Source organism: Somniosus microcephalus, chromosome 6, assembly GCF_052327205.1.
Source record: "Somniosus microcephalus isolate GS21.2 chromosome 6, FLI_Smic_1.0, whole genome shotgun sequence".
NCBI lineage: Eukaryota > Metazoa > Chordata > Chondrichthyes > Squaliformes > Somniosidae > Somniosus > Somniosus microcephalus.
Genome location: NC_140992.1, coordinates 258,545,130 through 258,673,488, shown reverse-complemented (window position 1 = coordinate 258,673,488; position 128,359 = coordinate 258,545,130). Strand labels below are relative to the sequence as shown.

Below are 128,359 nucleotides of genomic sequence, written 5' to 3'. Positions count from 1 at the left end.
ATCCAGAACAAACTCTGCTGCTCGTGTCCTATCCTGCATAATGTCCTGGACTTCCATAACACCTGACCCTTACTGCTTTCATTTTAAAATCCTTGTCTTCAAATGTCTCTACCCTACCTCTGGAATTTTGTCCAGCCTTCCCAGGTCTTCTGGTCTTCCAACTCCAACCTATTGCACATCTTTCCATTCTCTGCTCCACCACTGGTGGCAAAGCTTTCAGTTATTGAGCACGTCCATTTTAGAATTTCTTTTCCCAAAATTCCCTTTGCTTTGTTACCTCTCCCCATCTTCAAAAGCCTCCTTAAAACGTATCTCTTTGTGTGTTCAATCAACTCATAGTGCTTATTGCTTCCCACTATAATGCACTTTAGAACATTTTGTTACATGAAACGTGCGCTATAAATGTAAGTTATCATGAATTTGTAGTTCCTTCACAGGTGAAAATAGATATGGATACTACATTAATATTTCTGTATCATAGCAATACATCTGTGTCGATCTTCCGCCTAGTTACAATGACATTTGGTAGAGAATTACAACTCTCGTCACATGGCACACACATACCACAGTGTGGTTGCACCATCCCCACATTCTAGCGGTGTCAGGACCCAAGCGTTTCACCAGGCGTTACTCCTTCCAGGGTCCCTAACCAGTGATAACGCTCAATCTGGTGCTCAATGCCAATTTGGCTTAAAGCAAGAAAAATATTCAAGTTTCCGAAATGGCGCTGGTCAAGGCAGGCACACAATTACAGTAATCATATGTATGCATGCGAGTCTCTCTTCGGTCCTTCAGCCAGCTTTACTTTAAATACTGGTGGATTTCCTTTGGCATTGCTGACAGTAAGTCGGATGATGCGCTGTTATAATAAGCCAAAAATGTTATACCAGGAGATAAATTATTGTCTTCAGCCCATGGCGGGGTGGACTGACCGTCTGTTATAGGGACTGCGCAATTGTCATCCCATTTGGTGAAAATGAAACTGTATCCCCATGTAATTCAATATTTTGACGCTCAAGTCCCAAGCCAATCAGTTCAATTGTTGTTTAGTAAAGGAATTACGCAGACTGGAAATTTCAGACTCCAGCTCAGAATAAAATCTTGCACTTTGAAGTGGAACAAGCAGAACTATTCATTCAGCCCTATGGATACCAAGAGCCTCTGTGAAAGAGCAAATGACAATATACTACTCCCCGCTTATTGACTGCATTTCCAATCCGAGAAAGTGATTGTCTCCATCAGACAATTGGTCCTTTTCTTTATGCAATGCATTTCAATTCAGAAGATACCATTTTTCTCTAAGTCAGTGTCTGCACATTTTCATTCATTCCATCTGTCGCATTATATTTGGTCCATGCCATTCTAACAGCGCTTTTACATAATAAACAACTTGACCTGTGGCCTTACTTTGGCCATTTACCTATTGTATAACCTATTGGCTCACTTTACACTTTTTTCCAGTTGTTAAACTATTCCTGACCTCTGGCATGGACACAATGTGGACCCTCATCGTGGTTTCTTGCCCGACACATTGGCATGAGACCTAGCTGGCTGTGACCCTGAGTGAGCTAGAAGGGCCCTTTTCCTTTCCAGGATTACATCAGCGAGCACTACCATGGCCTTTCCCATGAAACAGGCTTCACTTCGTCTCTCCTGAGATCCATTTCCTTGGAAAACATGTTGCCTGAATGGCCAGTGTCCACTACTTTAATTAGTAACAAGCCCGTTGACCACTTAAAATGTGTGAAACAAGCATTATTACAATTACGTTCTGATGGCCCAGATTTCTCCTGTTAACATTAATTTCCATGGCAGAAAACATGGGTACGTGGTAATATGGAAATTAATAGTCTGAAAAAGAGAACTTAACACAACCATGATCAAAAGCAAAAAATAAATTGATTGCTTATGTTCACTTGCGTGTCAATCAACCTTGTGAGCACAGTACCATTAATATTTACACAATGCCTTTTATAAAGCTGTAGGCAGAAAGAGGGATGAGGTCCTGCAGGCAGACTACAGGCAGCTAGGAAAGAAATTAAAAAGCAGGACCTCAAAGGTAGCAATCTCCAGATTATTCCTGGTGCCACGTGCTAATGAGTACAGGAATAGGAGGATAGAACAGATGAATGCGTGGCTGGAGAGATGGTGCAGGAGGGAGGGCTTTAGATTCCTGAAGCATTGGGACCATTTCTGGGGAAGATGAGAGCTGTACAAGCCGGACGGGTTACACCTCAACAGAGCCGGGACCAATATTCTCACGGGGAGGTTTGCTAGTGCTGTTGGGGAGGGTTTAAACTAGCTTGGCAGCGGGGTGGGCACCAGCATATAGGAGTAGAAAAGAGGAATAAGGTGCATAAAAGAGTGTGTTGGATAGCACTAGAGAAGATAGTACTAGAGGTGGTAGTAGTACCATATTAGATAGGAGCAGACTAAGAAAGACTACGAAAAATTCAAAAATTGGTTTAGAATGCATGTACATAAACGCACAAAGTTTGGTGAATAAGGTTGGTGAGCTACAAGCACAATTAGCCGTGTGGCAATATGATGTTGTGGCAATAACGGAAACGTGGCTTAAAAACAGTGAGGACTGGGCACTTAATATTCAAGGGTACAAGGTGTTCAGGAAAGATAGGGAAGGAAAAAAAGGTGGGGTGGCAGTGCTGATTAAGGAAGACATTGTAGTGATGGAAAGGGAGGATGTTCTTGAGGGGACAAGGACAGAATCCATATGGTTAGAGTTGAGGAGCAAAAAGGGTATGATCACACTATTGGGGGTATTCTACAGGTCACCAAATAGTGAGAGGGAGGTAGAGGAGCAAATCTGCAGGGAAATCGCAGAGATATACAAGAGCTATAGAGTGGTAATATTGGGGGACTTTAATTACCCAAATATCGATTTGGATAATGCTAGGGTAAAGGGAAAGGAGGGAGGAATTTCTGAAATGTGTTCAGGAGAATTTCCTTGACCAGTATGTTCTTGGCCCAACTAGGAAGGAGGCATTGCTGGATCTGGTGCTGGGGAATGAGGTGGGCCAGGTCGACCAAGTGTCTGTGGGAGAACACTTGGGTACAAGTGATCATCGTATCATAAGATTTAGATTAGCAATGGAAAGGAGCAAGGAACAATCTAGAGTGGAACTTCTAAACTGGAATAGGGCTAACTTCAATGGGATGCGAAAGGATCTAGCCAGGGTAAAATGGAACCAAAGACTGACAGGAAAAACTGTAACGGAACAATGAGTAATCTTTAAGGAGGAGATGTTCCAAGTACAGGCCAGGTACATTACAACAAGAGGGAAGGGTAAGGGAACCAAAGCAAGGGCTCCTTGGATGACGAGGGAGATAGAGAAGATGATGAAACAAAAAAAAAGAGGGTGTATGATGAATGTCAGGTGAATTCTTCAAGGGAGAACCAGACCAAATATAAGTTGAGAGGAGATGTGAAGATGAAAATAAGATTGGCAGAGAGAGAAATTAGAGTAGAATGGTGGTTAACATAAAAGGGAACCCAAAAATCTTCTACCGGCATGTAAACAGTAAGCGGGCAGTAAGAGGCGGGATGGGGCTTATTAGGGACAAAGGAGGTGATGTATGCTTAGAGGTGCAGGGCAAGGCTAGAATACTCAATGAGTACTTTGTATCGGTGTTCACTAAGGAGATGGATGCTGACAAAATATCGGTAGAAGTGGAAAGTGGAAATGGAAGGGGTGAAAATTGATAGACAGGATATACTAGAAAGGCTGGGTATGCTTAGAGTGGACAAGTCACCTGGTCCAGATGGCTTGCGTCCCAGGTTGCTAAGGGAATTGGGGGAGGAGATAGCGGAAGGGCTTGCCATAATTTTCCAATCTTCCCTAGATGCGGGGAAGGTGCCTGAGGATTGGAAAGTGGCAAATGTGACATCATTGTTCAAGAAAGGGTGTAAGGACAATCCTAGTAACTACAGGCCGGTCAGTTAACATCAGTGGTGGGTAAAGTTTTAGAAACAATAATCAAGGAAAAAAATTAATGGGCACTTGGAGAATTCTACACTAATTAAGGAGAGCCACACAGATTTGTAAAAGGCAGATCGTGTTTGACTAATCTAATTGAATTTTTTGATGAAGTAACAGGGAGGATTGATGAAGGGAATGCAATGGATGTTGTCTACATGGATTTTCGGAAGGCGTTTGACAAAGTATCACACAGAAGGCTGGTTAACGCAATTGAGGCTCATGCAATAGGTTGGTCAGTGGCAGCTTGGATAAGGAATTGACTTAAGGACAGAAAACAACGAGTTGTGGTAAATGGCTGTTTTTCAGACTGGAGGATGGTAGAAAGTGGTGTTCCCCAAGGGTCAGTGCTGGGGCACTGCTTTTTATATATATAAATGACCTGGATATTGGAATACAGAGTAGAATTTCTAAATTTGCCGAGGACACCAAACTTGGGGGTGTAGCAAACAGTGAGGATGATACCAATCGACTGCAACAGGACATAGAAAGGCTAGCAGAATGGGCAGACACGTGGCAGATGGAATTTAATACAGAGAAGTGTGAGGTGATGCATTTTGGCAGAAGGAACAGGGAGAGGCAATATACACTTAATGGCACAGTTTTAAAGAGTGTGCAGGGACAGAGGGACCTGGGAGTTAATGTGCATAGGTCCCTGAAGGTGGCGGGACATATTGAGAGAGAGGTTAGCAAAGCATATGGGATCTTGGGCTTCATAAATAGAGGTGTTGGGTACAAAAGTAGAGAAGTTATGCTGAACCTTTATAAAGCGCTGGTTAGGCCACAACTGGAGTATTGCGTCCAGTTCTGGTCACCACACTTTAGGAAGGATGTGAAGGCACTTGAGAGGGTGCAGAGGAGATTTACCAGAATGGTTCCGGGGATGGGGGAATCTTAGCTACAAGGACAGGTTGGAGAAGCTGGATTTGTTTTCATTAGAGCAAAGGAGGTTGAGGAGTGATTTGATAGAGGTGTACAAGATTATGACGGGTTTGGATGTGCTAGACGGGGAAAGGCTGTTCCCACTAGTTGATGGTACAAGGACCAGGGGACACAGATTTAAGGTTTTGGGCAAGAAATACAGGGGGGACGTGAGGGAAAATATTTTTACGCTGTGAGTGGTGAGGACCTGGAACACGCTGCCGACGGAAGTGGTGGAAGCGGAGACACTCACTCAATGTTTTCAAAGGGAGACTGGATAGGCACTTGAGGGAAATAAACTTGCAGGGCTACGGGGATAGAGCGGGGCAATGGGACTGACTGGATTGCTCTACAGAGAGCTGGCATGGACTCGATGGGCCGAATGGCCTCCTTCTGTGCTGTTATGACTTTATGGGCTGGATTTTCTCAGCCCCGAGGAGACAGGACTGCCGGGAAAATGGCCGTGTCATCTTCCCAGAAGGCGGTAGTTAACAGGCAGAAAATAGGATCATCACCATTTTTCGTTTTGAAGTGTGGGTTTCCTGACCTCGGGGAACCAGCCAGGGTGTAGGAGCTGAGTAGGAGGTCTGCAGGGGTTGGAGGGGTCTGAAAGTGTCATGTAGAGGTGAGTAATGGGTGCAAGTGTGGAGTGGTAAGTATGTGAGGTGAGTGTAAAGTGTTAGAAAATGTTCACTTACCTTTGTTTCTGCCTACAGCCTTCAGCCGCTGTGGAGCCGGAGTCCCGACATCTCCATTGTAGAGATGGCAGACTGGCTGTTGGATCCTCCAATCCAACAGTCATCTGATTTCTACAAAGTAGAAAGGTTTGATGAGTCCTGAACACAAGGCTTCATCAAACTACACAGAATGTCAGTGTTTGACAGCTTCACAGAGCTGCCAAACAATGACATTTCTTCTTTCAAAAATTCTTGACAGATGACACGTCATACGTTGACGTGCTCTGTCACTGACTTCCACCTAATTGGCCTGCTGAGCCCGCTGGGCGGGCTTAACAAGGTCAATCAGGGGAAGATCCTGCTGGTTGGCCAGAAGCTGACGGAGACAGGACTGAAACCAGGCAAGCAAATATTGCTGTTAAATTCCCCATTAAATGTTAGGCCTTGTTGGATTAGGTGTAACTGGGGTTTTAACAGCGTATTGATTGCTAAACAAATGTTCTGGCCCTGAAAAACTAATTTAAATTTTGTGGAGTGTCAAAATTCTCCATTATGATAAAAATTACAATTTTTAAGAAACTTAAAAAAAATCTATTTTTTAAGTTTGTTCATACTTACTTCAGGTTCTATCTTTCCGCACGCGAGAGCCCCAATCTTTGCTTTTAAAAAGTCCGGATAAAAGCAGGTTCTCATTTCCTGCTTCCCTGTCTCTGAGAATTCTGCAATGTGATTGGCTGCTTAGACAGTTTGTTGACGTCACAGCAGATCGCGTTTGGGATTCTCCATTATATTGCACTGTCAAAAAAGGCAAACCTCTTGCCTCAGCGATCGCAAGATCTCTGTGGGGAGCTTTCTTCGGGGCCAGCGGCAAACACCTTTGCTTCGCCGCTGACCGCAAATTCTGGGTCACTGTCTGTACCACATGTCAGAATAGCTCTTTTGAATGCTCATGTAGCACAAAGTTTCTAATTCCATTGACTATTCATCAAGTGCATATGTGTTATTTGATGTGATTCAACAGCAGTATGTTTGAATTCTACCTTTTTCAACTGTTCTTCTAAGCCCACTTAAGGCAATAAATGCAATGCCACATTGTAAATAAGCTGACTCCATTGTATTTCATACATCTAGATATCACCAATACTTTTAGATACATGGAGTTCAATGATGACAATTTTGGTGTGTGATCAGGCTAACGGTTGTTTGCTTGTTTTTTCAGTGGTTTGACTTCTAGATCTGTTGCCTCTCTGGCTCTTGGCAAGTTCAACTCTAATCATAGTCCCACTTATGCTTAGCCCAGCTAGGGAAGTTACAGCTTCTTCTGCAGTTACTTCATCCTTATAGTCAAGAAAGGCCCTGTGCTGGGCGCCCTGCCAGTTCAGACGCACCGGAACTGCATTGTGATCTCTCAAGACGTTCTTCAATTCACTGACTCTCAGGTTATGAGGTATGTTACCCATATAAACCGCAGTGACTCTGCTTGGAGCATTTAGCTGCGATTTACAGTCAGATTCTATTTGTTCTTCGCTATTTCTAGTCATTTCAATTGGAGTACTTTTAATCTTGGTTGCGTTTCCACCTTTTCCTGACGACATCCTCTTGTCCGAGAACCTCTGAAGTTCTTTTTTCTCAGTGAACCTTTCGTCCTTCAGCGTGACATCCTTGCCCGCTTTCTTTTCCCTGAATTGAAGGCTTTTAAGGATCGGCATTTTTTCCATCATCTCTGAATCCACCTGTCCAACAGAAAAGGGAAAACGCAGAGCTGAAGGGGTAGCTACAGGATGCTTAATGTGAGCAAGGTATGCTTTTGTTTGAGACATGATGGGAATGATGTGCTCGCTGACCTACATTGGCTCCCGGTTAAGCAACGCAGCGATTTCAAAATTCTCATCCTTGTTTTCAAATCCCTCCATGGCCTCACCCCTCCCTATCTCTGTAATCTCCTTCAGCCCCACAACCACCACACCGCCCCCAGCCCCCGGAGATATCTGCGCTCCTCTAATTCTGCCCTCTTGAGCATCCCTGATTATAATCGCTCCACCATTGGCGGCCGTGCCTTCAGCTGCCTAGGCCTTAAGCTATGGAATTTTATGCCTAAACCTCGCCACCTCTCTTTCCTTCTTTAAGACACTCCTTAAAACCTATCTCTTTGACCAAGCTTTTGGTCACCTGCCCTAAATACCTCATGTGGCTCGGAGTCACATTTTTTGTTTTATAATACTCCTGTGCAGCGCCTTGGGACGTTCTACTATGTTAAAGTTGCTATATAAATACAAGTTGTTGCTGTTGTTGATTTTTAATTTATGCCCAAAACAGGCAAGGGGCTAAAAAAAACATTTTCAGGTTCAGGCCTCATCAGTATAACTTGGGCGGGCTGCCAATCGAGCTCAAGAAACATAGAAGATAGGAGCAGGAGTAGGCCATTCGGCCCCTCGAGCCCGCTCCGCCATTTAATGAGATCATGGCTGATCATCCAAATTCAGTACCCTGTCCCTGCTTTCTCCCCATATCCCTTTAGCCTCAAGAAATATATCCAACTCCTTCTTGAATATATTTAATGAATTGGCCTCAACTGCCCTGTGTGGTAGAGAATTCCACAGGTTCACCACTCTCTGGGTGAAGAAATTCCTCCTCATCTCAGTCCTAAATGGCTTACTCCTTATCCTTAGACTGTGACCCCTGGTTCTGGACTCCCCCGCCATCGGGAACATCCTTCCTGCATCTAGTCTGTCTAGTCCTGTTAGAATTTTATAAGTTTCAATGAGATCCCCTCTCATTCTTCTAAACTCTGGCGAATATAAGCCCAATCGACCCAATCACTCCTCATACGTCATTCCTGCCATCCCAATGTATGCTAGCCAGCAGTTCACCACACCGGAGGGTGGGGGGCGGGGGGGAGAGAAATCCAGCAGCTTCATGGGTGAGCCGAGCTGGAAGTCAGCAATAAAAAAAAAAGGGGAGGCAGTCGGCAGCAACCTACAGTACTTTGGAGGGGCTACGAAAAAAAGAATTCCTGCTCCTCCTGGCCCTACAAAATCCCGCCCCTCACCAACAAAAAAATAGTTGCAGACTGCGTCTGGAACAGCCTCCAGCAGACTGTTTAAGGGCCGCTGGTTAGGCCACTCGCTGCCTGGTAGAAATGGGCGAAGTGTACATGGCACCGCCCATTTGTACCTGAAAATTGCCAACCGAGTTCCACAATTGTAACCTTTCACCTGTTTCTATTGGGCGTGCAGTGCTCCCATTTACAGGCCCACCTGAAAATTGCATCAGATGGGCCTTGGGAGTCCATGGCGCAGCCCCTTAAGACTCTACGTACTTTTTAAAGTTTCACAAGAGAAACTGTCGATGCAATTGATTGAAACTACTTGCTCAGAGGGGGCAAGTCAATTGTTCGGTACTTTTCATCGCATGATTGTTAACCTGCTGAGCCTGCAGAGAAATTCTCATAAACTAACAACAGAAAGTGCTGGAACCACTCAGCAGGTCAGGCAGCATCGAGGAGAGGAGAAACGGAGTCAACGTTTGAAGGGTTCGACCCGAAATGTTAACTCTCTCTCTCTCTCCTCGATGCTGCCTGACCTGCTGAGTGTTTCCAGCACTTTCTGTTGTTATTTCAGATTTCCAGCATCCACAGTATTTTGCTGGAGAAATTCTTATGCTTGTTCACTGAAATAACGCACAGGATGCTTTTCTCACACTCAGGGCCAGCATCAGACACTCCCAGTTACTGCGATATGTGCTAATTCCAACCTCAGAAAAAGCACCAGTAAGACTCTTCCATTTCTGACACCAGCCATCCTTGTACTCAACTTATGGGCAGTTTTATGCCATGGGCCCACATCCACTAGGAAGTCGTGTGCGATTGTCCGAAATGATTTACTTTAGATCACTTACTGACATCCAATTTAGATTGCTTACAGACATCATAAGGAGACTTTCATTCCACAATATAGAGTTAATAAATAAATGCATAACGCGGATTGCAATGGTGCAGTTCACGGATTCATACGCAATGCCCATCAGCCGTGCATTAGTTTTCCCCTTTGATTTCCCAATCTCAGCCATGTTTTCATGGGGTGGAGAGCGGGGGCCTCTCTCCCACTGGACAGGGACAGAGAAATGTGTATTGGCGGAGGGGAATGAAAGTGAGACTCTCTATCCTCTTGCACCTCTTAGTGGCTGATTACAAAGTGGCTAGCTTGGATCGGAGTCATCTGTGTGGAGAATGGTATGTGGTCCAGGGAGATGTAAAAGAAAGACTTTCACCACCTCAGGACATCCCAAAGTGCCTTACAGCCAATTAAGTACTTTTTTGGCATGTAGTCACTGTTGTAATGTAGGAAACACGGCAGCCAATTTGTGCACAGCAAGTTCCCACAAACAGCAATGTGATAATGACCAGGTAATCTGTTTTTAGTGATGTTGATTGAGGGATAAATATTGGACAGGACACTGGGGATAACTCCCTGCTCTTCTTCAAAATAGCGCAGTGGGATCTTTTACATCCACCTGAGAGAGCAGATCGGGCCTTGGTTTAATGTTTCATCCAAAAAACGGCACCTCCGACAGTGCAGCACTCCCTCAGTACTGCACAGGAATATCAGCCTAGATTTTTGTGCGCAGGTCTCTGGAGTGGGACTTGAACCCACAGCCTTCTGCCTGAAGCAGGAGGTCCAAGATGAAAGAGTATGAGAAAGTAGGAGAAAAAATATTTTGACAAAAACAAAGAACCTTCCCTTCCAGCAAAAGAAAAAAAAATATAGCACAGAAAAAAAAAGGATTGTAAACCTTTGACCATATAATTCCTTGAGGTTTGGAGCGTTTGCAGTCTGTTCTGATCACTTGCGTAGGTGTAAGGATGTAATCAACGGTTAGATCGTGGTTGTCCATTAGCTCTTCTGGGATGTCAAGCAACTAGAAAAAAAAACAAAAATATGGAAATTGGTTAAAACTCTTGAAACTTTCTTCACAATCTTTGTCCCAAGAATGTTCAATAGTCAGTAGGTGCTCCTAAATACTAAACGCATTCTCTCACTTATTACACCCTGCCAATCACTTACTACTGCTGGCATTCGCTCGGTAGAGCTGCAAAGACGGCACCCTCTGGCATCTTCTCTGAGTCTGTGAACTGTAGTGAGAGTGATGCCAAATGGCACCTTTGGCAGTGAATGAATTAAAGGAAAAATTCAAGGATTGGGCTGCAAAGCAGCCTTATCCTCGAGTAAATATACATCCAGGTATTTATTTTTTTTAAACTTATTTAGAACTTAAGACCATGTTTAAATGTTTACCTAGTCATGGTTGGCTTCCTGATTGGAGCCAGAGTTTTTGCACCATCTTCCGATGTTGGGCAGTGAGGCATGACACTTAAGCCTTCAGCCTTCACCTCCCACCGGGTTTTCTCCTCCACTAACAGATATCTCCCCAAGCCACTGAGCTGCTCACGGATGCACGCTTTTCACAGCTACTTTTATATACTTACAAACACTTAAGCACCTAGAGGAAATAAACAAGATGGTCCGTCCAACTACAACTTTTAAAGTCTTTTTCCGTCTGAACTGCAGCAGTTCAAAAATGATTATTTTGAGCACCACCAAATTGTACCGCGCAGTGTACTTCTACCTCCTGGTTCGGTCACCTCCTTGTAGTCTGTCCAGGGCCATAGGAACCACTTGGGCTATGGCCATACTTTTATTTTCCTTGCCTGAAGCTAGCCTGATTTCTCCTGAATGGGCCAACGTGCACTATAGGAAGGTGCAGTCTGTGTTCAACCTCGTGCGTCCTGCCAAGTGTGAACAGCTGTTCAAAATTCCTATTTCTTTTTGAGCAAGAAGAGCTTGGCTCTCTGCCCGGCTAAGAAACAAGCAAACAGTCCTAACTGTTCTTGTTTAGTAATGTAAGCACAATATTTTGGGAGAGTAGAAAGGTGTATTGTATCGTACTGGTTTTGTGAGGCTGCTCCATGTCCTGTAAACTCTGTTTGTTGTTCAGTAAAGTTCCACCTGTCTTAGAACCACTATACTCTGCTGGTAACTAAGCAGCCAAAAAAAAAATAATTACAAAAGGTAAAATTTTAGGAAATAGAGGAGCAGATTTTTCCGTTCCTGCACTTGGGAATATTCAATGGACACAATAAATACAGATCAGGCGAGAGGAATCCATACTTCTAAGAGCGCCCGTCCAATTTTCAATCTATTTACATTAATGGAGTTAGCGATTGGATATTGCACTTGTGTTATTAAATTTGTGGATGGAGGAATGTGGGCAGATATAACGCCCACCGATAATCTTGAATAGAGATGAAATGCATTCAGTGCTGGAGGAAATCCTGGTAAATAATTGTAAACTAAGGCAAGGACATTCATGATTTTTAAAAATTCATTCATAGGATGTGGGCGTCGCTGGGCAAGGCCAGCCTTTATTGCCTGTCCCTAATTGCCCTCGAGAAGGTGGTGATGAGCCGCCTTCTTGAACCGCTGCTGTCCGTGCGGTGAAGGTGCTCCCACAGTGCTGTTGTAAGAAGTCACACAACAACAGGTTATAGTCCAACAGCTTTATTTGAAATCACAAGCTTTCGGAGCGCTGCTCCTTCGTCAGCAGCGCTTCGAAAGCTTGTGATTTCAAATAAAGCTGTCGGACTATAACCTGGTGTTGTGTGACTTCTTACATTTGTCCACCCCAGTCCAACTCCAGCATCTCCACACCACAGTGCTGTTAGGCAGGGAGTTCCAGGATTTTGACCCAGCGACGATGAAGGAACCGCGACATATTTCCAAGTCAGGATGGTGTGTGACTTGGAGGAGAACATGGAGGTGGTGGTGTTCCCATGTGCCTGCTGCCCTTGTTCTAGGTGGAAGAGGTCGCGGGTTTGGGAGGTGCTGCCGAAGAAGCCTTGGCGAGTTGCTGCAGTGCATCTTGTAGATGGTACACACTGCATTGGTGTAACTATGTTTCTTTGCTCAGTCCAAGAACCACTGCTGTCAGCAAAGGCCTTATACTTCCTCAGTGGGTAGGAAACTTCAAATGCAAAACTTTCAATGGCTGGTTGGATATTTTTTTGAATTGCCATAACTGCGAGTGGTGAAAATGCTGGAACAGTAATGATCATGGGCAAACAGAAAGATAAATTGCTACAGATAGTCAGTGATTCAGATCCTTGTGATTGCTTCAATAACAGTGAAACTGGTGTGTTCTACTGAGCACTCAAGATTCCTAGCTGTCAAACACATTGCAAATGGATGGGAGAAAAGAAAGCAAAACAGTAGGAAAAGACCTGCTGTTATTGGAATATTGATAAATTCCACTTCAGAAACAGTTCCAAAAGAAGCTTCCATGACCTACTTTGCAAATAGAAAAAGCATGGGTGAGTGGAGACATTTATATTATTGTTGCAAGGTGTTTGATTGAGGCAGAAACATTAAGCTCTCTTCTTTGTGCTTGTTGTAATTCTTTCCAGGGAACAATATTTCAAAATTCCAGCCATCGGATCAAATTGTGCGAAGATTTGTTTGTGGAACATTTCTGTCGCGGTCACTTCATTCTAGGAATGACACAAGTGGTAATACTTTGGATATCCTGAAGTACATTACAGACCTTGATGTCATTTATTGGACTAAGAAAGCATGGGATCAGATCAAATCAGAGATGATCATCATCAAATGCTTCAGTAATTCAGGGTTTTAATTGACGTCAAGTGATGATAGTGTCGGGACACTAGCACGAGTTCTCGTAAGTGATGAACGGAGCTGCCAGCGCACCATTAGTGAGCCCTTGACTGCAGGTTGGTAGGGCAGATCTGGGCTAAGAGATGTCGACTACAGACTTTTATTGGATGTTTACACTGAGTAAGCAATCAATGTCAGATCATGATGATAGTGAAGATGATAGGAAATATGTAAAAGTGCCATGAATGAACCCACATTCCTTTGCCGTAGAGACTGCGACCATATAATTGAATCTATAAAAGGGTTTTAACCGTTATGAAGACTTTCGGCACAGCACATAAATGGATCTACGTTGACTTTCAGTCAAGAACAAGCAAGTCAGCAGAAGGGGCAATATCCTCTCAAAAATACTCAATGATGTCCTGTCAATATTCTTGTTAAATAGTGTTATTGTTATATAATGTTTATTAAATATACTGTAGTGCAGGCACTTCAAACAGGACAAAGCACTGAATGAGAAATAGAAGCACCAATAGTACTTAAGCTGTGTGGGTTTTGAGGACCAGATTGACAGGGCTCAAAATGGGGACTTGCACGTGATCCAGGGGCTGGATATTGGAACCCCCGGCAGGGGGGGGGTGCAGATTGTACATGGCTTGCAGAAGGAACAGGCATGATGGCCTTCTCTTGTTTGGAGGTTGTAAAAGCAAAATACTGCTTAACCACTGCTCCCATTTATTTGGACAGCAGCTGTTGGTAATGATTCTGTTGTGGTCATTTACAGCTCCTCTAAACCCATCTTTTGTTTATTTCCTTGTCCCATTACCACTCCTTTTGCCTTGCACCATGCACCAATTGTAAGGAAGGATATTACCTCTGATGATGTGGAATCTGTATGGGTAGAACTGAGAAATACCAAGGGGCAGAAAACATTAGTGGGAGTGGTATACAGACCTCCAAACAGTAATGCGGAGGTTGGGGATGGCATTAAAAGGGAAATTAGAGAAGCGTGCAAAAAGGGCACAGCAGTCATCATGGGTGACTTCAATCTACAACATATAGATTGGGCTAACCAAATTAGTAACAATACTGTGGAGGAGGAATTCCTGGAGTGTTTACGGGATGGTTTTCTGGACCAATATGTCGAGGAACCAACCAGAGATCAGGCCATCTTAGACTGGGTATTATGTAACGAGAAAGGATTAATTAGCAATCTTGTTGTACGAAACCCCTTGGGTTGCAGCGATCATAATGGCCCAGAAATTCGGGTCGGGGGCTTCCCGCGGGCGTGAGCCCCCGATCTGCACTTGTCTTGCACGCCGGCCGTTGAGCTGTAGGGCCCCGGGGAATTCCGATCCGGGGCCTGGTCCAACTGCCGGCGCGCAGTGCTTGCGTATCCCAGAGGCGCAGTTAGTTCGATGCGTCCCCTGGGATCACGTGGGCCATGGGCAGCCAATCGGAGCAGGGAATGCTCTATTCATAAGATTGACAGGAAGAGCTGTCAAGACTTATAAATACTACGGCCCCAAAATAGCACTAAACATTCAAATAAATTTAAAAAAAACATCACATTTTTTAAATAAACTATAAATTACATGAAATAACTATTTTAAACAATAATTTAAATTTGAGAAAAATAATTTTATATTCTTACGGGGCTAAAAATAAACTTACCTTGCTTTAAAGTATTAAAAAATAATAAACCTGTGGAAAAAATGTTTTAATTTTAATTAATTCACCACTTACCTTGTAAAAAGCAGGCCTTATGCCTGCTTTTTACATTTCTAAATCCTGCAGGCTTACGATCCCGGGAAAACCTGTAAAAAAAATGTAAGTTTGATGCGCACGCGCAGCCTTTCCCGCGCACGCGTTTGACCTCTGAACCTCTTCGTTCAGAGGAACGGAACTGCCGGGTTCCCGCACATGCGCAGTGCATGCAGGAAACCGGCACTTCCATCGGGCCTACGGGTGAGTACCCAGCGCGTACTCACCCGTGGAGACCCGAATTTCTGGGCCAATATGATCGAATTCTTCATTAAGGTGGAGAATGAAGTAGTTGACTCAGAGACTAGGGTCCTGAATTTAAATAAAGGAAACTACGATGGTCTGAGGCAGCACGGTGGCATAGTGGTTAGCACTGTTGCCTCACAGCGCCAGGGACCCGGGTTCAAATCCGGCCTCGGGTGACTGTGTGGAGTTTGCACATTCTCCCCGTGTTTGCGTGGGTTTCCTCTGGGTGCTCCGGTTTCCTCCGGGTGCTCCGGTTTCCTCCCACAGTCCAAAGATGTGTGGGTTAGGTTGATTGGCCATGATAAAAATTGGCCCTTAGTGTTAGGGGGGGTTAAATACGTGGGGTTACGGGGATAGGGCTTGGGTGGGATGGCTGTCGGTGTAGGGACCGGGTGCTAGGGTTTGGATGATCAGCCATGATCTCGTTGAATGGCGGAGCAGGCTCGAAGGGCCGAATGGCCTACTCCTGCTCCTATCTTCTATGTTTCTATGAATTAGGTCGGATTGATTGGGGAATGTCACTCAAAGGGTTAACGGTGGATAGGCAATGGCAAACATTCAAAGACCGCATGGATGAACTACAGAATTTGTTCATCCCAGTTTGGCATAAAAATAAAACAAAAAAAGGTGACTCAACTGTGGCTAACGAGGGAAATTAGGGATAGCATAAGATCCAAGGAGAGGACATATAAATTGGCCAGAAAAAGCAGTAATCCAGAAGATTGGGAGCAGTTTAGGATTCAACAAAGGAGGACAAAGGGATTAATTAAGAAAGGGAAAATAGAATGAGAGTAAGCTTGCAGGGAACATAAAAACTGACTGTAAAAGCTTTTATAGATATGTGAAGAGAACAAGATTGGTGAAGTCAAGCATAGGTCCCTTGCAGTCAAAATCAGGGGAATTTATAATGGGGAACAAAGAAATGGTAGACCAATTAAATACATATTATGGTTCTGTCTTCACAAAGGAGGACACAAATAACCTCCCAGAAATGTCGGGGAACATAGGGTCTGATGAAAGGGTGGAACTGAAAGAAATCAGTATTTGTAGGGAAATGGTGTTAGGGAAATTGATGGGATTGAAGGCTGATAAATCCCCAGGGCCTGATAATCTACATCCTAGGGTACTTAAGGAAGTGGCCCTAGAAATAGTAGATGCATTGCTGATCATCTTCCAACATTCGATGGAATCTGGAACAGTACCCATGGATTGGAGGGTAGCTAATGTTACCCCACTATTCAAAAAAGGTGGTAGAGAGAAAACGGGGAATTACAGACCGGTAAGCCTGACATCGGTCGTGGGGAAAATGCTAGAGTCCATTATAAAAGATGTAATAGCAGATCACTTGGAAAACAGTGACAGGATTGGACAAAGTCAACATGGATTTACAAAAGGTAAATCGTGCTTGACTAATTTACTGGAATTTTTTTTGAGGATGTAACTAGTAAAATAGATAAGGGAGAACCAGTGGATGTGGTGTATTTGGACTTTCAGAAGGCTTTCGATAAGGTCCCGCATAAGAGATTAGTGTGTAAAGTTAAGGTACATGGGATTGGGGGCAAGGTATTGACTTGGATAGAGAACTGGTTGGCAGATAGAAAGCAAAGAGTTGGAATAAACGGGTCTTTTTCCGAGTGGCAGGCAGTGACTAGTGGGGTACCGCAGGGATCGGTTCTTGGACCCCAGCTATTCACAATATATATTAATGATCTAGACAAGGGAACTAGATGTAATATCTCCAAATTTGCAGATAACACAAAGCTGGGTGGGCGTGTGTGCTGTGAGGAGGATGCCGAGAAACTACAGGATGATTTGGACAGGTTGGGTGATTGGGCAGAAGCATGGCAGATGCAATATAACGTGGATAAATGTGAGGTTATCCACTTTGGTGTCAAAAACAGGAAGGCAGATTATTATCTGAATGGCAATAGATTGGGAGAAGGGGGAAGTGCAACGAGACCTGGGTGTCCTTGTGCACCAGTCGCTGAAGGTAAGCATGCAGGTGCAGTAGGTGGTTAAGAAGGCAAATGGTATGTTGGCCTTCATAACGAGAGGGTTTGAGTACAGGAACAAGGATGTCTTGCTGCAGTTGTACAGGGCCTTGGTGAGACCACATCTTGAGTATTGTGTGCAGTTTTGGTCGCCTTATCTGAGGAAGGATATTCTTGCCATGGAAGGAGTTCAGCGAAGATTCACCAGGCTGATACCTGGGATGGCAGGAATGACGTATGAGGAGAGATTGGGTCGATTGGGCTTGTACTTACTGGAGTTTAGAAGAATGAGAGGGGATCTCATTGAAACTTATAAAATTCTGGCAGGACTGGACAGACTAGATGCAGGGAGGATGTTTCCGATGGCCGGGGAATCCAGAACCAGGGGTCACAGTCTAAGGATAAGGGGTAGGCCTTTTAGGACAGAAATGAGGAGGAATTTCTTCACCCAGAGAGTGGTGAACCTGTGGCATTCTCTACCACAGAAGGCAGTAGAGGCCAATTCATTAAATATATTCAAGAAGGAGCTGGATATATTTCTTAAGGCTAAAGGGATCAAGGGGTATGGGGAGAAAGCAGGGACCGGGTACTGAACTTAGATGATCAGCCATGATCGCTTTGAATGGCGGAGCAGGCTCGAGGGTCTGAATGGCCTACTCCTGCTCCTATCTTCTATGTTTCTATCCATTTTGTAATTTATTCACTCCTGCCTTCTACCCTATCACAGACCTACACCCTTTTGTTCTTTCCTTGCCCACTTTTCCCTGCCTCTGTACTTGTTTCAAACCTTTGACCTTTTCCGGTTCTGATGAAAGGTCATCAACCTGAAACGTTGGGCTGGATTTTGTCAATGGGGAGCTTTTGGAGGCAGGACTCCCACTTGTCAGGTTTTAGTCCCGCCTCCATCGACTTGTGGCCAACCCACACTATTTTCCCTTGATTGACCTTGTTAAGGCCGCCCAGCGGGCTCAGCAGGCCAATTAAGGGAAGGCCGGTTACAGGTGACGTCAGCGAGTGCCGTTTCATCTGTCAAGAGCTTTTGACAGATGAAATGTCATCGTTTGATGGCTCTGTGAAGCTATCAAACACTGACAATCTGTCTTCTAAGTTGTGTCTTTACTCAAGACTCAATTAGAAAACCTTCCTGACCAGAAAGCAGAAGGCTGCAGCTTTTGACAGTTCAGCGGCCATTCACTTAGCTCTGCACACATGCACCCATTACTCATCTGCATGTCGGACATCTCGGCCCCTCCGACCCCCGCAGACCGACGGCCCGCCTCGCTGACCCTGGCGAGGTTTGGAGCTGTCGGGAAGCCCACACTTCAGGGCCAAAATAGGGATTAGCCAAAAAACTGCCTGTTAACTACCTGTTAACAGGCAGTTAATTGGTATTAATCCCTGTCCCGCCTCGGGACCCGGCGCGGGTCGGCTATCCGCCTCCTGGCAAGATGGCATGGAGGCGGGTTGGGCACCCTCCCCCAAATTGTGCCATTTTCCTGGCAGTCCCGCCTCCCCAGGGCTGGCAAAATCCAGCCCATTAACTCTGCTTCTCTCTCTCCACCGATGCTGCCTGACCTGCTGAATATTTCCAGCATTTCCTGCTTTTAATTAAATTAATTTGGTGGTGCTAGTTGAGGGAGCAATGTTGGCCAGGACACTTGGGAGAACTCCCTATGGTTTTCAGAAAGTGCCCTGGGACTGTTAACATTTTCCTGAACCGACGGGGCTTTAGTTTAACATCTCATTCAAAGAGCGACACTTCTAATTATGTAGCATCCCCTCAGTCGTGCACTGAAGTGTCGGTCCAGATTATGTGCTCCAGCCCTGGAGTGGGATTTTAACCCTAAAACAAAATAAAGCTACTATTAACATGATTGAAAAGTCAATCAGCAGTAAGGCAATGAGGCCAAGTAAATTTAACACAATTGTTATTTGAATAAAATGTGATTTCTTTTTCAGGTACTACATAAGAATATAAGAAATAGGAGCAGGATTGGGCCATTTGGCCCTTCGAGCCTGCTCCGCCATTCAATAAGATCATGGCTGATCTTCTACCTCATCTCCACTTGCCGGCACTATCCCCATATCCCTTGATTCCCTTAATATTCAAAAATCGATCTCTGTTTTGACTATACACAGCCCTCTGGGGTAGAGAATTCCAAAGATTTACCACCCTCTGCTATATATCACATCCATCTGTGTATTATGACAACTCTGCCCAGTCCCTTGGGGTCCTGTAATAGACAGGAATCAGTTGGAAGAAAGGGACAGCGGACTACCAAACTAGCAGGTACATTTTCTTAAAAGTCTCGTGGTTGAAACCACTGTGGATAGAATCACAGAATCATACAGCACAGAAAGAGGCCATTCAGACCATCGTTCCTGTGCTGGCTCTTTGAAATAACTTTTAAATTAATCCCTCTCCCCTGCAAATATGTTTCCTTTTCAAGTATATTTCCAATTTCCTTTTGAAAGTTACTATTGAATCTGCTTCCATCACCCGTTCAGGCAGCGCATTCCAGATCCTAGCTCGCTGGGCATAAAAATGTCTTTTCATCTCCCCTCTGGTTCTTTTACCAATGAATCCAGGACTTGAGCACAATAATCCGGACTGACACTCCAGTGCACAACTGAGGGGCTGCTACGTAATTAGACGTGTTGTTCTTTGAATGAGATGTTAAACTAAGGTCCTGTCGGCTCAGGTAAATGTTAAAGATCCCAGGGCACTTTCTGAAAATAATAGGGAGTTCACCCAGTGTCAAGATGGTTAAATCGGTGTCCTCTGGTTACTGACCCTCCTGCCACTGGAAACAGTTTCTCCTTATTTACTCAATCAAAACCCTTCATGATTTTGAACGCCTCCATCAAATCACCCCTTAACCTTCTCTGCTCTAAAGAAGAATAAACCCAGCATCCATAATCTCTCCACATAACTGAAGTCCCCCATCCGATCTAATCAGTTATACAATAAAATCACTCTGCCCTTGCAATGTAGACTTGTTTTTTCTCCCCTTTCTGAACCACATGAATAGAACCTGTGACATTTTGTACAAAATTTCAGAATGAGAGACATTGCTCCCAGAAATCTGTGAGCGCCGACATTACCAGGACTGCAACAAGAAACACCATCCTCAGTGCTACTCAGTTACAGGTTGGCTCCGGCCAAATACTTTCATTCTTTAATATAAAAACTCAAAATGCTAGAAATGCACAGCGGGTTGATCAACATCTGAAACAGACAGGTTAATGTTCCGGGAGTAACTTTTCATTAGAACAGAATGTCCTGCTGTCCACTTGCAGGATTTTCAGTTTTTATTTCAGATTCCACCATTTGCAGTTTTCTTTTTCCTCTACTTATTTATTTTTTCTAGTTGAAAGGAAAATATTCTATTGATGGCCTCAGTCACGGCACGGTTTTCAGCATTACCCAAAGTGCAAAGGTTGATTCATGCTGTAGTCTAAACTGGATTGCGTGCCCATCGATGGGTTATTTCGGTTTGGCAGATTGGGGAGGACCAGGGTACACGCGTTTAAACTATGCAGAAGTAGGAATAGGCTGGATGTTAGCCGGTTCTGCTTTTCCCAGAGAATTGAGGCGCTCTGGAAAGCGACGCCGGCTGGTGTGGTGGGTGCTGACTCGCTGCACGCCTTCAAGAGGGAGCTGAACCAGTTCTTGGCTGGGGCAGAGACCGATGGGCCGAATGGCCTCCTTCTGTGCCGTTATGACTCTAAGTGGATTAACGCAGTTAACACACGCTTGGGCAATGTGATCTCCTGAGTGGTTTTGATCACCTGAGGGGGTCGGACAGGAATTCCCCCCCCCTCCCCCCCACCTTATTAGCCCTGCTTTTATTTTCTTCTTCTGGTTTCTTCCCTCTCCCAGGAGATTGCACAGCTGCGGGGCGGGATAGGAAGAGTCTGGTCACGATGCTCCAGGCATCATAGGTGTGGGGCAGGCTTGATGGACCAGCTGGTCTTTTCCTGTCATTTTCATATGTTCGTATATCCGAGAACCCCCTGCTTCGGTTGCAGGACCGCTCATTACATAATGTCAAGGCTCACTTTTATAAGATATCTGTTATGAACTACTGCTGAAGCAAAAAAAAGTGAATGTTTCACTTCGCATTTCCTTGTACTTTTGTTTAACGAACCTGACAGTCGTGCACTGAGGTGACAACAACTGTGTTCTCATCAACGGCTCCCATCAATACCATCATCGAGTATTCCAAATCAGCGAAGCCTTCTCCTTTTCCAATTCTCCAGCCTTGACGTTAAACACAAATTATATTTTAAGAACAGTATTACAGACAAAAGAAAATAAATGGACAATTGTGAAGTGAACATTTGCACTGTTTTTTTTTTTTTTAAATAGGTCTAAAAGCTCAAGAAGTAAAATTCATGATGTGAGCCCCTCCCTTACAGTATCATTTTCACAGAAAAATCTACACACTTAGTTTTACATGACAAAATATGGGGGCTATTTCTAACATTTTGTTCATTGCCTACTTCACAATGTTACTAACAAATTTCCTCTGATGTTGCTGCACACAGGGAGAGGTTGCACTGTTTTAGAAGGGGAAGAAAACGGTGTAAAATAGAATGCAAGTGTGTGTGTCCCTTTAAGGCTAAAAAGGTATAATTGGCAGGCATTCTTGAAATACTGTAAATGGTGGGTTCACTTAAAGGTCAGGCTGCAGCTGAAAACCCACTGTTTTAACATCTATTTGAGACGCAGCTCGGCATTCTAAATCTTGATTCCTGCACCAGATAGTTGAGTTTAAATAGAAATGTAGTCACCAGGTGTGTGTATAAAGTCACACTCCAGTTAGTAGGGAGCGAAGGTAACACTTATGGGAGTGGCCTCTGGCATTAAACACAAGTACCCGGTGAAGTCCTAACATCATACCAGGGAATACAAGCACAGCAAGACACTCCCAATTCCAAGTGGACCTTCAGGTGTGATTAGACACTCACAGTAATGATACTTGACTTTCAAAATAACAACATGCTATCTAAAATCAGTCATTTATAACATATTGCTTTCTGCTATTGTGAATATTGCAGAGTTGTTGGATGTAGTTAAAATTATAGGCCGCATGTTTAGTTTATTTAAAAGATATTTTGTACCTCTCATTATGTTCTGTGTAGATTTCAGTTTGGCTTTGGTCACGTGAAATATTCTTGTGTTCTTATTTTGAACGTAAGAGGAGCAGGAGTAGGCCATTTGGCCCCTCGAGCCTGCTCCGCCATTCAATAAGATCATGGCTGATCTTTGACCTCAACTCCACCTTCCTGCCCTATCCCCATATCCCTTGATTCCCTTAATATCCAAATAACATTAGCCGTTATTCCCCATTACTGAGTACTTGAGTAATTCAAGTTCATAACGGTGTTGCATTTCTTCTTGCCAATCTGTGGAAGACCAACGCTATTTCATTAATACTCAAACAAAAAGTGTTAGCACGGCTCTTGGTGGCTGAGTGAAGGAACGAGCAGGTAGCTGTCTGAACACTGAGATCATGGACCGGTGTCTTAGATCTCAACCAGTCTTCCAAAAGATTTGCGTGACAAGGAGGGCTCCTCAGAAAAACAAGGAGGAAAGTGTATATCAGGAAACAGAAAAGTTAAAAACCTGGCACCATGTGAACAATGTTCCTGCTAAGGTGCACGCACGGCCGCGCAATAATCCGAAAGGTTCCATGCAGGCCGCTCACTGGCTTTTACATTGTAGCCACAAGCCTGGACTAATGATCCAGAGACGAGAGTTCAAATCCTACCACGGCAGCTGGGGAATTTAAATTCAGTTAATTAAATAAATCGGGAATAAAAAGCTAGTATCAGTAATGGTGACCCTGAAACTATCGGATTGTCGTAAAAACCCATCTGGTTCACTAATGTCCTTTAGGGAAGGAAATCTGCTGTCCTTACCCGGTCTGGCCTATATGTGACTCTAGTCTCACAGCAATGTGGTTGATTCTTAACTGTCCTCTGAAGTGACTAGCAAGCCACTCAGTTGTAACTAACTGCTACAGAAAACAACAAGAAGAATAAAACTGGACATATCACCCGGCATCGACCTCGGCACCGACTTCAGACAGGACAACGGCACACCCAGCCCAGTCGACCCTGCAAAGTCCTCCTCACTAACATCTGGGGACTTGTGCCAAAATAGACTAGTCAAGCAACAGCCTGACAAGAGTCATACTCACAGAATCATACCTTTCAGCCAATGTCCCAGACTCCTCCATCACCATCCCTGGGTATGTCCTGTCCCACCGGCAGGAAAGACCCACCAGAGGTGGCGGTACAGTGGTATACAGGTGGGAGGGAGTGGCCCTGGGAGTCCTCAACATTGACTCTGGACCCCATGAAGTCTCATGGCTTCAGGTCAAGCATGGGCAAGGAAACCTCCTGCTGATTACCACCTACTGCCCTCCCTCAGCTGATGAATCAGTACTCCTCCATGTTGAACACCACTTGGAAGAAGCACTGAGAGTAGCAAGGGCACAGAATGTACTCTGGGTGGGGGACTTCAATGTCCATCACCAAAAAGGCTTGGTAGCATGACTACTGACCGAGCTGGCAGAGTCCTGAAGGTCATAACTGCCAGTCTGGGCCTGCGACAGGTGGTGAGAGAACCAACACGGGGGAAATACCTACTTGACCTCTTCCTCATCAATCTACCTGTCGCAGATGCATCTGTCCATGACAGCGTTGGTAGCAGTGACCACTGCATAGTCCTTGTGGAGACAAAGACCTGTCTTCACACTGAGGACACCCTCCATCGTGATGTGTTGCATTACCGCTGTGCTAAATGGGATAGATTCAGAACAGATCTAGCAGCTCAAAACTGGGCATCCAAGAGGCTCTGTGGGTCATCAGCAGCAGCAGAATTGTATTCCACCACAATCTGTAACCTCATGGCCCAGCATATCCCCATCTCTACCATTACCATCAAGCCAGAAGACCAACCCTGGTTCAATGACGAGTGCAGAAGAGCATGCCAGGAGCAGCAGACGTACCTAACAATGAGGTGCCAACCTAGACAAGCTGCAACACAGGACTACATGCATGCTAAACAGCAAAAGCAGCAGCATACTATAGACAGAGCTAAGCGATCCCACACTCAACGGATCAGATCAAAGCTCTGCAGTCCTGCTACATCCAGTCGTGAATGGTGGTGGACCATTAAACAACTAACGGGAGGAGGCGGCTCCATGAATATTCCCATCCTCAATGATGGTGGAGCCCAGCACGTGAGCGCAAAAGTCAAGGCTGAAGCGTTCGCAACCATCTTCAGCCAGAAGTGCGAAGTGGATGATCCATATCGGCCTACTCCTGACATCTCCACCATCACAGAAGCCAGTCTTCAGCCAATTCGATTTACTCCACTTGATATCAAGAAACAGCTGAGCGCACTGGATACAGCAAAGGCTATGGGCCCCGACAACATCCCGGCTATCGTGCTGAAGACTTGTGCTCCAGAACTAGCCGTGCCTCCAGCCAAGCTGTTCCAGTACAGCTACAACACTGGCATCTACCCGACAATGTGGAAAACTGCCCAGGTATGTCCTGTCCACAAAAAGCAGGACAAATCCAAGCCGGCCAATTACTGCCCCATCAGTCTTCTCTCAATCATCAGCAAAGTAATACAAGGTGTTGTCGACAGTGCTATCAAGCGGCACTTACTCACCAATAACCTGCTCACCGATGCTCAGTTTGGGTTCTGCCAGGACCACTTGGCTCCAGACCTCATTACAGCCTTGGTCCAAACATGGACAAAAGAGCTGAATTCCAGAGGTGAGAGTGACTGCCCTTCACATCAAGGCAGCATTTGACTGAGTGTTGCATCAAGGAGCCCTAGTAAAATTGAAGTCAATGGGAATCAGGGGGAAAACTCTCCACTGGGTGGAGTCATACCTAACACAAAGCAAGATGGTCGTGGTTGTTGAGGTCAATCATCACAGCCCCAGGACATTGATGCAGGAGTTCCTCAGGGCAGGGTCCTAGGCCCAACCATTTTCAGCTGCTTCATCAATGACCTTCCCTCCATCAGGTGGTCAGAAGTGGGGATGTTTGCTGATGACTGTAGTGTTCAGTTCCATTCGCAACTCCCCAGATAATGAAGCAATCTGTGCCCACGTGCAGCCAGACCTGGACAACATTCAGGCTTGGGCTGCTAAGTGGCAAGTAACATTCGCGCCACACAAGTGCCAGGCAATGACTATCTCCAACAAGCGAGAATCTAACCACCACCCCATGACATTCAATGGCATTACCATCGCCGAATCCCCCACCATCAACATCCTGGGGGGGGCGTCACCATTAACCAGAAACTTAACTGGACCAGCCACATAAATACTGTGGCCCCAAGAGCAGGTCAGAGGCTGGGTATTCTGCGGCGAGTGTCTCACCTCCTGATTCCCCAAAGCCTTTCCACTATCTACAAGGCACAAGTCAGGAGTGTGATGGAATACTCTCCACTTGCCTGGATGAGTGCAGCTCCAACACTCAAGAAGCTCGACACCATCCAGAACAAAGCAGCCCGCTTGATCAGCACCCCATCCACCACCTTAAACATTCACTCCCTCCACCACCAGCACACCGTAGCTGCAGTGTGTACATTCTATAAGATGCACTGCAGCAACTCACCAAGGCTTCTTTGACAGCACCTCTACCACCTAGAAGGACAAGGGCAGCAGGCGCATGGGAACACCACCACCTCCAAGTTACAAACCATTCTGACTTGGAAATATGTCGCCGTTCCTTCATCGTCGCTGGGTCAAAATCCTGGAACTCCCTAACAGCACTGTGGGAGTACCTTCACCACACGGACTGCAGCGGCTCACCACCACCTTCTCAAGGGCAATTAGGGATGCGCAATCAATGCTGGCCTTGCCAGCGACACCCACATCCAAGAAACAAATATAAAAAACCGTGCATACGCAGAAATTTAAAGGGACCGCACATTAAAAGAAACAGGCCACGCAGAACAGAGTGCAGCTTACAGGGAACATTGTATGTGAAGCCATCAGGCTTTGACTATCTGCTCCGTAAACTTGAGCTCAATCAAAACTCTGCTGCCTGTATCCTAACGTGCACCAAGTTCCGTTCACCCATCACCCCTGTAATCGCTGACTTACATTGGCTCCCGGTTTGACAACGCCTCAATTTTAAAATTCTCATCCTTGTTTTCAAATCCCTCTATGGTCCTTCCCTATCTCTGTAACCTCCTCCAGCCCTACAATCCTCCAAGATCTCTGCGCCCCTTCAATTCTGGTCTCTTGCGCATCCCTGATTTTCATCGCTCCACCATTGGTGGCCGTGCCTTCAACTGCCTGGGCCCTAAGCTCTGGAATTCCCTCCCTAAACCTCTCCGCCTCTCTACCTCTCTTTCCTCCTTCTAGACACTCCTTAAAACCTACCTCTTTGACCAAGCTTTTGGTCACCTGTCCTAATATCTCCTTATATGGTTCAGTGTTAAATTTTGTCCAATAACGCTCGTGAAACGTCTTGGGACGTTTTACTATGTTAAGGGCGCTATATAAATGCAAGTTGCTGCTGTTGATGGTGCTAAAAATCTTTAGCAGTGGCAGATTGGCACTTATTTTTAATATTACAATAGTAAGTACTTAATTTTTGGAGTTTACGCTTTAAACGTTACCTTTCTCTGATACAGCCACAGAACCCACCACAACCAGATCCACACGAACTTTTGCATCAAGTCCCACAGGTACACTGAAATCCTTCACTCCCTGGGGTGGAAAAAGAAAGTTTTACATCACACCGTAGAATAGAGGTGTGCTTGCTTGCCAAGCGTCCTAATTTGAATGGGAAAAGAAGTTTTAGGTGAAATATCCTGGTACGTCACAAATGTTATATAAATCAACATTGACTTCAAAAGTACTTAATTGGCAGTAAAGCACTTTGGAATGTCCTGAGGCCGTGAAAGGCGCTATATAAATGCAAGTCATTTTTTTTCCCCCCATTTAAAATTGAAAAAAATTATTTTACCATCTTACCTCAAGGATTTTGCTCCACAAAATTATTTTTCTTTTCATATCTATTTTCAAATGCTTAGGGAAATAAACTCTCAACCGAGCCCGTCCTACCTCTGTATAGGTGACAGAAACTATGGTGAGCACGTGCCACCTGGTAAATGGGGTCAGACGGCAGGTGGGCAAGAACCACTAGTCACAGGGGGTCAAATTCAACCTCTGCGTGGGCGTGAAACGGGTGGTAACAGATTGGCTGCCTGTCATACGTCCCGCTCGATTTTCTGTTCCTTTGATTTCAATAGAAAGGAAAATAAGGCAGGTTGTAATACGGTCACCGCCACCCCCTCTCCCCCCACCCCCACCCCGGCCGAGGTTGACTTGCACCTATATAAATACAAGTTGTTGTTGTTGGTCACCGCCTCCAAAAACTTTAGATTTCAAAATTTTTTAACTGTGCTGAGAATTGCCAAAGTCACCTCTTTTCATTTGTATTACCTGTACTGAGGTACATTTTCAAGCCAATTCTTTATTTAATAAGAAAAAGATCTGATGCTGTTATACACAAAGTCATACACGGAAAAGGCCAGCACATTCAAGTTCCACAAAATAGTTAGAGGACTAATCCGATACATCATTAGATTGGAGCGTGTACAGGGAGCTACTTAACACTTTCAATATGAGCAACAAATATATTTACTCACTTTTAATAAAATTAAATTACAGTGTTAATAATACACTTTATTATAGATCAAAATTAGCAGGCCAGTTAAAATTAATCAAATAAAATTTCCCAAAAATACACTATATATTACAATATATTTGATTAAACTCTTTGGCCTAGAAATTCAGTGGGCTTTGCGCCCAGTTACCGCCCAAAGAGGGCTTCTGCGCCAGTCTGGAAACTTCGGGCTAAATTCAGTGACGCGCTAATTGCGGCGGTAGCCGGTAGCGCTGCGCCGCCACCGATGACGTCATCGGTGTGCGCAGTGCCCCGGTTCCGCCCCGACCCCCATCTTCAGTGGCGGCCGCTAATAAAATTCAGAGACCGGGACCGTACTGCAGCCTTAGTGGGGCGCTTTAAGGTGGAGGTGCGGCCGGCCGCTTTTTCGGCGGCCGTCTGCCCGCACCTCCTCCCCCCCCCCCGTGGCATTGCCGGCTGGTTTCCGTTCTCCGTTGTGCCGGGCTCTTTTGCCGGCACTCGCGGTCGGGGCTCCGGCTGTTGCAGGCACCTCCCCCTTAAGAGAGGGAGGAAGGCCTGCAGTACCGCAGCCTGCCGCTCCGCTGCGGGTGGCGCTGCGGCAACTAGCGCGCCGATATTCAGTTTCAGCGCCCCAAGCGGGGGCGGCCACACCCTTGAACAGCGGCCGTCCTCGACTTGGGGCGCTGAAACTGAATATCCGATGGGCGCGAGTGGCTCCGCGCCCAGCGGTAAATTCTGGGCGCAAGCGAGCTGGCGGGGCTATACCTAATTTCTAGCCCTTTTTTAAAAAAAATTCTCAATGCATCTCAATCTCGCTCCTTTTTAAAATTGTCAATTAATCCCAAATTAACCAGCTTCTCTGGAAATCAGTTTTTCTAATTTCCTGATTAAAGCTTGCGTATTTTATACTTAGATTTTGCACTGTCCAAATTAAATAACCAACTTCCTGCAACCTTATCTACATCTTTTCACATTCTACCGAGCTACATCGTCAGCTATAATAAAAGTGTTTATATTAGTACGCAGAACTTCATCCAGTTTCTGAGGAACAACATCTGTTCACGGCTCTCCTGGTTTTACATTTGGACTGGGAATCTGGTCGCATCAGGCATGCTGGGCTCTGCATCACTGAAACCCTCTCTCTATCCAAGGAGCAGAATCGTTGACCCATATTTTTGGCTTCTTTACCTTATGGAATGAAGTCCATGAACATCTCCTTTGGTCAGCTACACTTGTGCTTGGGGTACCAGAACAGGTGTGCTTAAGGGAATACCTGTGGCTCCAAGCCTTGTTCTCCTCTTTCATAGAAACATAGAAAAATAGGAGCAGGAGTAGGCCATTTGGCCCTTCGAGCCTGCTCCGCCATTCTATATGGTCATGGCTGATCCTCTATCTCAATACCTGAGGCGCTATCAATTCTAATAAAAGGCTAGGCAGAGTTCAGAACAACAGGCTTTTATTAACTACTGAATTGCACTTCAGACAGATCAGGACTATGCCTCTAGTGGACGACCGAATGCCAGGAGCTGCCATGCGGCCGCTCTTATACTCGGTAGCCCAGGGGCGGAGTCAGCTGAGGCATAGTCAGGCACAACAGTGAAACAAGAGTGAACGACAACAACAACAACAGTGAACACAGTGAACTACAGTGGTTTACCACATTCACCCCTCGTTTAAAATTAAGTCCGGCGGGGTGAAGTGCATCAAAAGTTCGAGTAGGCGAGTCTGTCGGGCGGCCTCGTTTGCCGTCGAGATCTTCGTGGCGATGGTTGCGATGGTACAGCTTCCCACGACGCGTCTTGAGCGGGGTCCAGCACCGGCGTATCGTCCCCTTTGGTGTTGGGTGGGCGAGTGGGCTCCGGCTGGTCCTGGGGGCGCGGCATGCCGTCTACTGGGGTGGAATGGACAGGGGTGAGAATTGGGTCTACTGAATTTTGGGCCGTGTCGGAGGGGGTCGTGGTGGGGGGCAATGGTGGCGGGTCAGTGGACCCCGAGGGTGCCAGATCTCTAATGGAGACTGTGTCCTCCCGCCCGTCCGGGTATGCCACGTAGGCGTACTGGGGGTTGGCATGGAGGAGGTGAACCTTCTCTACCAGGGGAGCCGTTTTGTGGGACCTTACATGCTTCCTCAGCAGGACGGGCCCTGGGGACGTCAGCCAGTGTGGTAGTGAGTTACCGGATGTGGACCTCCGGGGAAAAACAAACATTCGCTCATGGGGGGTTGCATTGGTGGCTGTACACAGCAGTGACCGGATGGAGTGGAGCGCATCGGGTAGGACATCCTGCCAACGGGAGGTCGGAAGGCCCCTAGATTTTAAGGCTAGGAGGGCCGCCTTCCAGACCGTCGCGTTCTCTCTTTCAACCTGTCCGTTCCCCCGGGGGTTGTAGCTGGTGGTCCGGCTTGAGGCAATACCTCTCATGAGCAGGTACTGACGGAGTTCATCGCTCATGAAGGACGAGCCCCGGTCGCTATGAATATAGCTGGGAAAACCGAACAGAGCAAAGAGGTTGTGCAGGCATTTAATGACCGTAGCAGTGGTCGTGTCCGGGCAGGGGATGGCAAAAGGGAAACGGGAGTACTCATCAACTATGTTGAGGAAGTACACATTGCGGTCAGAGGAGGGGTGGGGCCCTTTAAAGTCGATACTCAGGCGCTCAAAAGGGCGGGTGGCCTTGATCAGGTTTGCTCTGTCAGGCCTATAGAAGCGCGGCTTGCACTCTGCACAGACTGGGCAGCTCCTGGTCATGGTCCTGACCTCCTCGATGGAGTAAGGCAGGTTGCGGCCCTTAATGAAATGGAAGAACCTGGTGACCCCCGGGTGGCAGAGGTCGTTGTGGAGGCCCCGTAGTCTATCGATCTGCGCGGTGGCGCATGTGCCTCGCGATAGAGCGTCTGAGGGTTCGTTGAGTTTCCCTGGCCGGTACAAGATGTCGTAATTGTAGGTGGAAAGTTCGATTCTCCACCTCAAAATCTTATCATTTTTGATTTTACCCCTCTGCTTGTTGTTGAACATGAAAGCAACTGAACGCTGGTCAGTAAGCAGGGTAAATCGTTTTCCAGCCAGGTAGTGCCGCCAGTGGCGCACCGCCTCCACAATGGCCTGGGCCTCTTTTTCCACAGAGGAGTGTCTGAGTTCGGAGCCCTGGAGGGTTCGTGAAAAGAAGGCCACGGGTCTTCCCGCCTGGTTAAGGGTAGCGGCCAGGGCGAAGTCGGATGCATCGCTCTCCACCTGGAAGGGGATGGACTCGTCTACCGAGTGCATGGTGGCCTTGGCAATGTCATCTTTTATACGGTGAAAGGCTAAGTGGGCCTCCGCCGTCAGGGGGAAGGAAGTGGACTTGATAAGTGGACGGGCTTTGTCCGCATAATGAGGGACCCACTGGGCGTAATAGGAAAAGAAGCCCAGGCACCTTTTGAGGGCCTTGAGACAGTGGGGCAGGGGAAGTTCCATCAACGGGCGCATCCGGTCAGGGTCAGGACTGATGACTCCGTGTTTCACCACGCAACCAAGGATAGCGAGGCGGGCTGTGCGGAATATGCACTTTTCCTTGTTGTACGTGAGGTTTAGGAGTTGGGCCGTGCGGAGGAACTTATCAAGATTGGCGTCATGGTCCTGCAGGTCATGGCCGCAGATGGTCACGTTGTCTAGGTAGGGAAACGTGGCCTGTAACGCATTCTCGTCGACCATCCGGTCCATCTCCCTCTGGAAGACGGAGACACCGTTGGTGACGCCAAAAGGAACCCTGAGGAAGTGAAAAAGGCGGCCGTTTGCCTCGAAAGCTGTGTACTGGCGGTCCTCAGGGCGGATAGGGATTTGGTGGTATGCTGCCTTGAGGTCAATGGTCGAGAAAACGCGGTATTGCGCTATCTTATTAACCATGTCGGCTATGCGGGGGAGGGGGTATGCGTCCAACTGGGTGTACTTGTTGATAGTCTGGCTGTAGTCGATGAATAGGCGCTGCTTGTTGCCAGTCTTAACGACTACCACCTGGGCTCGCCAGGGGCTGGTACTATCCTCAATAATCCCCTCTTTCAGGAGCCGCGTCACCTCAGATCTTATGAAGGATCTGTCCCCGGTGCTGTATCGCCTGCTCTTTGTGGCGATAGGCTTGCAGTCGCGGGTGAGGTTGGCGAACGGGGGGGGGGGGGGTGTGATTTTGAGGGTGGAGAGACTACAGGTGGGGCGTGGCGGGCAATTTAAAAACTGCTGGTTGCAGACAGTGAGTGGGGGAAAAGGTCCACCGTATGTCAAGGTGACACTCTTAAAGTGACAATGAAAGTCCAACCCCAGTAGAACGGCAGCGCAGAGATGTGGCAGGACGAAGAGCTTTACATTTTTATATACGGAGCCCTTCACCGAGAGGGTCACTACGCAGTAGCCGCCGACGTCTGCTGAGTGGGATTTCGAGGCCATGGAGATCCGATGGCGCGTTGGCCGGACCGAGAGAGAATAGCGCCGTACTGTATCAGGGTGTATGAAGCTCTCCGTGCTCCCGGAATCAAAAAGGCAAGTTGTGGCGCGGCCATTTACCTGGATGTCCATCGTGGACCTGGCTAGCTGATGGGGTCTGGATTGATCCAGCGTGATGGAGGCCGCTGTGGAGTCGGTAGCGTCGCTGTAGAACCCCGGTGAGGCGGCGGTGGGTGAGTCGGGGGCCCGTTGGCAGAATGGCAGACAAGATGGCGGCGTCGGAGAGGAAGGACAAAATGGCGGCGCCCATGACGATCCCGATCCCCACGAGGCTGGAGGGAGGCAAGATGGCCGCTCCCACGAATCGCACGCGGCGCTGCTGGAGGTAGGGGTCTTCTGGCTTCTGCAGACGCCAGCGTAGTGTCCCTTCTCACCGCAGGCAGAGCAGACCGCGTTTTTCGCCGGGCAGCGCGCCCTGGGGTGTTTGGTTTGGCCACAGAAATAACATTTCTGGCTCGGGCGGGACATCGCTGCAGCAGTTGGGGCCAGGGCCCGTGGCGGCGCCGCGTCCCAAGGTGGCGGCGGCTGCGGCATCCATGAGGCGGCCGCGCGGTCCGGGGAGTAGGCCTCCATGTTCCGGTGGGCTACGTCCAATGAGAGGGTGAGTGAAATCGCCTTCTTCAGGTCGAGCTCGCTACTTTCCAGCAGTCGCTGCCGTGTGTGAGTGGACCTGAGGCCCGCCACGAGGGCGTCCCGGATGAGCTCCTCCGTATGTTCCGTGGCTGTTACTTGCTTGCATTTGCAGGCTCGGCTGAGTTCCTTCAGCGCCCGTATGTATGCTTCTGTGGGTTCCCCGGGCTGTTGTTTGCGAGACCCCAGGAGATGTCTTGCGTAAACATAGTTGACCGGGCGTGCGTATTGCTCCTTCAAGATGTCGATAGCCCCCTGGTAGCTCGTAGCGTCCCGGATAAGGGCAAAAGCTCGGCGGTTTACTTTAGAGTTCAGCACCCTGAGCTTGTCGGCATCGGCGGCAACGGTCTCACCGGATGCAGTCAGAAAGGACTCAAAACAGTGCAGCCAGTGCGAGAACTTAGCAGTCGAGTCCGGTTCTTGCGGGTCGAGTTCCAGGCACTTGATCTTAAGAATCTGCAGCATCGTTTTTTTTTTTTTTTTCAGTAGTTAATAAAATTGATGCGCTATCAATTCTAATAAAAGGCTAGGCAGAGTTCAGAACAACAGGCTTTTATTAACTACTGAATTGCACTTCAGACAGATCAGGACTATGCCTCTAGTGGACGACCGAATGCCAGGAGCTGCCATGCGGCCGCTCTTATACTCGGTAGCCCAGGGGCGGAGTCAGCTGAGGCATAGTCAGGCACAACAGTGAAACAAGAGTGAACGACAACAACAACAACAACAGTGAACACAGTGAACTACAGTGGTTTACCACAATACCATCTTCCAGCTCTCTCGCCATACCCCTTGATGCCTTTTGTATCTTGAAATCTATCTCCTTCTTAAATATATTCAGTGACTTGGCCTTCACAGCCTTCTGTGGTAGAGAATTCCACAGGTTCACCACCCACTGAGTGAAGACATTTCTCCTTATCTCAGTCCTAAATGTCTTACCCCGTATCCTGAGACTGTGACCCCTCGTTCTAAACACCCCAGCCAGGGGAAACCTCGTTCTGTATTAACCAGCTGTCATCAGTCTATATTGTCTCTCCAATGGACCTGACAGGGTAGCTTTCTTGAGACAGGAAAAATAATATCCTGGACACTGATGGCGGCACAGAGTTCAGTTCCTTAGCTGATGGAGTAGAGTGCACTTGCTGCCAACTTACACGGTCAACTTAAAATTACCCTTGGAAGAAAAGCCAGTAGCTAATCAGAGAAAATCATTCATGAATACTGGTTCAAACTTGCTGAAGGTTTTTTACGTTATTATAAGATAAGGCAGTGCATGCAGTCACCACAGGGTGGATGTAAAAATAAATACTGAAACAGAGTCTGATTAAATATTGATACTGAAACTTATGTTAGTTATATAAAGCGCTTGTTCGACCGTATTTAGAGCACTGCGTTCAGTTCTGGGCATCACACCTCAGGCAGGATATACAAGGAACTCTCTTTTTACTGGCACCTAAATAACCGGAAATCTCTCAACCAGCAAAATTCAGGAGTAGGTTCAGGTAAGTTTTACTTCATATTAGTGGCCATGTAACCGGGGTTCCTGGATCTGTGGCCGTGTAACCGGGGTTCTTGCACCTGTTGTCATGCAACAGGGACGCCTGGATCTGTGGCCGTGTAACCGGGGTTCCTGCACCTGTTGCCATGCAACAGGGACGCCTGGATCTGTGCCCGTGTATGGAGCTCTCGTACCTTAGTACGTATACCTTTCTGTAATCCGGACTTTTTGATCAACCGGCACCACGCCGGTCCCGTATAAGAAAGAGTTTCCTGTACTGGCCTTGGAGGGGGTGCAGCACAGATTTACCAAAATGATACCAGGGCTAAAAGGGTTAAATTATGAGGACAGGTTGCATGGGCTTCTATTCCTTTGAGTATAGAAGGTTAAGGGGCGATCTAACTGAGGTGTTTAAGATGATTAAAGGAGTTGATAGGGTAGATGGAGAGAAACTAGTTCCTCGGGTGGGGGAGTCCAGAACAAGGGGGCATAACTTTAAAATTAGAGCTAGGCCGTTCAGGGGTGTTGTCAGGAAGCACTTCTTCACACAAAGGGTACTGGAAATCTGAAACTCTCTCTCCCAAGAAGCTGTTGAGGCTGGGAGTCAATTGAAAATTTCAAAACTGAGGTGGATAGTTTTTATTCGGCAAGGGTATTAAGGGTTACGGAACCAAGGCGGGTAGATGGAGTTAATATACAGATCAGCCATGATCTAATTGAATGGCGGAACAGGCTCGAGGGGCTGAATGGCCTACTCCTGTTCCTAGGTTCTCATGAGTCCTATTGGAGTGAACAAGGGTTCCGTTACACGCCTGGCTGTAATATTGGAAAGCAACTTGCTGTAATAATGGATCACTTACCAAGACTTAGTTGTCAGAGTGACAGTAACCACAAACAAAAGAAATTTTTGTGATTCACCCATGGCCCGTTTTCCCCCCAGAAACTCCTCTGTTGATAAAAGTTTTACAACGTGTTCTGTTCCATTTACAGTGAATTGAATTTTGTTGACTTCTTGCAGTGTTTCGAAGGAGGAATATTTCATTGATTTGGTGCAACAGGGACAGAGCAATGTTCCTGTTAAGCTGCACGGCCGGGCGGCAATCTGATTGTATGATTTGGACAAGTTGGGTGATTATACTGCATTTGCCATGCATCTGCCCAATGTGGATAAATGCAAGGTTATCCACTTCGGTGGCAAAAACAGGAAGACAGATTATTATCTGAACGGCAACAGATTGGGAAAAGGGGAAGTGCAACGAGACCTGGGTGTCCTTGTGCACCAGTCGCTGAAGGTAAGCATACAGACGCAGCAGGCAGTTAAGAAGGCAAATGGTATGTTGGCATTCATAGCGAGAGGGTTCAAGTACAGGAGCAAGGATGTCTTGCTGCAGTTGTACAGGGCCTTGGTGAGACCACACCTTGAGTATTGTGTGCAGTTTTGGTTGCCTTATCTGAGGAAGGATGTTCTTGCCATGGAGGGAGTGCAGCAAAGATTCACCAGGCTGATACCTGGGATGGCAGGAATGACGTATGAAGAGAGGTTGAGTCGATTAGGCTTATATTCGCTGGAGTTTAGAAGAATGAGAGGGGATCTCATTGAAACTTATAAAATTCTAGCAGGACTAGACAGACTAGATGCAGGAAGGGTGTTCCCGATGGCAGGGAAGTCCAGAACCAGGGGTCACAGTCTAAGGATAAGGGGTAAGCCATTTAGGACAGAGATGAGGAGGAATTTCTTCACCCAGAGAGTGGTGAACCTGTGGAATTTTCTACCACAGAAGGTAGTTGAGGCCAATTCATTAAATATATTCAAGAAGAAGTTAGATATATTTCTCAAGGCTAAAGGGATCAAGGGATATGGGGAGAAAGCAGGGACAGGGTACTGAATTTGGATGATCAGCCATGATCTCATTAAATGGCAGAGCGGGCTTGAGGGGCCGAATGGCCTACTCCTGCTCCTATCTTCTATGTTTCTAGGTCCCCCCGCGCAGGCCACTTGCCGGCTTCAATGGGGAAAAACGCGCGTGCACGGGAATTTAAAGGGGCCGCGCAGCCCCAAAAAAAATTAAAGGGAACATTGGTACAGAGCGGGGGCATTTTCTCAGAACTTTCATATCTCTTTGAAAACAACTACTGCGGAGTTATTCATACACACAATATCAGAGCCAAAGCGGGAACTTTTTCTGCCTTCCTTTCCTTCTGCTGAAAGTTAATGGAGGTATGATTAGGAATGTCTATAAAACATTTTCAACCTCTGAAAAGCCCCTAAGGTGGGATGAATCTATCGCTTTTTTTTAGGCCATACAGGACAGGAAGCTCCTGGGTTCGAATCCTGGTCTGGGTTTACCTCAACTGGAGTCAGAGTAGAGTTACGACAATTGGCCTCAGCAGTCTTGGGCTGGCATGGGGAAATCAGCCAGGATTATGACTCCCGACGGCTATTCATCAACTGCTCCTGGGAGAGCGCATGCGTGTGTTTGCACATGTGTATGTGGGGACAGCGGGTCAGGACATAGGATTACATAGGGCTAAAAATTAATTATATCTCAGGAGCTTGACAATTAACGCCAGGCGCTAATGCTTTAGACTGCACGCAAAATTCATTCTCACTGCTCAAAGAAATGATTGGAGCGCTAAATCAAGTCTTAAAGGCCGAACTCAGTGGTGTTACACTCAAAGGGTGGACCAATATCGGGTGCAGTCTAATCGCAACTCATCATTGCCACAGGCTTTTCCCAGTACTTAAAGGGGAGGTTCATTGATACTGCAGCACCTCATTCTCAGCATTGCTGGCTGTGCAGCTGCCTCAGCAAGGAGAAGCACAACAAGGAGAAGCTGCCGGAGGACTGAAGCAGGTGTGCTGATGTCAGATCCACCTCACTCGGGTGGTCAGGGTGAGTGAATGCTTCAAAAAATGCTACATACCACCATCTGTACCACAAGCTGCACACACTGCCCAAAGCACTGCACCCCCAGCACTCACCCACCAACAATCGCTACCTACCAATACTCACACCCACATCTCTCGCCTTGCACACAATGACAGCTATTCAACTATGACAGGCACAAGGGTCATTAGTTCTTAGAATGAATGCGATTTGTGTGATATGTTTATGCATAAATTTATTAATGGAGTTTGCAATATTTTGTGGTCTCTCTCATTTCAGGAGGACGCTGTGATATGGCATGACACAGGGATGATGGGCATGTAGTGAGCAAAAGGGATCTGAGGTTTAAGTCAACCTGGTGTGAGGCTGGAGGTCTGTTTGGAGGAGGTGGCAGAGTTCTGTGAGCACCACCTTGGTGATGCGGAGTCATCCAATACAATGCTCCTCAGTTAATTGAAGGTAGGAGAAGTGCTGTCGGAAAACCCTCAGAGGGTAAGGCCTCCTGGTGAGAGCCGAGATGTCCCTCCTCATCCCTCTGTGCACATGTTCTCATATTTCTCGCTGCCTATGCTCCCTCCACCGTAGGTCCTGGAGGGCGAGGTGGCGCCAGTACAACCCCCATTAATGTTGCCAAGTGTAGCAGTTTGAATCTTTGAACAATAAATGTAGCTACTTTGCACTTGCCAGAAGACTGCCGATACAAAAGAAGCTTGAAATTACTCATACAAACTGCTCCACTAGGTGAAAGTGACAAGAAACCACTGAAACTAACCTGCCCTGACAGCTGCGAGTGATTAATGCTGATGCCTTTAAATAATGTCGCTGGAGCCAGCTTCCTGCAGCTGCACGCCAGCTCTCCCTGTCTGGTCGAGGCGCTAAGGTAAGTAGCGCCAATGAAGTTTCCAGATCGGGCGCCCAGTGAGCGTTGTACGCTCACTATGTTGCTAACTGCCTGCCATTGAAGTCTCCGGCAGTACCTCGTACCGGCGGCGCAACAGGGAGGCCAGGTTTGCTGTACGGTGCTAGATTCACCTTGCTCCGGCACTACTGTATCTGCAGGCACTAACAAGAGGCACTAAGCTACCGAATTTTTCCCCCATAGAATTTACAGCATAGAAACAGGCCATCGCTGGTGTTTATGCTGCACACAAGCCTCCTCCCACCCTACTTCATTTAACCCCATCAACATATCCTTCTATTCCTTTCTTCTTCATGTACGTATCTAGCTTCCCCTTAAATGTATCTAAGCTATTCGCCTGGACTACTCCATGTGGTAGCGAGTTCCATATTCTAACCACTCTCTGGGTAAGGAAGTTTCTCTTGAATCCTCTACTGGATTTATTAGTGACTATCTTATATTTATGGCCATTAGTTTTGGACTCCCCCACATCTTCCCTATGTATACCCGAACAAACCTCTTCATAATTTTAAAGACCTACATAGAATATATAGCACAGAAACAGGCCATTCGGCCCAACCAGTCCATGCCGGTATTTATGTTCCACTCGACCCTCCTCCCACCTTTCCTCATCTAACTATCAGCATAACCCTCTATTCCCTTCTCCCTCATATGCTTTTATAGCCTTCCCTTAAATGCATCTATACTATTCGCTTCAACCACTCCCTGTGGTAGCGAGTTCCACATTCTCACCACTCTCTGGGTAAAGAAGTTTCTTCTGAATTCCCTATTGGATTTCTTGGTGACTATCTTATATTGATGGCCTCTAGTTTTGCTCTTCCCCACAAGTGGAAACATTCTCTCTGTATCTACTCTGTCAAAATCTTTCATGAGTTTAAAGACCTCTATCAGGTCACCCGTCAGACTTCTCTTTTCTAGAGAAAAGAACCCCAGCCTGTTCAGTCTTTCCTGATATGAATACCCTCTCCGTTCTGGTATCATCCTTGTAAATCTTTTTTTTTCCACCTTCTCCAGTGCCACCATATGCTTTTTGTAATATGGAGACCAGAACTGTGTACAGTACTCTAAGTGTGGTCTAACCAAGGTTCTATACAAGTTTAACAACAGGCAGAATCAGGCTTGGTGTAGTTGCTGACATTTACTGTCGAGACTCAATTGTGAATTGTGGCTAAGGAGGGAGAGGAATTGAAGAGCACCTAGTGCCCGTGCAACTGTACCCTAGTGAAGAGAAGAATGCAGCAAAGTGTGGAGCAAAAGAGGGGGGGGGGGGGGGGGGTGGGGAGAGAAGCTGAGTGCAGGTGCTCATACATCAATTATCCTATCCAGGGAAAGATGCTTTTCTACTGCCTCCCATGTTTGTCAGAGGTGCCGGCACTGGGATGAGAGATTATACCGAGGCCCCGTCTGCCCTCTCTGGTGGATGTAACTATTCCATGGCACTATTTGAAAACGAGCAGAGGAGTTGTCCCCAGTGTCCTGGCCGACTTTTATTCCTCAACGAACATCGCTAAAACAAACAGATCATCTGGTCATTATCACATTGCTGTTTGTGGGAGCTTGCTGTGCGCAAATTGGCTGCCGCGTTTCCTATATTACAACAGTGACTACACTTCAAAAATGTAAAGCGCTTTGGGATGTCCTGAGGTCGTGAAAGGTGATATATAAATGCAAGTCTTTCTTTCCTGCTGTAAGTCAATGGGAGCTTGTACGGGAACATCCATAACAACGGCTCCAAGATAACCCAAACTGAGCTTTCCATTGTTAATTTTCTTCCTTTGTGGTGATGGGGGGGATGGAGAATAGAAAGGGCAGTGAGCAATATTCTAGTATATATAGAAATTCACAGCAGAATGTATGGAACAGCTCTGATTCAACAGCTGCCTGAGAGCCATTCTAAATACTCGGTGCACTTGTTACCATGTAAATGTGTAACCAAGTAAAAATGCATTGAAGGTTGAACGACTGAAGCTTAAACAAGTGAAGACTATTTCAGTAACCCTCCCGATATTTGCAAATGCTTTGTGTAAACTTGTAAACAGCCAGAGTTAACCCTGTTTCCAAATTTCTCAAATTAACGGCCCTATCAATCAGAGAAACAAAAGAGAACTTAAATATTAACTTCATGTCAGCCAGCTTTGAACAAAAAGATCAGTTTCTGTTAGCACACGGTGCCAGCACAAGGAGTTAACCTTTCATAATGGCACCCTTGTGATACAGGCACTGGTATCATTATACCAAGACGTGTGACCACGTTACTGAATCTAATCGTTTGCTGCGGATTCTCCGCACGTTTTTTCCATGTCTACTTCTCGGTTAATTCATCAACAGTTCACATCCTGTCACAGTGGCAATTTTAAGTGGCTGGTGACCCTGTTAATGGAAGCCCTATCATTACCCCTTAACTTCTTCCTTTGTTAAAGACAATCGCGTTTGTGTCCTCTCATTTATTCTCCACCAGATCTTGAATCAACATAACCACTGCTCCAGTTTTGTGCCCTGTTCCAGATCACTTGAGCTGCCAATCTTTAACTAGCTGTTAATATTTGCAGGTCCGAATTGATTGCCCATTTCCAAGTAGTAGCAATCGGCGTACCAGAAAACAACACCAGGTGGTGCTCTACTACCAGCAGAAGCCCTCGGCTGTTGACAACAAGCAAAAAAATATTCCCCCCTAGTCAAAAGGCAACTACTGCACGGTTTACTGACCATGAAAAGTTTTTTTGCATTGGGTCATCATAACAAAGCAAATAGTTATCGAACGAAGACATCTAACAAAAATAAAAAAGTTTGAAAACTGAAAGGACCGCCCAGAGTTTTCAGGAAGGCTACGCTTTTAAACAGTCTGGCTGTGTTTACCCAAAGTTCACGACGTTGATTTCATCGTTAGGTATTTTGAAAAAAAAATGGATAAAGCTGTGACTTTAGTCAGGTTAGAATCCTGTGGACGTGCTCTAGGTATAGTGTGTTTTCTTGGCAAAGGAAACATGTCAGTTTTGGAATTTTCCAACATGTACGTTCGTTCGTATGACGGTTAAACTATGGACTAAACTGAGTAACTAGTGTGGACTTCAAACAGCATCGGAGCAACTAGTTTTCAGAGCCTGTCAACAGATTCCTCGATCTTGAAACTAAATAGGCCACTTTCTGCCATCACGTCTCATAATTAGGGAAAATGAGTTGTTGGTCAAAAACTGGCTTTTCATTGTCCCCGAAACCTTTTCTGCCAAATGACAACGCTCAAGCAGCGAGACACGCCCGCATGCCAGCCCCACCAACCTGCCCACACAGATGTGTGTAGGGGTGGTTGGTGGTAAATGTAGAAATTTGTGGGATTTGCCTTGAAACACTGTGGCACACCAAGTCACTTGCCCTGTTCATAGCCCAGCAAAGAGGTGCTTAAAACGCGAGAAGGAGTTTGATGGTTACCGATGTACCCACCTGAGCGGTAGAACACACTCGCAGTATTTCCCTTGAGGCTCCGGGAGGTGGGACAATTTTGTTGAACAGTCCTGTTCTTAGCCGAGGAGTTGGAACCAACAATGTTTTTCTGACCTGAAGTATAAAGAGTGCACCAGTTATATCTTGACACGTGCATCTTGTTACACTGCTGTATCTTACCACACTGCCCGCAGAGATTACAGTGCCTCATCACACTTCTCCCACTTTAATGCTGTAAAGTTGAAAAGTGGCAATGGCAGCGTCTGTGGGATGTTCAACCGTTCTGCTAACTCCATTTTGCAAAGGATCTTTCTTTGCAACTTTGAAGGCTCCTCTCTACACAGATACACCTAGAACACTTCCACACATCATTATAATGGCCCGTATTTTCCGATCGCAGGCCTGCCATGGGCGGAGGCCTGTGATCTGGAAAAATCTACGCCCTTACCTGAGGGCTCCCAGGACGCACACGCTTCCGATCCTGGGCCTCTCCAAACTCCAAGTGTGCAGGGCCCATGTATCCCAGGGGCGCAGGTAGTTCGCAGCATCCCTGGGATCACGTGGGCCATGGGGAGCCAATCAAAGAAGGGAATCTCCCTTCATACACTTGACAGGAAGACCTGCCAAATATATGAATGGAGATCACCCCGAAAACATAGTCAAACTTTAAATACATTTTTTTTTTAAATCACATTTTTAAAATGACTTGAAAGTACAATAAATTAAGTACGTTAAACAAAAATTTAATTTTTTGAAAAAAATAATTCAAGTTTTTTACAGGGCTAAAAATAAACTTACCTTTTTTTAAAGTATTATTTTTAAATGATAAATCAGTGAAAAAAAAATTTCTTATTTACTTTTTTCAACTCTTATCCTGGTAAAAGCAGGCCTTACGTCTGCTTTTACCAGGCACAAGAATTGTCAGGGTTTTCTGCGGGCGGAGGGTCTTCAAAAAGCAGAACTATCCGCCCGCAGAGGCCCTGTTCCAGGGCAGTCGGAGGATCTGTCAAGACCATTCTTGACAGATCAGAAATGCTGGTTTTCAGTGCATGCCTGAAACCAGCATTGCCGATGTCCCTAAGGGTGGGTACACAGCGCGTACTCACCCATAGGGACATTGGAATATCTGGGCCAATAGCTCTTTTTATTGATTGCGAGCACTCCTTATATTTTTTTATGCGTTTTCCATTCTCTATCCTCCTGAAGGCACGCACTTGCGCTGGTTTATAATTCCGAGGCCCCCAGCAAACTTCTTGTATCTCACCAAAAATGGCAATTTTTCATGTGCAGAGCCATGCCTGCCCTTGTCCTCACCCAAGATCCAGGGATTTACTTGCCAGCATGGGCCACTGGACAGTGACAAGAGGGAATAGCAGCATCCTCACCTGCGGCTGCCTTCCTTGTCTTTGTGATGTGACTTCAGGTAAAGTTACCTACCATTGTATTAAAAAGGAAGATGGCTACCGATCAGTTTAAGAAACAAAGGCAGCAACGAGACATAATCAAGCAGCGTAGAAACATGAATGCAGATTAAACTCACAGAATAATGTGAGCCCCCCCACCCCCCCAAAGAGAGAGAAAACAAGATAAACTGGGCAGCTGGATTGGGAGAGGACTTTGAGCAGCTTCTCAGTCCACTATCTCATCTCGGGTGAGGGAAACATAAGAAATAGGAGCAGGAGTAGGTCATTCGGCCCCTCGAGCCTGCTCCGCCATTCAATAAGATCACAGCTGATCTTCTACCTCTTCTCCACTTTCCTGCACTCTCCCCATATCCCTTGATTCCCTTAATATCCAAAAATCTATCGATCTCTGTCTTGAATATACTCAACGACTGAGCCTCCACAGCCCTCTGGGGTAGAGAATTCCAAAGATTCACCACCCTCTGAGTGAAGAAATTCCTCCTCATCTCGAACTTAAATGGCCGACCCCTTATCCTGAGATTATGCCCCCTAGTTCTAGACACTCCAGCCAGGGAAAACAACCTCTCAGCATCTACCCTGTCAATTCCCTTCAGATCTTGTATGTCTCAATGAAATCACCTCTAAACTCCAGACAGTATAGGCCCATTCTACACAATCTCTCATCATAGGACAGCCCTCTCATCCCAGGAATCAATCTAGTGAACCTTTGTTGCACCGCCTCCAAGGCAAGTATATCCTTCCTTAGATAAGGAGACCAAAACTGTGCAGTGCTCCAGGTGTGGTCTCACCAAGGCCCTGTACAATTGTAGCAAGACTTCCTTACTCTTATACTCCAACCCCCTTGCAATAAATGCCAACATGCCATTTGCCTTCCTTATTGCTTGCTGTACCTGCATGCTAGCTTTCTGTTTCTTGCACGAGGACACCCAAATCTCTCTGAACACCAACATTTGAAAGTTTCTCACCATTTAAAAAATGTTGTTTTTCTATTCTTCCTACCAAAGTGAATAACCTCACATTTCCCTACATTATACTCCATCTGCCACCTTACTGCCCACTCACTTAGTCTGTCTATATCCCTTTGCATATCTTTGTGTTCTCCTCACAGCTTACTGTCCCACCTAGCTTTGTATCGTCAGCAAACTTGGATACATTACTCTCGGTCCCTTCAGCTAGGTCATTAATATAGCTTTGTAAATGGCTGAGATCACAACACTGATCCTTGCAGCACCCCACTCGTTACAGCCTGCCAACCTGAAAAAGATCCGTTTATCCCTACTCTCTGTTTTCTGTCCGTTAACCAATCCTCTATCCATGCTACTATATTAACCCCAACCTCATGAGCCCTAATCTTGTGTAATAACCTTTTATGTGGCACCTTATCAAATGCCTTCTGGAACTCCAAATATATTACATCCACTGGTTCCCCTTTATCTGCCCTGCTAGTTACATCCTCAAAAAACTCCAATAAATTTGTCAAACACGATTTCCCATTCATAAAACCTGCCTAATCATGCTATGATTTTCTAAGTGCCCTGATACCACTTCCTTAACGATGGATTCCAGCATTTTCCCGATGACTGATGTCAGGCTAACTGGCCTGTAGTTCTCGGTTTTCGCTCTCCCTCCTTTCTTGAATAGTGGTGTTATATTTGTGACCTTCCAATCCACTGGGACCGTTCTAGAATCTAGAGAATTTTAGAAGATCAAAATCAATGCCTCCACTATCTCTTCAGCCACCTCTTTTAGAACCCTAGGATGTAGGCCGTCAGGTCCAGGAGATTTGTCAGCTTTTAGTCCCATTAGTTTCTCTAGTACTTTTTCTCTACTTATATTAATTACGTTAAGTTCCTCACCCTCATTCGACCCTTGGTTCCCCACCATTTTTGGTATGCTTTTTGTGTCTTCTACTGTGAAGACAGATACAAAATATTTGTTTAACGTTTCTGCCATTTCCTTATTCCCATAATAATTTCTCCTGTCTCAGCCTCTAAGGGACCAATGTTTACTTTTGCTACTCTCTTCCTTTTTACTTACTTGTAGAAGCTCTTACAATCTGCTTTTATATAGTTTTCTCTCATTCTATTTTTTCCGTTATCATCAATTTTTTGGTCATCCTTTGCTGGTTTCTGAAAATATCTCAATCCTCAGGCTTACTACTATTCTTCGCAAAATTATAAGTTTCTTCTTTCAATCTAATGCTATCCTTAACTTCTTTAGTTAGCCACGGTTGGATCACCTTTCCCGTGGAGTTTTTGTTTCTCAATGGAATGTATTTTTGTTGAGAATTATGAAATATTTCTTTAAATGCTAGTCACTGCTTATCTACCGCCATACCTTTTAATCTATTTTTCCAATCTACCTTAGCCAACTCGCCCCTCATACCTATGTAATTGGCTTTGTTTAAGTTTAAGACTCTAGTTTCGGACTTAGGCAAGTCACTCTCCAACTTAATGTGAAATTCTATCATATTATGATCACTCTGCCCCAGAGGTTCTTTTACTATGAGATTACTAATTAACCCTGTCTCATTACACAATACAAGATTTAAAATAGCCTGTTCCCTGGTTGGTTCCATGACATATTGTTCTAGGAAACTGTCCCAAATGCATTCCATGAACTCGTCCTCCAGACTACCTTTGCCAATTTGATTTGTTTAGGCTATATGAAGATTAAAGTCCCCCATGATTATCACATTATCTTTGTTACAAGCTCCTACTATTTCTTGATTAATATTCTGTCCAACGGTATAGCTATTGTTAGGGGGCCTATATACTACTCCCACCAGTGTTTTCTGCCACTTGTTATTCCTTATCTCCACCCATACTGATTCTACTTCCTGATCTTCCGAGCCGAGATCCTTTCTCTCTACTGTCCTTATGTCATCCTTTATTATCAGGGCTACTCCCCCTCCTTTTCTATTCTGCCTGTCTTTTCGAAGTACCCTGGAACATTTAATTCCCAACCCAGGTAACCTTGCAACCACATCTCTGTAATGGCTATTAGATCAAACCCATTTATCTCTATTTGTGCCACTAGTTCATCTATCTTGTTACAAATGCTTCGTGCATTCAGGTAAAGAGCCTTTAATTTAAGTATTTTACCATTATTCCCTGCTTTGACTTTATTCTCTGCTGCACTGCTACCATTAAACTCTCTGTCCCTTCCCATCACACTCTGCTTATTTTTACCCAAATTGCTACACTGCTCTATTGTCTTGTCCTTTCTCTTCAGATTTCTAAATTTCCCCTCACCTGACCCCTCCCCCCCCTTTTTTAGTTTAAAGCCCTATCTACAGCCCTAGTTATTCGATTCGCCAGGATGCTGGTCCCAGCCCGGTTTAAGTGACGCCTGTCCCAACAGAACAGCTCCCTCTTTCCCCGGTACTGTTGCCAGTGCCCCATGAATTGAAACCCCTTCCTCCCACACCACTCTTTGAGCCACGCATTTAACTCATTGATCTACTTGACCCTATGCCAATTTGCACGTGGCTCAGGTAGTAATCCAGAGATTATTACCCTTGAGGTTCTGCTTAATAATTTAGACCCTAGCTCCTCAAACTCCCTCAGCAGAACCTCATTCTTAGTTCTACCTATGTCGTTGATTCCTATATGGACAACTGGATCCTCCTCCTCCCACTCCAAGTTCTTCTCCAGCCGCGAGAAGTTATCCTTAACCCTGGCACCGGGCAGGCAACACAGCCTTCGGGACTTTCTTTCGCAGCTGCAGGGAACAGAATCTATCCCCCTGACTATACTGTCCCCTACTATACCACATTCCTTCCTTCTCCCCCTACTTGGATGCTGTGGTCAGTTTGCCCATCCTCCCTGCAGTCCTTTTCCTCATCCATACAGGTAGCAAGTACTTCATACCTGTTGGACAAGGTCAAGAGCTGAGGCTCCTCCATCACTACACACTGGGTCCCTATACCTTCCTGACTCACAGTCACACCCTCCTGTCCCTGACCACTGATGAACTCTGAAGTACTATTTAACCGAAAGGGTGTGACTGCCTCCTGGACCAAAGTGTCCAGGTAACTCTCCTCATCCCTGATGCATCACAATGTCTGCAGCTCGTACTCCAGCTCAACAATTCTGAGCTGAAGTTTCTCGAGTTGCAGACACTTACTGCAGATGTGGTTGCTCAGGATCGCGATGCTCTCCACAGACTCCCACATGCTGCAGTTACCACACACCACCTGCCCTGCCATCTCTAATCTTGTTTTATTAATTAATTAGTTAAAGCTTTTATTCAATCGATATTTTAGTTATATTGTTTGATTATTTTATCTAGTTTAAGTTATTAATTTAATAAGTACTAGCAAGTTACAGTTTCTCAGCTCTTAATTTAACCCCCTTCCCTAACTTAGAGAGCAAAAAAAAGCTGCAATACTCACCAACTTCCTACCTGTTCTCCTGTGATGTCACTCTTTGATTTTTTTTTGTGTTGTTTTTGAATTGGAGTCTCGCCGCTGCTTTAATTCAGGTCCGCTCTCGGGTCGCTCTTTATCCTCTCGCTGCTGCCGCTGCTTTAATTCAGGTCCGCTCTCGGGCCGCTCTTTATCCTCTCGCCGCTGCCACTGCTTTAATTCAGGTCCGCTCTCGGGCCGCTCTTTATCCTCTCGCCGCTGCCGCTGCTTTAATTCAGGTCCGCTCTCGGGCCGCTCTTTATCCTCTCGTCACTGCCGCTGCTTTAATTCAGGTCCGCTCTCAGGCCGCTCTTTATCCTCTCGTCACTGCCGCTGCTTTAATTCAGGTCCATTCTCGGGCCGCTCTTTATCCTCTCGTCACTGCCGCTGCTTTAATTCAGGTCCGCTCTCGGGCCGCTCTTTATCCTCTCGCCGCTGCCACTGCTTTAATTCAGCTCCGCTCTCGGGCCTCTCTTTATCCTCTCGCCGCTGCTTTAATTCAGGTCCGCTCTCAGGCCGCTCTTTATCCTCTCGTCACTGCCACTGCTTTAATTCAGGTCCGCTCTCGGGCCGCTCTTTATCCTCTCGTCACTGCCGCTGCTTTAATTCAGGTCCGCTCGCGGGCCGCTCTTTATCCTCTCGCCGCTGCCGCTGCTTTAATTCAGGTCCGCTCTCGGGCCGCTCTTTATCCTCTCGCCGCTGCCACTGCTTTAATTCAGGTCCGCTCTCGGGCCGCTCTATCCTCTCGCCGCTGCTTTAATTCAGGTCCGCTCTCGGGCCGCTCTTTATCCTCTCACCACTGCCGTGCTCATCTCAGTCCTAAATGGCTGACCCCTTATTCTGAGACTGTGACCCCTGGTTCTAGACTCCCCAGCCAGGGGAAACATCCTCCCTGCATCTACCCTGTCAAGCCCTGTAAGAATTTTGTATGTTTCAATGCGATCACCACTCATTCTTCTAAACTCGAGAGAAAATAGGCCTAGTCTACTCAATCTCGCCTCATTAGGACAATTCCCCCTCATCCCAGGAATCAGTCTGGTGAACCTTCGTTGCACTTCCTCTATGGCAAGTATATCCTTCCTTAGGTAAGGAGACCAAAGCTGTACACAATACTCCAGGTGTGGTCTCACCAGGGCCCTATATAATTGCAGTAAGACATCTTTACTCCTATACTCAATTCCTCTTGTAATAAAGGCCAACATACCATTTTCTTTCCTAATTGCTTGCTGTACCTGCATGTTAACTTTCAGTGATTCGTGTACAAGGACACCCAGGTCCCTCTGAACACCAACATTTTCCAATCTCTCACCATTTAAAAAATACTCTGCTTTTCTATTTTTCCTACCAAAGTGGATAACTTCGCATTTCTCCACATTATACAGTATTCCATTTGCCATGTTCTTGCCCACTCACTTGCCCGTTAACCAATCCTCAATCCATGCTAATATTAATTAATTATCAATCCCACAAGCCCTAATCTTGTGTAATGGCCTCTTGTGTCGCATCTTATCAAATGTCTTTTGAAAATCCAAATATACTACATCCACTGGTTCCCCCTTATGTACCCTGCTAGTTACACCCTCAAAAATCTCTAATAGATTTCCTGTGGAGTTTTTGTGCCTTAAAGGGATGTATATTTATTTAGTAAATTATGTATTAATTCTTTAAACGCAAGCCTGTCTATATCCCCTTGAAGCCTCCTTGCATCCTCCTCACTCCCACTCAGCTTTGCATCATCAGCAAACTTGGATATATTACATTTAGTCCCCTCATCCAAATCATTGATATAGATTGTGAATAGCTGAGGCCCAAGCACTGATCCTTACGGTACCCCACTAGTAACAGCCTGCCAACCTGGAAATGACCCGTTTATTCCTACTCTCTGTTTTCTGTCCGTTAACCAATCCTCAGTCCATGCTAGTATATTACCCCCAATGCCATGAGCCCTAATTTTGTTTAATAACCTCTTGTGTGGCACCTTATCAAAAGTAAGGCTCCCGTGTCTACCACCTTATCCGGCAGGAAACTGGGCTGCTGCACGTGAGGCTCTGCATTGGAGCATACCAATGGCAAAGGTACCCTTCGAGTGTGTGCGCTTGTGTGTATGTGCAGGGCATATTGATGCGTAAGCGAGAGTGTGTGCACACACATGTGTGCAGGAGGATGGGTGTAGGGATGTGCAGGTGAGTGCTAGTGTGTGCAGGGGAGTATGTTGGCGTGCAGGGGAGTGCGTGCGGGGGAGCGTGCTGGGGCGCGTGCTGGGGCGTGCGCCGGGGGAGCGTGTTGGCGTGTGCGGGGGAGCGTGTTGGTGTGTGCAGGGAGAAGGGAAAGGCTCAAAAGTAGTACAAATCTAAATAAGGCAAGAATATATATACATAATATTTTTAAAAAGGGATTTAAAAAGATTGAAAAGGTTAAGATAGTATGACCCTTCCTGCAACTTGTGCTTCGAGAAGCAATGGGAAAGCTCACTGGCAAACCATTAACACAATCCACTGACATTTTACAAGTCAATGAGCATTCAGTTCAAATCATGCATGCGATTACTTTAGAGGCAGGGAAGCTTCAGGAAGGTTCCAACAGCAGAGTTCAAAGTCTGGTGATGACTGGTGACGTCACAATATGATTGTTTAGAATAATCCTTTAATGCCCTCAAAAGCTGCAGGTAAAGTTAAACCAACAACACTGTGTTAACATGAGGCATGAACATTGTTTTCCATCACACTTCCCAACTGAAATAAATGTTTGTAACTACTTTTATGCCTCATTGATGGAATCTTGCGTATACTTTAAAATACATTTTACACAGATTTTAGATGTTTAATTTTACCAGAGGAATTCAGATTACTGTACTTCTAACAAATGCTCTATGGTATTTGGGATTTAATCAATCAGCCACTTTAACTTTGGGGTTGTGGTGCAGGGAAGTTACAGGAAAAAGGGAGGCAAGAAATAAAATAAAGATTGGGATTCAGAATATGTTGCAGTACAATTCTTTAAAACTAAGTGAAACAAGGAGCGGAGAAGGCTGAGGAGATTTGATAGAGGTGTTTAAAATCATGAAGGGTTTAGATAGAGTAAATAAAGAGAAACTGTTTCCAATGGCTGAAGGGTCGATAACCAGAGGGCACAGATTTAAGGTGATTGGCAAAAGAACCAGAAGCGACATGAGGAAAAACTTTTTTATGCAACGAGTGGTTAGGATTGGGAATGCACTGCCTGATAGGGTGGTGGATACAGATTCAACAGTGGCCTTCAAAAGAGAATTGGGTAAATACTTGAAGGAGAAAAAATTGCAGGGATATGGGAAAGAGCGGGGGAGTGGGACTAACTGGATTGCTCTTCGAAAGAGCCGCGCAGAATTGATGGGCCGAATGGCCTCCTTCTGTGCTATGCTATGATTCTATGGGCTGAATTTTGCCAGCGCTCAGAGTGCGTGTTGAGGCGGGTTCGCTGTCAAAATCTAAATGATTGACAGCGGGTTAGGACCCTGCTGCAAACCCGCCTCCGTGTAAGTTTCCAAAGTGTCGGGTCTGCGATTTCAGAACAGACCCGACAGCAAGCGGTAGGGGAGGCATTTAAGATACTTAACTGCTTGTTAAGTGCTTGTTAACTACTATTTTGCCAGCCTATTTCTATGTTCCCACTTTTTTAACGGGGTTCACGCCGTTCGGAGATCACGTCGGGTAAGTAGGTCGGGTTCGCTGTCTCCCCATTACTGTGAATTAGTGACAGCTGCAAAAGTGGTATGAAAGCTACCATTTCACAGCTGGTCACTTTCCAATGTCAGAAGCTTGAGCCTTCATGACTTGGAAGACACTTTTTAGCTGTTTGCAGTTTGGAAGTGTTTGGAATAAACTCTCTATCCACTGTCACCTCCTTGGAGCAAGCTCTCTCACCATTAACAGATCGCTTCTGTCATCTCAACTTCAGCTGCCATCTATTCCAGCAACATCGGTGCCCTTGAAAAAAATCTCACCCTGGTCCTCTGAATCCCTCCACGATCAGCCTCAACACCAACATCACCAGGCACACCAACATCACCAATACCAACCTTCTCCGCAATCACCCGATGCTGCACAGGACACAGGGCATCAGCACCCGACCACATTGCTGCCCGGAAGGCCAGCGATGGCATCACCATGGCCAGATTGACTTCACTTGATGCTGTACACCCTGGCGCCACATGATGCGCCAGGTTAACACCACCCCACACCAACACCATAAAGCATCCCTACAATGACTAAGCCATTCCTTTCACACTCATCACCATTGCGGGGGGGTACCGTTATGTCTCACCATTCACTGCAACTGACTAAGACACTTCCAAAGGTGAGCACAGATATGTACAATAACGCAAAGTATTGAAAATAAAGATTTCAAATGTTTGACAACACATTAATAGAAACTTCACATGAACATTGCATAAAACACTCTAGTGCCTACCCTTGTGTGTTGTTAGTCGTTATGATTGCACTAGGATGAGGGTGAGTGTGAGGGGTGGCTAGTGAGATGGGGAAGTGATAATGTAGATAATGTGGAGGTGCAAGGTAAGTTGGTGTGAGTAAGGATGTGCAGGAGTAGGGTAGGGAAGGCAGAGTGATGGGGATGTGATGAGTGGCACAGCAGGATGCTGTTGAGTGTGGCTTGGCAGTAACATTTCGTGATCTACTGAGGTCATTGAAAGACTTGCGCCACTGCAGCCTGGTCCTCCTGACGACATCCCTGCTTTTGCCCTCCTGTGCAATGTGCAACCAGGCTACGTTGGTGTCATGGGAAGGTCTCTTCGGACCCATGGGAAGGGAAAAGAACCTCCCTGCGTGCTGTGACTTCCTCCATAAGCATATGGAGTGAGTCATGGGAGAGCCTGGGTGCAGCCGTGCACCTTTGTGCAGTGCTTGTCAGTATTTGCAGCACCTCAATGCTGCAGAACACTGACAGCAGAACTGTCAAAATGAATGTGGCCGTGGTCCCTTTAAGGAAACCGGCTGATGAAGCGTCATCAAATGGCGTCATTAGACCCGCTTCCTTTTAATTGGCCGGGAACCCTGCAGGGCGGGCTTAACAAGTTTTATTAACGGACATTCCTTTTCGCAGAGCGGCTGCAGCGGGTCCGGAACCGGAACCCGCCAACCACCTCTCCCGCCACGATCCCGCCTCCGCTGGGAAAATCGCGGCCTATGATTCTATGAAGAGTGGCAACATTTTTGAGGATATATACGGAAAACAATCAAATGGCCTGGTAATTGACAACAAGCACAGATACTAGTGCCATGCCCTGCCATGCCATAAGCAGCTTATTTTACATTACAACAGTGATTACACTTCAAATGTACTTCATTGGCTGTAAAGCGCTTTGGGACGTCCTGGGGTCGTGAAAGGTGCTATAGAAATGCAAGTATTTCTTTATTATACAAAATCCATTACTAGATTGACAAGCATTTAACATGCCACTTGTCCTCTGGTGCTATTTTGGAAGGGGGGGGGGGGGGGGAAAAAAAGAGCAAGTATAAAATTCCTCTATTATTTTATCCTTTCCTGTCCACATTCCATTGGACGGGCCACCTACCTCTTGCGACTGACTAACTCCCAAGTCTAATGCTGCTCCTCAGTTGGACGACCAGTCCATGACACAGTCCAGTACACAGAGGCTCTCCCTCTAATTTTATTTTCCTCCACTTGCATAACCATGGAACGAAGTGGAAGCCAAGCACCTCCCATATATCACGGAGATCTGGAACTTAGACGAACTGGGAGTGAGGTTATATCAAGCCTACGTTTGCTATTTAAATGGTGCTCCAATGTGCTTTGCCATCCTGGAATCTCTGTTTTTGATTTTACATGATCTTATTGAATGGCGGAGCAGGCTCGAGGGGCCGAGTGGCCTACTTCTGCTCCCAATTCGTATGTTCGCATGATTTCAGTTGGCATTTTTTTAAAAATTGTAGTCTCGTGTGCAGCAGAGAGGTGAGGCAATTACCACTGTTACCTCATTCCACAGGCAGTGTCACTGAAAGTCAAGCCTGTGGCCTCGGGTTTCGGAATTCACCCTTAACCAGCTCTGAAAATGGAACCAAAATAGTGAGCAATAGGAGGAAGGAACAACTGGGAACAATCAAACAACTGAATGGAAAATAATAGAGCAGGAGTGCACTTAAGAAAGGACAATGGAGGGGAGGAGCAATTCTTCAGTGTAGAGTGTCAGCCATGACCCAGTGGGTAGCACTCGCGCCTCGGAGTCAGAAGGTTGTGGGTTCAAGTCCCACTCCAGAGACTTGAGCACAAAAATCTAGGCTGACACTCCAGTACAGAGCTGACTGAGTGCTGCACTGTCAGAGGTGCCGTCTTTCAGATGAAACATTAAACCAAGGCCCCGTCTGCTTTCTCAGGTGGACGTAAAAGATCCCATGACACTATTTTGAAGAAGAGCAGGGGAGGTCCCCACAGTGTCCTGGCCAATATTTATCCCTCAATCAACATCACTAAAACAGATTATTTGGACATTATCACATTGCTGTTTGTGGGAGCTTGCTGTGTGTAAATTGGCTGCCGCGTTTCCCACATTACAACAGTGACTGCGCTTTGGGACGTCCCGAGGTCGTGAAAGGGGCTACATAAATGCAATTCTTTCTTTTATCAACATAGTTAGGCCATGAGGAAAGTCAGTGGCTGCCAATCGGTGACTGACACCACAGCACTGCAGAGTAGATGATGGATAGAAAGTGGAACACCTAGGGACAGCTACAAATCGCCACGAGCCTCTCCGTTTGCATCCAAGCACTCCCTTCTGCTTTGGAGAAAAATATTTCTTCTGTTCTTTTTGTCCATTACTCTTTACGACGCAATATATCTTGGTTAATAAAACGGGGAATATCAAAAGCGATGTATTTTTGGCTCACCTGTGTAATCTTTTCCTTCCAACATGCACGCACGAGTATCAACAAGGTCAAAGTGACCCACACTAAACTGGCAATAAACACCAGAGTTGTATTGATTTGTGACAACAAATCGATAAGACTGTAATACATCTGGTGGAGATATCACAACATTGCTAGTGATAACTCGTTAATGTTTTCAATACAGACTTATACTTTCTAGAACTTAAACATTCTGTACACTTCACTATATGCAATACCCCAAAAGAAATGGGTGAACATTCTTGCATTCGGGGTGTGCCCTGTTCTCCAGAGTAATTTTCAACATCTTGTGGATAATGCAGATATCTGGACAACTATCTACTACTTAACATCGTAATTCACCAGAACAGTAACATCACGGCTTTAAAATCTAAAAATGTGTTCAATTACTTTCTGAAATATCAGCATTTTATTTATCTAAGTGACCAAGACATTGATTGCATATTATTAACCTTCTCATTACACTTGGGCACAATAAATTGCAAATCTGAACTGCTCACACTTTGTTTTTTCGGTTCTCGAGGGTTACTCCCATCAGATTTAATAACTGAACTTATTCTACATCCCATTTGTATAAACATCTTAGGTATGAAGTTTTGACATTAAAAGCACATTGCAGCATTCCTTGGAACCTGACTAACCAAGCGCTAGCGGTTTAGTACCAATGGGACTCCTCCCCCAAACAATTGTCCAAGTCTGCTAATTGATAGCATGTACAATAAGGGTGACCGGTCCCCAGACAACTAACGCTCGGCCATTCCATAACTGGTGGACTGAGAGGTGATTCTCTGCACAATCCCTATATGTGCACACGAGTGATATCTTGGCATTAGGACGGCCTGGATGTATGCCCAAGGACAAAGTAAAAATACTCTGCAAGCAATGTGGAGGAGTGAGTCAAGGCTGCAAGCAGCTAGCATGGGTTCTCCATAAGTTCATGTTGAAATAGTTCCTTGCCTGAAACCATTTTTATTATGGGGTCAAATCATCAAGTATCCAGTCTGGCAGCAGTCAAACTGTTGATTGCAGTAACTTACTGGCTATGACCTCCCAAGTTGCAAGATGGCTGTGCTTTAATGTGTCCTTCGGTGCCTGTGGTTCTGTAAGTAAACACAGCAGCCATTCTAACTATCAATGTCCCATGCACAGCTTTGCGATGAATGACCAGTCAATTTGGTAGCTGGCCAGGACGCCGGGAGAACTCCTGCTCTTTTGCCAGTAGTGCCACAGAATTTTCAATGCCCATTTTATCAAGCCAGTGGGAAGTCTCAAGCAATGGAGAGGTCCTTCGACGAGACAGCATGGTCTCAAGACTGCACTGGAGTGTCAGCAACGTTTATGTGCTCAAGTCCTGGCGTGGGACTTGAACCCACAACCTTCAGATTCAAGTGTGCCATCAACTGAGCCAAATGCAAATCATTATACTTTTAGATCAGCTATGTTTATAATTTTTTTCAAAATAATGGTAGGCCATCTCCCCTTTGCTAAATGCATAGCATTGCATTAGGTGTTAAAGAAAAAATCTGAAATTTGCAAACTGACTATCAACAATAAAAATATCACTGACTTGCAATGGGATTTTATCATAAAATCATTTTTTTCTAGCCATAATACTATTATTAGGTTAACAAGAGAATAACTTCCAGTGCCATATAACTTCCAACAAAAAGGTATTTCTAAACCCCCTCAATCTTTTCCCCCTCTTCTCTCCTGAACTTGCTGACTTTAGTTCCACTTGCCAGTATCTCACCCAGGAGATTATTCTTCACGAGTACGGTAGCATAGTGGTTATGTTACTGAACTAGCAATCCAGAGGCCTGGACTAATGATCCAGTGACACGAGTTCAAATCCCACCACAGCAGCTGGGGAATTTAAAATCAGCTAATTAAATAAATCTGGAATAAAGCGCTAGTATCAGTAATGGTGACCACGAAACTACCAGATTGTTGTAAAAACCCATCTGGTTCACTAATGTCATTTAGGGAAGGAAATCTGCCGTCCTTACCTGGTCTGGCCTATATGTGCCTCCAGACCCACAGCAATGTGATTGACTCTTAACTGCCCTCTGTGGTTCAAGGCGGCGGCTCACCACTATCTTCTCAAGGGTAATAAATGCTGGCCTTGCCAGTGATGCCCATATCTCATGAACGAATAAAAAAGTGAGTCTTCTAACCAACTGTTGGATCATGGGGGAAATCCCATCTCATGAGACATTTGTACATGCACATTTCCAGGAAGGGTCACTGGACAGTGATCAGGAATGGAAACGTTGGCTGATTTTCCCCAGAGGAATTAGCTTAGAGGAATCCCCCGCTTACTGATAACTGAACTAAAACAGCATAGGCTGGGGACAAAGCCCAAATCTTGGTCTGTATGGCGCAGTGTTTTATTTTTTACAAACGGAGACATTACAGTACCACAAAGAGCTATTTTATGCATTCCTACAGATATAGCACAGGATTGATTAAAATCCCAGTTACTAGGATATCTGAAGAGGTCACAGGGTTATTTTTGAAAGATATAGTTAAAATCATCAAGACCAGCACTTAATCCAGTGTCTGTTGAACAATCATCATGACTGTTCCAATGACCGTCAGTTTGTGCCCATGATATCCCACATCATGAATTTCCTATTTGAACCTAGACTGCTTTCATGCACATCCTGGTCTGTTGAAGGAATAGCAAAAGTCTGCGAATTTGCCTCATTTCAGAAATGGTACAAGGAATAGAGGGCAATAATGAAGAGTTATAACAGCTACTGCTATCATCAGTACATTGAAGCAGGTTGGCATCAATGGATATTCATATCGGAAGTATACATGTGGTAGCAATTGTACAATAAAACTTTTCTAAATGATCACCTGGCTCCCCTAAACCAAAAGAGCTTTTCAATTCAGGAGGTTTAATTTAAAACCGCTGTGTTTTAAGTGCTTGGCTCTAAATGACTTATTACCTGGAGGGTGGCTAAACGGATTCCTTCTAGTGGTTTGTCGGGATCCACCTTCACCTCTCTTGTCTCGATGAAACAATCCAGGTCCTTGATTTTATTGCAGGCATCATATGCGCCCTGCAGTGACCAGAAGAAACAAAGACTTACTTCTAGCGTCAGCAAGCGGACATTTTCCTGTGGCTTGTCGGGATTTACTTTGATGATCCTTGCGTTTTTGAACTCTTGCAGATTTGGCAAAGTTTCGGCAGCCTGAGCAGCCCCCTGTTTCCAGAAGATGTGACGAATTACAATTCAAAACAACCACCGGAAACATGCATGCTTTATTATATCTTTATTTCCCCCACATTTTAAACTCTTCGCCCTCCCTTACAGTGCATTAACCTTTTTACCCACATAAATCTCCTTTCCCAGCACATCCTAAAAAAAAAAAAAATCTAGATTACACAAGGGGTTATGTTTCACTGCGGTATTTTGAACACGGAGAACGAAGTAATAAAACTGGAGTGCCCACACACTTCATTTTTCCATTGGGAGTGAACAATACTTTCAGAATATTAGCTGAAAAGGCATTGCTTGCACACTTGAAAAGTGCATAGAGGGATACGCTAGAAAACAGAAAAAGGGACATTGCTAAAATGCAATCCTTTGTATAAGATAAATGCAAAGGGGGGTTGGGTGGTAGAGTGGATTGGACACTAGCCCTTCAAGGCTAGGATGTCTTCATATCCAGCCCACATGGACGGGCTGAAAGTCTCCTCTATTTGTTGGCTGGAAAGATCCCACCTGGAACTTACTGACACAGTCTCAGTGGGTTCACGACACAGGAAAAGTGCTCTTAATTCAGCAGTAATAGGTCATTCTGCTCAAAAAACACCACTGCATAGCTGGTCTGGGAAATGGCTAAATATCACACTGATGCAGTAGGAATGCTAGTCTTGAGGCACGCTGTTCGGGCAAAGTAGAAGCACACTGCTGGACCCAGCTGTGCCATACCCGAGATCTGTCAGTCGTTAATGCCAACACTGACACTCGGCCACTGAGGTGCAAAGGGTTTCATTCTCCAACACTAACATCACCAGGACAAGCACGAAATTCACGACAAATCTTAATCTTCTCACAAACGATCCTCCGCTACGTGCTGGAACGCAGAATGCTACTATGTAAGACTGTAAACAGTCGGTGGAGTTACTTAGTGATGACATTGTTCAGTTAGTTCACGCAAGAGCCTCTCTCTTTTTCTCCTCCCCTTGCTCTTTTGTCCAACACAAATGACCCAGTGCTAAATGATCAAATTGGGAGCAAAAAATGCTCTAGTCGTAAGCACTGACATCCCCCGACAAGTGCAAAATTCACCAAATGAAAACAAAGATAACAGCAGGGCTAGAATATGAGGCTTCCTCCGTGTGTGGAACCTGACTCTGTATGGGCATAACACAGACTGTAAAGGCTGAAGGGATCAGCAGACCTTTCAGCACCCACTCAGATTCTATAAGCAGCTGCATGGGATATACTTAAATTTTTACTCAAAGATTTGATTGTGGTTGGTTACATTGCGGTAGCTCAACTTTTCCTTTTGTTTCCACCCACAGAATGGTGCAAAAAAGTTTGTTTAAAAAACAACAACCGTTAATGATAACCTATATCCTTGTTATGAACACAGTGATGCAAGCACACAGTCTCCAGTTATGTTTTTGTTGGACACTTATGGCGTAATGTTAAGAATATATATATTTTTTAAACTGCCGATCTGAATATGTCACAGTCTAACAGAAATTCTGTTCAACTCTTGCAAATTATTGTAATCACTCAATATTAATTCTGTAAATGCATCCAGACTCTATGTAACGGAACAGAATATGTGTTTATTGTGATTACCTACATCTTGATAATCAATTATATTATCAAGTATTTATTTTCTACTAATCTTAATTATTTCTAAATTCCCTAAAATATGCTCCTAACATGGATTAAAAGGAGGGGGAAAAAACCATCAGTTCAACCAACTAAGATTTTCCCACACCTACAACTCTTAAGAGCTTGTTACTGTCAATTGAGGTGCAGTTCAAATTCATACATGTAAACTGTCTTGGCCCACTTTGGGGAAATAATGTAAAGCAAACATCGCGCTGGATTTGACACAACGACTTTGTCTGAGTAGATTCACAATCACGCTTCCTTGTCTGCGCATCACTGAGTCTGCAATAGCGCTGCACATGTCATAACGTCTCACCTACATTAATGAAATCCAGTGTAGGAGGAGACTGAGGAAACAGAAGTCAAGTTTGGCGTTTCGATCATTTAAATTTCAGGAACAGGTGAAATAAAGCTTAATTTCTTTACCATTCTGGGCGTCAGTGGGACAATTCAAATTCCCAGGCTGAGCTACTACGATATCAATTTGTTTAGCAACATGAAAGAACCACCAATCTCCTTTCAAACATTTCCTTAGCAAGACAGAATGCTACACAAAGACAACGCTGGCTTTAAACTACTGGTAAGGCAAGAGAAAGTATCAGCATTTTCTTTGTCTCTTGCTCCTTTTCTTGAAGTGTCTTTTTTGTCCCGCTCTGACAGCTACAGCACAGAGGAATTCCTTTAAAAATTAATTCTCAGTATGTGGGCCTTGCTGGCAAGGCTGGCATTTATCGCCCATCCCTAGTTGCTGAGAAAGATGGGGCGCCTTCTTGAACGGCTGAAGTCTTGTTATTCTTTGTAGCAGTTTGATACAACTGAGTTACTTGCTAGGCCACTTCAGAGAGCAGTTAAGAGTCAAGCACATTGGTGTGGGACTGGAGTCACATATAGGCCAGACTGGGTAAGGACGGCAGGTTTCCTTCCCTAAAAAGGACATTAGTGAACCAGTTGGGCTTTTACGACAATCCGACAGCTTCATGGTCACTTTTTTTTCCCGATACCAGCTTTTTATTTCCAGATTTTTACTTAGGACCCACTCATTCTTATAAATTATTTTGTTACCACATCTTGAAAACAAATGCATCAAAAGTAATGATGGCCTAAATACTGCACGCTTTGTATCCTGTACATTAAGAAAGTCTGATACTAAAATTCAATCAAAAAGCACTGGGATGCTTTTGGCAGTGATTATTTTAGAGAACAGTAGAATGGGGAGAATAGTGTGAAAAAGAAAATCACTGTAGGGAAAGATAGCTTTGAGTACAACTTAAAACTGGCTATTTGCGCATGGAATAGTGAACCAAGGCACAAATTGTCTCAATAGTAAATATGGAGTCCTCACTTAATATTTAAAAGTAAAGATTGTTAATTGAAAACTTTTTTTTAGTGCTATGTGAACAGTTTATTTATGTGCAATAGGTTGGGCTAACATAAGAAATAGGAGCAGGAGTAGGCCATTCGGCCCTTCAAGCCTGCTCCGCCATTCAATGAGATCATGGCTGATCTTCTGCCTCAACTCCATTCACCGGCCCTATCGCCATATCCCTTGATGCCCTTACTAGTCAGAAATCTATCGACTTCTGTTTTGAATATACCCAATGACTGAGCCTCCACAGCCCTCTGGGGTAGAGAATTCCAAAGATTCACCACCATCTGAAGAAATTTCTTCTCATCTCAGCCCTGAATGGCCGACCCTTTATCCCGAGGCTGTGGTTAACAACATATATCACTGTACCAATCCAAGAACTCTACTGAATGGGCCAAGTGGCAATATAGATTTTGACCACTTGTCAAAATCTTATGATCAGTTGCACATTGCCACAGGAAACAAACAATAATTAGCAGGTACAGGTTCAGTCTGCTAAAAGTAGTGAATCAGATGAGGTTTGCTAATGATTTGCCTCCATCAGGTTTGCCTATAATGAGTTTGACATGAGAACACAGACGGGGCGAGACAGACGATTATTAAATATAAAGCTGGAGAGGCTTCAACCAGTGGTTTTACCTTGAAATTAGGAATTCTGTGATGAACTGGTCTTGGGAAGTTTGCCAAATTTTTTTCTTCCATATAATCCCAAACCTTCTGGCGAATGTCCCACTTAGTGACACCTAGGAAGAATTTTTTAAAAAAGAATCTCAGGTCCGAAATATCATTCCAGACTTACAGCAGGCTTATCTTTATCACTGAGAGGAACAAAAGTTCAACAATCGCTACATGAAGAATTTGTGTACTCTCACCCAGAGAGGAGGCAGAATGTAAATAAGGGCAGCAGGTAAATTACATTTATGACCTACATAATTACTTCATAATCTGCTCTACACTTGAAGACTGCATTTTGATTGTTTATTTCTGCATTTTTCATTTGACTACGAAAACCAGTTAGGCCCCGATTAGGGCGGCTTTTTAAACATTTTCTGCCTGTCACAATATTTCAACCTATATAATTACTTGACTGTTAGAATTAAAATCCTAAATGTAACACCATTCTTACACCCTCTGATTACATTATTTTGCTACTCTGTAGATGTGACAATTGGTTATTTATACACTCTTGTGACCATTGCACTCCCTCCCTCCACCATGGCATTTCTGAGTTCGATTCTTTTTTCGCTTTCATCACACATTTTATATAAAACCACAGCCCAGTGAAGGGAATTAAAGGCTGCAAATCGATTCCAGAATTTTTCAGATGCTCACATACCACTACAATTTACATTTCTAAGAGCTTCATTCTCACAACACACCATCTAAACCCCTCGACTGAACGAAAGTCTTGTAACGCACTCCACAGTGTTCTTTATGAATACGCAATGCTGAGATATCAGAAGCACAAAGCTTGACATCTCATCATTATTTGCATTGGTAAACATAAGGAACATTACAGGCAATGTCAGATCAACCAACTGGTATCATCAGTCAACACGTTTACCTCACAGTTTTCATATTTATACGCATGCAAGAAATTCACATTTGAAAGCAGAATATTTTGTTCTTGTCCATCAGTCATTAACTTGATTAAATCAGGAATAAAATAACTATATATTATCTGGTCCCATAATTATGGTGTGTCTTTCAAATACTGTATTTTAGTGTTCATTTGGCTTCATTTGAAAGTCTGAGAGTAATAATTTTATGTTGCAGGAATTGATGTATTCCTAACTAATAACCGGAGGTCGACTCAGGAGAACAATCAAACAGATCTTTAATGTTGGATTTGACGAATTCCAGAAAACAACAAAGATCGATGCAGGAGAGCCATGGAGCAGGTCTTTCCCGAACAGGGATGCCACGAGGACTGACTCAGCAGCCCCGTGGATTGCGTCGTGACGTCATCGCGTTTGCCCGCGTTTGGGTGGTCACGTGATGTGTGACGTGACGTCATCGCGTTTGCCCGCGCTCTTAAAAGGGGCCACGCCCCGTACATGCAAAACCCTATATACAAAACCCAGTAATGCCCAACACAATAGTACAGGTTTAGGCTGGTGTTAGAACATCGTTAAAGGGAATTATATACAATTAGCTAGATGAACTCAGGTGGTACCGCCACATGCGCCCCCCCCAGAATTCGCTATAAACGGACAAAGTCAAACGGTGAGGTGGTCTGACGAGCCTGTCCGAACGACTCCTGTAGTCTCGAGGCGGAGGCTGCTGGCGGACGGTCGCAGTTGGTCTGCTGTAACGACGATGGGTGTCCGACCTCATCTCGGCGGTTGTGCTGTCTCGACGTGGCGGGCGAAGTCCGAAGGTGCTGGCCCCAAGCGGTCGACCGAAATGTGGGTCTGGAGCAGATCCCTGTATGAGTCAAGGCGAATAAAACGTATTCAGCCTTGTGAAGGACCGTGGAAACGTGTGACCTCTGCAGCCCGTGGTTCGAAGCGGGCACCGGTGCGAAACATCTGGCCGCCGCTTAGTGACTGGCAGGTTGGGCAGACGCAGACGATGGCTCTGGCGATGATGGTAAGAAGTCCCCAGTCTGACGAAATCTGCGGGAACGCCGAAACGGGCGACCCAGGAGGAAATGAACGTGGGTCTTGTTGGTCGGGGAACTCGCCGAGCTGGCGAGCGGACTCTTCAGAAGTCAGGAACGCACTGGAGACGGTGCGCGACGTAGTGCTACTACGGTAACACAGAAGAGAGCCAACAGTTGCTGCGTTGATCAATGATCAGGGATGGTCAGCAATAGTCCCGCGTGGCCGATCGCAGCCGTGGGATGCCCGTTAGACCCGTACCTTGTTGGTCGCAGTGTCAGTGGTTGTATTGGGGAAAAACTGTAGGGAGGGCGGCAACGCTTCGCCTCCGCGCCGAACTGCGCGCGGTAGATTACCCAACCCAGCAGGCTGACGAGCTGGGGCGGCGTCTGTGGGGGATGAGTCCCCGTGGTTTGCGAGGGGTGAGTCCTCGTGGATTGCGAGGGGTGAATCCTCGTGGTAGGCGAGGGGTGAGTCCTCGTGGTTTGCGAGGGTTGAATCCTCGTGGTTTGCGAGGGGTGAATCCTCGTGGTTTGCGGGGAGTGGGTCCTCGTGGCATCTCCGCCGGGGCGCGCTCCGATCTTGTGGGCCCGAAAACCTGCAGTACCCGCGCTTTGAGGGTTTCATACTTGCGATTCCGTTGGGGGTTGTCGAGGAGGCGGACGATCCAAGAGGCGGTAGAGCTGTCGCGTACGGAGACCGTATACAGGTACGTGGTCTGCGCCGCATCGATGTTGCACAGGGCGAACGGGGCTTCTACCAGAATAAAACACGAGGGCGCTAGCTGCTCCCTGAATTGCGGTAGCTTTCGCGAAATGGCGTTTGCTTCCATGGCGTGCTTCTTTTGTGAAAAACGTTCACAAAAATCGGGGTCCGGCTGCGCTTCTTTCATGAAAAACGTTCACGAAAAACGGGGTCACCAATGTAGGAATTGATGTATTCCTAACTAATAACTGAGGTCGACTCAGGAGAACAATCAAACAGGTCTTTAATGTTGGATTTGACGAATTCCAGAAAACAACAAAGATCGATGCAGGAGAGCCATGGAGCAGGTCTTTCCCCGAACGGGGACGCCACGAGGACTGACTTGGCAGCCCCGTGGATTGCGTCGTGACGTCATCGCGTTTTCCCGCGCTTGGGGCGGTCATGTCAGTCATACAGCATGGATAGAGGCCCTTCGGCCCATCGTGTCCGCGCCGGCCATCAAGCCCTGTCTAATCTAATCCCATATTCCAGCATTTGGTCCGTAGCCTTGTATGCTATGGCATTTCAAGTGCTCATCCAAATGCTTCTTAAATGTTGTGAGTGTTTCTGCCTCCACAACCCTTTCAGGCAGTGAGTTCCAGACTCCAACCACCCTCTGGGTGAAAAAGTTCTTTCTCAAATCCCCTCTAAACCTCCCGCCCTTTACCTTGAATCTATGCCCCCTAGTTATTGACCCTTCTACTAAGGGAAAAAGCTCCTCAGTATCCATCCTATCTATGCCCCTCATAATTTTGTACACCTCAATCATGTCCCCCCTCAGCCTCCTCTGCTCCAAGGAAAACAAACCCAATCTGCCCAGTCTCTCTTCATAGCTGAAGCGCTCCAGCCCTGGTAACATCCTGGTGAATCTCCTCTGCACCCTCTCCAAAGCATTCACATCCTTCCTGTAGTGTGGCAACCAGAACTGCACACAGTATTCCAGCTGTGGCCTAACCAGTGTTTTATACAGCTCCATCATAACCTCCTTGCTCTTATATTCTATGCCTCGGCTAATGAAGGCACGTATCCCATATGCCTTTTTTACCACCTTATCCACCTGTTCCGCCGCCTTCAGGGATCTGTGTACTTGCACACCCAGATCCCTCTGACCCTCCGTCTTGCCTAGGGTCTTTCCATTCATTGTGTATTCCCTTGCCTTGTTAGTCCCCCCAAAGTGCATCACCTCGCACTTTTCCGGGTTAAATTCCATTTGCCACTGTTCCGCCCATCTGACCAACCCATCTATATCGTCCTGCAGACTGAGACTACCCTCCTCGCTATTTACCACCCTACCAATTTTTGTATCATCCGCGAACTTACTGATCATACCTTTTACATTCATATCCAAGTCATTAATGTAGACCACAAACAGCAAGGGACCCAGCACCGATCCCTGTGGTACCCCACTGGCCACAGGCTTCCAGTCACAAAAACAACCTTCGACCATCACCCTCTGCCTTCTGCCACTAAGCCAGTTTTGTATCCAATGTGCCAAGGCACCCTGGATTCCATGGGCTCTTACCTCCTTGACCAGTCTCCTGTGCGGGACTTTATCGAAGGCCTTACTGAAATCCATGTATACCACATCCACTGCGTTACCCTCATCCACACACCTAGTCACCCCCTCAAAAAATTCAATCAAATTAGTCAGACATGATCTTCCCTTGACAAAGCCATGTTGACTATCCCTGATTAATCCTTGCCTCTCCAAGTGGAGACAAATTTTGTTCCTCAGAATTTTTTCCAATAATTTTCCTACCACTGATGTTAGGCTCACTGGCCTGTAGTTCCCCGGTTTTTCCCTACTTCCCTTCTTGAATAATGGTACTACATTAGCGGTTCTCCAGTCCTCTGGCACATCCCCTGTGGCCAGAGAGGTCCCGAATATATGTGTTGGAGCCCCCGCAATCTCTTCTTTTGCCTCACACAGCAGCCTGGGATACATTTCGTCCGGGCCTGGGGATTTATCCATTTTTAGGCCTGCTAAAACCGCCAATACCTCCTCCCTCTTGATGTTAATATGTTTGAGCATATCACAGTCCCCCCGCCCTATTTCTATGTCTACATCGTCCTTCTCCATAGTGAAAACAGATGCAAAAAATTCATTTAGAACCCTTCCTACATCTTCCGGCTCCACACACAGATTGCCACTTTTGTCCCTAATGGGCCCTATTTTTTCCCTAGTTATCCTCTTACCCTTAATATACTTATAAAACATCTTAGGATTTTCCTTTATTTTGCTCGCCAGTGTTATTTCATGGCCCCTCCTTGATCTCTTAATTTCTTTTTTAAGTATCCCCCTGCACTTTTTGTACTCCTCTAGGGCTTCCTCCGTCTTTAGCCTTTTGTATCTGCCAAAAGCCCTCCTTTTTTTCCTAATCCATTCTCGTATATCCCCTGACATCCAAGGTTCCCTGTGGTTTTTGGAACCACCCTTGACCTTTACGGGAACATGTTGCCATTGTATGATCTCAATCTCCCTTCTGAAAGCCTCCCATTGCTCCGATGCGGATTTTCCTACAAGTAGCTGATCCCAGTCCATTTTGGCCAGATCCTGCCTTATCCTATTAAAAACCGGCCTTCCCCCAATTTAGAACCTTTATTTCCGGCCCATCCCTGTCCTTTTCCATGACCACCTTAAATCTTACCATATTATGGTCACTGTCACCAAAGTGCTCACCTACTAGCACTTTTTCCACTTGGCCGGCCACATTCCCTAGAATTAGGTCCAGTACCGCCCCCTCTCTTGTAGGACTTTCTACATGCTGGCTCAAAAAGCTCTCCTGGATGCACTTTAAGAATTCTACACCCTCTGAGCCTTTCACACTCTGACTATCCCAGTTAATATTGGGGAAGTTGAAGTCCCCCATTATTATTACCCTATTATTTGCACATTTCTCTGAGATTTGCCTACATATCTGTTCCTCTATCTCCCCCTGACTGTTTGGAGGCCTATAGTACACTCCCAGCAAAGTGCTTGCCCCCTTTTTGTTTTTAAGCTCCACCCATATGGCCTCATTAGAGGAACCTGCTAATATATCATCCCTCCTTACTGCAGTAATTGACTCCTTAATTAATATTGCGACACCCCCTCCTCTTATACCTCCCCCTCTGTCTCGCCTGAAGATTCTGTACCCCGGAATATTGAGCTGCCAGTCTTGCCCCTCCCTCAACCATGTCTCCATGATAGCAACAATATCATACTCCCATGTGTTTATCAACACCTTCAGTTCATCCACCTTATTTGCAAGACTCCTTGCATTAAAATAGATGCCATCCAGCCTTGCCCTTATATATTTGCCCTGTCTACCAAGCGGACTTGTTTTTTTCTCTATAATTGGCAGCACATCACCCCCTATTTCAGCTCCCCTCTGTATCCCATCCCCCTGCCAAGTTAGTTTAAACCCCCCCCAACAGTGCTAGCAAACCTCCCCGCAAGGATATTTGTCCCGCTCTGGTTCAGGTGCAACCCGTCCGACTTGTACAAGTCCCACCTTTCCCAGAAGCAGGCCCAGTGATCCAGGAAAGTAAAACCCTCCCCCCTACACCAACTCTTTAGCCACGCATTCATCTGCTCTATCCTCCTATTCCTATACTCACTAGCACGTGGCACTGGGAGTAATCCAGAGATTACAACCTTTGAGGTCCTGCTCTTTAATCTGTTACCTAGCTCCCTAAATTCTTGATGCAGGACCTCATCCCCCTTCCTACCTATGTCGTTGGTCCCAATGTGGACCACGACCTCTGCCTGCTCCCCCTCCCCCTTAAGAATGCCCTGTAGCCGCTCAGTGACATCCATGACCCTGGCCCCAGGGAGGCAACAAACCATCCTGGAGTCACGTTTGCGGCCACAGAAACGCCTATCTGTTCCCCTTACGATAGAATCCCCTACCACTATTGCTCTCCCACTCTTTCCTCCCTTTCTGAGCAGCAGAAGCGTCCCTGGTGCCAGGAAGCTGGCTGCTGCTGCCTTCCCCTGGCAAGTCATCCCCCTCAACAGTATCCAACTTGGTATACCTGTTTGAAAGGGGGATGTCCGCAGGGGTTCCCTGCACTTCCTGCCTGCCTCTGTTGCTCCGCCTGATGGTCACCCAATTTCTTTCTGCCTGTGCAGCCCTACTCTGTGGCGTGAACAACTCGCTAAACGTGCTATCCACGACCCTCTCAGCATCGCGCATGCTCCAAAACTCATCCACCCGCAGCTCGAGCGCCGCAATGCGGTCTACAAGTAGCTGCAGTTGGATGCATTTCCCGCACACATGGTCGTCAGGGACACTGGCAGCGTCCCTGACTTCCCACATGGAGCAAGAGGAGCAGAACACGGGTCTGAGCTCTCCTGCCATGACTTACTCCTTTAATTAATTAAAAAATTTATTCAACACCCCAGTTACAGGTATACTCTAGGGCGCTTTATTTACCAACTGTCCCCACTACAACACAGAGACCCTAGAAATTTAACACCACAGAATTCAAGCTTGTCTTGAAAAGAGAGAAATACTCACCAACCAATCACTTACCTGCTTCCTGCTGACATCACACTTGGATTACTTTTTACCTCTCTCCCGGAACCTGGATTGGTATGCCTCTGGTGATCCCTTTTATACTCAGCCGCCTCGGGCCGCTCCCGCGCAGGTCCGCTGCTTCTCCGGTCTCGGGGCTGTGGGCCTCGGTGCCTCTGGTGATCCCTTTTATACTCAGCCGCCTCGGGCTGCTCCCGCGCAGGTCCGCTGCTTCTCCGGTCTCGGGGATGTGATGTGCAACGTGACGTCATCGCGTTTGCCCGCGTTTGGGTGGTCACGTGATGTGCGACGTGATGTCATCGCGTTTGCCCGCGCTCTTAAAGGGGCCATGCCCCGTACATGCAAAACCCTATATACAAAACCCAGTAATGCCCAACACAATAGTACAGGTTTAGGCTGGTGTTAGAACATCGTTAAAGGGAATTATATACAATTAGCTAGATTAACTCAGTGGTACCGCCACAATGTCTTACCCACACATCTAGTGAAGACTTTTTGGAATATTTAAATCATTCGCATCAATGTCATCCATTTATTATCTCCTTTCTTTCCCCTCACCCCAAATTGCTTAGGCAAGCTTAATTGCACCAATTGTTCAAAGCAGTTTTTAATAAATAAAAAATATGAACTCGGATCCCGAACTGCAACATGCGGCCACAATCCTTGCATTTAAAAATGTTCAGAGCAGCCAATGCTTCGAGTTGTCATCAACCTTCAGCACTTTTATTGCTGTGCAAAAATATCGTAAAGTATCATATTGCTCAGCAGAGCTTTTGTACATCAGGGAAACAAAACAGAACAAATGAGGTGGAAGACATGTTTGACTTTAAAAAGCCTACACGCTTCAGGCTAAGTCTCATAAAAATGTGGCAATCTCAAAAGTTTAAACAGAAATTGCATCTGAAACAGGATCCATTGAAAAGGTAAAATATTTTGTTCTTTTCAAATTATCAAAAGATCGCCAAATGTGCAGTGTTTACAATAAAATAAAACTCTGCCCAGTGTTATGCTCCGATATTAGCTCTCATTCTGTTACTGGCAATTATCCGCATGTCAGCAAAATTTGTCAAGGCTTGTGTTTGAGAATGTCCATCTCACTTCATAAAATGTGGCTATCTTTAAAACAGACAGCTTGAAAAGTGACTTCTGCTAGTATAATACGCTTGAGCACTAACACGCCTTCTCAGGCTCATAGCTGTGATTGTCCACCTGCTGAATTCACCAGCTCAGTTAAAAGGTCTTTTGTTGGGTTGGTGGAGGGGGGAGCGGGGGGGGGGGTTGCTGGTGGGGGAGCCAGTTCCTTTCAGTGCACGGGGGGACAGTCTACTTTTGCACCTCAACAGACGCCTCTTACCAGTTACCAAGTGACACCAGCAGGAGTTGCTGCTGCCAACTCCTTTGGCGGAAACAAGTACCATGGCATCAGAAATCTGACGGCAGGAATACAAATATTTGGAATTAAAACATTTTAAAACTGGCTTTTTGGTCAGTAACACAAATTAGTTGTAACTTTGAAATCTATCAAAGGTATTTTGTTGGTGCTGTACCTTTGTGAGGAAAAGAAGCAGCAAAGCCACAATCCATGCATTGTAAATCCATGAGCTATACCACACGAGATCCACTATTACCAAAGATGTAGAGAATGAACACAAGGGTGTGACTTAAATTCAGTTCAGATTATATATCTATAAATCAAACCCTACTCTCGTCATTTTAACCCTTAAGTAAAAAGGCCACCAGTGGCTTGTACAAAACAAACCATCTGCAGAGGGGTCGAGAACCAGAGGACACAGATTTAAGAGGATTGGCAAAAGTACCAAAGGCGACGTAAGGAAAAACTTTTTTACGCAGCGAGTGGTTAAGTTCTGGAATACACTGCCTGAAAGGGTGGTGGAGGCAGACTCAATCTTAACTTTCAAAAGGGAGTTCGATAAGTATCTGAAGGAAAAAAAATTGCAGGGGAATGGGACTAGCTGAGAGCTGGCACGGGCTCGAAGGGCCTTCTTCCGTGCTGTAACCATTCTATGATTCCATTCTAACCCATGAATAAAATGTAATGATTATGATTCATGGCTTACTTTGTATAAGTCACTCGTCTCCCACATGCACTCCCTTTATACAGGTAGAGTACAGAAACAAAATTAAACCTTATTTGTTTTGAGCGATTTGCCAGCAGGGTTTACAAGGTGTACTGAGTTAGCACCAGGGTTATTGGCAGCTGTGGACTGTCCTTCTGAGATTTAAGCTGGACAAGTGAAAGTATGTAAGGTTTCAAAAGTATTACACAGATGTTGACTGGGAAAACAGTAGAGGGAAATCTATAGAGGAGCTCATAGTCTAGGACTACTTTCTAATTACGTCTGTCAAACAGCCAACATAGAATCATACAACGCAGGAGGTCTTCGGCCCATCTCACACCTGCTGGCACCTTGAAAGAACTATCCAATTAGTCCCACTCCACTGCTCTTTGCCCATAGTCCTTATTTTTTTCCTTTTCAAGTATCTATCCAAATCCCTTTCGAAAGTTACTATTGAATTTGCTTCCACCACTCCTTCAGCTAGTGCATTCCAGATTATAACAACTCGCTGCATCAAAAAATTTCTTCTCATCTCTCCTCTGGTTCTTTTGCCAATTATCTTAAATCTGTGTCCTCTGGTTACCGAACTTCCGGCCAGTGGAAACAGTTTCTCCTTATTTACTCTATAAAAAAACCCTCATAATTTTGAGCACCTCTATTAAATCTCCCCTTAACCTTCTCTGCTCTAAGGAGAACAATCCCAGCTTCTCTAGACTCTCCACATAACTGAAGTCCCTCATCCCTGGTACCATTCTAGTAAATCTCCTTTGCATCTGCTTTAAGGCCTTGACTTCCTTCCTAAAGTGCGGTGCCCAGAATTGGACCCAATACTCCAACTGAGGCCTAATCAGTGATTTACAAAAGGTATGTCTTTATATGGTCAGCAACTAGTCTGCATCTAGACTTCAGTAATGATCCAGGTATGACATATAAAATAGAAGGATTTACTGATCATATCGTTAGAACTGAAGTAATCAGGAGACCATGTATGAAAAGACAATGACACAAAAATACTAACGTTTAAAATAGCAGACTGCAAAGTGACTTTAAAAAAGGTTAATTGGAACACAATCAGTGGGAGAAAATCTGATGTAGCTACAGACAGAATTGGAGTCCTGATAAGCTAATTGCAATAAGGATATTATTGCCTTTGAGAGAATCGGCTCCAGCAGAATAATAATTGGCAATTGCCTGCTAATATTTTTAAAACAAAATTACCGAAGGCATAAACTACAGTGCAAGACTTTACATAAAGCAGGGTAGATTTTCCGCTAGTTTTATCTGCTCAATCCGGGTGAATTCGGCCGAGCCAGTGCAAAAGATCGGGGAATTTTAAACACAAGTTATGTCGAGCGTAAATCGGGTTTCCGAGATCTTTAACCCTGATTTAAAAATCATTTCGCCTGAAGTGGCCACGCCCCCAGATTGAAATAACAATGGCGAGTTTCCGCCAACTGCGCCTGTTGCAGATGTTTAAGGAAGTTCTTCAAATTGAGCTGGTACAGGCACTAGTAAGCACATTTTACAAGTTTTTACAAATTAAAAAGTATTTAATTTACTGAGAAACTGACTGACTAGTGTACAGCAATGAAACTAGAAAATGGTTCAATATAGGGTTTTTTTAAAGTCATTTTCAGTTATTTAAAATCAGGTTACTCACAGGTGGCGGACCAAACACCCTTATTAAAACATTGCTTATTTTTTGTGATAAACCCATTTTCAGCTATACTAATAAAACTGCATCAGGTTACCGCTCTTAAATACATCAATGCATATTTTTTCATGCAAAAAAAACCCAATAATGTTCTATTATGCTGCCCGGTTGCGCTGATTCATGGAAGATTTTACATTTATGATTGTGCAAATGCTTTTTAGTGGAAACTTGAACTGTGACCTTACCAGCGCAATTTACACCCAATTTTCCAATTGCGCCCAAAGCGAAAACTTATCTCAGTATCTTTGCATTTTTAATTATGACAGTTGAAAATGAGTAATGGTCAACAACTTGCATTGATATAGCGCCTTTAAATAGTAAAACATCCCAAGGCGCTTCACAATAGCGTAATCAGAGAAAATTTTACACCGTGTAAGGGAGAAATTAGAGGCTGGATCGTACCGGGCCCCACCCGTACGGAGCGGGGGGACCCGAGACACGGCGGGAAACCCGGAATTTCAGTTTTCCGGCACACTGTGGAGTTTTAACTCCACGGTGTGAGTGCACAGTCAGGGTGGGTTTCCCGCCTGGAAGCCAGCCTGATTGACAGGCCGCCTTCCAGTCGTGCGGAGAACTCGGAGAAGGAGGCGGGAGCAACAGGCAAGTGCTGGGCCCAGGATGGTTGGGTGGGGGGGGAATGGGAGTCCAAAGCCGGAGGAGGCCCGATCCCCCGGGGGTAGGGTCCGATCCCCGACCCGGGGGTCTGATCCCCGACCCCAAGGCCAGGGGGGTTCCGATCCTGAGGGGGGAGATTCAAACCCCAACCGCGGTGAGGGCCGGACTGCTGGTGGGGGAGCTTGGGAGGCCGGGAGGATGCACTGCTAAATAACAACAGAAAATGCTGGAAATACTCAGCAGGCCAGGCAGCATCCGTGGAGAGAGAAACAGAGTTAATGTTTCAGGTCTGGGACCCTTCATCAGAACTGGAAAAAGCTGGAGATGTAACAGATATTAAGCAGGTGCAGAGATGGGGTGAGGGGAGGAAGGAATTGAAAGAACATCCTGTACTTTTGAAAGAGGCAGGAAAGATAAAATGTTGCAAATGGGAGTGGCAAAAACCATACTGCATGAAAAATGGGGGCAGGGATAATTATCTGAAATTGTTGAACTCGATGTTGAGTCCGGAAGGCTGTAAAGTGCCTAATCAAAAGATGAGGTGCTGTTCCTCGAGCTTACGTTGAGCTTCACTGGAACAATGTAATAGGCCGAGGACAGAGAGATCAGAGCGGGAGTGAAGCAGTGAATTAAAGTGACAGGCGACCGGAAGCTCAGGGTCATCCTTACGGACTGAATGGAGGTGTTCCGCAAAGCGCTCGCCCAATCTGCACTCCTGCCCCTTCCGGCCCACAAGGATTGCTCCCCGAGGCTGAAGCCGCCTCGTTGCAGCCACCGGGAATCCCGAGCCCCGGGATCCCTGGCCGCCTGCAGTAAAACCTGCAAAGCAGGTTAAAATCAGAGGCTTCAGGCCTTATTATATTTAAATTGCCAACCCGCCTCCTGGCAGCCCTCACCCCCACCCCATCCCTCCTGAGTGAAAGGTGAAAGTGGGCAGGTTGGGGTCAGGGGTTCATATTTTTTCAACTTTCACTCCCCCCCCACCACGCCGCCAGCCCACCTGCTCTTACCTCTGAAAATTGCAGCCTAGGACAGGGAAGAGGTAGGTTTTAGGGAGCATCGTAAAAGGAGAGAGAGGCACAGAGGTTTAGGGAGGGAATTCCAGAGCTTGGAACCGAAACAGCTGAAGGCACAGCCGCCAGCGGTGGAGCGATGAAAATCGGGGACGCGCAAGAGGCCTGACTTGGAGGAGCGCTGCGATCTGAGAGGGGTTGTAGGGCTGGAGGAGGCTACAGAGATCAGTTGCAGAGTATATGACATGATTTAAAAGACAATACACATGAGCAAGACAGTTAAAACGTTGCCAAAAAAACACACACAGGCAAACCATACCAGGCTTTAACTTGATTGCAGGTTCCATGCTTTTTCTAAAACTAATGCAGAAAGGGCATAGTCGAATGAGAATAATGAAGTGTCGGTGCCTTTGAAGTGGGATTGTTTCCGCTGAGCTGAAGGCAGTTTCACAGCGAGCTGGGCGGATAGTAGTCAGGGAGGGCCACAGCTTGCGGAACCGGTAGCAATTCCCAGCTCCTCTCTCGCCGCCGACACGTGTCTCCACAGCTCGTACAGCGCGGCGCAGAGCCAGCAGCCGCTGCAGATTATAGCCTGAACCACAGGCAGGAGAACCCGAAACCGCGGACCTCCTCACATTACTGGCGGCCACCGAACCCCCCTCTGCCACTTCATGGCAATTATAACTCATTTTAAACAACTGCAGGTCATCCCGAGTACAATCTGCCCAACAGTTAGCAAGACTTACATTGCTATAGCGCCTTTCACGACGTCGCAAAGCGCTTTGCAGCCCATGAAGTACTTTTTTTTCTGGAGTGCAGCCGCTGTTGCAATGTGGGAAACGCGGCAGCCAATTCGCGCACAGCAAGCTCCCACAAACAGCAATGTGATAATGACCGGATAATCTGTTTTTGGTGGGCCGGATTTTCCGACCCCCACGGGTGCATACGAGATCCGTACGCGCCCGTAGGGGCCGCGCAAGTGCCGGTTTCAGGCAGGCGACGCGCATGCACTGAAAACCGGCACTTGCGATCTGTCAAGAATTCTTTTGACAGATCATCCGCCTGCCCAAGAAAAGTTGAAAAGAGTTGCGCTTTTTGCACAACTTGCGCCCGCTGAAAGGCCATAGAATTCTTATGCCTGGTAAAAGCAGGCATAAGGATTGTTTTTACCAGCATAAGAGTTAAAAAATAGAAAAATTAAATTTTATAATCATTTATAAATTAAATACACTTTTCAAAAAGGTAAGTTTATTTTTAGCCCTGTTAAAAACATTTAATTTTTTTTTCAGAAAATTAAATTTTTGTTTAAAAAATGTAATTAAATGGAATTTTAATTATGTAATTAATTTTTTAAAATGTTTTAGTGTGTTTTTAAATGTGACCCCCATTCATACTTCTGACCGTTCCGTCCCTACAGACCTGTCCAAAGTATGAAGGGGGATTCGCTTCTTTGATTGGTTCACCTGGCCCAGGGGCGCTTGTGAACCGCATGCACCCCTGGGATACCTGGGCCTCTGCGCATTTCCAACAGGAGAGGCCCAGGAGTGGAAGCCTCAGGATCTACGGAACCAGCAGGTAGGTTCGTAGATTTTTTTCCAATTGGAGGCACCCGCCCGCAGGAACCCTCTGATCGGAAATTCAGGGCCTGTTATGTTGGTTGAGGGATAAATGTTGGCCAGAACACCAGGAAAAATCCCCTGCTCTTCTTCAAAATAGTACCATGGGATCTTTTTCATCCACCTGAGAGAGCAGACGGGGCCTCGGTTTAACATCTCATCCGAAAGACGGCACCTCCGACAGTGTAGCACTTCCTCAGTACTACACTGGAGTGTCAGCCTAGCTTTTTATGTGCTCAAAGTCCCTGGAGTGGGACTTGAACCCACAACCTTCTGATTCAGAGGCGAGTGTGCTACCCACTTTTTTTTAAATTATATTCTTTATTGAACATTAAGAACATTTACAACATCGTGCTCATTCCATTGTATCATACAAATCAATTCTGCCACTCTGCACAGCCATTCCTCCACCGCATATTAACATCAAAACCTGAAGTTTAATTTGTCTCCTGTAACATATGTTAATTGATTGTAAAATACTATCTTTAAATTCCTTTCTGAATAAAACATCCACAGAGCCTTATAATGATCTTTTAGCTTATATTTAAAATACTCTTTTAGATTGATTCTCCTCCCCTTAAAAAACAGAGCATTCCTTCTTTGCACAATCACGAATCTAGCCAAACTAAACATTAAATTAATTGCCGCTCCGCTAGACTCGGGCAGACTCTCCTGCAATCTCCATCTTAAAATTGAGTCCCACAGGATTCCCATTCTCGCTCTTCGGTCCCCACCCAGCAAAAAAACCTCACACAACTGTCAAACATAGTACTTAAAATCAATTAACTGCGGACATAACACCAGTAAATGGGACAGAGTCTCATCCCATGGCCCACACACTGGGCAAGTTGCCGCCTCCACTCATCCAATCTTACACAAGACCGTCATGGAAAAAATCCGGTTATGAGCCAATTTGAAATCCAGTTCAATCCACTCTAGACATTTAAAATTCGCCCACACTCCCTTCCAAATCCTGTTGAAGTCCAGCTGTGGGTATATACTCTGCCAAAACTCCTGACCAGCAGGTCTCTTGAATCTCCATTCTCTAAATACCTCATAGAAATCTCGAGTATTACAGTTGTCAAATTGGACCAACTCTCCCCCTTTCTCCAGCAGAAAGCTTGGAAAAGCGGGACGCATTTTACTTCCTTTGGAGATTTCCGCATTTATTTCTTCCATCCAATCCTGTGGCATTGCCCTCACAATCTTCTCATACATAGAAACATAGAAGATAGGAGCAGGAGTAGGCCATTCGGCCCCTCGAGCCTGTTCTGCCATTCAATGAGATCATGGCTGATCATCCAAATTCAGTACCCTGTCCCTGCTTTCTCCCCATATCCCTTGATCCCTTTAGAAATATATCTAACTCCTTCTTGAATATATTTAATAAGTTGGCCTCAACTGCCTTCTGTGGTAGAGAATTCCACAGGTTCACCACTCTCTGGGTGAAGAAATTCCTCCTCATCTCAATCCTAAATGGCTTACCCCTTATCCTTAGACTGTGACCCCTGGTTCTGGACTCCCCCGCCATTGGGAACATCCTTCCTGCATCTAGTCTGTCTAGTCCTGTTAGAATTTCATAAGTTTCAATGAGATCCCCTCTCATTCTTCTAAACTCTCGTGAATATAAGCCTAATCAACCCAATCTCTCTTCATACGTCATTCCTGCCATCCCAGGTATCAGTCTGGTGAATCTTCGCTGCACTCCCTCCATGGCAAGAACATCCTTCCTCAGATAAGGTGACCAAAACTGCACACAATACTCAAGGTGTGGTCTCACCAAGGCCCTGTACAACTGCAGCAAGACATCCTTGCTCCTGTACTCGAATCCTCTCGCTATGAATGCCAACATACCATTTGCCTTCTTAACCGCCTGCTGCTCCTGCATGCTTACCTTCAGCGACTAGTGAACAAGGACACCCAGGTCTCGTTGCACTTCCCCATTTCCCAATCTATTGCCATTCAGATAATAATCTGTCTTCCTGGTTTTGCCACCAAAGTGGATAACCTTGCATTTATCCACATTATACTGCATCTGCCATGCATCTGCCCAATCACCCAACCTGTCCAAATCATACTGGAGTTTCTCTGCATCCTCCTCACAGCACACACGCCCACCCAGCTTTGTGTCGTCTGCAAACTTGGAGATATTACATCTAGTTCCCTTGTCTAGATCATTAATATATATTGTGAATAGCTGGGGTCCTAGCACCGATCACTGCGGTACTCCACTAGTCACTGCCTGCCACTCGGAAAAAGACCCGTTTATTTCAACTCTTTGCTTCCTGTCTGCCAACCAGTTCTCTATCCAAGTCAGTACCTTACCCCCAATCCCATGTGCTTTAACTTTGCACGCCAATCTCTTATGCGGGACCTTATCGAAAGCCTTCTTAAAGTCCAAATACACCACATCCACTAGTTCTCCCTTATCTATTCTACCAGTTACATCCTCAAAACATTCCAGTAAATTAGTCAAGCATGATTTACCTTTTGTAAATCCATGTTGACTTTGTACAATCCTGTCACTGTTTTCCAAGTGCTCTGCTATTACATCTTTTATAATGGACTCTAACATTTTCCCCACTACCGATGTCAGGCTTACCGGTCTATAATTCCCCGTTTTCTCTCTACCACCTTTTTTAAATAGTGGGGTTACATTAGCTACCCTCCAATCCATGGGAACTATTCCAGATTCTATAGAATTTTGGAAGATGACCAGCAATATATCTACTATTTCTAGGGCCACTTCCTTAAGTACCCTAGGATGTAGATTATCAGGCCCTGAGGATTTATCAGCCTTCAATTTCCCTAACACCATTTTCGTACAAATACTGATTTCATTCAATTCCTCCCTCTCATTAGACCCTATGTTCCCTGAAATCTCTGGAAGGTTATTTGTGTCCTCCTTTGGGAAGACAGAACCAAAGTATGTATTTAATTGGTCTGCCATTTCTTTGTTCCCCATTATAAATTCCCCTGATTCTGACTGCAAGGGACCTACGCTTGACTTCACCAATCTTTTTCTCTTCACATAGCTATAGAAGCTTTTACAGTCAGTTTTTATGTTCCCTGCAAGCTTACTCTCATATTCTATTGTCCCCTCTTAATTAATCCCTTTGTCCTCCTTTGTTGAATCCTAAACTGCTCCCAATCCTCAGTTTTGCTGCTTTTTCTGCTCAATTTATATGCCCTCTCCTTGGATCTTACGCTATCCCTAATTTCCCTTGTTAGCCACGGTTGAGTCACCTTTTCTGTTTTATTTTTATGCCAAACAGGGATGAACACATTCTGTAGTTCATCCATGCGATCTTTAAATGTTTGCCATTGCCTATTCACCGTCAACCCTTTAAGTAACATTCCCCAATCCATCCTAGCCAACTCATGCCTCATACCATCGTAGTTTCCTTTACTTAAATTCAGTACCCAAGTCTCTGAATCAACTACTTCACTCTCCATCTTAATGAAGAATACATCATATTATGATCGCTCCTCCCCAAGGGGCCTCGCACAACAAGATTGCTAATTAATCCTTTCTCATTACATAATACCCAGTCTAAGATGGCCTGATCTCTAGTTGGTTCCTTGACATATTGGTCCAGGAAACCATCCCGTATACACTCTAGGAATTCCTACTCCACAGTATTGTTACTAATTTGGTTAGACCAATCTATATGTAGATTAAAGTCACCCATGATAACTGCTGAGGCCTTATTGCTTGCTGTGGTGTATGTAACCTGTACCACCTTAAGAGACTACCTTAAGAGATGGACTACTTTCTCTTGGCTACTGTATATTGTAGTACCGGTGGTGACCACACCGGTATATAAACTCTGTGTAGTAATTTGCTAAGCAGTTCAGCCCTGGCCTTCGATTAGTAAAGACCTGTTTTAGTTATTCTTGTTGTCTGTGTCCAGTGATTTATATTAAGCATATCTGGAACACTCAGACTCAACAGTGGCGATGAGTCCGATCTTACCCTGCGGCAGTTTGCATCCAAGGCAGCTTCGTCCCCAGAACGGGCGTCGAGAAGAGGCATCCGCCCTCATCATCCTGCTGCAGCATCGCACGAGGCTGCAGCAAGAGGCACCGCGGAAATGCAACTAAGGTCATCGGAACTCAGCACCAATCAAATGGCATTGGGTGCAGTAAAGTGTTATTGTTGCAGAAGGACAACGCACGATCAGAATCAGTGCTGGTTCAAAAATCAGGAATGCAGAAAATGTGGCAAGCTCGGTCACATAGCTAAAGTATGCCGGTCAGGTAAGAAGACCAGCAGCAAAAAGTCACCGCAGGAAAAGTGCAAAAAGGTACACAAGGTGACAGAGAACAGCTCGGATGAACAGAAGACGGATCCAGACACCAGCAGTAAGGAACTGGGTTGTCTAAGAATACATAATGTGGGTAACACAGCAGACCACCAAACTATCTGGGTCGCACTTCAGATAGCAGGAGTCCAAGTGAAGGTGGAATTGGACACTGGATCGGCATTGACGGTCATGAATAAGCAAGATTACAAAAGGTTATTTCCACACATTCCCTTAAGGGATACGGAGATTGTTTTGAAAACATACACGGGGCAAAGAGTATACCCCATTGGAAAGATAAAGGTAAAGGTGGTCCACAAGGATAAAGAAAGCCGAGGAATGGACTTATATGTGTTACCTGAGGGAGGTCCACCATTACTGGGACGGGAATGGATCAGGAGAATAAATATGGACTGGCATTCCTTAAAAGCACTAACTGTAGATTCCGGCAAAAAGGAAGATGTCAAACCTAAACGGCTGTCCAGAATATTGGACGATGCTAAAGAGGTGTTCCAGCAGGGACTGGGAACACTGAAAGGAATTACGGCAAACATCAAAGTTGAAGAACATGCAAACCCGAAATTTTTCAAAGCCAGACCGGTACCTTATGCGATACGACCTGCTGTGGAAGCTGAGCTGGAAGGACTAGAACGGTCCGGAGTACTGTCAAAGGTGGACTGGAGTGAATGGGCCACGCCCATTGTTCCCGTCATGAAGCGTTCATCGAGTAACAAACCGGGGGAACCGGGGAAGGTTCGCATCTGTGGCGATTTCAAGATCACTGTTAATCCGGTGCTTCACACAGTGCAATATCCGCTTCCACGGATTGAGGATATCTTCGCTTCGTTGGCTGGCGGGAAACACTTCACCAAGATAGACCTGGCGCAGGCGTATTTACAGATGGAAGTTGATGAAGCGTCACGCCAGTATCTCACGATCAACACGCATAAGGGCTTATATCGGTATAATAGACTGGTTTTTGGAGTGGCATCGGCTCCAGCGATTTGGCAAAGGGCCATGGAGCAGGTATTACAGGGAATTCCAGGCACACAATGTTACCTGGACGACATTCTGATTACAGGAAATGATGATGAGGAACACCTTGCAAATTTGGAACAGGTGCTCAACAGATTGAAAGAATATGGACTTCGAGTTAATCACCAGAAATGTGAGTTCTTTCAGAAGCAAATCTCGTACTGTGGTCACGTCATTGACCAGGAGGGGCTTCACAAGTCACCTGACAAGATCGAAGCTGTTGTGAAGGCTCCCGCTCCAGAGAATGTATCCCAGTTGAGGTCGTTCCTAGGGTTGATTAACTATTACCATAAGTTTCTGCCAAATTTATCCACGGTGCTACACCCGCTGAACGCTCTTTTGCAGAAGGGAGTGCCATGGAAGTGGAGCGAGGACTGTAAGCGGGCCTTTCACAAAGGCAAGGCATTGATCACCTCTAAGGAAGTGTTGGCTCACTTTAACCCAACGCTGCCTATTCGGTTAGCTTGTGATGCTTCTCCATATGGTATTGGGGCAGTGCTCTCACATAAGTTGCCAAATGGCTTGGAAAGACCAGTCGCATTCGCATCCAGATCATTGACCTCCGCTGAGCGCAACTATGCTCAGATAGATAGGGAGGCTCTCAGCCTTGTGTGGGGAGTAAAAAAAATTTAATCATTACCTGCAAGGGCAAAAGTTTACGCTGCTGACAGACCACCAGCCGTTGGTTTCCATTTTTAACCCTAAGAAGGGTGTTTCAGTGATGACAGCGCAGAGGCTCCAGAGATGGTCCCTTTTCCTAGGGGCACATCAATATCAGATCGAATTCAAAGGTACAAAGCAACATGGTAATGCTGATGGGCTGTCGCGCCTGCCACTACCTACAGCGGAAGAGGCACCGACAGTTGACCCTGTTGAGCTATTTCACTCGACCATCATCGAATGTTTACCAGTCACCAATGCAAGTATTGAGAGAGAAACCAGGAACGACCCGACACTGTCTCGGGTCTACGAATTGACAGTGAAAGGATGGCCAGCTCATGGTGAACCACTGTTACCGGCATTCTCAGCCAGACGAGAACAGCTGTCCGTCTGTCAAGGAACATTGATGTATGGAACACGGGTGATTATTCCTCCTAAATTAAGGGAGAGAGTTCTAAAAGAACTGCATGAAGGTCATCTGGGGGGAGTCAAGATGAAAAGCCTTGCTAGGGCTTATGTGTGGTGGCCAGGCATCGACCAACAAATAGAGGATCTGACTAAAAGCTGCTCAGGGTGCCAAAAAGTTCAAAATGCACCTCCAATTGCACCGCTGCATCCATGGGAATGGCCTTCAACCCCATGGCAATGTGTACATATTGACTTCGCAGGTCCATTCATGGACTCCATGTTTTTAATTGCGGTAGACGCACATTCTAAATGGCCAGAAGTGATTAAGATGGCGACCACTACCTCGGAAAAGACGATTGCAGTTCTAAGAACAATATTCGCAAGAAATGGACTGCCAGAACAAATATGTTCAGACAACGGACCGCAGTTCGTGTCAGATGAATTCCAGAAATTCATGAAGAAGAATGGGGTGAAACATTATACCTCTGCTCCATATCATCCGGCTACAAATGGGTTGGCCGAGAGATTTGTACAAACGTTCAAAAAGGCGATAAAGGCCATGAGCGAAGACCAGATTCCACTACAACACAAGGTGGACAATTTCCTAATGGCATATCGAAACGCCACTCATGCAGTGACAAATCAAAGCCCTGCCATGATGTTCTATAACATGATGTTGCGGTCCAGGTTGGACTTGTTAAAACCAAATGTGCGGAGGGAAGTAGAAAACAAACAGTTCCAGCACATAAATAACAGGACCACTCGGAGTTTCGAAATAGGACAACCAGTGTTAGCCCGGGACTATAAGAATGAGAAAGGGCAGTCGGGAACAATTCGTGCCAGACAAGGACCCCTGATGTACACGGTAGATATTGGTGAAACCGTAATACGATGTCATGCTGACCAACTTGTAGAATCGAGAACAAGGGTCGAACCCATGACTACGACAGAGACACCAGTAGAAGAAGTTAGTGAACCTGAAGCATCTACCTCAGACGCCAATGTATCTGATGATGTCCAATCCATAGAAAATCAACTAGATGAGTCACCCCAGCAACGAGAACCAGAGACCCCTGAAAGGCGTTATCCAACTCGGATCAGGAGGCCTCCTCAGAGACTGAATCTTTGAACAGTTTTGCATGAAGTTGTATATATGTTATCCATGTTATGTTTAAATGGGGATGTACACTGTTAAGCTAAAAAGGGAGGAATTGTGGTGTATGTAACCTGTACCACCTTAAGAGACTACCTTAAGAGATGGACTACTTTCTCTTGGCTACTGTATATTGTAGTACCGGTGGTGACCACACCGGTATATAAACTCTGTGTAGTAATTTGCTAAGCAGTTCAGCCCTGACCTTCGATTAGTAAAGACCTGTTTTAGTTATTCTTGTTGTCTGTGTCCAGTGATTTATATTAAGCATATCTGGAACACTCAGACTCAACACTTGCGTCTCTAATTTCCCGTTTAATGCCATCCCCAACCTCAGCATTACTGTTTGGGGGTCTGTATACAACTCCCACTGATGTTTTCTGCCCCTTGGTATTTCTCCACTCTACCCATACAGATTCCACATCATCAGAGCTAATATCCTTCCTTACTATTGTGTTAATCTCTTTAACCAGCAATGCTACCTCACCTCCTTTTCCTTTTTGCCTGTCCTTCCTGAATATTGAATACCCCTGGATGTTGAATTCCCAGCCTTGGTCACCCTGGAGCCATGTCTCCGTAATTCCAATTACATCATATCCGTTTACATCAATTTGCGCAGCTAATTCATCCACCTTATTACGAATGCTCCGCGCATTAAGACACAATGGGGTCAATTTTCTGGCCGTTGTCGGGCGGCTTTTCATGCGGCCGGGGGCCGAAAATCGGCGAAAAAGTGGGTCGGGACCCCCCCCAGCTTGATTCCCCGCCCCGTCTGACTTTCGGACCGCTGTTTCCCCGCGATCCGTTTCAGTCCCGGCCGCTGCTGGCGGGACTGGTCGTCGGAGCACTAATAAGCAATTATCTGCTTGTTGAGGTAGATTTTCCGGGGCCGTTGCAACTTTGGGACTTTCCCCACATCAAACCCGCCTGCGGGGAACCCCGCTGATGAGACCTGGCGTAGAGCTTGCCGGCTTGCTTGCTGTCAGCTGCAGGTCAGGGAAAGCTGCGATTTAAAGGGACAGCACTTGTATGTTGAAGGACCTTGTTGCAGGTTTGGGGCTACTTCTTCAAGGCTTAGGCACAGCTGTGGCAGGTTGCAGCCTCACACACTTCACCAATGCGATCTCCTGGGAAGCCTCTCTCGCCACCCTCACTCAGCGCTTCCTCAGCGGAGGCATCTACGAGAAGCATGGGACGCCTTTTTTTCCTTCCCTTCTTGCCATTAGAGGATCTCCAGCAGCAGAGGTGGCAGCAGCAGAACCAGGAACAGCAGGATGAGCACCAGGAGCACCAGGCTGCTGCTCACTCACCTGAAGCTGCACAGGCCAGAAGGGGCCAGCGCTTGGAAGTGGCTTGAGAGCACCTTGCTGCGCTTTAGGGGGCCATGGGGACCCGTATCTGCACGAAGGACTTCCATGAAGGTCTGGTTTCTCTGTTCAATAGATGGCCAACGCTCCTCAAGAGATGTCATTCTCTTATGAGCACTCACCATGTTTTCCGTACCCTGGCGAGTTATCTCCTCCATGGAGGTTGCCAACCTTTCCATGGTGATGCATTCATGCGCAATGACTCCACAAAGGCTCTGCTCATGGTTGCTATGGACTCCTCCATTCGCTCCACACTCGCAGCGACCCTGGAGACAAAACCTGCCAGAGACTCCTGCATCTGTGCATGGAGATCCATCACCTCTTCTCTTGCGGATGGACCCAGAGGCAGAGGGTCGACATGCAGCGCAGCTGAGCTGAGCTGGCAGAGCCCTGCGCCCTCCGACGAGGACTCTCCACTGCTGTCCCTGTCTCCAGAATCTGCTGAGGCTCACTTGTGAGCTGTGAAACACCAGGTGACAACACTACTCTCTGTCCCGAAGGTCCCCCCGAGGTGTGAGTGTCTGCGCTGGTGCTGGGTGCGCTTACTTCTGCTGACGCTGCGCCCTCAGAAGTTGGAGCTTCCTCTGAGGAGTCTGGCTGCACAGCCTCTTTCTCCTCCACAGTGAGGACGGGGGCTCTGGATGGTACTGTGGGGGAGTTAAGGAAGGAGTTAGAGATGTAATGCCAAGGTTCTTCTGGTGTCTCCCAGCGAGTTGGCATCTGCTGACACCTGCATCGATGCAGCATTGGTCTCAGTGGAAGGCCTCTTCCTCCCTGACCTAGGGAAGAGGACCTCCCTGTGGGCCCTAACCCCATCCAATAATGCCTGCAGTGAAGCCTCGTCGAATTTGAAGGCAGTTCGGCCTCTGCCGCTGGCAGCAACTGGTGCAGGCTCCTCTGCCATTGTGCAAGAGTGGCTGAGAAGCCTGCAGAGGTGGAGAAGCTTGCTGGACACTTTGGCCCCGATTTTCGGGCAGCTGTCGGGCGGCTTTTCATGCGGCCGTGGTCCGAAAATCGCAGAAAAGGCGGGTCGGGACCCCCCCCGCCTGATTCCCTGCCCCGTCCGACTTTTGGACCGCCGTTTCCGCGCGCCCCGCTTCAGTCCCGCCCGCCGCTGGCGGGACTGGTCGTCCGAGCACTGACAAGCAATTATCTGCTTGTTGAAGTGGATTTTCCCGTGCCGTTGCGACTTTGGGGCTTTCCCCACCTGAAACCCGCCTGCGGGGAACCCCGCCGATGAGAGCTGGCGTGAAAACAGCTGGCTTGCTTGCTTGCAGCAGCAGGTCGCTGAGGGCTGAAGAGATTTAAAGAGACAGCATTTGCAGGCTGCAGGACCTTGTTGATCAAGGCTTGGGGGAACTATTTGAAGCCTTAGGAGCAGCTGCAGAAAGTTGGAGCCTCACACACTTCTTCAGTGTGAGCTCCTGGGAAGCCCCTCTCACCACCCTAACTCAGGACCTCCTCAACCGAGGCATCTGCTAGAAGCATGGGAGACCTTTGGCACCTTCCCTTCCTGGCATTAGAGGATCTCCAACAGTACAGGCGGCAGCAGCAGAACCAGGAACAGCAGGATGAGCACCAGGATGCTGCTCACTCACCTGAAGCTGCAGAAGCCAGAAGGGGCCAGCGCTTGGAAGTGGCTTGAGAGCACCTTGCTGCGCTTTAGGGGGCCAGTGGGACCCGTTTCTGCACTGGCAGTCCTACTCAGAAGGACTTCCATGAAGATCTGGTTTCTCTGTTCAACAGATGGCCAACGCTCCTCAAGAGATGTCATTCTCTTATGAGCACTCACCATGTTTTCCCTACCCTGGCGACTTATCTCCTCCATGGAGGCTGCCAACCTTTCCATGGTGCTGCGTTCATGCACTAATGACTCCACAAAGGCTCTGCTCATGGTCGCTATGGACTCCTCCATTCGCTCCACACTCGCAGCGACCCTGGAGACAAAACCTGCCAGAGACTCCTGCATCTGTGCATGGAGATCCATCACCTCTTCTCTTGCGGATGGACCCAGAGGCAGAGGGTCGAGATGCAGCGCAGCTGAACTGAGCTGGCAGAGCCCTACGCCCTCCGACGAGGACTCTCCACTGCTGTCCCTGTTTCCAGAATCTGCTGAGGCTCACTTGTCAGCTGTGAAACACCAGGTGACAACACTACTCTATGTCCCAAAGGTCCCCCCGAGGTGTGAGTGTCTGCGCTGGTGCTGGGTGCGCTTACTTCTGCTGACGCTGCACCCTCAGAGGTTGGAGCTTCCTCTGAGGAGTCTGGCTGCACAGCCTCTTCCTCCTCCACAGTGAGGACGGGGGCTCTGGATGGTACTGTGGGGGAGTAAAGGAAGGAGTTAGAGATGTAATGCCAAGGTTCCTCTGGTGACTCCCAGCGAGTTGGTATCTGCTGACACCTGCATCCATGCAGCATTGGTCTCAGTGGGAGGCCTCTTCCTCCCTGACCTAGGGAAGAGGACCTCCCTGTGGGCCCTAACCCCATCCAATAATGCCTGCAGTGAAGCCTCGTCGAATTTGAAGGCAGCTCGGGGTATGGCACTGGCCACAGCTGCTGCAGGCTCCTTATGCCATCCTGTATGGTTCATTTGGAAGCCTTCAGAGGATGCAGTACTTGCCATGGACCTTGAAAGCACCACGAATGATGACATCATACTGTGGGGATTTCTGACTCAAATTGGACAATTAGCAAGGCTTCCCACATGCTGGGAATTAATTCGCTACTTGAGGGAAAATTGCGTGGAGCTGGCTGACACTTTTTTATGTGTGTCAGAAACCCCACATTCGGGGAAACCTGACCATTTCCCACACAAGCCGAAAATCGGGGCCAATGCCTTCAGGCTTGTTTTTTTAACATTTAGGCCTAGAAATTCGGTTGGTTGCACCAGCGATTAGCGCCTAAAGAGCCCGAGATTTGGGGCGTTACCCAATTTTCGGACATGCGCAGTGATCCTAGCACATCCTGCCATATTGAGTAGCCTGTTAGCACCGGTGCTAAGTCTAAGTCTTTGCGCCCGCTTGCGGGCGCAGCCAGATAATGACGTCATTTCATTGTGCAACGCCTTTTTGGCGCCCCGTACCGGAAATTCAGTGGCGCCCCCTCCATTCCGCCTGGCGCTATTAGTGACAGTTGGATGGAACGTTACCGGGTCCTTCTCGGACTTGAGGGGCGCTCTTTAATGGGGATAGCACTAGTATAAAACCGGCAGCCATTTGGCCTGGCCATACTGCTCGCTGCTGGAGAGAGTTGCAGACCTTCAGTTACACAGACTTGTTCTTATTGAGCCAGAGGAGCCTTGGGACCTTCAGCCCTGTCCAGAACAGTTGGATCCAGAAAGCTGACTGCGTCTTACTTGTTGGCCAGAATAATGGGAGCTGCTTTGGAGGGGAACGTCATCCTGGCTGAACAACTGGCAAGGACACAGAGACGGAGGGAGAGAGGGCCGGGATTGGCCAGAAGGAGGAGGGCCAATGGACGTCGCCAAATCCGACCATACGCTGCCAGGGTTTTCAGGCAGCAGGTCTCCTACCTTACCATGTCGGAGGAGCAGTGTCTGCGAAGGCTCAGATTTGGTAAGGATGTTGTCACTGAGCTGTGCCACCTGCTTGCTGGGGATCTGCAGCCGCGGATACGGTGCAGGACCTCTCTGTCGGTGGCCGTGAAAGTCACTGTTGCGCTCAACTTTTACGCCAGCGGATTGTTTCAGGCAGCAGCTGGGGACATATCAAATATCTCTCAATTTGCGGTGCATTGCTGCATCCGGCAAGTGACAGCTGCCCTCTACAAAAGGAGGCGCGAATTAATCACCTTCCCTGTGACCGTGGAGAAGCAGGGGGAGCGTTCACAGGGCTTCGCGGCTATTGCGGACTTCCCCATGGTGCAGGGGGCCATTGATTGCACACACGTGGCTTTGCGGGCGCCATTACAGAATCCGGAGGAGTTCCGTAACCGAAAGGGCTTCCACTCCCTTAATGTGCAGCTGGTCTGTGATCACCGGCAGATGATCATGGCGGTGAACGCACAATTCCCTGGCAGCAGCCATGACGCGTTCATCCTGTGGCAGACCTCAGTGGCTGACCTTTTTGAGGCCCCGGCTCACCCACGAGGCTGGTTTCTGGGCGACAAGGGCTATCCTCTCTGCCCATGGCTCATGACCCCGCTCCGTTTGCCCAGCACCCCGGCAGAAGAGCATTACAACAACAGCCATCAGGCCACCAGGAACATTGTGGAGCACACAATTGGTGTGCTGAAGCAGCGTTTCCGTTGTCTAGACCATTCGGGGGGCGCCCTACAGTACTCGCCGGAGCATGTGGCGCGCATCGTTGTTGTCTGCTGCATGCTCCACAACCTGGCCATTCGACGCACCCAGCCAATGCCAGCCGACCCTCAAGGTCCAGCAGAGCAGGCGGACGAGGAGGAGGAGGAGGAGCATGCGGGTGAGGAGGATCAGGAGGAGGAGGAGGAAGATGGGAGGACTCCAGAAACTGGAAGGGCCGTTCGTCAGAGGCTCATAAGGACTCGGTTCTAGGCCCCTCGGACGGAATGGTGGCTGTGATTCGAACAGCGCCCTCCGGTTCGCTGTAAGCCTATGAAGGCCTCGATGATTGTAAATAGTGTACAGCTCGATTGTAAATAAAAAGTTTTCTTTATTTACAAACAAGTGCTTCCTTCCAGCATGACAACGTAATGGTAACAGAAATCATAACTAACAAACTAACAGATAACTGTCTGGCAACCCGGCGAAACTAACCAAACCATAACAAACAAACACAGCAGGTGTGGACGGCCTTAAATCCGGAAAAAGAGACATCTTAGCGCCTCCCTCTACTGGTGACCCCTTGATGGAGACCGACTCCTCTTACGAGGTCGGCCCCTACCCTCCCTGCAGCTCCTCCGTAATTGGACCCCAGTGGCTGCGTCAAGGCTGGGGGATGCCTGCTGAGTGTCTGGAAGCGCTGAAGCCCCTGAGGGATGGCCTGGACGACCTCTGGGCTTGGAGGTCCCGCAAGCAGGCTGCTCCAACTGGGCATGTCTGCTAGCAGTCTGCCGCGCAGGTGGTGGCAGCTGCTCTGCTGACGTGCCAGCGGTGGCATCAGGACTGCTCACATGCAGAGAGAGGACACCTGTACCGTGGTCAGCCGAAACACTAGCACTCTGACGGGGCCGCACAGGATCATACGCCACAATCGACTGTTCCACAGATTCATGGCCTGCTGTGGTGCTGCAAGGGCCTGGGGTGATCCTGCCTGATGCAGCTAGGGTGGCAGCAGAGAGTGTTCGCGTGGCCTCAATTTGCGTGTGGACGAGGCCAGCAAGTGACTGCGTGGCAGCAGTGAGGACCTGCGTGGCAGGTGCCAGTGCTTGGGAAAAGCCATGGACAGTCCTTTCCACTGCTTCGGACAAGGCCGGAACAGACATTTCCACTGCCTCGGACAAGGCCTGGACAGACCTTTCCACTGCCTCGGACAAGCCCTGGACAGACCTTTCCACTGCCTCGGACAAGCCCTGGACAGACCTTTCCACTGTATCGGACAAGCCCTGGACAGACCTTTCCATTGCTGGGCCGAAGTCCAGCACACGCTTTGCCAGTGTGTCGATCGACTCAGGCATCCTCCCCACTGCAGCCATCAGCTCAGTGTGCCTGAGCCGGGCCTGGGCGCTCATCTCAGCAAAGCTACGCACCTCCTCTGCACTCTGTGCAGCAGTCATTGTGGCCTGCCTCGCCCTCCAGGAGATGGTCCCCGAGCGTCCCTACCCCCCGTGCGTTGCTGCATGCCGCTGGTTCCTGCAACTGGCTCCTCATCAGAGCCCACCCCCTCCCCTCAAGGGAACTACTATCCCCAGTCTCCAGATGCGGTGACTCCCCTGAGGCTGGCACGGATGGTCCGGCTTCCTCCTGGTTGTCGCCTCCGGAGGCACTGGCACTGGCAGCTTGAGGGGCCGGCTCCCGAGCTGGTGATGCAGCATCTGAAAGCAGGGAGGTTGAAGAGTGGCTTTAGCAAAAGGACAGTTTGGCAGCAAGGGATGCAACAGTGCGGCAATGCTATGACATGGCTCCACATTGAGAAAGCATGCTGGCGGGGGAAACAACTGGAAGGTGACAGCTGTAATAGTAGAGAACCTTACCATCGCTGTGGACAATGGGGTCGGCAGCTGCAGTGGTGACAGGACCACTCAGGCGTCCTCCCACAATCTGGTGGACTCTCTCCTCGAGATCCGTCAGAGGCTCCAGTTGAGGACGGCCTCCTCCGGTGCAAAGCTGCTCCTTGCGGTTTCTCGCCAGCTTGGCCTGCAGGGCAAAGGACAGGAAGTGATGTTACATGATGCCCTGGGTTATCATCTCATGCCCCCCATGGTGGAACAGCCCTTACATGATGCCCTGGGTTATCACCTCATGCCCCCCATGGTGGACCAGCCCTTACATGATGCCCTGAGTCAAATGTGCATGTGTGTGACCAGAAAGGGCCATGGGTGCTTGCTGACAGATGGCCAGTGGGGCATAGCACACCCTGTAGCCATAAAGTCAGGTGCTAATGGAGGGATGCATAAGTTTACATTAACTCCACTCACCCTCACGACCCGAGTGAGGTCGTTGAATTTCTTCCTGCACTGCACAGGGCTCCTGGTCACCATGCTGCTGGAATTGACCCTCTGAGAAACATCCCTCCAAGCTCGTCGGTAGTCCTTATGATTAGGCCTCCTGCCATTGTCAGGGTAGAGGACATCTCGCCGGCGCTCCACTGCGGCCACCAATTCCTCCAGAGACTCATTGGTGAAGCGCTCTGCTCTCTGCCTCACCCTCTCCATATGCTCCAAGTTTTTTGCGCCAGAGAAGGGCCTGCGCCGATTTGCAGGCCTACAAGGCGCAGGCTGTGGATGTTGGAGCTGCCTGACCCACCCCTTTAAGAGCTGGCCGGCGCCTGGAAGTCTCGTGGTCATGGGTAATTGAGAGCACCTGCGCTGCGGCTGGACGCCCCGATATTGGGTTGCGCCAGCATGTTAGCGCCTTAGGTGCCCCGTGTAACACCTGAACTCGTGCCTCAATCACCTTTGGGGCGCTGCAACCCAATATCGCACGAGGTGTCGATAAGTTGCGTCTGGTTATAAAATTTGCGCTCTGCCAATTCTAATGCCCCAAGCAGGGCTATACCCAATTTCTAGGCCTTAGTCTTTTTAGAATTATTATTTACTGTAGCCCTGTTTGATTTACACCCTTGATGTATCTGCTTTCCACTTTTGCTTTTCTCCTTCCTGTCTTTTGTTTCTATCCTTGCTTCCCTTTCCTCTGTCTCCCTGCACAGGTTCCCAACCCCCTGCCCTTTTAGTTTAAATGATCCCTATTGCTTTTTCCTCTACCTCCTGATCCTCCTCCCACACCATTTCCCTCACTATCGCTTTCGGCAACCAACCTGGAATTACCTCGTATTATACATCTTTCTCATATATAATACCAGCTTTTATAAAAGCTTGATTAAATAATACCTCTCCTTCAATGTTGACCCACCTGTTCAAAAATAAGGGCTGTTCTAAAAATTCCTCAGCCCCCTTGGGCATAAACTGCACACTTTTTAAAAATTGGGCCCAAGTCTCTACAATCCCCTTATAAAACCTAGGGAGAGGTTTAATCGATTTCAAAAACATATTATTGTATTCCATATACAATATCCCCTGCCCTTCTATCCCAATTCATTTTTAAAAAATGCTAAAAACAACTCTTTCAAAAACTTGTATTTGACTTCTGAAGAAATCTCCTCACCCATTTGATTCTAAAGGATTTTTTCTTCAAATCAATATCTGGGAAATTGAGTCCTCCCTGATTTCTCCGTCCAATGATGGTATTGTAAGCCACCAAGGCTGGTTTCCCTTCCCATAAAAACCTCACACAAGCCTCGCGGATGGACTTTTCAGCCCATTCAGGAATATCCTCCACCATCAGTAAGTACCATAGCTTAGATAGCAGGAGAGCGGACACCACTGTCGCTCTTCCTTGCAATTTCAACCATCTTCTTTCCAATCACCCAAAATCTTTTTAATTTTCATAACCTTTGGTTCCCAATTTAATCGATCCACTTCATCCCTGTCTTTCTTGCACCCCATATGCACCCCCAGAACTTCCAAAACCTCCACCACCTTAAAGGGACTTTCCTCCAACCATTCCCCCCTACCCCTTCCTGCAACCAGGCATTGGGACTTACTATAATTCACTCTGGCTCCTGAAGCTCTACAATACTCCTCCACTACGTCCATAGCTTTCCTCACTGACTCCCCATTTCTCAATGTTAAGGTTGTGTCATCTGCATATTGGTGTATCACCGACACCAGCCCGGAACTGGGAACTGCAATCCTAACTATACCTTGTTTCTTTCGCATCATGTAACCTAATGGTTCTGGTACCAATGTGTACAACAATGGGGACAGGGGACAACCGTGTCTCATTGACCTCTGTATCGGAAAATACTTGGATGAAAAACCATTACATTTAACACAGCTAAATATTTTGAATAAAAAATCCTTATCCACTCAATGAAATTTTCCCCGAAACCAAATGCTTCCAAAACCTTCAATAAAAACTCATGAGAAACCCTATCAAAGGCTTTCCCTTGATCTATCTTTAATACATTAGCCTCCCTCCCACTCTCTTCCATGAGCTCTATCGCATCTCGGATTGAGACCACAGAGTCTGCGATGTCCCGGCCTATGACTCCATAGGACTGAGAGGGCAAAACTATCTCCGGTAACACCTCTTTCAAACGATTTGCCATAACCCACGCCAAGATCTTATAATCCACATTTAATAATGTGATGGGCCTCCAAATCTTCAGATCCCTTCCATCCCCTTTCTTTTTATATAAGCTAAGCTTATGACACCTCTCCTCATAGATGGGGCCAGGCTTCCCTCAATTTTAATTTCCTTAAAAACTTCTAAGAGCAATGGACTTAAAATCTCAAAAAATTCTGCACTTAGTCCATCGGACCCTGGGCTTCCCCCACCCCCCCACCCTTCATTCCACTTATTGCTACTTTTATTTCCGCTAATCCTACTTCTTTGTCACACGTGCTTCTCTCATCCTCCTTTAAACCCTCTTCAATAAAAGCACTAACCTTCTCCATCGCCAAATTGGAAATGTCTTCTTTTGTATATAACACTTGATAAAAGCTGCTAGCCGCCTCTAAAATCTCCCTACTTTCATGAATGATCTTCTCCCCAACCTTCAACTCTCCAATTAATGATAATCTCTGTCGCAGCTTCGCTTGCTCTAGAAAATATCTAGTGTATCTTTGGCCCTCCAATGCATCTCTAGCCTTTGCACGGAGAATGGCCCCCTTGCATTTTTCAGCTTGCAATAATTCCCACTCTTCCTTTAGCACCCGGAACTTAGTCTCAGCTCCCTTATCCCCTCCATCAACTGCTTTACAGACATCTGTAAACCTTTTGTTTATATTCTCTTCTTGACCCTGGTTAACTGCCGCTCTCTTTTTCCCATAACGGGGCAGAAATTCCTCCCCAAACGCGTGAGTACGGAAGGGGTACTCAATGCGCCTGGCCGGAGGAAATGCCGGTTTGCAGCATGCACAGCGCATGCGCTGAAAACCGGCATTTCCTGTCCTCTCACCCAAGAGTTGAAGAGGCTAGCGCGTGCGCTGTAGGGGGCAGCGCGTGCGTCTTGGATTTCCTCTGTTTTGGGGGATTTGCGCATGTGTAAAGGCCTCCGGTCTTTACGCTTGTAAAAAGCACACGTAAGTATTTATTTTTACAGGTAAGTGGTGTTTTAGTGCAATTTAGACATTTTTTTTCCACAGGTTTATTATTTTAAAGAATCTACAATAAGGTAAGTTTAGTTTTAGACCCTTTTTATTAAAAATTTATTTTTTTCAAAAAAAAGAATTATTGTTTAAATTTTTTTTTAAACTTATTTATACTTAATTTGATGATTGGGATGTTTTTTAAAATTTCATTTAAAGTTTAAGCAGTGTTTTCGGGTGCAGTACTTCTCATGAGTTTGACAGTTCTTACTCTCAAACTTATGAATGATGTTTCCCCTCCCCTGATTGGCTGAACAGTGCTCACCTGATCCCAGCCGGCACATCGCACTAGCTACGCCGCTGGGTCAGGTTAGCACAGCGCGCCGACATCTGAACCTGGCCACTGAAAGGAAATCCACTGCGGGCCAGGTTTCAGATGTCGGCGCGCAGGGTAAGCGCTCATCAGGGGCTTGCACGCGCGGCAAGCCCCCGACACCAAGTTCTGGGCCAACATACCGAAAAAGCTTTTACCTCATTTTTGAAATTGTCCCACCAAACTCTTCTTTCTTTCAAGAACAAAGGTTCCTTCCGAGCATTCTTTATTATATTTAAAATCCCTTCTTTATAAGCAATTTCTTTCAGGTATTGATTGTTTAAAATCCACACCCCTGAAATGATCTTAACTCTGCTCTTCCTAATTCTAAGAACCAAAGCTGAGTGGTCACTAAAAAATACTTTTTTATAATAAATCTCCATCACCTCAGAACTTAACCCTTCCCGCATTAACACAAAATCTATTCGGCTCTGTTTTAGAACATCACCCACCCAACCTGTTCTGGAGAACTCCCTTTTTATGGGGTTCCGGTTCCTCCATAAGTCTCTCAAATTTAAATTTGCCATCATTTTTACAATCATCCCTCTGGAGTTATCATCTTTAAAGGTCATCTGGGCTGAAATGTCCATCCGAGATAAAAATCCCCCACTATACAAGGATTTTCCACCTCTGCCACTTCAGTGAATAACACCCGAAAAAACTCGCGACGCTTGCAATGGTCGTTCGGTGCATAGATATTAAAGAGATCGCAATTAAATTCCTCTGTTTTTACCCTTAGCCATAAAAATCTCCCCTCAGTGTCCTTGTCCACCAAGGCAACATTCTCTTCTATGGACGGACTCACCAAAACAGCCACCCCTTTACAGTTATTATTTGCACAACTTGCAAACACCTCTCCCTTCCAAACCTTCTGAACTCTTTCTAGGATATCCTCATCCCAAAAGGTTTCTTGCAGACACAACAAGTCAGTGCCTTTAAAACACTGCAACAACTGCTGCAATTTCTTCTCACCCCTCAGTCCGTTCACATTGATCGAGACCAATGTAATCATGGCTCTGAAGAAGGGAAGTATGCCTAATAATCTCCTCATCATTAAATCTCTGGCCCTTCCCTCCTCTCATGCTCCTTCCCAACTTTTCGGCCAGCTGTTGCTTTTTCCTGCAGCCTCCGACTCTTTTTCACCTCCTGTTTGAACCTTCCCTGCTGTTTTAGCTTCTTTCTTGCATTAAGTTTGGGCCCAGGAGCTGCCTCTTCTCCCTCCTTCTGCCCCTCACTAACCTTTCCCTTTCCACATGATGCCACCCCACCCCCCACTTCCATGTCTCTGTCCCCCTCTAATTCCTCACTCTCGAGCTCTTCTGTAACCTTCTGCTCCTGCTCCCCGTCAGATACATCATCTCCCATCGAGAGTCTTCCTGCTATCATGGTTTCTCCAACAGTGCCGCTCCCTTCGAACTCATCTCCACCGCTGACCCTTGCTCCCTGATCCTTCTCTCTCTGGGACAATGACGCACCTATATTGCTCCCTTCTGGTGTCTTTGTCTTGCCGCTCCCATCCTGCTGCCCCTTTAAGGCTCCTGCCTCTTGCACCCTCTCCTTGTCTTGCCCTCTCCTGCTCACTGAGATGTCCGACTCCCCGTCTTTCTTTGGAGTACTTACATTTACCATGCACCCCACTCCCGCCTCCTCTCCCCCCGCAGACACCAGATTGTTTAGGGAGAGCTGAACCATATTATGGCTTGACTCTGGCCTCGACCCGTGCTGCCCTCTACCGTCTTTGTTCTTTTCCGCTGTACTTGGTGTGTTTTCCACCATCTCCATCCTGTTCTCTGCTCCGCAATTTCCTGCCTCTTCCTGCGCTCTTTTCTCCTTCAATTCACCAGCTGTGTCCTCCGACTGCTCCACTCCTCCGGCCATTCCACTCGCACCTCCTGCTCCTTCTCCCATCTCCTCGTCACTCATAGAGCTTCCTTCTGCCTCACATTCACAGTGGGTGGGGCCTTTGTGACACACCCCACAGCTCTCCGCCTTGCAGCTCCAAGTGATGTGTCCAGACTCGCCGCAATTATAACAGTACAAGTCCGGTCAGTTTCTTATAAGATGTTCATGTCCCAGACAATAATAACAAACCTTCACTTGGTTATCATGCAGTACTCGGAAGTACTGCACTCCTTCTATTGTCTCGAATTTTATGCTGTGCGGTAATGACTTCACCACCTCTGGGAACCGTAGCTTTACATAATGGGTTCCATCTGCTACCCGTGTTCCTGGATAGTATCTCTTCTTTATTGCCGAGCAAATTTTTATGTCCCACGACTCCAACTTTTTGATTAGCACATTGTGCTCAATATAAACTGGCAAGTTTAAGAATGAGACCATCACCTCTTCCGAATATAGCAGAGATACCTCCAAGAGCTTATCGCCAACCTTCAAACTGAGTAAAAGTCTTTCCACGTCCTCTCAGCCACTGACCGTCACCTCGATCCCAACATTCGGCTTTGGTCGTCAGGCAAAGCAGTTTCTCTCGCCACAGTCCTCATGTACCGCTTGGATAATATCCCAAGCTCGTATCTCCTTATCCTCGCACTGAACCACCACCTTGTTTTCTTTTCCAAACCTCCTAGAATCCCGGCCCAAATCCTTGGGCCTTTTTCTCTCCCAACCACAGTTTCTCCCCTGATTAAACTCATCTTGGGAACACTGTCCTCTGAGGGACCCGGCACTCCTATTGGTCAAAACAGCACTAAAATCTGAAGGGAAAAGAACCACCACCAACTTTTTACAAACTCACTCCAACTCCCTGCAGCAATCAGGCAACCAGCAGCACCTGCCTACTCCTAGCTACTCCCACCTGGAGAGTGCTACCAACTGAGCCACAGCTGACACTTATAGAGCACACTGGTTAATGGATCAGTGAGTATGTTGTCCACACACAGCACAACCTAGCAAAAGTTGGCTTCAAAAAAATATAAAGCTTTGGTAGCGCCAAGAATGCTGGCAACGCAGAAAGTCCTCTATGTAGGCACAAACTGAAAATAGAGGGCGGTATTAGGGTTGCCAATTTTGGTCGGGTGTATTCCTGGAGGTTCCATCACATATATATGGCCCGGATTTTGCGGTAGTAATGACGGCAAAACTGTCAGCGTTCGCCGTCATTACCCCCTCTGAAACTGACCGCAACTTCAGGATTTAGCGCACGCGCAGATAAGCGCGGGAATCCTGACATTGCGGTCAGTCATTCCCTGCTCCGACACAGGTTGCGCTGTGGAACACCCCCGAGCCGGCAGTCAGTTGAAAATCAGGTATAAGGACGGAAACTTTCCCTTTTACGATGGAATGTCGCTGTTAAAAAAAAAACCTAAAACTTTAAGCCTTGTTGAAAGAGGTGTAACTGGGTTTTTAACGACGTACTGACTGCTGAACAACCGTTCCGGCCCTGAAAAAATAATTTTATATTTGTGGAATTTCAAATGTTTCCATTAGTGGGCCAGATATTCCGATCCCTACGGGTGGGTACGAGCTGTGTACTCACCCGTAGGGACATCGGAAATGCCGGTTTCAGGCATGCACTGCGCAGGCGCTGGAAACCGGCATTTCCGATCTGTCAAGAAAGCTCTCGACAGATTCTCCGGCTGCCCTGGAGAAGGGCCTCTGCGGGCAGAGAGTTCTGCTTTTTGGAGACCCTCCGCCCGCAGAAAACACTTACAATTCTTGCGCCTGGTAAAAGCTGGCGCAAGGCCTGCTTTTACCAGGATAAGAGTTGAAAAAAGTTTTTTTTTTTAATTTCCACTGATTTATCATTTAAAAATACTTTCCAGAAAGGTAAGTTTACTTTTAGTCCCGCTAAAAACTTTAATTATTTTTTTCAAAAATTTAAATTTTTGTTTAAAATAGTTAATTTATGTAATTTCAAGTCATTTTAAAAATGTGACTTGAAGTTTCACTATGTTTTTAGGGTGATCTCTATTCATATATTTACAGGTCTTCCTGTCAAATCGATGAATGGCGATTCCCTTCTCTGATTGGCTCCCCATGGCCCACGTGATCCTAGGGACGTTGCGAACCGCCTGCGCCTCTGGGATACGTGGGCCCTGCGCACCGGCAGTTTGGAGAGGCCCAGCAATGGCACTCTGTGCCTCCCGGGAACCCTCCGGTCCAAGTGCAGATTTTTTCCAGATCACAGCCCTCTGCCCGCGGGGAGGCCTGTGAACGGAATTTCAAGTTTTTAATATAATTTTTTTAAAGCTTGTTTATGATATTTAAGCTTCTACCTTAATCATATGTGTATGTCCCAATCTTTATTTTGATCTCTGTAACATTTATAAAACGTTAATAATAATCAGTGTATTTTACTTCCTGGTTTGCGGTCTGAGAGAATTCTTCAATGTGATTGGCTTGATGACATCACTGTTGCTGGACGCTTAGGGTTCACTTGATTTGGTGCCAGATTCAAACTAAGGACGGGAGAGGTGTAATTCACACCACACAGATTGCTAGATCTTTGTGGGCAGCTTTCTGCGAGGTCAGCAGCGAGCGGCGTCGTTTCACCGCTGACCGCACAACATAGAAACATAGAAACATAGAAGATAGGAGCAGGAGTAGGCCATTCGGCCCCTCGAGCCTGCTCCGCCATTCAATGAGATCATGGCTGATCATCCAAATTCAGTACCCTGTTCCTGCTTTCTCCCCATACCCCTTGATCCCTTTAGCCTTAAGAAATATATCCAATTCCTTCTTGAATATATTTAATGAATTGGCCTCAACTGCCTTCTGTGGTAGAGAATTCCACAGGTTCACCACTCTCTGGGTGAAGAAATTCCTCCTCATCTCAGTCCTAAATGGCCTACCCCTTATCCTTAGACTGTGACCCCTGGTTCTGGACTCCCTGACCATCGGGAACATCCTTCCTGCATCTAATCTAGTCTGTCTAGTCCTGTCAGAATTTTATAAGTTTCAATGAGACCCCCTCTCATTCTTCTAAACTCCAGCGAGTACAAGCCCAATCGACCCAATCTCTCCTCATACGTCATTCCTGCCATCCCAGGTATCAGCCTGGTGAATCTTCGCTGAACTCCTTCCATGGCAAGAACATCCTTCCTCAGATAAGGCGACCAAAACTGCACACAATACTCAAGGTGTGGTCTCACGAAGGCTCTGTACAACTGGAGCAAGACATCCTTGTTCCTGTACTCGAACCCTCTCGCTACGAAGGCCAACATACCATTTGCCGCCTTAACCGCCTGCTGCACCTGCATGCTTACCTTCAGCAACTGGTACACAAGGACACCCAGGTCTCGTTGCACTTCCCCTTCTCCCAATCTATTGCCATTCAGATAATTCAGAGCCATGATCTCCCACCTCCAACTGTCCCGCCCAGTCAAACAGCTCTTTTTCCCCATCGCCAAAATTTTTTATAACTAATAAAGAAAATTGTTCAAAAAAATTGAAAAGAAATTTAAATGCCCCAGTGATTTTTTTTCTCCTGGGTTTCTCACAACAGTGTCCAGGAGATTCATCTTTAATTCATGGAGACTCCAGAACAATCCTGGAGAGTTGGCAACCCTATGGGACATATTGACTTAAAATGCAGATGTATCCAACATTTAGCACTTTTTGTTGCGGCAAATAAAAAAAACCAAACAAACACAGAAGTACAATTTGCAGCAGCGGGAGATTTAGAAATTTGTCATGTGTCAGGTACCTAGGATGAAAAGAAAATCCATCAGGCTCAAAAGCACTTGCCCCATTTTTTGCCGAACTCATCCCCATGTACCTACCCTGCCTCCCGCACCTTGTGGGAGAAGCAAGCGCACACAGTGACCCATAGGCAATTCAGGAATCCTCTGTCAAAAATTCCTCTCCGTCCCCCTTAAAGGTGATCAGGGAAGCCTCGGGAGGTCCCAAACCTATTAGTTATTAACTGGAGTATTCTTATTACCTTTCTTCTACTGCGATCACGCCGTTTTTCAACAACACGTCTAATGTTTTCTTGAAGGACTGCGAGGAGTCACTCCTTACTACCACCACTGGAATGTTACTCCACAGGTCACTGCACACTTACCTATATTAATAGAAATTTGTCAATCTTGGGTCACTTCCCTAATGTATCCAAATCCAGTTGCAATCTATTTCCTCCATCTAAGGTCCTAACTTCTACCACACAATTTAGTATCGTCCATGAATTTAAATAACTGTACTATCTATGCCCTACTCCAAATTGTTAATGAAATAATAAACAGAATTGGACCCAGCACCTAACCTTGGGGAACCCCACCAGTGACTGCACTCCAATGGGAAGCTACCCCATTTTCAACCATCCATGCTTTATGCCAATTCGCAATTCATCTTGCCATTTCACTTTCCCCACCATGGGGCTGTCTTAGCACACAGTCCCGCAAGAGGCACCTTCTCAAAATGGAGAGTTAAGGAGAAATCTTATATGCAGATAGTTGTTATGACAACAGAATGTCTAACAACATTTAAAAGGAAAGTGGATAAAAATTTGACAAAGAAAAATGTGGAAACATGGGGAAAGAACAGGGGAATGGGACTCATTGGGTAGCTCTTTAGAGAGCTGGTACAGCTGCAACGTGCCAATGGGCTTCTTTCTGTGCTACATAATTCTATGATTCCTGTGATAACGCTCCTGTGAAGCGCCTTGTGACGTTTTATTATGTTAAAGGTGCTATATAAATGCAAGTTGTTGTTGATAATGATTCTATGTACTGTGGGCCATAGCCCTTCATTTAATTTTCTCAATAAAAGACAAGTCAGGTGTTTTAGGATCTTACTGTGTTAGGCTTCTAAAAATCAGTGATTAGTTTTGCAGGAGTTGCCTTTAAGAGCCTCATTATCATTTTATTTTCAGGGTATGGTGATTATTAATGATAATGGGGTGGAGTTTCCTCTTCTACTTTAAAAAGTATTCCTTGATGTATTTAAGAGTGGTAATGTGGTGCAGTTTGATTAATACAGCTGAAAATGGGTTTATCACAAAAATAAGCATTTTAATCAGAGTGTCAATCCACCACCCAATTTTAAATAACTGAAAATGACTTAAAAAAAATATAAAGGACCATTTTAAATTATATTGGGGTACAGTAGTCAGTTTCTTAGTAAATTTAAAAGAATTATATTCAAAAGCTTTTGAAACGTGCCTATTAGTGTCTTTGCACTCAAAAGAACCAGTTTAATTTTTTACAGCCTCCTTGAAGGAGTGTAATTAACGTGAACTCCTAATGGGGATTCATTCGATCTGGGTGTGTGGCCAGTTTTGTGGGCGGGGCCTGCTTCCAGTGCAGTGTTTTTTAAACTAGCACAGAAGATTGTGGAAACTCGATTTACGCGTAAAATTCCGCAATGTTTTGCGTGGTTTCGCTGAAATCGGGCGAATTGCTGTAAAAAAAAAACAACGCAATCGAGTTGAAACTCCAGGCCAATATTTTTTTTTTAGAGTTGTTTGAGGAGCTGGATTCTAGCAGATAAATATCATTATCTACAATATTGAGAGCAACAGTATTGTCTTCAAAACGATAGGGCTGATTGGACATTCCTGGCACTCCCATAAAAGTCACTGCATTTTTGCCCCTTTATTTTAAGTCCCAAAATCCCATCAGAAATAGGACGGACACTTCTCGCTTCCTCCCCTGCTCCACATGCTCACATTAGAAGGCGAGGTGGGACTGGCAGGATGACATCATCCACCAAAGATCCTGCCAGTTCCATCTCCTTTGCCCCCAGTGTATTATACACTTGCACTAGGCAGGCGTGCATTACTTGCCAGGGCCAGCTCCTGACGAAAGTGGGGGGGCCCACGTTTCTGTTTCCTGAATCGCACTTTGCCATGTCCAGAAACAAAAAAGCATCTCCAACTGGAAAGGCCTGGTCTCGCTCAACCATCAAGATGGCGTTCCTAAATTTCTTCACCTCCCTCACCCCACATCGCCCATGGTGCAGACATCCAGGGCATGTGGGAAACAGTGTGGGTTCCTGCCCTCTTTACACTAACGTTGACAGGCACACTACACTGGCGGGCGGAAGCCCTGCCCTGCTGAACTTCTGCCGATGCAACGGTTTGATCGGAATTTCCACAAGCTTTGACATATTTAGAAATAAATGATTTCTAAATAGAGTAAATGTCACCAGATAGTGAACAGCAGAGCCCATTTTTCAGACATGTGAGAGGCAGACACAATTTCTTGTTTGTGTGGATGCAGTTGATGAGTCACGCAAGATCAGCATTCCAAAACCAAAGAATGTAATTAATTTGTACCACAGAAATAAGATAGATGATTTCAGGGTTTTACTTCAAGCTGTTGTTGATCAGTATGAATGGAGAAATGATTGAACTGGTTGATTCTGGAGTGCACATGATGCAAAAGTTCAGCATTGAGTGATATTATTAAATGAAAAAACAATGGCACAATAATTTGAAAAGAAACATTAAAGAGTAATTTTACTTACCTACTCATACCATGTCTAATGAAGTTAATTCTTGCAAAGATAATAGTTGAAAACACATTTAAAGAGCTGAAAGAAAGATGGAAACGATTAACCAAAGCAATTGAATATGGCATTATTTACATGCAAAGTTTAATTGCTACCTGCTGCAATTTGCACAATGTGAGGAAACCCAAGCACCAAGTTCTCACTCAGCAATAAAAAGCATGAAATGCTCTTAAACGATGTTTTATTTTTGTACCCGTACAAGAATGTCATTCTAAAGAGGTTATGCATGCAACGGGCAATTGGGAAAGGAGCTGGGATCCTACATCATGCCACTTTTTCTAGGTGCTCTGATGAGTCGTGCAAATGTTTTAGAAGGCTGGATTCCTGTTATTACTGGTGTTGCAAAGTCAAGATCAGAGGCTAAGGATAAGTTTGAAGGAGGTCAGACTGTGGTATCCTGGCTAAGTCATGAAGCGAAGACTTCTGAGAGTTTCTGACCTCTGATGTCCTTTGCAGCTGTCAGCAAGGATGCCCCTATGTGGATGTTGTCCTGATGTTTTGTTCTCTGAAGTTCAAGGTCCTCTGGAGCTAGTGCCTCCTCTTTGGCCATGTCAAGCTGCAGCTCTTCCTGGATGGCAAAGTTGTGAAGGGCACTCTGTCGATCTTATTTGGCACCTACTGCAAGTTCCTGCCCGACCTTGTCCAGACAGTGAAAGCACACTTTCAGCGCCCTAATGGTCCTCTCAATCACCAGCCCGGTAGCTACATAGGCCTCATTGTACTCCTCCTCTACTTCCATTCAGGGTACAGGAAACTCTTTTTATCCGGCACCGACGGGACCGGCGTGGTGCCGGTTTATCAAAAAGTCCGGATTACAGAGAGGTATAGTAAAAGGTACGAGAGACCCGTACACAGCAATAGATCTAGGCTTCCCTGTTCACAGAATCACACAGAATCACAGAATCTACAGTGCAGATAGAGGCCATTTCGGCCCATCGAGCCTGCACCGACACATATCCCACCCTATCCCTGTAACCACATGTATTTAATCCCCTAACACTAAGGGTCAATTTATCATAGCCAAATCAACCTAACCTGCACATCTTTGGACTGTGGGAGGAAACCGGAGCACCTGGAGGAAACCCACGCAGACACAGGGAGAATGTGCAAACTCCACACAGACAGTCGCCCGAGGCCAGATTTGAACCCGGGTCCCTGGCGCTGTGAGGCAACAGTGCTAACCACTATGCCACCGTGCATAGCAACAGGTGCAGGAACCCCAGTTACACGGCCACAGATCCAGGAACGGCCACTAATATGAAGTAAAACTTACCTGAACCTACTCCTGAATTTTGCCGGTTAACGGAGATTTCCGGTTATTTAGGTGCCGGTAAATCGAGAGTTTCCTGTAGTTGGATTGGGGTCATCAGCAGGTAACAGGGGATATGCCTTGTCGCCCAGTAGCCACCCTTGGATATGATTGTCTTCCTTGAAGTGGTGTGGGAGGGCCAACTGAAGGAGGATGAAGGCGTCATGGCAACGTCTATCAGGTGTTAGCATGAAACGATCCTCAGAGTGGTGTCACAAACTATCTGCACATTCATGGAATGGAATTGTTTCCTGTTCACATAGGAGAGAGGTTGCTCTGTGAATGTCTTCAATGTGATGTGGGGGCAGTCAGCAACCCCATGGAACTGTATGGCCCTTTCTCTCTGCTGCCTCACTGGGACACCAAAGCGTATGAAATGGGCTGCTGTGCTGTAAAGGGTGTTAGTGACCCAGCATCTGCATGTCTGTACTGCTGCTTGGCTTAAGTTGCACAGGTTCCCTGAGGCTGCCTGAAAAGAGCCTGAGCAACAAATAAAAAAACACAGGTCGAAAAAGCATTTTCAAACTGCTTAAATCACTAACCAAACTGTACAGACTCTTCAAAGCTGAAAAACCCCTCACTTCCACTTTGATCAGGTGATACAGGCAACTGCTGCTCTTCATAGTCTTAATTACCCTGAGTGCAATAGCAGGGTAAAATGAGGAAACTCGAATCTACAATGCAGTTGTATGCAAATGATGCCTGCGGGGACAGAGCAGGCGGATCGCAGAATCGCTCAGAAATAATGAGGAAACTCGGCGGGGGGGGGGGGGGGGGGAGCATTTCAAAGGCGCGCAAGCAATTAAATTTTGACTTCTACCCGAATTTCCTCACTAAAAAAAGTTATTGCTCCATTCCAGCACTGCTAATGTGCCGAAAACGTCGAGGAAATTCACCTCCTGTGTTCTTTGTCAAAGTGACTTGCGAGGCACTCTAAATTTCTACGTCATAACGTGCGCAGTGACTCAGGATAGGGAAACCAAATACATACAGCAAAGAAATTGTGGTGGAGCAGATACATCCACAGTGTTAGCCTGCTAGCCACCAAGATAGAGAGAGCTAAGCCAAGACTGCAGCCAATGGAGCTTGGACTGTCCTTGTCTGTTAACCCGCCAAAATATGCCCCAGTGTCACATGGCAGCCTTTCTAATCTGTCTCTATCTCAGTAGCAAACATCTATTCGCACCTTCTCTAAGTTAGGATCATTTCATAATTTAATGACAGCCCCGACCCAGTTCCAAAAAAACTACCATTAAAAGCATTATGTAACTATAAAAGTAATGGGCCTAAACATCTTTTGGTTCCAGTATATGTTTCAGCCCTAAATGGGAAACTTCTGTTCCATGTTAAAATTAGAATTGGAAGCAAGACTACAAATGAGTCTGAGGGCATCTAAACTGTTTCAACTAGCTGTGTGTTATACTTGGCAGCTGGTCACCAAAGCTGATGCTGAACATTCATTCTCTGCCCATGGCAGACTTTCAAATGACACACAAAGAAATTTGATAAAAGCCAATGTCAAATTGTTTATAATGATGAGATTTAGTAAGGATTATCTAATCGCTAAACTGAAGAAACAAATGCAAGTACATTTGACGGCTTGTGAAGTCATTGCTTATTTAATAAATTAGTTTCACGTTTATTTTAATGCTTCCCCATGCTGTAATTGTAGGCAGCATGTGGTACATCAGTTTTATTGGTGAGGGAACATGCTTTGCTATGAGGAATTGTCCCACATATTTGATTAAATAACTCCACATCTTTATAGTAACCTGACCGTGAAACCAACGGTCAGTTTTCTTTTTATTCATTGGTTGTACTTAAAAACATAAGAACGAGGAGCAGGAGGAGGCCATTTGGCCCTTTGAGCCTGCTCCAACATTCAATAAGATCATGGCAGACCTTCGTCCTCAAATCTATTGATCTCTGTCTTGAATATACTCAATGACTGAGCATCCACAGCCCTCTGCGGTAAAGAATTCCAAAGATTCACAACCCTTTGTGTGAAGACATTTCTCCTCATCTCAGTCCGAAATGGCCGACCCCTTATTCTGAGACTGTGACCCCTGGTTCTAGACTCCCCAGCCAGGGCGAAACATCCTCCCTGCATCTACCGTGTCAAGCCCTGTCAGGATTTTATATTTTGCAATGAGATCACCTCTCATTCTTCTAAATTCTGGGGAATATAGGCCTAGTCTCCTCAATCTCTCCTCATAGGACAATTCCCCCCATCCTAGAAATCAGACTGTTGAACCTTTGTTGCACTGCCTCTAAGGCAAAGCTGTACACATACTCCAGGGATTAAAATGTTTAAGTCAGTGTTTTTTCACCTTTCTAACTTTTTTCCTACTTTTGTTATGCTCTCATTATTCACCAATCAAATTATGTGAAACCTTTCTCCCCAGTCGTGTGCCACCAAAATAAATGTTCAAAATACCGCTGGTATGTTAATTCTTCATCCAGCCCACTATATGCCTCTAAAAATAAAGGTTTCACAAAAAATTCATGAGAAATCATAATTTGGCTCCAATGCCTTCACCGCATCCTCCACAATGAACATACCACAGCATACCAGGCCTCTGACTTTGGTACAGCTTCCCCATCATATTTGATTTAATTTGATTATTAGTCACTTGTGAAAAGGAAGCAGCAATTTTATCCAATTGGATCTGTAAGTAGGAGACAAAAAAATCTGTGTTTTGCTTCAAAGGGGTAGCTTTGAATGTAACAATATTAGAACTGGCTGCAAAAGTAAAGACAAATTGTGTAAAGTGAGGGGAAAAAAAGATAGAAAGAGATGCACATTTATATAGCGTCTTTCACATCCTCAGGATGTACCAAAGTGCTTCACAGCCAAGTGTAGTCTCTTGTGTTTTAGGCAATTGCAACAGCCAGTGTGCTCACAGCAAGGTCCCACTAACAACAATGAGATAAATGACAGTTAATCTGTGTTGGCGTTGTTGGTTGCAGGATTCATCTTGTCCAGGACACATGTAAGAAGACCCCTGCTTTTCTTCAAATATTGCCACGGGATATTTGGTGCCCACCTGAACAGATGCCCTGGTCCTCAGTTTAATGTCTCATTCGAAAGACAATGGGGTAGATTTTGGCGATCCTGTCGGGAAGAAGGCGGGACTTCCCCTTTCGGGTTTTTGACCCGCCTACTTCGACGTCCGGCCAATCTGCTCGATTTTCCCTTGATTGACCTTGTTGAGCCCGCCCAGCGGGCTCAGCAGGCCAATTAAGGACCACCCGGCAACAGGTGACGTCACAGACTGCAATTTCATCTGTCAAGAGATTTTGACAGATGAAATATCAGTGTTTTACAGCTGTTTGAAGCTGTCAAACACTTACACTCTGATTTCTAACATGAGTCATTCTGCACAGACTCAGTTAGAACTGTCACCAGCACTCAAAGCTGACGGCTGTCACTTTTGACAGATCGCAGCTGTTCAGCTTTAAGTTCCGGCTGACTGATGGGCTCTCGGCTACAGGAAGAAAGGCTGTTAAGGTAAATACAGGTAAGTAAAAGTTCTTTACACACTTTAGACACATCAAACACACTTACATAAGAACATAAGAAATAGGAGCAGGAGTAGGCCAATCGGCCCCTCGAGCCTGCTCCGCCATTCAATAAGATCATGGCTGATCTGATCCTAACCGCCGATCCACTATCACAGAACCATCTCCTGAATCTAACAGAATTAGACACATGAAATAAGAGCAGGATCAGGCTACACGGCCCCTGGGCCCGCTCCGCTACCCACAGGGCCATGACCGATCCGAACCTAGACTCATGTCCAAATTCCTGCCCGCTCCCCGTAACCCTTAATTCCCTTTACTTCTCGGAAACTGTCTATTTCTGTTTTAAATTTATGTAATGATGTAGCTTCTACAGCTTTTTGGGGCAGCATATTCCATGGACCTACCACCCTCTGAGTGAAGTATTTCCTCCTCATCTCAGTTTTGAAAGAGCAGCCCCTTATTCTAAGACTATGCCCCCTAGTTCTAGTTTCACCCATCATCGGGAACATCTTCCCCGCATCCACCCGATCCAACCCCTTCACAATCTTATATGTTTCAATAAGATCGCCTCTCATTCTTCTGAACTCCAATGAGTAGAGTCCCAATCTACTCAACCTCTTCTCATACGTCCATCCCCTCATCCCCGGGATTAACCGAGTGAACCTTCTTTGTACTGACTCGAGAGCAAGTATGTCCTTTCTTAAGTATGGACACCAAAACTGTATGCAGTATTCCAGGTGCGGTCTCACCAATACCTTGTACAACTGAAGCAATACCTCCCTATTTTTATATTCTATCCCCCTAGCAATGAAAGCCAACATTCCATTGGCCTTCTTAATCACTTGCTGCACCTGCATACTAACTTTTTGAGTTTCGTGCACCAGGACTCCTAGATCCCTTTGTACTTCAGTACTTTCCAGTTTCTTGCCATTAAGATAATAACTTGCTCTACGATTTTTCCTGCCAAAGTGCATAAACTCACACTTTCCAGTATTGTATTCCATCTGCCAAATCTCTGCCCACTTACTTAGCCTGTCGATGTCCCCTTGCAGGTTTTTTATGTCCTCCTCACTCACTACTTTCCCTCCCATTTTAGTATCATCTGCAAACTTTGATATGTTACACTCGGTCCCCTCCTCCAAATCGTTAATATAGATTGTAAAGAGTTGGGGACCCAACACTGACCCCTGCGGAACACCACTAGTTACTGATTGCCAGTCTGAGAATGAACCATTTATCCCAACTCTCTGCCTTCTGTTAGATAGCCAATCCTCTATCCATACCAGAATATTACCCCCAATCCCGTGATTTTTTATCTTAAGCAATAATCTTTTGTGTGGCACCTTGTCAAATGCCTTTTGGAAGTCTAAATACACTACGTCCACTGGTTCCCCTTTATCCACCCTATATGTTACTTCCTCAAAGAACTCCAGCAAACTTGTCAAACATGACTTCCCCTTCATAAAACCATGCTGACTTTGTCCTATTAAATTATGATTATCCAAATGTCCTGTTACTGTCTCCTTAATAATGGACTCCAAAATTTTACCTACCACATACGTTAGGCTAACCGGTCTATAGTTTCCAGCCTTCTGTCTACTGCCCTTTTTAAATAAGGGTGTTACATTAGCAGTTTTCCAGTCTGCCGGGACCTTTGCTGAGTCCAGGGAGTTTTGGAAAATTATTACCAATGCATCCACAATCCCTACCGCCACTTCCCTCAAGACCCTAGGATGTAAGCCATCAGGTCCAGGTGATTTATCCGCCTTGAGTCCCATTATTTTACCGAGTACCACTTCCTTAGTGATTTTGATCGTGTTTAGCTCCTCCCCCCCTTTAGCCCCCTGTTTGTCCAGTGTTGGGATATTCTTAGTGTCCTCTACTGTAAAGACTGATACAAAATATTCATTCAGTGTTTTTGCCATCTCCATATTTCCCACCATTAATTTCCCGGTCTCATCCTCTAAGGGACCAACATTTACTTTAGCCACCCTTTTTCTTTTTATATAACTATAAAAACTCTTACTATCTGTTTTTATATTTTTTGCTAATTTACTTTCATAATCTATCTTCCCTTTCTTAATCAATCTTTTAGTTATTTTTTGCTGTCTTTTAAAGTTTTCCCAATCCTCTATCCTCCCACTAGATTTGGCTACCTTATATGCCCTTGTTTTTAGTCGAATACTATCCTTAATTTCTTTACTTAGCCACGGATGGCTGTCTTTTCTTTTACACCCTTTTCTTCTCAGTGGAATATATATTTTTTGGAAGTTGTAAAATAACTCCTTAAATGTACACCACTGATCATGTATCGTCTTACCCTTTAATCTATTTTCCCAATCCACTCTACTCAATTCCGCTCTCATACCTTCATAGTCTCCTTTATTCAAGCTTAGCACGCTTGTTTGAGATCCAACCTTCTCACCCTCTAATTGAATATGGAATTCAACCATGTTATGGTCACTCATTCCAAGGGGATCCTTTACTAGGACATTTTTAATTAATCCCATCTCGTTACACAGGACCAGATCTAAGGTTGCTTGCCCCCTGGTCGGTTCAGTTACATACTGCTCAAGAAACCCATCCCTAATACACTCAATGAACTCATCCTCAAGGCAGCCCTGCCCAATTTGATTTGTCCAATTAATATGATAGTTAAAATCCCCCATAATTATAGATGTTCCTTTGTTACAAGCCTCAACTATTTCCTGATTGATACTCCGTCCAACAGAGTTGCCACTGTTCGGAGGCCTATAGACTACGCCCACTAGTGTTTTTTTCCCCTTATTATTCCTTACCTCCACCCAAACTGTTTCATTATCCTGATCTTTTGACCCAATATCATTTCTCTGTACTACAGTGATTCCTTCCTTTATTAACATAGCCACCCCACCTCCCCTTCCTTCCTGCCTGTCCTTCCTGATCGTTAAATAACCTGGTATGTTTAATTCCCAGGCATTGTCACCCTGCAGCCATGTTTCTGTAATGGCCACAAGATCATACCCATATGTAGTTATTTGTGCCATTAACTCGTCTATTTTGTTACGAATGCTACGTGCATTCAGATAGAGAACTTTCAAAGATGTTTTGTGACACTTAGTTCCTGCTTTTGCCCTTTTTATTACTTTACCTTTTACTCCATACCTTCTGCCCCTTCCTGACACGCTCTGGTTTTTAATTTCCCCACTGCTACCTAAGTCTATGACCTTCTCTGTTGTCATTTTTATTATTTGCTCTCTAGGAACCTCCCCCCCACTAGTTAGTTTAAAGCCGTCTCTACAGCCCTAGTTATATGATCCGCCAGGACTCTAGTCCCAGCACTGGCCAAGTGAAGCCCATCCCAACGGAACAGCTCCCTCCTGCCCCAGTACTGGTGCCAGTGTCCCAGGAAGCAAAACCCATTTCTCCCACACCAGTCTTTGAGCCACGCATTTAACTCTCTAATTTTATTTGTCCTAGCCAAATTCGCTCGTGGCTCAGGTAATAATCCAGAGATTATTACCCTTGTGGTTCTGCTTTTTAATTTGGCCCCTAGCTGCTCAAACTCCCTCAGCAGTACCTTTGCACTCATGCACCCATCACTCATCTGAGTGCTGACATCGCGACCCCTCCAACGCCTTCAACCCGACGGCCCGCCGCTCCAACCTGGCATGGTTTGGAGCCGTCGGGAAACCCACATGAAACCCCTCAAAATAGGGATTAGGCTAAAAACTGCCTGTTAACTACCTGTTAACAGGCAGTTAATTGGCACTAATCCCTTCCTGCCTGGTTTCGGCAGGTCCCAGTGCGGGATGGGTACCCGCCGCCCCTGAAACTTACGCGGGGCGAGGTTTTGGGTGGGATGGTGTTGGGACCCCCGAATTCGGGATTTCCCCCCCCCCCCACACGCCTGAAACCCCGCCTGATGGCTCCCCGAAAACCTAGCCCAATGTAACACTCCCTCAGTATGGCACTGAAGTGTCAGCCTTGATTATATACTCGAGTCCTGGAATGATCCTTGCACCCACAATCTAACAGATGGGCGTGCTACCACTGAACACTGTACAGTATGTATGTGAAGGGAAGTTGGGAGATTGAAATAGCTATGGGGAATGGCAGGGATGTACATTCCAATAAATGCAAATATATATGAATAATATAAATCCTACATTCTATGTTTCTTAAGCTCATCTATTCATCTCTAATTATTATAATGTGAGTATATGAAGTGAATGAGACACACAGAATTGTATGCTTAATAATAGTGAGATGTGAAAAAGAAAGACTTGCATTTCTATAGCGCCTTTCACGACCACTGTAGTGTATGTAACGTTCCACCTTTAAGAGAACTATTTTAAGGGTTGCACTACTTTATCTTGGCTGCTGTATACTGTAATACTGGTGGTGACCACACCGGTATATAAGTGCGGTGTAAGGATTTATTGGGCAGTTCCGCCCTGACCTTCAACCAGTAAAGTCCTGTTAAAGTTTACTCTTGTGGTCTGTGTAGTAATTCGCAATATAACACACAGACGTAACAACCACTGGACATCCCAAAGCGCTTTACAGCCAATGAAGTACTTTTGAAGTGTAGTCACGGTTGTAATGAGGCAAACATGGCAGCTAATCTGCACACAGCGTGGTCCCACAAATAGTAATGAGATAAATTACCAGGAAATCTGCTTTTAGTGATATTGGTTAAAGAATAACTGTTGGCCAGGACACCAGGGAGAATTCCCCTGCTCTTCTTCAAAACAATACCATGTCCACTTTGATGTCCACCTGAGAGAGTAGATGGGGGTCTCAGTTTAACATCTCACCTGAAAGACGGCACCTCCGACAGTGCAGCACTCCCTCAGTACTGCACTGGAGTGTCAGCCTAGAGTATGTGCTCAAATTTCTGAAGTGAGGCTTGACCCCACAACCTTCTGACTCAGAGGCATGGGAGCAATACATTGGCCCGTATTTTCTGATCGCAGGCGTCCTGCGGGCAGAGGACTGTGATCTGGAAAAATCTGCGCCCTTACCTGAGGGCTCCCGGGACGCACACGCTTCCGCTCCTGGGCCTCTCCAAACTTGAAGTGCGCAGGGCCCACATATCCCAGCATGTAGTTCGCTGCATCCCTGGGCCACGGGGAGCCAATCACAGAAGGGATTCTCCCTTCATACATTTGACAGGAAGACCTGTCAAATATATGAATGGAGATCACCCCAAAAACATAGTAATACTTTAAATAATTTTTTTTTAAATCACATTTTTAAAATGACTTGAAATTACAATAAATTATGTATTTTAAACACAAATTTAATTTTTTGAAAATATAATAATTATTTTTTACAGGGCTAAAAATAAACTTACCTTTTTTTAAAGTATTTTTAAATGATAAATCAGTGAAATTAAAAAAAAAAACTTTTTTCAACTCTTATCCTGGTAAAAGCAGGCCTTACACTTTTACCAGGCGTAAGAATTGTAAGGGTTTTCTGCGGGCGAAGGGTCTCCAAAAAGCGGAACTCTCCGCCCGCAGAGGTCCTTTTCCAGGGCAGTCGGAGGATCTGTCAAGAGCATTCTTGACAGATCGGAAATGCCGGTTTTCAGCACATACGCTGTGCATGCCTGAAACCAGCATTTCCGATGTCCCTACGGGTGGGTACACAGTGCATACCCACCCGTAGGGTTCGGAATATCTGGGCCATTGTTATCTATTTATTTAACTACAATACATTACACCCACAATTGATTGATGTAACTTTGGTATGTGAAGGACAGAAATTTATTTTGCCATTCATCTACCTGCTGTGTGAGACGAACACTATTTATTTATGTCACGGCTTTTAATTTTTTTTATCTGGGAGCAACATAATGACAGATCCACTAGGTCATTAATTAAAAGGCTGCTGAATTTACCAAAGTTCTCTGCTGATTTCAATATGAATTAGTAATGCGCTAAAATCATTTAGTAGTCGAAGCCTGATAAGTGAATAAGTATACGGCTATGCAATTTTATATTTGGATTAGGAATGTGGTTGACTCACAGTCTCCAGTAACTGCACAGAAACTAGCTGATTTCTGCTGGCTATTTTGCCATTTATTCAGCAATCCAAACAACAACAAAAAACAGCAGAAAATACTTGCTTTAAAAAATATATTTTACACAGAATAGATTAGGGCTCTAGAACATACTGCCATGTCTAGATAAAATTTGACAATGCATTGACTGTTCAATGTGCAGCGGAGTAGAGACCGGATAGCTGGGGGAACATTTTATGCTTGGAAAAGGATTATGTTGTGCTTGGATCAGGAATTCTCTACAATGGGAGTGAATTGAACATGGTTGGATGCCTTAGAATTCTATACTTAAAGAGCTATGTATTTTGTAATTGATCGTCAATAATTATGCCCTTCTGAGGGGAAGCTATTAACTCCTAAGACACAGGAGTTTATTCACATTAATATACTTCCTGCCTTGCTGGAAAATAGTAAGTTGGCGAATGATTCACTCATAGAATTGAAAGAAGCTATTTAATATTGGGCATTTAAAGAATCTTTCTATTTATAACATGTGTGTGATTCATGTGATTAGAATGGTTACAGCACAGAAGGAGGCTATTCGGCCCATTGAGCCCGTGCCGGCTCTCTGCAAGAGCACTTCAGCTAGTCCCACTCCCCCGCCCTTTCCCCGTAGCCCTGCAAATTGTTTTCCTTCAGGTACTTATCCAATTCCCTTTTGGAAGCCATGATTGAATCTGCCTCTACCACCCTTTCAGGCAGTGCAACTCGCTGCGTAAAAAGGATTTTCCTCATGTCGCCTTTGGTTCTTCTGCTAATCACCTTTAATCTGTGTCCTCTGGTTCGCGACCCTTCCGCCAATGGGAACAGTTTCTCTCTCTATCTACTCTGTCTAGACCCCTCATGATTTTGAACACCTCTATCAAATCTCCTCTCAACCTTCTCTGCTCTAAGGAGAACAACCCCAGCTTCTCTAGTCTATCCACGTAAGTGCATAATATAACAGGTTTGGATCTATAACAAAGTTCCTTACAATCATCCCCATCTGACAGCAGTGCTGAGTGACCGCACCAGTCTTGTAGGTGATCAGGCTCCAGTTAACATGGCATGAATGTAACAGAACGGGGGATGGAAAGGGTTAATCAACGACTCCTGCAGCTAAGCTGAAGTGAATTAATGAAATTTGTTAGTGTAGTAATGAATCAGTGCGTAGATGAGGAGCAAATATTTTTACGCAGCAAGTTGTTATGACCTGGAATGCACTGCTTGAAAGGGCGGTGGAAGCAAATTCAATAGTAACTTTCAAAAGGGAATTGGATAAATACTTGAAGGGGAAAAAATTGCAGGGCTATGGGGAAAAACAGGGGGAGTGGAACTAATTGGATAGCTCTTTCATAGAGCCGGCATAGGCACGATGGGCCGAATGGCCTCATAGAGTCATAGAGTTATACAGCACAGAAAGAGGCCCTTCAGCCCATCGTGTCCGCACCGGCCATCAAACCCTGTCTATTCTAATCCCATTTTCCAGCACTTGGTCCGTAGCCTTGTATGCTATGGCGTTTCAAGTGCTCATCTAAATGCTTCTTGAATGTTGAGAGGGTTCCTGCCTCTACCACCCTTTCAGACAGTGAGTTCCAGATTTCAACCACTCTCTGGGTGAAAAAGTTTTTCCTCAAATCCCCTCTAAACCTCCTGCCCCTTACCTTGAAACTATGCCCCCTGGTTATTGACCCCTCTACTAAGGGGAAAAGTTCCTTTCTATCTACTCTATCTATGCCCCTCATAATTTTGTACACCTCAAAGAGGTTCCCCCCTCAGCCTACTCTGCTCTAAGGAAAACAACCCCAGCCTGTCCTGTCTCTCTTCATAGCTGAAGCGCTGCAGTCCAGGTAACATCCTGGTGAATCTCCTCTGCACCCTCTCCAATGCAATCGCATCCTTCCTATAGTGTGGCAACCAGAACTGCACACAGTATTCCACCTGTGGCCTAACTAGCGTTTTGTACAGTTCCATCATAACCTCCCTGCTCTTATATTCTATGCCTCGGCTAATGAAGGCAAGTATCCCATATGCCTTTTTAACCACCTTATCTACCTGTCCTGCTGCCTTCAGGGATCTATATACATGCACACCAAGGCCCCTCTGATCCTCTGTCCTTCCTAGGGTCCTACCATTCATTGTGTATTCCCTTGCCTTGTTAGTCCTCCCAAAATGCATCACCTCACACTTTTCAGGGTTAATTTCCATTTGCCACTGTTCTGCCCATCTGACCAACCCGTCTATATCGTCCTGTAGCCTGAGGCTTCCCTCCTCGCTATTTACCACTCCACCAATTTTCGTGTCATCTGCGAACTTACTGATCATACCTCTTACATTCATATCTAAATCATTAATGTAGACCACAAACAGCAAAGGACCCAGCACCGATCCCTGCGGTGCACCACTGGACAAAGGCTTCCAGTCACAAAAACAACCTTCGACCATCACCCTCTGCCTCCTGCCACTAAGCCAATTTTGGATCCAATGTGCCAAGTTGCCCTGGATCCCATGGGCTCTTACCTTCTTGACCAGTCTCCCATGCGGGACTTTGTCAAAAGCCTTACTGAAGTCCATGTGGACCACATCAACTGCACTACCCTCATCCACACACCTAGTCACCCCCTCGAAAAATTCAATCAAATTAGTCAGACAAGATCTCCCCCTGACAAAGCCATGCTGACTATCCTTGATTAATCCTTGCCTCTCCAAATGGAGACTAATTCTGTCCTTTAGAATTTTTTCCAATAATTTCCCTACCACTGATGTTAGGCTCACTGGCCTGTAATTCCCTGGTTTATCCCTACTACCCTTCTTGAATAATGGTACTACGTTAGCTGTTCTCCAGTCCTCTGGCACCTCCCCTGTGGCCAGAGAGGTTCTGAAAATTTGTGTCAGAGCCCCTGCAATCTCCTCCCTTGCCTCACACAGCAGCCTGGGATACATCTCATCTGGGCCTGGGGGTTTATCCACTTTTAAGCCCACTAAAACTGCTATGACCTCCTCCCTCTCAATACTAATTTGTTCAAGTATATCACAATCCTCCTGCCTGATTTCTATGCCTACATCATCCTTCTCCATAGTGAACACAGATGCAAAATATTCATTTAAAACCCCACCTACATCTTCTGGCTCTACACACAGATTGCCACTTTGGTCCCTAATGGGCCCTACTCTTTCCCTGGTTATCCTCTTGCCCTTAATATACATATAAAACACCTTGGGATTTTCCTTTATTTTGCCCGCCAGTGTTACTTCATGCCCCCTCTTCGCTCTCCTAATTTCTTTTTTAAGTACCCCCCTGCACTTTCTATACTCCTCTAGGGCTTCCGCTGTTTTTAGTCCTTTGTAACTGTCAAAAGCCTCCCTTTTTTCCCTAATCCATTCTCGTATATCCCTTGACACCCAGGGTTCCCTGGACTTGTTGGTCCCACCCTTGACCTTTACAGAAACATGTTGCTGTTGTACTCTCTCTATTTCCTTTCTGAAAGACTCCCACTGCTTTGTTGTGGGTTTTCCTACAAGTAGCTGATCCCAGTCCACTTTGGCCAGATCCTGCCTAATCATATTAAAATCAGCCTTCCCCCAATTTAGAACCTTTATTGCCGGTCCATCTTTGTCCTTTTCCATGACTAACTTAAATCTCACCGAATTATGGTCACTGTCACCAAAATGCTCTCCTACTAACACTTCTACCACTTGCCCAGCTACATTCCCTAGAATTAGGTCCAATACCACCCCCTCTCTTGTAGGACTTTCTACATGCTGGCTCAAAAAGCTCTCCTGGATGCACTTTAAGAATTCCACACCCTCTAAACCTTTCACACCGACTATCCCAGTTAATATTGGGAAAGTTGAACTCCCCTACTATTATTACCCTATTATTTCTACACTTCTGAGATTTGCCTACATATCTGTTCCTCTATCTCCCCCTGACTGTTTGGGATCCTATAGTACACTCCCAGCAAAGTGCTTGCCCCCTTTTTGTTTTTAAGTTCTACCCATAGGGACTCATTAGAGGAACCTGCCAAGATATCAGCCCTCCTTACAGCAGTAATTGACTCCTTGATTAATATTGCAACACCCCCTCCTCTTTTACACTCCCCTCTGTCTCGCCTGAAGATTCTATACCCTGGAATATTGAGCTGCCAGTCCTGCCCCTCCCTCAACCATGTCTCTGTGATAGCAACAATATCATACTCCCATGTGTTCATCAACACCTTCAATTCATCTGCCTGACTCCTTGCATTAAAATAAATGCCATCCAGCCTTGCCATACTCCCTTGTGCCATTACATATTTGCTCTGCCTTCCAGGCTGACTTGTTTTTTCCTCTATATTTGGCTGTGCATTACCCCCTACTATAGCTCCACTCCATATCCCATTCCCCTGTCAAGTTAGTTTAAACCCCCCTAACAGTACTAGCAAACCTCCCCGCAAGGATGTTGGTCCCGTTCCAGTTCAGGTGCAACCCGTCTGACTTGTACAGGTCCCACCTTCCCCAGAAGCAGGCCCAGTGATCCAGGAAACTAAAGCCCTCCCTCCTGCACCAACTCTTTAGTCACACATTCATCTGCTCTATCCTCCTATTCCTATACTCACTAGCACGTGGCACCAGGAGTAATCCAGAGATTACAACCTTTGAGGTCCTGTTTTTTAATCTGCTACCTAGCTCCCTAAGTTCTTGTTGCAGGGCCTCATCCCTCTTTCTACCCATGTCATTGATATCAATGTGCACCACAACCTCTGACTGTTCGCCCTCCCCCTTCAGAATGCCCTGCAGCCATTCAGTGACATCCTTGACCCTGGCACCAGGGAGCCAACATACCATCCTGGAGTCACATCTGCAGCCACAGAAACATCTATCTGTTCCCCTTACAATAGAATCCCCTATCACTATTGCTCTCCCACTCATCAGTATCCAAAATGGAAAATCTGTCAGAGAGGGAGATGGACCCAGGGGGCTTCTGCACTACCTTCCTATTCCTTTTACTCTGTCTGGCAGCACGCAACGCAACGCAACGCAACGCAACGCAACGCACTCTGTTCCAATCTGCACTCTAGCCTCCCTTATTTATACTTTTTTTTTATCCAATGATGGGATGTGGGCGTCGCTGGCTAGGCCTGCATTTAGTGCCCATCCCTAATTGCCCTTGAGAAGATGGTGGTGAGCTGCCTTCTTGAACTGCTGCAGTCCATATGGTGTAGGTACACCCACAATGCTGTTAGGAAGGGAGTTCCAGGATTTTGGCCCAGCGACAGTGAAGGAATGGCGATACAGGTCCAAGTCAGGATGGTGTGTGGCTTGGAGGGGAACTTGTAGGTGGTGATGTTCCCATGCGTCTGCTGCCCTTGTCCTTCTAAGTGGTAGTGGTCGCGGGTTTTGAAGGTGCTGTTGAAGGAACTTTGGCGAGTTGCTGCAGTGCATCTTGTAGATGGTACACACTGCAGCCACAGTGCGCCGGTGGTGGAGGGAGTGAATGTTGAAGGTGGTGGATGGAGTGCCAATCAAGCGGGCTGCTTTATCCTGAATGGTGTCGAGCTTCTTGAGTGTTGTTGGAGCTGCACTCATCCAGGCAAGTGGAGAGTATTCCATCACACTCCTGACTTGTGCCTTGTAGATGGTGGAAAGGCTTTGGGGAGTCAGGAGGTGAGACACTCGCCGCAGAATTCCCAGCCTCTGGCCTGCTCTTGTAGCCACAGTATTTATATGGCTGGTCCAGTTCAGTTTCTGATCAATGGTAACTCCCAGGATGTTGATAGTGGGGGATTCAGCGATGGTAATGCCATTGAATGTCAAGGGGAGATGGTTAGAGTCTCGCTTGTTGGAGATGGTCATTGCCTGGCACTTGTGTGGTGCGAATGTTACTTGCCACTTGTCAGCCCAAGCCTGAAGGTTGTCCAGGTCTTGCTGCATATGGACACGGACTGCGTCAGTATCTGACGAGTCTCGAATGCTGCTGAACAGTGTGCAATCATCAGCGAACATCCCCACTTCTGACCTTATGATGGAGGGAAGGTCATTGATGAAACAGCTGAAGATGGTTGGGCTTAGGACACTGCCCTGAGGAACTCCTGCAGTGATGTCATGTGATTGAGATGAATGACCTCCAACAACCACAGCCAACTTCCTTTGTGCTAGGTATGATTCCAACCAATGGAGAGTTTTCCCCTTGATTCCCATTGACTTCAGTTTTGCTAGGGCTCCTTGATGCCACACTCGATCAAATGCTGCCTTGATGTCAAGGGCAGTCACTCTCACCTCACCTCTTGAGTTCAGCTCTTTTGTCCATGTTTGGACCAAGGCTGTAATGAGGTCAGGAGCTGAGTGGCCCTGGCAGAACCCAAACTGGGCGTCAGTTAGCAGGTTATTGCTGAGTAAGTGCCGCTTGATAGCATTGTCGACGACACCTTCCATCACTTTGCTGATGATTGAGAGTAGACTGATGGGACGGTAATTGGCCGGGTTGGATTTGTCCTGCTTTTTGTAGACAGGACATACTTGGGCAATTTTCCACATTGCCGGGTAGATGCCAGTTTTGTAGCTGTACTGGAACAGCTTGGCTAGAGGCGCAGCTAGTTCTGGAGCACAAGTCTTCAGTACTATTGCCGGAATGTTGTCAGGGCCCATAGCCTTTGCAGTATCCAGTGTCTTCAGCCGTTTCTTGACATCACGTGGAGTGAATTGAATGGGCTGAAGACTGGCATCTGAGATGCTGGGGACCTCAGGAGGAGGCCGAGATGGATCATCCACTCGGCACTTCTGGCTGAAGATAGTTGCAAATGCTTCAGCCTTGTCTTTTGCACTCATGTGCTGGGCTCCACCAGATTTAAATAAGTGAGCTCTCTGGCAGTTACAGAACCAGATTAGACCACTTAATTAATTAATTACTCTCGCCTGCTCTCCAGCACAGAGCTTGCTTAGCCCTGCTCAAGCCTGGAAGAAACTTAAAACTTGACACAGTAAATTTAAATGTTAATTGCAAGCACACAAAACTAGAATTTATAAAAATAAGAGATTAACCTTTAAGATTTACTCCCTCACTCACCAAACTCGCAGTTTAACACTCTGTTCCGATCTGCACTCCTTCTGTGCTATAAGATTCTATGATTCTATAATATTTGGTCGATAGCAGATTTTCTGCCTGGATGGGTTCTCTACAGAGTCTTTGACTATTGATTCTAGTTTTCATTTTTCAGCAGATACTTTAATTTATTCCTTTCCAATTGAAATTCATCCTTCCGCCGTGTGGTCAAACCTTGTGTCAATACTGACTTTAAAAAAAAATGAAGTGCATAAAATAGCTCCTGTGGACTGCATGAATTTCAAGCCAATTCTGGGTAGATTGCAAGGTTTTAGCCAAGGCATTGCATCAGGATGACAGAAAATCATGTCAAAGCATGTAAAGTGGAGTGCATTTTATATAAGATCAACATGCCTTGAATGCCATCCATAGGGTACTTGATCTTAAAAGTATTAATGTGAAGGCTGATTGCTCAGTGCTGGTTGTCTCTCTGAATGCTGAACCAACTTTTGATAGGATTGAATGGAGCTTTTTGTTTTGGATCCTTGAACGAGTCTGGGTTTTAAAAGATTTGTTCAGTGGATTATAATATTATATGGTGGATGTATGGCCACAGAAATGTCAGAAAAGGTTACGTGTAAGCTCCATAAGCAGGAAAGGGATCACTGGTTGAAACTGACTTGCATGTGCTGTTAAGCAAAAGATTTGTCCTGATGGTGTAAGAGAGGAGAAACCCAATAAATACAATTAATAACTAAGCAATATATCCAGATGGCATATCATAGTTGGCCAGAGTCCCGATATTCTCCCTGCCATATTTAACAAATGTTGTTTATAAGTATTGGGACCAAATGGGTTATTCAATGAGCTATAGTTGAAAGCTGTGGCTCGATCAAGAACCTGTTTTTCTTGGGCTACGTAAATGTGCTTTTAGGAGTTAGTGTGGCAGCTTGGTTTAAAAATACCCCAATTCTGCCACGGTACAAAAGGGACAAAAGAAAGATACAGCTTCAGCCACAGAAGAATTTTCCAGCACATCTTGTTATATTTTGTTTCAATAATTTGTCAGTTAGCCTGAAAAATAAGTGTTTGGGGCAGGAGCCAAACCATTGAATTCAAATAGAAGCATTCTGTGTGATTTATTCAAATAATGTGCCTGATTGGCCGCGCCTATTGAACTAGCAGACCGTTATTTAAATTCACAAATCCCTGGTCACCTTTTTGAAGGTATTTATCAGCCAATCTTTTACGAACTGATTATTGGGATGTGAGTCGGTGCTCCCGATTATTGGGATGTGAGTCGGTGCTCCCGATTATTGGGATGTGAGTCGGTGCTCCCGATTATTGGGATGTGAGTCGGTGCTCCAGATTATTGGGATGTGAGTCGGTGCTCCCGATTATTGGGATGTGAGTCGGTGCTCCCGATTATTGGGATGTGAGTCGGTGCTCCCGATTATTGGGATGTGAGTCGGTGCTCCCGATTATTGGGGTGTGAGTCGGTGCTCCCGATTATTGGGATGTGAGTCGGTGCTCCCGATTATTGGGATGTGAGTCGGTGCTCCCGATTATTGGGATGTGAGTCGGTGCTCCCGATTATTGGGATGTGAGTCGGTGCTCCCGATTATTGGGATGTGAGTCGGTGCTCCCGATTATTGGGGTGTGAGTCGGTGCTCCCGATTATTGGGATGTGAGTCGGTGCTCCCGATTATTGGGATGTGAGTCGGTGCTCCCGATTATTGGGATGTGAGTCGGTGCTCTCGATTATTGGGATGTGAGTCGGTGCTCCTGATTATTGGGATGTGAGTCGGTGCTCCTGATTATTGGGGTGTGAGTCGGTGCTCCCGATTATTGGGATGTGAGTCGGTGCTCCCGATTATTGGGGTGTGAGTCGGTGCTCCCGATTATTGGGATGTGAGTCGGTGCTCCCGATTATTGGGGTGTGAGTCGGTGCTCCCGATTATTGGGATGTGAGTCGGTGTTCCCGATTATTGGGGTGTGAGTCGGTGCTCCCGATTATTGGGATGTGAGTCGGTGCTCCCGATTATTGGGATGTGAGTCGGTGTTCCCGATTATTGGGATTATATAACATAATTTTAAAGTTTACAGATCACACAAAGCTTGGAAATGTAGTAAACAGTGAGGAGGATAGTAACAGACTTCAAGGGGACATAGACAGACTGGTGAAATGGGCAGACACATGGCAGATGAAATTTAACACAGTGGTGTGATGCATTTTGGAAGGAAGAATGAGGAGAGGCAATATAAACTAAATGGTACAAATTTAAAAGGGATGCAGGAACAGAGAGACCTGGGCGTGTATGTGCACAAATCTTTGAAGGTGGCAGGACAAGCTGAGAAGGTTGTTAAAAAAAACGCATACAGGATCCTTGCCTTTATAACTAGAGGCATAGGGTACAAAAGCAAGGAAGTTATGCGAAACCTTTATAAATCATTGGTTAGGCCCCAGGTGGAGTATTGTGTCCAATTATGGAATGCATTGCCTGAAAGGATGTTGGAAGCAGATTCGATAGTAACTTTCAAAAGGGAATTGGATAAATACTTGAAGGGGAAATATTTGCAAGGCTATGGGGAAAGAGCAGGGGAATGGGTCTAATTGGATGCTCTTTGAAAGAGCCGGCACAGGCATTATGGGCCAAATGGTCTCCTTCTGTGCTGTATCATTCTATGATTCTATGAATCAAATAAACTGTCTGGAGTCTTTGAAGAGAATCTTTCAGGAACTGAAATTGAGTTGTCTGTTTTGCTCATTTCCTTTGGGCACATGGAAAGAAGATAAGAATTTAACGGGTTAAATGTGATTGTCATAAAACACAAGGGGGGTGGGGCAGAATTTACCTCACCTCTTTAAGACTACTTGTCCTTCTGACTCAGACATCTTCAACATTGATTGTTTTCTCCCTACATTATCCTGGTAAGAGTTGGAAGAAGCAAAAATCACTGTGAGACTTCTGAGCACAGCATATTGCATGGAAGATTGACAGGTGAGTCTTTACATGCTATTTTAGAAGTGGATCATTGTGTCTTTCAAAAGACGACACATCTCCCTGATTAATTGTATGAATGTATATTTTTAATGTGACTTCTGAAGACTGTAAAGCAATATGGGAGCAATCACAATTGAAACAATTTTGATTATGTTGTGAAGTTGTTCAAAATTATTGACCATTTTCAGAGTACGTGGGATGCTCTGTGAGAGTGGAGGATGGGCAATTGGAATAATATACACCTGCATTATTGGAAATTTGTGGTGGTTTATTAGAAATCCAGATGGAAGCTTTTAATTTCTGGTTTCATTTATCACAACCTACAAATTTAAATGTAACTATTGTTAACAATTTCCTTTGGGCAATCAGAGTCTATTTTGAATAAAATGCAAGCGGGCAGTGTGGGCTTGTACAAATGCTCTCATCTTTACTCTTCTGATGGGAGGGTTTCATCCCAAAGTGATATTTATGCTCTATGAAAAATGCTATCAATTATCAAACTATTTTTCACTGATCAGGGTTACACTTAAATCCCCAACAGAAAATGTAACAAATTAACGCCACACATGAACCAAACAAAATGAAGCAGTACAAACAAGATAAAAAGAGACAGTACACATTATTATTGTGCTCCACTTGTCCCACTCTTACTACTAAAACAAACAGGAAAGACAAATTACATCTGAGGACAAAATTTACTGAGTCATTTGACATTGCACCTTCTCTAGTTCCATGAGCTAAACTGGTAAGAGTGACATGCAATGAAAATGCTAGGATTTTTACCTATAGGAAATACACGAATATTTATTATGATAAATTCCGTACATGTATCTGTGCTTACTATATGATAGAGTTCCTTTTGGTTTGGCTTTTGCAATAAGGAAAAGATGACAGTGGAAGTATCCACTAAGATAATATTGATCACTACCAGAGAATTACATCAGGTGTGGCACACATTAGGTGCATGGCAAAGCTCCTTGTACTCCATTCCAACAAGGTGCCTAATTCTAACCTCAGAACTCCGCAGGATATACTTCCCGTTTCCCACACCAGCTGCCCTCATGGCCTAAGTGAGATTGCCAATTTGTGGTCAGATTTGTGCTTAGGACTTTGGGCTAAGAAATGGATTGGGACTATTCACGCTCAATTCACTGAGGCCTCTTGCAGCTTTTACAGAGAAGAGTCTTTCATTCCATCAATTTGGGTTGGATTCAAACCCAGGTGAAAGGACTGTTATGCTAACTCACTGTGCTACCCAGTCCCTCTCAAGAGAATTTTTTTTAAAGAAGTAAATAAACTAAACTGTTTTGAATGTTTTTCAGGATTTGGTGTATCTTTTCCTGTTGTGTTCACTGTGTTAATTTATATGTGAAAAATGATAATTCCTCCATTAACCTTCAACTGAGCAATTTGCCTCAATTACAATAAGCAATTCCAAGAAATTTCAATGCATATTATACATCTTTGAGTGTTATTTTCAGTTCTTATTATTGCTACTTAAAGTTAGTGAAAATTTTAATATTATACATACATGTCTTACCTGTTGTGCACAAAACATTGCATGCTTTGTGTCACGCCTATTAAGACCTTACTAACACCCACTTCACAACTATCCCTCCATGTATACACCTCCTGAAATAGAACAATAGATCACAATGGCAGAACAGATATTGCAGACTTGCCACTCTGTAAAACATCAAATCTTATATTAATGCACTCAAAAATAATGACATTAAATGCTGTTTTGACCATGTTTTTCATGCTGTAACACGAATGCACAAATAGAAAGAAAAATCTTGCACCTATATAGTGCCTTTAACCACCTCAGGATGTCCCAAAGTGCTTCACTGCCAAATAAATACTTCCTTGAAGTGTAGTCACTATATTATAATAAAGGGAATCACAAGTCAATTTGCACACACCAACAGCAGTGCTCTGATGACCAGACAATCTGATTTAGTGATGTTGGTTGAGGGGTAAGACATCATGACCCTTCTCTTCTTCAAATAGGGCCGTAGGGTCTTTTATTATATCTATGTGAGAGCATAGTCAGGATCGTGGTTTAATGGCTCATTCAAAATATGGCACTTCTGACAGTGCAGCACTCCCTCAATATTGCACTGAAGTGTCAGTATAGATTATATGCTCAGGTCTCTGGAGTGGGGCTTGAACCCATGACTTTCTGACTCAGAGTGCTTTCACTGAGCCAAAGCTGATATTTAGAGATAGATTATTGCACTGGTAGTTTATTACATTACAACAGTCACTACACTTCAAAATACTTCATCGGCTGTAAAGCACTTTGGGATGACCTGAGGTCATGAAAGGCATTATATAACTGCAAGTTCTTTTCTTTATTTAATTTATGAGAAGTGCTTCATAATTCACTCACATCTATGGCATGCACATATGTGCCTTTCACTCATGTATAATAAACCCAGCAGAAGACTGCTATCAATGCATGATCCTATTGTAGCGGTACCACCGAGTGTCCCTTACTTACTGTACATAATTCCCTTTAACGTAACGATGTAGCCGGTGCGGGGCTTTCCTCCTTTGGGAGCGCGGGCGAATGCAATGACGTGGGTTAACGCGATGACATCACTTCGCACATCACGTGACCGTCCCAAGCGCGGGCAAACGTGATGATGTCATCACGCAAGTCACGTGACTACCCAAGCGCGGGAAGAACGCGATGACGTCATCGCGCAATCCACGGGACTGCCTACTCAGTCCTCATGGCGTCTCCGTCTGGTGAAGACCTATTTTATGGCTCTCCTGTACCTAGCTCTGCAACCTGTTAGAATTCCTCTGTTTCTGCATTAAAAACCTTTTTGATTGTTCTCCTGGAGTCGAACTCGATTTATTAAGTAGGAATTCGTCCAATACCTACATCAGTGAACCCGAATACCTACAATTGGTGACCCTGTCTCCGTGAACGTTTTTCACGGAGGAAGCGCACAGCCTGAACCCCGTCTCTGTGAACATTTTCACAGAAGAACGGCATGACGAACAACAACCGACGAACAACAACCTACGAACAACAACCGACGAACAACAACCGACGAACACCAATTCCTACAATTGGTGACCAACGACATGAGGACGGGAGCTCATCAATACCTACAATCTACATTGGTGACCCCGTTTTTCGTGAATGTTTTTCACGAAAGCAGCGCAGCCGGGCCCCGATTTTTCGTGAACGTCTTTCACGAAAGAAGCACGCCTGGAAGCTACAGCCGTTTCGCTCAGCTACCGCAACACTGGGAGCAACAACCGCCCTCGTGCTTTATCCTGGTAGAAGCCCCGTTCGCCTTGTGCAACATCGTTATGGCGCAGACCACGTATCTGGAGAAGGTCTCCGTTTTCGACAGCTCTACCGACTTTCGGAGCGTCAGCCTCTTCAACAACCCCACGGCAGAACAGCAAGTATAACACGCTCACAGCGTGGGTACAGCACGTTTACGGGCTCACAGGATCGGAGCGCGCCCCGGCGGAGAGGCCACGAGGATTCAGTCCTCGCAAACCACCCCTCGCAACCCACGAGGACTCGCCCCTCGCAATCCACGAGGATTCGCCCCTCGCAACCCACAAGGACTCACCCCTCGCAACCCATGAGGACTCGCCCCTCACAAACCAGGAGGACCCATCCCCCGCCGACGCCGCACCAGCCCTTCAGCCTGCTGGTCTGTCTTTTCTACCACGCTTTTCGGCGCGACGGTGAAGCGTTGCCGCCCTCCCGGCAGTTTTTCCCCCTACCGAAATCAACAACAACTAGAAGCGTTGCCGCCCTCTCGACAGTTTTCCCCTCAACAAAAGCAAACATCTACTGATGCTGCAACCATTGAGGACAGGTCCAACGGGCATCCCGCGGCCGCGATCGGCCACGTGAAAATTGCTGTCATCACCGATCACTGATCAACGCAGCAACGGTTCACTCTCTTCTGTGTTACTGCAGTAGCACTACGGCATGCACCGTTCTGTGCGTTCCCGACTGCCGGAGAGTTCGCTCGTCTGTTGGCAAGTTCACCGACCTGCCCAGACCCACGTTTTTTTCCTCCTGGATCACCCGTTCGGCGTTCCTGCAGATTTTGTCAGACTGGGGACTTTTTCCCAACAATGACAGAACCATGGTCCACGTCTGCCCAACCTGCCAGTCGCTATGATGCGGCCAGCTGTTTCGCCCCGGCGCCCGCTTTGAACCATGGGCTACAGAAGTCACACGCTTCCACGGTCCTTCGCATGGCTGAATACGTTTTATTCGCCATGAT

The 128,359-nt window shown here is 45.9% G+C and overlaps 1 protein-coding gene across 5 annotated transcripts; it reads right to left on the bottom strand.

Annotated features, from left to right (window-relative positions):
• Positions 1–6,692: 6,692 nt before the first annotated feature.
• On the bottom strand, positions 6,693–74,906 carry mthfsd (methenyltetrahydrofolate synthetase domain containing). Of its 5 annotated transcripts, none has more exons than XM_085991798.1 (8): positions 74,818–74,906; positions 61,424–61,527; positions 57,508–57,765; positions 41,805–41,918; positions 26,926–27,016; positions 21,413–21,525; positions 10,385–10,510; positions 6,693–7,326 (listed from the first exon to the last, which is right to left on the bottom strand). In XM_085991798.1, the coding sequence occupies exons 2-8, from the start codon at positions 61,484–61,486 to the stop codon at positions 6,781–6,783; spliced, it is 1,311 nt and encodes a 436-aa protein (XP_085847924.1). In that variant the 5' UTR covers positions 61,487–61,527; positions 74,818–74,906; the 3' UTR covers positions 6,693–6,780. The 5 variants fall into 5 exon arrangements, with proteins under 5 accessions (XP_085847924.1, XP_085847920.1, XP_085847922.1 ...); XM_085991794.1 differs by lacking the exon at positions 74,818–74,906 and adding an exon at positions 74,391–74,716; XM_085991796.1 differs by lacking the exon at positions 74,818–74,906 and adding an exon at positions 74,391–74,714 and having other exon boundaries at positions 57,652–57,765.
• Positions 74,907–128,359: the final 53,453 nt, after the last annotated feature.

Coding starts and splice junctions, on each gene's coding strand:
- mthfsd (XM_085991794.1), bottom strand. CDS start 74,418: ATGGAACCTGCAATCAAGTTAAAGCCTG. Junction 61,528..74,390: donor TGCAATCAAGTTAAAGCCTG/GTATGGTTTGCC, acceptor AATTCTTCCTAG/GTGTCACTAAGTGGGACATT. Junction 27,017..41,804: donor GAGTGTGTTCTACCGCTCAG/GTGGGTACATCG, acceptor TTTCCACCCCAG/GGAGTGAAGGATTTCAGTGT.